Source organism: Chiloscyllium plagiosum, unplaced genomic scaffold, assembly GCF_037043375.1.
Source record: "Chiloscyllium plagiosum isolate Xiang-an unplaced genomic scaffold, Cpla_swu_hap1 HiC_scaffold_15, whole genome shotgun sequence".
Taxonomy (NCBI): domain Eukaryota; kingdom Metazoa; phylum Chordata; class Chondrichthyes; order Orectolobiformes; family Hemiscylliidae; genus Chiloscyllium; species Chiloscyllium plagiosum.
Genome location: NW_028270153.1, coordinates 39,923,414 through 40,067,592, shown reverse-complemented (window position 1 = coordinate 40,067,592; position 144,179 = coordinate 39,923,414). Strand labels below are relative to the sequence as shown.

Sequence of the window (144,179 nt, the reverse complement as noted above, 5' to 3'; positions counted from 1 at the left end):
CCCTCCTCCCTACCTTTTATCTTCTCCTGCTGAACCACCTATCACATTTCCAACTCCCCTCCTCCAAGTCCCTCCTCCCTACCTTTTATCTTCTCCTGCTGAACCGCAATTTCCCCCCCGATGTGGTCGACGGTGCCCTCCACCGCATCTCCTCCACTTCCCGCTCCTCCGCCCTTGAGCCCCGCCCCTCCAACCGCCACCAGGACAGAACCCCACTGGTCCTCACCTACCACCCCACCAATCTCCATGTACAGCGCATCATCCGCCGTCACTTCCGCCACCTCCAAACAGACCCCAGCACCAAGGATATATTTCCCTCCCCTCCCCTATCAGCTTTCCGTAGAGACCACTCCCTCCGCAACTCCCTTGTCAGATCCACACCCCCCACCGACCCAACCACCACTCCCGGCACCTTCCCTTGCAACCGCAGGAGGTGCAACACTTGCGCCCACACCTCCCCCCTCACTTCTCTCCAAGGCCCCAAGGGAAACTTCCATATCCGCCACAGATTCACCTGCACCTCCACCCACATCATCTACTGCATCCGCTGCAGCCGGTGTGGCCTCCTCTATATTGGGGAGACAGGCCGCCTACTTGCGGAGCGATTCAGAGAGCACCTCTGGGCCACCCGGACGAACCAACCCAACCAACCTGTGGCACAGCATTTCAACTCCCCCTCCCACTCCACCGAGGATATGCAGGTCATTGGACTCATCCACCGCCAAACCACAACAACCCGACGGTCGGAGGAGGAGCGTCTTATCTTCCGACTGGGAACCCTCCAACCGCAGGGGATGAACTTGGACTTCACCAGTTTCTTCATCCCCCCTCCCCCCACCTTGTCTCAGCCGGATCCCTCCAGCCCGGCACCGCCTTCCTGACCTGCAGTCTTCTTCTTGACCTCTCCGCCTCCATCCTACTCCGACCTATCACCCTCACCTTGACCTCTTTCCACCTATCACATTTCCAACTCCCCTCCTCCAAGTCCCTCCTCCCTACCTTTTATCTTCTCCTGCTGAACACTCTCTGCTCATTCCTGAAGAAGGGCCTGTGCCCGAAACGTCGAATCTCCTGTTCCCTGGATGCTGCCTGACCTGCTGTGCTGTTCCAGCAATAAAGTTTCAACTTTGATCTCCAGCATCTGCAGACCTCACTTTCTCCTCTTTTCTCAACTGTACCAATCTCAGATTGATCTCTTTCCTCACTATCTCCCCGGGTCCTCCCATCTTACTAGTTTAAATCCTTCTGACCAGCTTTAGCAAATCTACCTGCCAGTATATTAGTCCCCTTCCAATTCAGGTGCAACCTGTCCTTCTTGTACAGGTCACTTTTACCCCAAAAGAGATTCCAATGATCCAAAAATGTGAATCCTTCTCCCGTACACCAGCTCCTCAGCCATGCATTTATCTGTTCTATCCTTTCAGCCCTATGTTCACTAGCTCGTACCACCAGGAGTAGTCCAGATATTACTACTCTCAAGGACCTTCTTTTTAAATTCCTGCCTAATTTTCTGTATTCTCCCTCCAGAATCTCAACCTTTTCCCTTCCTATGTCATTGGTTCCAATGTGTACAATGACCTCCTGCTGGGCCCTCTCCCCCTTAAGAACATTCTGCACCCTCTCTGAGACATTGCTGATCCTGGCACCAGGGAAGCAACACACCATTCTGATTTTTCGCTGCTGGTCACAGAAATGTCTGTCTGTGCCTCAGACTAGAGAGTCCCCTAACATAATCAATCTCTTAAAACCCGACATAGCTCTCATTGCATTACAGCCTGTCTCAACATCAGAAACTTGGCTGTTTGTGGTACATTCCCCTGAGAGTCCATCACCCCCTCCATTTTCCAAAACAGCACACTTGTTTGAAATGAGGATAACCACAGAAGACTTCTGCACTACCTGCCTACCTCTCTTACCTTTCCGAGAGTTAACCCATCTATGTGACTGTATCTGTGACTTTTCTCCCTTCCTGTAACTGCCATCCATCACACCCCCTTGCTCTTGTAAATTCCTCATTGCCTCTAAGTGTCGTTCCAACCATTCCATTCGATCTGATAGGATTCGCAACCAACGGCATTTATTGCAGATATAATCCTCTGTCTCTAACACCTAAAATACCTCAAAAAAAGGAGCAGCCAGTTACAGTCAGAAATATTTTCTGTCCTCCATCTTGGTATGTAAGAACTGTGTTATAAAGTCTACTGTAAAAACTGTATTTCAGGGTGAGAAAGGAAAGATTTAAAAGGGACCTAAGGAGCAACTTTTTTCACACAAAGGGTAGTCGTGTATGGAACGAAGTGCCAGAGGTGGAGGCTGGTAAAATTACAACATTTAACAGGCATCTGGATAGGTACACAAATAGAAGGGTTTTCGAGGGATATGGGCCAAATGCTGGCAAATGGGACTAGATTAGGTTAGGATATCTGGTCGGCATGCATGAGTTGGACCGAAGGATCTGTTCCCATGCTGTACAGCTCTATGACTCAATGACTCTGAGGTTATATTTCTCTCCTATGAAGATGTAGTTAACCATTGTCTATTGCATAAGTAAGGAGCGAGTTATAAGGTTTTCCTGAGTGAAAGAAAGAGCAGTTCTATTATCAACTAATCCTGAGTAAATTAGTAAAGACATGATGCCAACTAACAAAGGTAAAAATTGAGAGTGTTCAGTACAATGTTAAGAAGACGTATGGTATGTTGGCTTTCTTTAGCGGGGGATTGAGTTTAAGAGCCGTGAAATTATGTTGCAGCATTAAAAGCTTTGGTTAGACCACATGTGGAATATTGCGTTCAGTTCTGGTCGCCTCATTATAGGAAGGATTTGGAAGCTTCAGAAAGGATGCAGAGGAGATTTACCAGGAAGCTGCCTGGACTGGAGGGCATGTCTTATGAAGAAAGGTTGTGGAGATAGGGTTTTTCTCATTGGAGCAAAGAAAGATGAGAGGTGACTTGATAGAGGTGTACAACATAATGAGAGGCATTAGAGAGATAGAGTGGATCGCCAGAGACTTTTTCCTAGGGAGGAAATGGTGACCATGAGGGGGCACAATTTTAAGGCAATTGGAGGAAGATTTAGGGGAGATATCAGAGGTAGGTTCTTTACACAGAGTGGTGAGTGTGTGGAATGCACTGCCAGCAGTGGTGATAGAGTCAGATACATTAGGGACATTTAAGTGACTGTTGGATAGACACATGGATGATAGTAAAATTTAGGGTATGTAGGTTAGTTTAATCTTAGACTAGCATAAAAAGTCAGCACAACATCAAGGGCAAAAGGGCCTGTACTCTGCTTTACCGTTCTATGTTCCATGTTCTGAAAAGAAGATAAGAAATGGTCTGGTTGAAGGTCTTTCAGGTGTTGCTGAGATATAAGGGTTAATCTGAGACCATGGTTGTTAAATTGATGTCTTGTATCCTCAAATATTTCAGATGTCTCTTGAATTCGCAGTGCTCAGATGTTCTTTCTTGATCTTTTTCTGACACTGGACACGTTTTATTCTTGAGACATCAAGACAGTGCTTCCCCCAAAAAAACAGAAATAGTTGGAAAAGCTCAGCAGGTCTGGCAGCATCTGTGGAGTGAAATCAGATTGAACGTTTCAGGTCGAGTGACCCATCCTCAGCACTTTCTACTTTTGGTTGCACTAAAACTGTTCCTTGACATCCGAACTTGTGTATTTTCTCTGCACAGTGTTATTTTTCGGTTTATTAATTGTAATCAAAGTTCCATCTCCAACACATGATAATTCTGGAGCAGACACAATGACCCAAATGACCTCTTTTTGCACCATGAGACTTCAGTGATTTTATGAGTACACATAAAGTTGTACATTCAAATAGACAACAAGGATTCATTTATTCCTATTGGCTTGACTGGCTTCAGTCTCATTGGATGAAATGCTAAGACAGCTTCAGACTGCCTTTGTTTATCTTATGTCGGTTTCAAGGCTGGAGCAACTTATGTCAGGTGATTGCTGTGGCCTTTTTAAGTCAGTGTTTTTCCTTCTTAAAACTATGTAGATGTTCCAGGTATTACAATTAGATGATGGAATTCAAAAATCAATAGTCCAGATTTTATATCTTTCATGACAATACCCCTGTATCTCCACTATATCCCCAACTTTGTACAAGTTGAATGAGTGGGCAAATGGAGGGTAGATGAAGTATAATGTGAAAAGATGAGGTAATGCACCTTGGGAGCAAAATAAAACAGGAAGGCAGATTATTATCTGAATAACGACTGATTGGGAAAGGTAGAGGCATAATGAGACCAGAGTGTCCTTGTGAACCAGTCACTGAAAGTAAACATGTAGGTGCAGCTGGCAGTGCAGAAAGCAAATGGTATGCAGACCTTCGCGGTGAGAGGATTTGAGTACAGGGGTAGGAATATCTTGCCGCAATTGTATAGGACCTTGAGTATTATGTCCAGTTTTAGACTCCTTATCTGAAGAAAGATTAAATTTTTAGATTTAGATTTAGACTTTATCATCATGTGTCCTTGAGTACAAAGGTACAGGAGTCCAGTGAAAAGTTTTCAATGTTGCAATACACGGCACCATCTTAGGTACAAGTAACTAGGTGCAAAAACTTAAGAACAAGATGAAGAGAAATAGAGAACAAAATTAAAAATTTAACATTCAGTCCTTCTTAGTATTAAGTTGAAAAATAAAACAAATGGTCCAATCACTGCAATCTTTCTTAGGTGCTTAGTCATGTTGGGATCACACTTCCTATAAGGCCTTGATCTTCTCCGCTTGGTCCACTTTCCCCATGCTGGCTTAATCTCCTTCGCTCTCGCCATCGCTGCAGATGTCAGGGAGATCCTCCACTACCACGTTGTTTTGGCTATGGAGTCAGTGCAACAAAGTGTTACCAGACGATACCTGGGATGGCAGGACGGATGTATAGTTTAGCACTATATTTACTGAAGTTTAGAAGAATAGGGGTGGGGGATGATCACATGTCCAGCTCTAACAGAGATAGACAAGGTAAACGTGGGAAGGATGTTCTTGATGACTGGAGAGTCCAGAACCAGGAGTCACAATCTGAGGGCATGGGTCGGCCATTTAGCACTGAAATGAGGAGAATTGTTTTCACCTAGAGAGTGGTGAACCTGTGGAATTCTTTGCCACAGAAAACGGTTGAGGTCAAAACATTGAATTTTTTTCAATACTGAGCTAGATATTTATCAGAGCAGGGTCTGATCAGGCAGAGAAAGCTCAAAGGCCCAAACAGATTATTCCAGCTCCTAATTTCTGTGTTTCTATGTTTCTAACCACTGAACCAAAACCTCCCATCTAAATTTCTCATTTATAATTTTGAACAAAGTTTTTAAGCCAATGTTTAACAGATCTTGTGATTAGTGTAGATTAAGTAAATATCTCCAGTTGTCTCCTTGTGTACTGTGGAAATAATTTAGTATGTTTCAAAATGTTAATATACGCCAGCTCTTTTCATGGCCATGTAGTGCTAATAAAATGCACAGAATGTTCCTTTGGCAAATGTACTGTTGTTCAAAGTGCAGTTTTCCACTTGACTGCCTGAAGCTCAATTGAGCAAGACTTGAAGAAAAACATAGCAAATAAAATTTTCCTTTGCTCCTTTAACAAAAACAGAGGAATAATTTTCTAAATGTGGTCAGCATCTATATGAGGAGACAAATACATCTGTGAGTCATGGTGAACCAATGACATTTAGGCATTTCATTTAAAAATATTGACTTGTTCAGAATAAACCAGTGGGAGAGAGCTTTTCAATTTGACGCAGTATGTAAAGAATGTGGAAAAATTGAAAAGAAAATAATAAAAGCTTTTGTTACATATTCTTTTCTGCACACATTTAACATTTACATTTGTACTGCCCTATTTTTCCTATTTCCTTGAGATACTAATTCCATTTGTTTCATTTTCTACATTTTTTGGAATATCCCTTTGGTTTGATTTGCTCTAAACATTGCTGGTTGCAGTAATGGAAAGCTATTTCTGTGAAAAAAGAAATGAAATGCTGACAAAAAGCTTAACATTTTGTATTTGCAATCTTCCTTGTTCCTTACTTAATAGTTAATACACATTTGCAAATTTTTATTTTGGAACTACCAATCCGAATGCTGCTCATTCCTGATATTGTGCATATTTTATATTTTCAAACAGACATTTTTGATCAAATCTTGTTCTCTCCTTTCATCTGGAAAATGCTAATAATGCTCATCAGTCAATGCCCTAAAAGAATCAGGACATAAAATCATGTGTTAAATGAGTAGGGACAACATTACAGCAGTAATCCCGGCAAACAGGGATCTTGAAAATTGAGATTTGGTTAGGATTATTAATGTCTGAATCCATATCCTGAAGCTATAATGAGCATTTTGGATTAGTCAAATATGCAAAAAGTGTCATTTTACCTATAGAAACACAACCTGGATTTTCCAATAATAATGAATGCAAATCTGTCAGTGCTCTTCACCATTACTCCTCTGAAACCTGCAGAAACTCCAGAAGTCTGAATGCAGGCGGTGAAACACAGAAATCCAGAAGTTGCTCTCAATTATTTGACACTTCTCAAGAGAATGCACTGTTAAAGAGGCCTATAGATTACAATCAATTGAAAACTTCCACTCTTCTACTCTTAGTCTTGCTGTAAAATCCTTGAAAATTTGCAATTTGCTGAATGCATTGTAACTCGAATCTTACTGATGTAGTATTCATAAGCTGGATTTTCTCAGGAATGGTGATCTCACGCAGATTGCCCCTCTGGCTCTTCTTCTTCACAAATGAAGACAGCTCCACATTTCTCAGGAGAGATTCCTCAGGGCTCTTGAGGCATACTTACTGTTAAAAAACTTTACAAACTGAAAGACTAAGTTTGAATGTCAAATTTCTCCATTATGATGAAATAATCTACACTTTTAAAACTATTTTTTAAAAGTTAAGACACTTCAGCTTCTACTGAAACCTACATATATGTCTCAAACATTTACTATTATTATTTGTAAGATTTCGAAATTGTCATGTGAGGTTTCAGTAACTTTTACACAATTGATCGTTATGTGTGAGTATACTGCAATGGGTTTACAATTCTTAGTAATATCACGGTCGCTGGATATGTGGGAATTCTGTTATCTTGATGCCAGATTCAATTTGATATTGGGAGAGGGGAAATCTGTGCCACAAGGTCTGTGCTGAGTATAATCACTTCACTGCTGCCTGCAAACTTCATTGCTAGAATGTCACTATCGCAAAATGCTTCACAAGCCAAATTCTCTCAGTAAAATTGTGAATTCTTCTCATTTCTAATCAGTTTTATTTATACAAAAGTCTAACTAGATCATGTTTGCCATACAACCTAGAACATAGATGGATCATGTAGGGATTATAAAGAGGTCAGCCAGGTGGACCTCATACAATATGCGCTCCCTGATTGGGGATGTTAACCTGGTCCGATCAGGGAGACCTGGCTGACAGATATAAATAGGAATGTCAGAAGTTTTGTTCACTCTGAGAGCTGGCTCTGAGGGACCTGTAACAGTATCCAGGACTTCCCATGTGTAAATAAAGGGTGACTTGGTGACAGGATACCAGCCTCTGTGGAGTTATTTCTGATGAGTTGAGGTAGATCTGTGACATTATTCTGTACCTGGGTGATGATTTTCCTGATAATTTTGTTGCATACTTTCTGTGGTAAAATGGCAGCTGCTGGTAATGGCAACTCATTTGAATGGAAGAAATTGAAGCCGTTTCAGTCAATCTTTGTGTCCTGTTTGTGCCCTTCAACATCTTTGGCACACTAGTTGCTAAACAGTTATGAGCAGAATGTTTCCACTTTGTTTAAGTGTGTGAGTGAGCATGTTAGGTAGTGACTATCATGCCACCTGACTGTATCATCAACAAACCGGCATATTAATAGTGAACATGCAGAGCATTGGTGAGGTTCTCATTGAATCATAGGCCCCAACTCTGGCATCCTGAGTTGCCAGGAGCCTATAGGATCTAAAATATAGCAGTTGAGGTCTCGGGATTCAGAGGAGATAAGGTAAATAATCTGTATGCTCTTCTGATGCAGTGTTGATCACATGGAAAAAGAGTTTGGGGGAGGTCAGATGAAAGGAGACTCTGATTGCCTCCAGATTGATGCAATTGGAGGATACTGCCCTAAAGGTTGCCATGGTTTCCCAGTCAGGAAACTAGCCACTTTTCTCAACCTCTGAAGCAGATGATCGGAGGTGATGAATTGAGGCCTTTGTGGCCACAAATTGACCACTTATTGTCCTTATTTGGTGATGAGTCAAGAAAGTCATTCATGAACCTTTATACACAGAACTTGATTTGTGGGTTGATGAGAAAGGGGTGAATTTCTCCCAAGGCCAACTTGCCTAATTAAATTACCTTCTCTCCAACTCTCTTGGTCTCTCTTGGAAGGTGAAGATCATGCCAGACGTCTTGAAAGTTGAAGTACATTAGTTCATGAGTAAACCACAGAATTTCCAAATAGATCTTTGTCTGAGTTGAAACATGGATCTGAATTGGGCTGGCAGTTGGACCTTTAAGTCCATACTGTACTATACCATAAGACCTATACCAAACTATCAGGATAAGGAGAGGAGAAAAAAGTAAACCATACATAATTGTCCCTTTTCATCAATCGCAACCCTGCTGGAACTGCACATGTAGGTGCTGAGTGAAGTTTCTTTTTTTATTCATTCATGGAATGTGGGTGTTGCTGGCTGGCCAACATTAATTGCCCCTTCTTACTTACCCTTAAGAATGTGGTGGTGAGCTGCCTTCTTGAATCGCTACAGTCCATTTGCTGTAGGTAGACCCACAATGCTGTTGGGGACAAGATTAGAGTGGTGCTGGAAAAGCACAGCCGGTCAGCATCCAAGAAGCAGGAAAATCGACGTTTCGGGCAGAAGCCCTTCATCAGGAATCACTTTAGCCACAATGCTGTTAGGTTGGGAGTTCTAGGATTTTGATTTAATGACACTGAGGAATGGTGATATATTTCTAAGTCTGATCAAGTGTGGTTTGGAAGGGAACATTGAGATGGTGGTGTACATTCATGTACTTAGTGCCATTGTCTTAGTTGGTGGTGTTCATGTGTTTGGAAGATTCTTTGGTCAATTTCTGCAGTGCATTTTGTAGATAGTACATACTGCTGCTATTGAGTGTTGTGGGTGAAAGAAGTGGATGTTTGTAGATGTCATACCAATTGAATGGGTTCTTTAGTTCTAGATGTTATTAAGCTTCTTGAATATTGCTGGAGCTGCACAGGCAAGTGTGGAGCATTCCAGCACATCCTTAACTTGTGCTTTGAGGATGATAGACAATTTCTGGAGAGTAAGAACTTAGATTCTTGTGGTAGTAAATTCTTGCTGGAAATTGTCTTTGCCTGGCAAATGTTACTTGCCATTTTCAATTCAAACCTAGATATGGTCCAGGTCTGGCTGTTTTTGGGGCATTGTGAATAGTGCTGAACATCTGTGAATGTTTCCACTTCTAACCTTATGTTGGAAAGAAGGTCATTGATGAAAAAAAGTTCCTTCAATTGATATTACTTATTCTGGATTTGTAATTGTCATTCTCCACCATCATCCTGAGCCTTATGATATTAAAAGTTTCTCTCATTGATACTTGATCAACTTGGCCCACCTCATTTCTAAGAACCAGGTCTAAAAGTACATCCATTCTTGTTGCACAGGACACATGCTGCAATTGGAAATTCTCCTAAATACAATCTAGGGAAACGTACCCCACACTAGTCTCTTATATTTTTAGTGGACAGTTATTAGTCTATATTTATGTAATTAAAGTCTCCCATTATGAATACTTTATAAAGTTGGCATATCTCTTCAACCTCTCTGTAGATTTTTTCCTCTATATCCTTTCCACTAGTTGGTGTTCTTTAAACCACACTTAACACTATAGTTGCATCTTTTTTGTTCCTTAGCTCAGTACAACAAACTAATTAAAATTGTCTTTAGACACTCATAATTTGATACACTTTTACTTATATGGTTTAGGCATTAGTTTTATTAATAACAGTCAATATCTTCTCAGAGAGAAGTCATTTGCAGATTAGATGTAATTAATCTTATTTTATAGCAGGTAGCCATGTTATTTTCATTAACTTGTGCAATCTATATGCAGTGATTTTTGAAACTACATACAATGTTTTACCACAACGCAGCTAGTCAAATGGCGTAAGTGAGAAATGATTTGTTGATCCAGCCATAAAGTTCAGAAATTCAAGTGAATACGTAGCATGCTTTAAACTGACAGGTCCTCATCGTCAACATTCTTATGGCATAAATTGCATTCTTTGGATCAGGGAGATAGTCTGGGAAGTTACTCCTGCAAATGAAAATTCATGGATCAGCTTAATTCAAGGTATTAATTTTAGGTTGGTCTGCATTGTGCAAAAGAAGCATTTGAACTTGTAAAAGAGAGATATTAGATAGAAAGAAACACTTTTTCACATTGCTTTTATCTAGCAATTGCTCATCCACTTGTCTCTATTTCTTTTAAACTTTGCCTTTAGAGGTAACTAATCATGACTTATTGCAGGAAAACTGGGACTGTATAGTTTCCAAGATAATAAGTTTCTACAAGTATAAATCTCATTGTATTTTTTAATATAGGATTAGGGAGAATAATGGTACTCACAAAAGAGAAAATGTGTTCAGCTCTTACATGTCAAAAAAATTGGCACCAAATATTTATTTTTCATTCCCTTTTGTTTGAAAGTACTGGCAGTTCAGGGAAAGAATCTGGACTATGGTGTTAGTTTTTTGTACCTTGAGTGAAATTCCTTGTGGTTATTAAACATCTGGGAAGCTTTCGCTTCCTGCCAGAATCTAATTTGTTCAAGGTTATTCCAGCACACAACAATGTTCATTCACACTTTTATCAACAATGTCAGAAGTGTCCTTGTATTTGAAGCTATTGCATTCCTTGTAATCTGTATCTGGATTAGTTACAGACCATTTAGGAATGCATTTTTATTCTTGCGTAACATTGAGTTTTTCTGGCTACCACCTTCTGAATAAATGTGTGGCCCCTAATCCATTTAGAGCCATTTGGATTATGTAGCTTCTAAAATCTTTGAACTGCAGTTCATTCCCAGTGAAGGGAGTCCATCTACTTTCACAAAATGATGAATTACCCTCTATGGAAAAGTACCTTAGAGAAGAATTATGTTCATAATTGGATCAACTTCTGCTGCAGAACATATCAAATTAAAATATCTTTAACTGAAAGTACTGTGAATAACAATTGAAAATTACAAGCATGTCAATCTACATACACCTGAAGTGGATAATTTGAATGCATTAAAATTTTAATTGCTTTTTTTCCCTCAATTTTCTTTTCTGACAGATTTTCTCTTTCTGCTGTTCAATGTGTTGATACCTTGTGAAAATAAAGTTCCATGGTTCCAGCTGACCTCCAGTATTTCTCTCAGTGAAACATTATTTATGTGTGATCCTTAACAATTAGTGCCATTGATTTTCACTGAGAAAAAAGAAACATGCTGTTGAAGCTTTTCATCCTGTACTCATCAGGACAGACACATGAATGCCAATTTTCAAAGGAAACAGCGTTTAGAGTCAAGGCATTGCCAAAGAGATTGCACGAGGGAACTGCTGTCCTCTATGTAATTCAAAAAAAGGCACAATATTTGGACATGATCATTTTCCCTACAGAGGCCAAATTCTAGCATAAGACTATATCTATTCTAGAGCCAATAGGCTCTTTCATAATGAATGCATTATCAATGAGTTTAATTCTGTGTTCAACTAGCAGCATAAATTTTCTTGCAACTTTCCCTTCCTTAACCTAATAAACTGAGAAATACACTTGTGCCATTGAGTACTCCAGCTAAGATTGGTGTTTGCTAACAAAGTGGTTGTCTCTTTAGAAAGCCTACATTCTACCAGCTTTACAGTCTAGATTAAGCCTTTCTTAACACTTCTCAGTTATATGTGATATTGCAAACTATCATAGATTTTACTATTGCTACTGGATTATTAAATAGAACTGCTCACATTTCAAAAATCCTACTATAACCCAGAGGTCTCTGCAAGCGGGTCCATCTCCCTATGGTAAACCAAAGAACTACAGATGCTGAACACTGAAACAAAAAAAACTGTTGTGGAAACTCAGCAGGTCTGGCAGCATCTGTGAAGACAAAGCAACATTAATGTTTTGAGTCCATTGACTGTTCTTCAGAACTGTTTCTGTTGTTGTTTCATCTCCTAATGACATGTCTTTAACATTAGTTGCCTAGTAATTACCAGGTATACCCAAAGTTACATCCTAATCAAGAAGGCAATAGGGCTCATATATGCTTGTCTTAATATAGTTGTGCTAAGGAGTGCAAAGAGAAACTATGATTCCCCTCATCCAACTTTTACTGTCAAGTGCTATTGTATGAATACTGGATACAGACAATTAGGTTTGTCCATAAGCCTTGCATGCACTAATACTTTGCAAACATTAGCAGTCTGGACATGCAAAAAAGGATACATCAAGCCAGAAGAGTTATATCCTGTCATGAGCCAGTATCTTCTCATAGAAGAGTTATGGAATCAATCAAGTGGATATCCAGATATGATTTTTGGAACTATAATGCAGAATATGATTTACATATTAAATAGCATATGTGCATTTAATAAGTACATGACCTAAGTAGATTGTGAAAGTTATCACTTTGGAGCAGTGATGTCCAAAAAGTACAACTTGACATCTCCCTAAAATGCTGATGTATATATCTAAATGGTCATTTTACTTTCTTGCTAGTGAAATTACATAGATCCATTCATAAAATAAACATTTTCCTGGATAGCAGAATAACATTCACAAAATTCTACTTTAATTTAAAACTATGTACATTCTGAAAATAATGGAAGTTATCTTAAATTCTACAAAGGTTCGGGGACCATTGTCCTTTTTTCTTCAATTGAATCAGAAAATACTACAGGTAAAACATTGAAGCCAATTCTTTCTCAAAATGCTTCATGCAATACAATTTTTATTTTTTGGTGAAACCTCACCATGTCTTCACTAAATTTTGATGTCTTGTGGAATCGGATTTGATGAATATCTACTGCCATCCCTAGCTATTGTGATAGAGATATTGGAGATTGTTCCATTAGTTCTGCTATTTTTATTTATCTCATCAATAGCTGTTCTTCACACATGAGCTGTCAGCTCATGTGATAAATGTGCACCTGCACTTGCACTATAGTTATAAACTCTTATACAAAAGTAAGCTATTTAGTCCTCATGTCTACACCAGTTAACAAAGATCTGACCACTAACCTCAGGATAAAGGTCTTTTGTACAAACCCCTGAAAACAACAAAGGCAGGATTATTGAACACTTCTGAGGCAGAGGTAGATAGATTTTTGATGAACAAGGGAGTGTGTGGTTATCAGTGATAGGCAGGAATTAGAGTTGAAGTCACAACTAGATCAGCCATGTCCCTGCCCAAATGGGTGGCATGGTGGCTCAGTGGTTAGTACTGCTGCCTCATAGCACCGGGGACCTAGACTCAATTCCAGCCTTGGGCAACTATCTGTGTGAAGTTTGCACATTCTCCCCGTGTCTGCAGGGGTTTCCTCTAGGTGCTCCAGTTTTCTCCCACAGTCTAAAGATGTGCAGGCTAGGTGAATTGGCCATGCTAAATTGCCCATAGTGTTCAGGGATGTGGAGGTTAGGTGCATCAGTCAAGGGTAAATGTGGAGTAATAGGGTAAGGTAATTGGTCTGGGTGGGTTACTCTTTGGAGAGTCAGTGTGGCCTTGTTGTGCCAAATGGCCTGTTTCCATTCTGTAGGGATTTTATCATTCAATGTTCCAAATGAATGGTGGAACAGGCTGCAGGTACTTAATATTGTATGTACCTAATTTTTCCTTCCAGAAACTGAAAGAAGTGAAGCCAATTCTGCTTCCACTATTCAAACTGAACTTGGCTACCTGAGATTGGACGCAGAGGGTCGTACGAGTATGGAATGAGCTGCCAGAGGAAGTGGTGGAGACTGGTACAATTGCAACATTTAAGAGGCATTTGGAGGCATAGGAAGGGTTTGGAGGGATATGAGCCATGTGCTGGCAGGTGGGACTAGATTGGGTTGGGATATCTGGTCGGCATGGACGGGTTGGACCGAAGGGTCTGTTTCCATGCTGTAGATCTCTATGACTCTATGACTAATAGAAAGTACAGAATAAGGAATAGCTAATCAATCTATCATGTCACTTATTTTATGAAGTACATAACATCTACCCTATTACTGACTTTATAATTGTAAGCTACAAAACTGGAAAAAAGTTAACAACTTAAAATGACGCTGATGCTACCTCTGTTTCTTTCAATTAAAAAAAATCCAACTTGTTCCAGCTAATCTTCCTACTAATAATAATGGAGTGTTATCTCAGCCACTGCTGAGCAAAAACTTGGACATTCATGACTTTTATCTTTTTCCATTTAGTGCTAACCTGACACCCTACTCCTAATGAGCTATTTCCTTGGAAACTTTTCATGGTGGCCTATTTGGGCAGATGACAGTATTGTTTCTTTTCTGCTTTTAGAAAAGTTTGAAAAGTTGCTTCAAGCCATTCCAAGTTCTTGATGCTTGGCATCATCTACACTTTTATTCAACTTGCTGATATATGGCAAGAGGACATTTGTGAGGAGAAAGTGAGGACTGCAGATGCTGGAGATCAGAGCTGCAAAATGTGTTGCTGGAAAAGCGCAGCAGGTCAGGCAGCATCCAAGGAGGAGAATTGACGTTTCAGGCATAAGCCCTTCTTCAGGACATTTGTGGCAATTATGTACGTCACAAAGACCTGTTGGACTGAAGAGCTCATTTCTAGGCTATAAAATTTTACTTCTATGTAATATGGTGCATGTTGAAAGCATTTTATTAAATTTTAATTTAGACTTACTCTCATAAGTCTTCCTCATTGAATTCAATGCCATTGAGCTACCACATTGCTTTACAATATATTGACCCTGGAAGGGATTTAATCCATGGGCACCTTTATAACAAAGCAGCATTTTGTAACTCATCCTGTAGCACCTAATATGTTTTTCACTTACTTTCTGCTATGCACATTAGGAAACTAAATATTTCTTGTAATAATAATGTTTTTCACAGTGAGTTCGAGAATGAAGTAGCAAGCCGATAACGTATTCAATAATTCTCTTTGCCACTCAGTTTGGAACTTTATATGGATTTAAAAGAGAACCAGACTTTGTATTCATTATACCACCATATATCACACATTTCTCCCATCACAAATTTTTCTACTTTTCTAATTTATCAATGATCAAGGCTACTATCCAGTCAGGCCCACACTGAAGCTTCAAATATGCCATCTTACACATTGAATTCCTTTCCACACTTCAACCGTATTAACAACAAAGTGCCTATTTCCTGTTTGAGTGTTTCTGGCAGGAAGTAATATTTGTCGGGAGAATGAAACTCTAAAATGCAGGCATGCCCAGTATTTGCCATTTACTTGAAGAGCACCTCAACTCCCTGTACACCATTCATTTTAAATCCTGTCTTTCTTTCAGTTTTAAACTTTTTAAACCAAAGTTTGTTGTAATCAGATTAAATTCTGATTTATCTAATTCTTTCACACTTTTCAGCTTTGGCAGTGTTCTGTAATTATATTCTTTGCTTTATCAATTTAAAATAAGTTCCAAATTTGAAATTAACATGTGCAGAGAATAAAAATAAAGATTTGGCAGTGCACAATTCTTTAAAAAAACAAGATTCACAAAACTGTAACTTGAATTGCTTCAGCAAAAGGCAGATCTTATAAGCCTTGTGTCAAGATTGACGGCTTGTTCAATTTTCATACTCTGTCTTACTGCCATTAATCAGAAAATAATAAAGAAGAGAAGACATAGCATTAATATAATGCCTTTAACATCGAGAAACACCCCAATTAAGGCATTTCACAGGATAGTTAGCAAACAAATTTTAGGGAAGCTGAGTTGCTTTTAGAGAACTATTTGAAAAAGCTCATTGACACCTTTTTTTAAAGTTTAAATAAAGGAGGTTGCCTCCACTGTGGTGACATGACAGCTGAATCTCGTTGTTAATATGACTTTATCAAAGTTGGAAAGAGGATAGTTCCTTTTTGAAAGCATCCTGTCTTTTATATTCCACCAAAAACCTCAGTTTATCCCATGCTGGAAGGCTCGTTAAGATCCCACGTGAATAACAATCAGCTCCTGATTCCTAGAGGTAAAATTCAGTTTCAAGTATAAGCACACAGCATGTAGATAATGAGTGATGGGGCATTTCAAGATGAAAGGTAAATAGCTCCATTGGAAACAATGGTCAGCACGTTGATGCAAGGAACAGAAGTACTTAGGAATCATGATTCTTTCTGAGCACTCTAGTGAGGTGTGGCCTTTTCCGTTTTGCCTTTTCTGATCTGAGTAGATAATGAAACTTTTTCTGATACTGACTGGCCACCCAAGTGGTCTTTACTGTCCTTGCCTAAAGGAGAAAGTGAGGACTGCAGATGGTGGAGATCAGAGTTGAGAGTGTGGTGCAGGAAAAGCACAGCCGGTCAGGCAGCATCTGAGGAGCAGGAGAATCGACCTTTCAGGCTGATGAAGGGCTGAAACATCAGTTCTCCTGCTTCTTGAATGCTGCCTGACCTGCCGTGCTTTTCCAGCACCACACTCTCAATTCTGTCCTTGCCTAAACGTTAACATATTGAAACTCAGCTAAATCCAGAAGGTCCATTGTAGTTGGTGCTGATCCAGTCAAAAGATCCAACCCAGCACAATTCTGCTGGTAACACACAGCAGAGAAAAATCTCAGCCTGATATCTACAACCATCAAACTGAAATGAAAAGTGGGATACAAAAATCTTAAGGCTATCTATGAATTATTGAATGAAAATGTTTGTTAACTGGAATAATGCTGCTCTGTCAATCAACATGGATTCGCTGTATTCACAGTATTTATCATGAAAAACAAAAGTTTTATGAGGATCAATTCAGGCAATCATTGTTACTGTGTGTCCGTGCACTTGCCCTGCAGTTACCTCAGCGTGTGGACATAGAATTGAGGACATCAGAGAATGCATTTCCTTGGACACTTTTCAAGTATTACATGAAGAGAGATTGATGTGGACAATGTTTTGCTCATCAGCAATTCAACCTACAAGTCCAAAATTTCAGTTCTGGAAAAATATATTTAAATACTAACCACAAAGTAGGAATTCTGGAGTCAAAAGCCAAAACGGAGCTGCAATGTATCTCCAATGTTTTCATAACATAGTTAAACTGCGTGCATCACCGCAGCCTGTGAAACCGCCTTGTGTACTTTACAAGAATATGATCCTTTGAAACACATACCTTGGAGCGCAGGTATCATTTCCTCCTTTTGCTTCAAACATTTAGTTGGTTATTGGTTTTCTGCCTTTTGGATAAAAGCCAATGCAAGTTCTGAGCATCTGGTGGCCAGCTGTTCAAACACATTCATTTGTTTTATAAAGAAGGAAGAACGAAACACAACAATCTAAGAAGAAAATTAAAAGATCTTCGCAACTGGAAATATTATATGTAACAAGAGCTTGGATACATCAAAGAATCCAATTTTTACAGTTTCCTCTTGGGAAGTTAACATTTTACAAATGCAGATATCATAAGAAAGCAACTGTCATATTACATTATTCATTTTCATAAATTTTAGTGCAGCAAATTTCATCTAATTAAATCTACTGCACTCAGAACTGTAATTCTGATCATATTTCATAACAGATTGCCCCAGAATTTGTTTTCAAATGAAACAATGTCAGAACAATCCAAAGTTAAACAAAAAACAGAACTCAAATTTTAATTTGATAGCAATCCATTTAAAATTGCAGCAATTTATTCAAGTTCTACTGCATTTATAGAATGGCATTCCTTTCATTTTATTCATTTTAAATTTCTGAACATGTTGCACCTCATAAATATGTCGACAAAAATGTTGTTATTTTTCTTTTATATACATTATGTACAAAAGATCACCAGTTCTTGAGATGCTGGTTGCTAAGCACAGTTTAGGAATTTTTTTAAGAAGATTTCCCCAGTGAATTTGTGAAATATGACATATTCCCTCATGTTGAACCTAGAATATTCATATGTCACATTTCACAAATTCACTGGGAAATCTTATAAAAAACTTCCTAAATTGTGCTTAGCGACCCCAGCATCTCAAGAACTTGTGATCGTTTGTGAAATAGCAGCATGCACGTACATAATTTTTATATAAAAAAAACCCAACATTTTTATCAACATATTTATAGGGTTCGACATGTTCAGGAATTTAAAATGAATAAAAATGAAAGGAATGCCATTGTATAAATGCAGTAGAACTTGAACAGATTGCTGAACTTGAATAGAATATAAAAATACTTGAGTTCTCTGTAACGCATATCAGTGGAAAACGACTTGAGCTGGAATCTAAATGAGCTTCAGCAATGAGGGCTATGGCAAGAAATGAGGTAAAATTGCACAAGAAGTGCAAGGAGGTCTATATCATCACCAGAAACAAGTCACTGCATCTTTTAACTATGTTCTGGACATCGAGGCAAAATTCTCACTAGGGAGCTGTGAGTTATCTATTTGGGGGATTATTGTTTGTTAATTACCTCATTAACTGTAAATTTTGCCTCATTAATCTTCAGCTTTCTGTCTTACCATCTGCTGAGAGTAAGCCAGATGCTCAGAATTCTCGACATGGAAGTCAAAACAGGTACCTCATAGAGTCATATCTCCTTGAAAGTGGAGTCGCAGGTAGATAGGGTAGTGAAGAAGGAGTTTGGTATGCTTTCTTTTATTGGTCAGAGTATTGAGTACAGGAGTTGGGAGGTCATGTTGCGGCTGTACAGGACATTGGTTAGGCCACTGTTGGAATATTGCGTGCAATTCTGGTCTCCTTCCTATCAGAACCATGTTGTGAAACTTGAAAGGGTTCAGAAAGGATTTACAAGGATGTTGGAGAATTTGAGCTATAGGGAGAGGCTGAACAGGCTGGGGCTGTTTTCCCTGGAGCGTCGGAGGCTGAGGGGTGACCTTATAGATGTTTACAAAATTATGAGGGGCATGGATAGGGTAAATAGACAAAGTCTTTTCCCTGGAATTGGGGAGTCCAGAACTAGAGGGCTTAGGTTTAGGTTGAGAGGGGAAAGATATAAAAGAGACCTAAGGGGCAACGTTTTCACACAGAGGGTGGTACGTGTATGGAATGAGCTGCCAGAGGGAGTGGTGGAGGTTGGTACAATTGCAACATTTAAAAGACATTTGGATGGGTATATGGATGGGAAAGGTTTGGAGGGATATGGGCCGGGTGCTGGCAGGTGGGACTAGATTTATTTGGGATATCTGGTCGGCATGGACAGGTTGGACCGAAGAGTCTGTTTCCAGGCTGCACATCTCTATGACTCTAAGTACCTGGTATGTTTAGCTTGGCATTTGCTCCAAAAGACCTTCATGTTAAAATCACTAGGTACCAACACCTCAGGACACACTCCATGGACACCCCACATCTACTGACACTGGCATCTAACATGTACCAACCTTTAGTAACTGTTATAGAACATCTCTGATCCAATTTAGTGCACTTCTGTATTTCAACATCTTAGTTCAGGGTGCAACAGCAACTGTCATTGTAATGTGCTTCTGTAAGGACACCTGGCAATCTGGGACCTACGTCCAACTCAATGACTGGACCAAGCAACATTGCTGTCATGGTGCTCACTCACCCTGACTCTATCTGGATGCTGACAGCATGTCTGTCTTTTTTTTTGCAGACTGCCCCATCAGCCAGAGATATCAGCCTCACAGTACTGCTGTATTGCTATACCATTCAGCACAGGCACAAAGCCAAAATACTTGTCCTGCTAGTCAGCGATCTTCAGTCAAGTAAAACAAAATAGCTTTTGTCAGGGATCCAGTTGCGTAGGACAGCCTCCAAAACCAGTCTGAGGGTTTGGACAAGTTCAATCAGTTGCTTGAAATGGTCAGAGTCAGGATCTTCTCTTCATTGGGGTTAAGGAGCCAAATATCAGGCAGCCCACCATCTGGCTTGACTCTTATTACCCATTTGGGCTTTTCTTTTCTCCTGGAATGAGAGAGATGCAGGTATTAAGGAAGGTAAACGTAGGTGGCACAACTTTTAATTGTAGTGTAGGTGGGAAGATGTCCCAAGCGAGTGAGTAGGTAATGGAGAGAACATGCCAGGACTTTATGATGTTGGAGGTTGGGCTGGGTGACAGCGAGTGAGGAAAGGTGGTGCAGGCAATAATGAGAGTGATAGAGCATGAGCCTTGGTGGGAGCTGGATGCAGTAGCAGAGTTAGACTGAGTATGGTCTGTCAGAGAAAAGGTGGTGACACTTATGTTGGGGGAGTGGAGAAGGTCAATGACCTTCTTCCTAAATGGCTGTACATTCCTCCAGATGACTGTGACTGCACTGACCTGGAAAAAACCTTGAATCAAGCCGGCATGGTCTCGTGTAGTGAACTCCTCAGATGTACCTTTTGGGGAGAAAGTGATCTCATCTGTGCACTACCCCATCAATGAAGACCTCCAGGTCGCTGTCCATAAACTGAGGTGTCAATTTTCCCTACTCCACCATGTCTGAGGTAAATATCAAGAAATATGAGAGTAGCTCCAAAATGACATTCCTTGTTCAGGTGCGCAAAAGAGACAGTGCCCAAAGACAGAGCCAGTGCCAGAAATGCCAGTTAATTCCTGGATATTTCCATAGTGGTGGGTTGTTACAGATACAGCAAATAGAATGATTAAAATTGAGTGAGTGGGCATTGTTAAGACAGGGTAGGTAGTGAAAGAGATGAGTTTAGTAAGGTAATGAACACAGTGAATGAACTTGCTAGGCCTCACAGAGAGAAACCCTCCATGGAACACTCCATGAAACACAATAAAACTCACACTTAGCTAGTGAAACATAAGATTCAGCCCTTGACATTTACTACATGTTCCTCCTGGATATCATTGTGAATAAATCGGATGCAGCTTTTCATGGGTTATTAATCTCTGGAACAGTTTTTAAAGTGTACACAATTCTCTGATGTTTCTTCAACTGGTCAGTGTAGCTTGGAAATTACAAGTGGTAATATTTATGGGCTAATATGAAAGACAATTATCGAGCATTCTTTACAGTTTCAACAGAACCATTAATCTGTTAAAACAAACAGATTAGTGCCTTCATTAAATTAGCAGTGAATACATAGCCACACAAATGCTTTCAACATTTGTCTCTTGAGTAACCCAATGGCTTATAAATCTGTTAGATTTACAGGCTTTAGCTGAGGCGATGGTTTACTGGCATTATCACTGGAATGTTAATCCAGAGACCCAGGTCATGCTCTGGGGACCCAGATTTGAATTCGACCACAGCAGATGGTGGATTTCAATTCAATAAAAATAATCTGAAATTAATGATGACTGTGAATCCATTGTCAATAGTCAGAAAATCCCCACTGGTTCACTAATGTGCTTTAAGGATGGAAACTACCAACCTTATCTAGTCTGGCCTACATGCAACTCCAGACCCAGCAATATGGTTGATTCTTAACTACCCTCTGGGCAATAAATGCTGGTCTTGCCAGTGATGCCCTCATCCTGTGAGTGAAGTTTTAAGAAGTCTACTTTCTAATAATTGCATATGTGAAAGTAAACTGTCAATTTATCAAAATCCAAGCCGGTGTCCAACGTTATTGCTCATTTTAAGCAGTTTTATACAGATCTCAAAAAAACCCCATCATGTTCACCTAAATATTATCGTAATGAGCTGCACACGATATGAATGGCTCAGACAAACCCTTTTTTGCCTCAGTTCCTTTATTTGTTGTTTTATTGGTAAAGGCTTCATTACTCTTGAAAAATGACTTCATTTTCTTCACTTGTGATTTTGAAAATGTACAGATCTCTTGTCAAAGGGCTGGCTGCTAAGTACATGTTAATTCTCAAATGGGGGTGGAGCTATACACATTAAATACAATAGGTCTTGCCCAATGAAAATGATTAAACTTAATCCAATTTACCGATGAGCATTATATTTCTGACATGAAATCTTTTTTATTGCATAGTTTGGCACCAAGCTACGTGTTTAGATTTGAGAAACAGGTTGATGAAAAGACAAATTCAACAACAGTTTTCAGGCTTGGACTTCAAAGTAACACTACAAATTATATTTTCACACTAATTGATGCTTTACACGGCAATCATAAAGTCCTCATTCTCTGGTCTTATAATTGCATTAGGTAAGAAGCAATCTATCATATTTGTATGTTCCTTTCCATCTGCTCTTTGTATTCTAGTGTTCTAGTTCCAGTCTATTGTAACTCCGCCCATGCTGCACTATTTATGCTCAGTGAGGTGTAGCTCCAGGACATTACCATAAGGTTGTTCTTGGTTCCTGAAGCTCTTAAACAACAAAGCCACCTTATGAGAAAACCTACATGAAGGAAGGCTGTGATATGCCAGTGCAGAATACACATGAGCTGCACTATATTACTCAGATTCTTACCAAATTAATGTCAGTTTAACCAGGAATAAAAGAAAAGACTTGCTTTTATATAGGTGTATCAGGACATCGCAAAGACAATTAAGTACTTTTAACTTATAATCACTAATATTGGAAATATGATAGGCAATTTGGTTTATTTATTTATTTAGCTGATGAAAATTCCCAGAGTCAAACATACCCTCCTACTTTACTAAGCTTAAGATAGTTAGTCTGCCACTTAACCTGCAGACGGATAATCTTTGGTAATATGCAGTTTTCTTTGTATCTTCCCACAAGTGCAAGAAGGGGTTTGTATTGAAGCCACAGAGGTTGAGCAGGGCTGTGCAGGAGAATCAGCCTGGCCTGAACCTGTTTAGCAAGGACCACTCTCAGTAACTTGATAATGATCCAATAATTTTTTTGTTGTAATAAATAGTAATCAAGGCACTGGGGATAACTCCCCTTCAAAGTAGCACTGCACAATTTTTTACATCAATATGAAAGAGCAGACGGATTTTTATATTTCATTGAAAAGGCATTTAGGTTGGTCCCTGGGTGGAATCCACAATACTAGATGCGAGAGGAAGTGTCAGAATGAGAAGCTTTTGTGGACACCTTTCCTGGAAAGACTGAGGATGGTCACAATGAATCTGTGGCATACACTGAAGTAGCACCTGAAGAATCACTATTTGGAGGTTGGTACTTGGAACAGCTGTAGCAGATGTACGGATATGTGGTCGAATTCCCACAGGCAATGAAAGCCCTTGATCTGCAATTGTTAGAGGCCATGATGTACGTGAGCACATTCGTGTCTTGGTTTGCGAACTCTTTCCAGGAGCAACGGTCAACCTCACGGAGTTCCCCCTTTGCCAGTACCTAGAGTGCATGTATGAGCAACATAACATTCTGTTCAGGGTATTAGGAGCACTGAGGAGCCTGGACCAGCTTATTTATAATCCAAGCACTTATCCCAAGCACAAGGAGCTGTGTACCCAAATCAGCAGGTTGGCAGTACAATGATGGCTGGAAAGGTTAGCAGTTGTGTTTCAGCAAGGTAAAAACAATGACTGCAGATGCTGGAAACCAGATTCTGGATTAGTGGTACTGGAAGAGCACAGCAGTTCAGGCAGCATCCCAGGAGCAGCTAAATCAACGTTTCGGGCAAAATCCCTTCGCAGCTGAGTCCCTCCAGGCCATCTGAAAGCATGAGTGGAGCTGATGAAGTTGGGGAGGAGATTGAGGATCCCAAACAGTTTTTATACCCAGGGCCCCTCTGTCAGTCAGCAACTGTGATATTGGTCCTTGCCATCACAGCTAGCACCCCCAGAGATGCAGGGAGCATGGTGCAAACAGGTTTCCTACAGGTCCCAGTATATTTCCTGTCTCTGCAGGCCTTGTGTCTGGGGATGCCTGTGTGGAATAAAGTTAACTATACCCTTACTCTAAAAACAACTACTGAACATGTGTTTAAGGATGCTTTTCTAATTGCACTGTGTCTCCTTCACATCGCTGGCAACCCTGCATAGCCAGTAATGCTGAACAGTAGGCACACTACAAGGTAGGCCATTTCTGCTGACTGCCAAAATAACAATAAGGATATGACTGGTTGCATTAAGCAAGCTTCAAAACAGCCTGCTATACTTTGTAATTATCCAAGAAATATGTGCTACCAAGAATGAAGTTACATTCTTCTTGACAAAAGTAATATTTGAATCATGGTAAACAGTAAATAATGATATATTCAGGGTAAAGGACATAATTATTACAAAGTGGGCAATATCAATATTCAACGCTTAAGAATTCTTAGTCTACAAAACAGCTAAGTTAAGTCTTCAATGGAGTCCAATCGACAATCTACGAAAATGCTTCATAGCTTCTAGATATAGATTACCCAACAAGACTTAAATTTCAGGAGCTCAAACAAATCAAAGTGAAACAACAATTGTAATAGTCTAGCTGCTTCAAAGACACTGCTGATCTAAAAGACCAGTTGTTAAGAGCCACACTATGAAGTAGAGCATTGGGAGACTGAAAAATAACAGATTAAAGAAGATTTCTAAAAATTCTATGCAGAGGTGGCTAATGTTCTCATGTAATTGACACAAGAGACAGACAGATAAAGAAAAAGTAACTCTTTCATGGAACTATTCAAAGTGCCAATGTATTGTCAAAGGGAATGTGTAAGTGATGATCTTGTATTTTAAAAATGAGCTATGGAGAGAAAGAGAGAACAAAATTCTTCATTTAACTTCTCAGAGGACTATCATAGAGGGACAAGTGTTTGTTAACAATTGAGATGATTTGCAGAATGAGGATGGTTCTTGGAAAAAGACGAAGAAATGCAAAATGACGTATGCTAATTTAGTACATAGCCTGTGGTCAACAGTGTTATACAAAAATTTTGTATAGTTCCAGGTTTAAAAAGACAAGTCTCATCATCAATGCTGATACTCTTCTACATTTTGATGAAATTCAGGAATATTCCAGTCTGCAGAGAACTTGCTATCGACTGCAACCCTATGCTCACCTTCCTAGACAGTGATAGGTTAGCACACCTATACTATTTGTTCCTCAGTAGTGATGAGATCATGTTGGAGATTAATGACACAAGTAGAAGAGACTTTTTTGAAAAAAGTAATTCATGGGATCCGGTCATCATTGGCTGAACCAAAATCTATTGCCCATAGAGCAGTTAAGAGTCAACAAATTAGTGTGGGTCTGGAATCACTGTTAGACACTTAACTCCAGATGTTTTCATTGAATTCAAATTCAACCATCTACTACAGCAGGATCCAAATACAGGCATCCATAACATCACTGATCATACCACTAGGCCAACCTCCACACATGGGGGTGAGGGGAAATGAAGTAAAAAGGTAAATATTCATGGTTAAAGGTGGATGGTTAATAGGGGCAATATAAAAAAAATTTGGGTGGAGAGAATGTGGAGTAAAGGATTAACTATAATTTTAGTCTGAAAATAGCTACTGAGCTTGTGTGCAAGGGGTGGTGTCCAAGTGATATCAGATCACCTGGAATTGGAGTCTGGATATGTAGGATTCTGGAAGATGTTCTCTCTTAACATCTCTTGAATGTAGCTCTGCTTAATGTTCACTTACAAGAATGTGGAGCTGAGCTTACTACAGCCTCTACAGGTTGATGGAATGAATCTAGGGGCTAGTGACCAGTGAGTGTTTGTATCTTGCAGTTTGTGTTAATTGTATGAAACTCAGGAGGGTCACACAGCCTTGGCTGTAGTCTCATTCATGATTCAATGACTGATTCTCCCCACTCACCTCAACTCTCTCCCAAGATCTGCCAAACCACCTCTCATCTACTCTGGCTCCTCAGGTCTCCTTGGTGATCCCATGATGAAGTGTTCTGGTTTTTGACCAGATTTGGTCACCCTGAATGGCAGACACTGAAGGAAACATCTCATATCTGAATAATGTTATATTCCACTGAGATGAAAGGATGCTACACGAAGGATGCACCACCTGTGGCTAAGGAAGTAAGTTAAGGATGCTATCAAATTGAAAGAATAGATATACAAGGCTGCAAAAATAACTGACAGCACAGAAGATTGGAAAGACTTCAGAAACTGACAAACGATGAGTTTACAATGTCAGTAGAGACGAGATTTATTTTTCAGAAAAAGAAATCTTAAATTCCAGTTGAAAGAATGAAACCACCAACTTGCATGCTTAAAACTGGAGTATTTTCTATGCAAGTCAAAGTTAACTTACATAATGCCCTACATTTTAACAGCCAGAATCAATATAAATTAAATATGAATTAAGAAGCAAATTGCCATCAATTATAAACCATAAATTTGATGCTGATGCATCTGTCCATGACAGTATTGGTAAGAGTGACCAATGTACAGACCTTATTGGGACAAATTCCTGACCATATTGAAAATATCCTCCTTCCTGTTGTGTTGCACTATCACTTTGCAAAATGGGATAGATTTCGAACAGATTCAGCAACTCAAGACTGGGCATCCATGATGCGCTGAGAACGACCAACAGCAGCAGGAGTATACTCCAGCATGATCTGCATAAGCCCCACTCAACCATTACCATGAAGCCAAGGAATCAACGCTGGTTAAATGAAGGGCGCGGCAGAAGCAGCACCAGGAGTACCTAAAAATGAGGTATCAAACAGGACTGCTTGCTTGCCAAACAGCATAAACAGTGTTGGACAGAGCTAAACAATTCCACAACCAATGATCAGATCTAAGCACTGCAATCCTGCCACATCCAGTCATGAAAGGTGGTGGACAATTAAACAACTCACTGGAGGAGGAGGCTCCATAAGTGCCCGACCCTCAATGATGGAAAAGCCTAACACTTAAGTGAAAAAGAAAATACTGAAGCTTTCTCAGCAATCTCCAGCCAGAAGTGCTGATTGGATGATCTATCTCAGCCTCCCGCAATGGTCCCCAGCATTACAGATACCTTTACTAATGTGAAATGGCCCAAAGCACTTCACAGCCAAAAAATGATATTGAACTAAAGAAGGTGACATTTGAACAGGTAACAAAAAGCTTTGCCACTGTGTTAAGTTTTCGGCAGCATTTTGCAGGAGGAGAGGTGGAAATGTGGAGTTGTTTTGGGAAGCAAGTCCAGATCCAGAGCCTGGACAGTGAAGGCAATGGTGAAACAAAGGAAGGGAAATATGAGGCTAGACTTGGAGGAAAGAGAATTCTGGAAGATTATAAGGCTGGAGGAGTTTAAATAGATAGAAGGGAGTAAGAACATGGAGAGATTTGAATACATGGAAGAGAATTTTCAGTTTAAACCTGGTGAATCAGGACACTTACCAAATCAACATTCATGAAATAATGACTGAATGGAATTTGGTGCAAGTTAAGATAACAACTACAAAGTTTTGGATGAGCTTAATTTTACAATGTATTATGATCACCACAGAGATGGATAACTTTGAAAATTCAAGCTTCCAGTTAATTGCTGCAAAATTACCATTATATTTCACATTTTAAAAATCTTAATGCCTACAAAACATTGACTGTGAACTCTACGTTTTCAGGCAACTTATAATGTAAATACAATTTTACAAACTACACCCAATTTATATTAAAGAAAGGAACTTGTTTGCACTCTCCACAGAATTACTGTCTGTAAAGCAAACAGTCCACATTTGTTTCCCAACTTCTAATAGTTTCACATTACCCCCTTCTACTAAGTAGTAAAGTCAAGTGGCCACCTCAGGCACTTCTGTTTTTTTTTGTAGAGTTACCTAAATCTACTACCAGTTGTAAGGGCTGCACTGATGATTAGTTCCCTCTGTTCATTGCCAGGATGAACCTTTTGAAATCAATAGATGGTTGAGGGATGCATTTCTTCTACTGGAGATCATTTCCCCCCTGCATCCAACTGTAATAGCTGTTCTTTCTATGGACCCCAGTAAACTTCTGCTGGATATTCATCGACTTGTAGGGTTAAATGGATCTCAACAATGCTTTCCCCTGTACTCTTTCCTGTGGCAAAGTGGAACACATTAGGCTAACATTCAGGTAGAAATGCTGATTAACCATTTTTGACCCCAACTCGCTTTCATCTTAAAAGTAGATAGACAATTTACACCACAGCTGCTTACAACCCAACACTTCCAACAACTTTCTAGGATTTTGGGAGGCATAAAGTTACCAGTTATGAATTCAGAGATTGCTGCCATTATCACCAACCTTGAATACCATAATTTCAGTAGCACAATCACAGTCTCCCTTTGACCTTTAATTGCTTTAGGTTTGCTGGCCTGCTGCTTCTTCTTTGAGCTTTTGTCCGATCTGTACCAAGACTGATGGCATCTCCTCTGGACGCTGATCTATGCACGCTGGCTGGCTCTTTCAAGTCACACGTCAAGGTTGAATACGCCCCATGGGAGGGTCACTGTGGTTGATGCCACTCTTCGCTGTCTAGTCCTTGTCCAGATGGCAGTGGGGTGTGATATAGGGTGTCTACCAGCATACTGCGAGTGTGAATACTGCAGGGTGTAGATCTGGGACACCTGAATCTTAGATATCTCATTTAGTTTTGGTGAAATTGGATTTGTGACTGAACTATTGTATTTAGATGACAACAACCAATGCTGCTCTGATGAAGGGTCATCAAAACTCGAAGCATTAGCTTGCACTCTCTCCACGGATGCTGTTGTGATCTTCAGCATTGGTTGTTTCCAATACAGATTCCAGCATTTGCTGTAATTTTCTCCTACATGTTGTATTAAGATGCATATCCTGTATAGACGGGGATGCTTGCAGAATTGTTCTTCTGTTAATGGTCAAACAAACGTAGGCAATCATCGTTGCTGTGGTCCTATTCAGCAAATGTAATTCATTCTGGGGAAGGTTTATCAATCGGTTTGCAGTCAAGTACAATTTGTAAGTGATAGCCAGTCAAAACGCTGTGTTTTTCAACAGCCAGGAGACCTGGCGGTGTAGGATAACAACGCCACTTTCTGTTTGGCTCTTTAACTGTTATTCAATAACTAACTGGACCTTATGTTGGCGGATGTCAAAATGTCAGAAGGCATCCGGAATTAGGACAAAGTTGGTGGTGTTCCCGAGTTGTCTCTGTTTGCCGTCCAGTCTGCGAAGAACGTCACTGCTGCCTATAAATACCGCGGCGCCCCAACTCGCCAGAGTCTGTAAAGTTTAAAACCAGCAGCTTTGCAGCAATCTCCACATTTCTGCGCCGAACAGACAGAAACACCATGAGGAATCTTTGGGTCGATAGCACAGTCATATTTTATGTCCTGTGCATTGCATCTAAGGTGAGAGAAATTTTGTGCTCCTATTTTGCATGTTTGTACACACATAAGCAGGTACATTATTAGACGATGTGAGTTAGACTATTGTCCCATTTCAACAGTGAAGGAAATGCAAAAGGTTAACCTCGAGTAGATGGCAAAAGTTTGAATTTTTTCTGTGCTGGGGGCAATTCCACTGTAATGCATTTTTACAATAATATTGTAAGTGACTTCTCATGCAGCAGATATTTCTCTCTGGTTTACTGAATTGGTTTTAATTTAAAATGTTTATTTTCTTTTTGCTTGTGATTTACATCATCATTCATAATTATTCACGAGCAACACAATTTCCGGGATTGTGGAGGGAATAAGTTGTCTCCCCCCTCCCCCCCCCACCCCCCGTTCTCCCAACTCTCACTTTGAGATTAAGCACCATAATGGTAGTTTACTCACCTCACAAAGTGCAACATTGGCTCCAGTTGTTTTCCCCCACAGCTCTGTTCCTTTCAGTGGCCAAGCCACCTGCCTCCTCACCGATAACATTTTGATGGTTGCCTACTTCTCTTGCAGGTTGCTGCCCAGCTGTGCCCCTACCCCTGCCATTGTCCCCCGACTCTACCCCTCTGTGCCCCAGGAGTCCCTCTTGTTGTGGATGTTTGTGGTTGCTGCCGGGTTTGTGCCAAGCAGTTGGGAGAATATTGCACAGGGGTGGACGTGTGTGATCCTCATCAGCATCTGTTCTGTGATCAGACCATCAGCCTCTCTGGGACCAGAGGGATATGTACCTGTAAGTTTATTTATCAATGAATGGCCATCCTTAATTGTGCATACATTGGAAAGAACCACAAGATTTTATAAGAAGGCTTTCAGCCATCCAGAATTCTGTGGTCATTGCATTACCTTGTCCACTGTTTCTTATAACAGCTAGGTGTTAAAGCAAGAATACCATGTTAAGTTTTTCATGCTAAAACATTTCAAAAGCCTGTGACATTTTTATTTGGGTCAGATGTTTTCATGGTGGTATTAGCTGTTTAAGATCCACTATCAAACACAGTTTAGCCTTTTTAAATCATCCATTAAATTGATTTGGGCTACAAGTGATTATCTTCGTGGAGGAGGTCAGTCTCTTTGAATCAAAACAGCTCCAAGAGGACATTCCTGGCAATGGAAGATCAGAAACTGGCCAACTCTCTCTGACTGATTCGGTAATCTAATATTATGGGTGGAGGGGCAGGCAGCTGATGGATGGGTTGGAATGGGAAAGGCAGTCAGTGAAGAGGTTCAGTTCACTTTATGTTTTACTGGTGAGGTATAGAGTGCCTATTTAGGTAGAATAGGCATTGAAATAATGGGTCAGGGCTGTGTGGAGGTGGGGTTGGAGTTGATGGCTCTGGAAAACAGCAGAGAACTATGGCAGGGCAGCTCCCAGAAACATTGACAGAGTGCTTTACAGTGGGGAACATCCCATACCAAAGAGGTATGAGCCAATTCTGTAGGTTAAGAGCCCAAACTGGGGCATTTCTCAAAGGAAAGGGATTTCCCTGTTGGAAATGGAGTGGAGCTATGACTCTAGTTACATTTAGTGAGGAGTGGGATCTGGGTAGGTGTGCAGGGGACTTGGCAGGCAAAGCTACCATGTTGCCCTAAATACATCAATGCATATATAGGCCGGTCAGCCCACATTTGTACACTGACAGGTGATGGTCATATATCTTCTAAGCTACAACTTCCTAAATTGAGCAGAACTTGGCTCCCTAGAGGTTAGGACTCTGTTACAGCCAGTGAACATCTCAGCATTCACTGCTATTGAGCCTATCAGATCCAGGCCTTGTCGATAAGCCTCTAGGCAACACACTTGGGTTTTGTGACCTTTCGTGCAACACTGTGACTCTGAATGGCTTCTGCCTGTGCAGCAATGGATACAATGGTCTCCAGATGCTGTATCACAGCTGGCTCCACAAGTGGTCAGAGGATTGGCCATCACATTCATACTGGAAAGGATGGGCTTCAAGCTGCATGTGATGCGTTGTCCTATAGTGAAATTGGGCACTTCTTGAGCATCTTACTTTGTGTGTACAAAGTTAAAAATCACACAACGCCAGGTTATAGTCCAACAGGTTTTTTTTGGAAGCACTAGCTTTTGGAGCGCCGCTCCTTCATCAGGTGGTTGTGGAGGACACAATTGTAAGGCACAGAATTTATAGCAAACATTTACAGTGTGATGTAACTGAAATTATACATGGAAAAATACCTTGATTGTCTGTTGAGTCTGTCATCTGTTTGAATACCACAATAGTTTCACTTCTTTCATGTATAAATCACAAAAGCTTTTTTTAAAAGTTGCATTCTCAGGTTGGCTGTAACAATTGGTGTTAGCTAGACAAGATGTTGAAGGTGTTAGCCCCCTGTGTTCTCTGTCTATGCCATGATGTTTAGATTGATTCTAATCTAAAAAGTGAGATAACAGAGTTTTACATGAATTCATGCAGTTTTTGAGCAAAGTACAATGTAACTCTGCAAGTACAAATTCACCCCACAAAATATATGTGTGCATGTGAGTCTTTGTGTCCGTTTGTGTGTATGTCTGTCTGGGTGCATAGACAGAGAACACAGGGGGCTAAGACCTTCAACATATTGTCTAGCTAACTCCAATTGTTACAGCTAACCTGACAATGCAACTTATAAAAAAGGTTTTGTGATTTACACATGAAAGAAGTGAAACTATCATGGTATTCGAACAGATGACAGACTCAACAGACAATCAAGGTACTTTTCAATGTATAATTTCAGTTCTGTCACATTGTAAATTTTTACTATAAATTCTGTGTCTTACAATTGTGTCCTCCACAATCACCTGGTGAAGGAGTGGCGCTCCAAAAGCTAGTATGCTTCCAATTAAACCTGTTGGACTATAACCTGGTGTTTGTGATTTTTAATTTTGTACACCCCAGTCCAACATCGGCATCTCCAAATCAGGATTACTTTGTGTGCTCATCCATTTTCCTCTGTATGCCACTCCATCATGGGCTTTATCTGAGTACTATGCAACAGAGTTCATCTGCTCCCTTGCCCTCCAAGGAGATGGCAGTGGAGTCTCCATTAGCCACCTGGCTTCAGCCAACTTGTAACTTCTGACACAAGCTCTTTACTAGCCTCTCATGTAATTCTTCTATCTGAGCTGGTGGATGTAATATAAGCAAAGATCAACTCATATGTTTAGTGCAGTTGTTAGTCCTCCTCCTGGGGCTGCTGTGATTAGCCAGGCAGCAACTCCTGTACATCCAAAAGCATAAAATCATAACAGAGGGTTGGAATGAGGGGAGTGAGAGGTCCTTGGTCATACCAGCTGCTGCTGAAAAGTCATGCCATTATAGAAGAATGTGAGTGAGATAGGAGTGGAGGTGACGCATAAAACAACAACATAGCACCATTCTGAATGCTTTTGGGCTTTTCACACTGGTTAGAAAAAGGGCAGCAAATTGTTGGATGACCTTAAGTTTATAGAAGATAAAGAAAGAAAGCCTTGCATAAAATATATATATATAGAGAGAGAGAGGTTCAAGACTAGTGGGTGTCTCAAAGTCCATGAAACACTTTTGAGTGTAGTCACTGTTGTTATGTAGGAACTCTGGCAGCCAATGAGTAATTAGATTCCCTACAGAATGGAAACAGGCCATTTGGCACTCCACACTGACCCTTCAAAGAGTAATCCACCCAGACCCATTCCCCTACCCTATATTTGCCCAACTAAAGCACCTAACACTATAGGCAATTTAGCATGGCCAATTCACCTGACCTGCACATCTTTGGATTGTGGGAGGAAACCCACACAGACAAGGGGAAAATGTGTAAACTCCACACAGACAGTCGCCCAGGGCAGGAATTGAACCCAGGTCCCAGGCACTGTGAGGCAGCAGTGCTAACCACTGAGCCACGGTACCATCCTAATGTGTTAAGGACCAGATAATCTGATTTTGGGATATTTGATTTCAGGATAAATATGGACAAGACTCTTGAGATATCTTTTCAAAATAATGCTGTGGATATTTCATGTCCAACTAAGAGGCCAGAATGGGTCTTAGTTTTGCTGTCTTATCAGGAAATGGCACAGCACTTCTACCCTTACAGCACTCCCTTGTTCCTGTAACAGCCTTGATGTTTCTGCTCAAGTCCTCCAGTGGTTCTTGGACCCACAACCTTCAAAGTCAGTGTATACTCAGATACCACTGACAGAGGGTAATATATAGATCTGCCCGCACTAGTGCATTAGAATAGTCTATTGTGGAGGTTTCATGAATAGGTGAGGTGGGACAGAGAGTAGTTGGGCAATGTTAGATACAAAATTATAGCTTTTGTGATGATATGGATATGTGATTACAATCTCATCTCTGAGGTTAAATGTGACACAATGTTGCAAAAAGCCTGACTTAGGTCCAATCAGTTGTTATGATTGGATCAGCACAACTACTGCTCCACATGTGTGAAACTCAAGGGATGAAGACATGCTTGGCCACCATTTGTTCCTTGTCTGCTCCCTTGCATTTGATGCCATCTTGTCCTGAAAGAGTGAGGGAAGAATATCAGTGATTGAGGTAATTGTTAGAAAGCTGTAGGTATTTGGAAGCAGTGAGATTTAGATGAGGCTGATACCATTAAAAGGTTTATAAGTTATAGTAACTATTGTCAAGTTTCGATCCTGAGTTGGAGAGACTGTTGATGGGCGACTGGATGCTATGATACATTGAGCAGAATGAGAGATTGATACAATGGCACGTAGGAGACGCTATGAGAAAACATATTAATTTATCTTGACAATTCACATTAGCTCATTGAGCTTGCTCTGGCACTGCTGCCACATTCTCAATGCCAGATATTTTGCATTGACCTCTCTAATCACTTACTCATATTTCTTCATAGGGCAGCATTGAGGGTCTTTTGGCTCCCTGTGAAAATGTAACATAACTCCTCCAGGACTAAGGCCTTTGGTGATGCTTATATGAACTCTGTCTCTTCACCAGTGTTTGATTTCCTTTCCCTCCAGTTGCAATTGTGCCAACCAGCAGCAGCATCTTTTATTTAATGCAGCTTTCCTTTAAAAGAGACAAATTGCTTTTAGGCGCTGGAGGCTAGTTGGCATTGTGTGCATGTTTGGAATTCTGCAAGGCTATTCTGTTGTGCTTGCGGCAGCCACCAGCAAAAACAAATACGGTGAAAGTGAGGTGGCAGCTGCTGCAACAGAAACAAATATGGGCCGATTTCAAACTGTGACCAGTCCCCTTTCACAGCATGAAAATGAACCTGAATGAACTTTTTTTTTAGATTAGATCATATTCCTTACGGTGTGGAAACAGGCCCTTCAGCCCGACTAGTCCACACCGACCCTCCGAAGAGTAACCCACCTAGTCCCATTTCCCTCTGACTAATGCACCTAACACTATGGGCAATTTAGCATGGCAATTCCCCTAACCTGCACATCTTTGCATTGTGGGAGGAAACCAGAGCACCCGGAGGAAAGCCACGCAGACCCGGGGAGAACATGCAAACTCCACACGGAGAGTTGTCCGAGAATGGAATTGAACCTGGGACCCTGGTGCTGTGAGGCAGCAGTGTTAACCACTGAGCCACCGTGCCACCCATAAACTAGATTTCAACTCTTTATGTATTTGTTTAATTTTGGATTATCGTCATATGTTCTGTTTTGTGACTTAATCCACCACAATCTTCACTGTATCTCCTGTCTGACTCAGCTGAACATAAACATTTATGAGTTCACATGCAATTTAATCCAATGCTAGATTTTGCAATGTCCAACATCAGCCTCCAGACTCTCTCTAGTGATTAATTTTTATCAGTCTTTTATTTCATTTAGAAGCATACTTAATTAAATTATTGTGATCTGTATTCTCAAAGAATCTTGGTGTTTATTTTTGAAGCAGCAGACCACATGTCAAGGTTTATTTTTTTTTGTTCGTATTGGTATTTCATCTGGAATTTCCATTATCACCATGAATATTGGAATACTACAACTTTTATTCATAAATTTAAGAGGAATTGTTTGTTGTTTCATTGTCAGTAAACTTCTTTTAGCTGGCTTCTTCACAGTAATCCAACACAATGCTTTTGTGTTCTCTAATACACAGCAACATAGTTCAAAATATCAACAGAACACTATTAATTTATTTGCTACAATTTTTAATCAAATACATCAACACATGACAACACTTTATAAAAGTAACTTAGAGTCATAGAGTCATAGAAACATACAACATGGAAACAGACCCGTTGTTCCAACTCGCCCACGCCGACAGCTACCCCAATCCAATCTAGTTCCACCTGCCAGCACCCTGTCCATATCCCTCCAAACCCTTCCTATTCATATACCCACCCAGATGCTTTTTAAATGTTGCAATTTTACCAGCCTCCACCACATCCTCTGGCAGCTCATTCCATGCACACACTACCTTCTGTGTGAAAAAGTTGCCCCTTAGGTCCCTTTTATATCTTTCCCCTCTCACCCTAAACCTATGCCCTCTAGTTTGGACTCCCCAACCCCAGGAAAAAGACGTTGTCTATTTATCCTGTCTATGCCCCTCATGATTTTATAAATCTCTATAAGGTCACCCCTCAGCCTCCGACGGTCCAGGGAAAACAGCCACAACCAATTCAGCCTCTCCCTATACCTCAAATCCTCCAACCCTGGAAACATCCTTGTAAATTTTTCTGAACCCTTTCAAGTTTCACATCTTTCTGATAGGAAGGAGGCCAGAATTGCACGCAATATTCAAAAAGTCACCTAACCAATGTCCTGTACAGCCGCAACATGACCTCCCAACTCCTGTACTCAATATGACCAATAAAGGAAAGCATACCAAACGCCTTCTTCACTATCTTATCTACCTGCGAATCTACTTTCAAGGAGCTCTGAACCTGCACTTCAAGGTCTCTTTGTTCAGCAACACTCCCTAAGACCTTACCATTATGTGTACAAGTCCTGCTAGGATTTATTTTCCCAAAATGCAGCACCTTGCATTTATTTAAATTAAACTCCACCTGCCACTTCTTAGCCCATTGGCCCATCTGACCAAGATCCCATTGCAATCAGAGGTAATCTTCTTTGCTGTCCACTACACCTCCAATTTTGGTGTCATCTGCAAATTTACTAACTGTACCTTTTATCCAAATAATTTATATAAATGACAAAAAGTAGTGGACCCAGCACCAATCCTTGTGGTATTTCACTGGTCACAAGTCTCTAGTCTGAAAATCAACCCTCCATCACCACCCTCTGTCTTCAACCTTTGAGCCAGTTCTGTATCCAAATGGCTGGTTCTCCATGAGATCTAACCTTGCTAACCATTCTCCCATGGGGAACCTAGTTGAATGCCTTACTGAAGTCCATTAAGATTATGTCCACCGCTCTGCTGTCGTGAATTCTCTTTGTTACTTCTTCAAAAAACTCAATAAGTTTATGAGACATCATTTCCCACACAAAGCCATGTTGACTATCCCTAATCAATCCTTGCCTTTCCAAATACATGTACATCCTGTCTCTCAGGATTCCCTCCAACAATCTGTCTCTAAGGATTCCCTCCAACACCACAGACATCAGACTCACTGGTTTAAAGTTCCCTGGCTGGTCCTTACTGCCCTTCTTAAAACAGTGGCACCACGTTGGCCAACCTCCAGTCTTCTGGCACCTCACCTGTGACTATCAATGATACTAATATCTCAGCAAGGGGCCCAGCAATCACTTCCCTAGCTTCCAATAGAGTTCCAGGGTACACCTGATCTAGTCCTGGGAATTTATCCACTTTTTTGTGTTTCAAGACATCCAGCACTTCTTCCTCTGTAATATGGACATTTTTCAAGATGTCACCATCTATTTCCCTACATTCTGTATCTTCCATGTCCTTTTCTACAGTAAACTTTGCTGCAAAATACCCAATTAATATCTCTCCATCTCCTGCGGCTCCACCCAAAGGCCGCCTTGCTGATCTTTGAGGGGCCCTTTGCTCTCCCTAGTTACCCTTTTGTCCTTAACGTATCTGTAAACATCCTTTGGATTCTCCTTAACCCTATTTGCCAAAACTATCTCATGAACCCTTTTTGCCCTCCTGATTTCCCTCTTAAGTATACTCCTACTGCCTTTATACTCTTGTAAGGATTCACTCGATCTATCCTGTGTATACCTGACATTTGCTTCCTTCTTTTTCTTAACCAAACCCTCAATTTCTTGGATTTACCTTGTGTCTTTAAGTTAGTGAAACATCCCATGGCACTTGTTTGTTTATCAATCAAATTTTACACCAAACTATGTATTTTAAGGTAGATATCCAAAGTATTTGTCAAAAGGTAAGTTTAAAGGAGCATCTTTGAGGAAGAAGGGAGGATGAGAGAATGACAATGGTAATCTAAGAAAGAAAGGGGGATGAGAGAATGACAATGGTAATCTAAGGGACCATCACCCATGCTTGTTAAGTAGGTTGAAATTCCCAGGAATACTGAAAAGTGCTATCAAAATGCAAACTATATCTGTGTGGTACAAAAGCATTATGATTATGCACAATGTTGAATTATCTGTGTGTACTTCTCCACCCAAATCTACAGGCATTCAAGTGATAAATAAGGATTTTGGTGTTGGAATTGCTTGTGGTCAATGGAAGACAAATGATTTGCTTCTTTTAGAAAGCTTACAGCTGTCCAGAGAATCTTTGTGTACTTTTGAGCAGCAATTTACAGTCATAACGACAAAGCACATAGTGCCCTCTACAGGAGATGTGGGCCTGTAAACAAGGCATCCATAGCATCTTCTCAGCCAAACAAATTAAAAGATCCTCACTCTGATATACAGTGCTGAAAATGTGTTGCTGGAAAAGCGCAGCAGGTCAGGCAGCATCCAGGGAACAGGAGAATCGACGTTTCGGGCATAAGCCCTTCTTCAGGAAGAAGGGCTTATGCCCGAAACGTCGATTCTCCTGTCATTCCTGAAGAAGGGCTTATGCCCGAAACGTCAATTCTCCTGTTCCCTGGATGCTGCCTGACCTGCTGCGCTTTTCCAGCAACACATTTTCAGCTCTGATCTTCAGCATCTGCAGACCTCACTTTCTCCTCCTGACATACAGTGACCAATTTTAATTTATTCAAAATCACCTACTTGTAAATTGATGATGTTGGACTTTGAGTTTAAACCAGGACATATAGGTTAGAATATTTAATTAATGTAAAATAATCCAAAGAAAGCATACTTAAGAGTGAGAAAGGTAGGATTGCGAGAGAGATAAAAAGACAGATAAAAGAAGTAAACTGAACTGTTAAGCTTGTCTATTCCTCTAAAATCTCCAAAATTAATTAGGATTTAAAGGAATAAGATTCCACACTTCTCAAAATAAAATTTCAACACTATAAAGGTTTTGTTCATAATTACTTAGCAGATTGCTAAAAAATGTGCACTTTGATAAAGAAGCCATGCCTTCTTCTGTACCCATACTTAACTAATGACTGCTTAGTAAATACTGCAGATGTCCCTTGTATTATTTTAATGCTATTTGTTGGAAAGGTAACATTATATGAATCTTCTGGAGGAGCAGGGAAAACCAGACACCAATTTCCAGATTTTTGCATTTCATTGCACATGTGCAGGTGTTTATTTACTCTGAAATACCTTGGGAATACTAACAGCCTCTTGTGTTGCAAATTTCAATCCAAATTTTGTAAACAAATGGCAAGACATAGGAGAGCCCTGATTTCTGCAGTAAAAAAAACTTTTGACTGTATCAATGCCCAGCATTTTCAAAGATTAAATTTCCAGCAAACACATTAAAAGAAGTTACTGTCTGAGTTGGTCTGTTCCTCCAGAGGATGCATGTTAATTGTACTTCACCGGGAGGTCTGCTGGAATGCTCTGCATTAGGTACCCATGAGATCCTCACCAGATTCTGAATACAAGACATGTTTTTGCTCATTGAGTGTAAATTAAAAGTTAATGACATGACAAACAACCTCCAAGGCATTCAAATCCAAATTCCATAAAATGTTTTCTTTCAACTTTTTCCAGAATCGTTTTCTTTCACTTGCAATCCAATTATTTCACTTTCAGTGTATGGTTTGACAATTGATCAAAAATTCTGGCATTCACTTACTGTTTTAGCCTCTTGCATTGAACTATGGTCTATTGAGTATTTGGCAATCTGGATGATAAGCTACTCAGTGTTTGTTTTCGTCACACAACTTGGTGGTTTTCAGTTGGGAGCACTGTTTTGACTTCCCAATCTAAAAATCTCTTCAAGTTTTGTTGACAAGTTTAAGTGTTGTGAACATCATTAGTAACCACAAATTCCTTGCAGTTATTATAATTTAAATTAATGAAATGACATAGACTATATGGTATTGTATTTTTTAATATATTAAACTATATTATGGTTATGTATAAATGTGATTTGAATTACGAGCATTTTTAAATTGTGTCTAGCACTTGAAGCTGGAACATGTGAATTCAATGGGGTGATCTATAAGGATGGTGATGTATTCCAGCCCAGCTGTAAATATCACTGTTGGTGCTCGGATGGAGGAATTGGTTGCATCCCACGCTGTAGTGAAGACGTTCGTCTGCAGGGTCCAGACTGCCTTTACCCAAAACGTGTTGAAATCCCAGGGGAATGCTGTCCTCGTTGGATATGTGAGAAACAAGACAATGGTATCTTTGGCGATGCTTTGGCAGGTAATTATTTGGGATTCTTTGGCAACAAATATCTTTGGATTTTGCACCAATTATTAGGAACTGTGGAAGCTAGTTATACAGATTGATTTGGTTGGCAGATCAAATGATCAGTATAGGTATTCTTGATGTACTTGATGCTGCTTAGTACTCATCAGTGCAGCAAGCTAAATTTAGCTAGTTCGGTATGTCACATAAACATCTCTATAACATTAAATAATTAGATTGTTATGACACAGGGACGGTTCATCAAATTAAATTGACCTCACTATCATTGGATTCACAACGTAATGAAATTAAGGTATTCATTGGCCCTCAAAATTGCACCATTATTCCTACACCGACTTTAAGAAGAACAGATTGCAGATACATATAACTTATACAGAAATTACCAATTTATTATTCGTAATGTGACTTTAGCATGGCAAAGCTAAACAACAAAGTAATCTACTTAATGTCTATGATTTAATCTACTTTATCTATGTGTGTGAGTGGGGGTTACAATCAAACAGACACAGTTAAGGGATAAATTTAAAAGAAAACAATTAAGAGCTGTAACTGGCCAGTTTGACAACCATTTCAACGATGGGTATGAAGCCTTTAATTCAGGCACATCAGATTGTATTTTGCTTGAATTCCAATGTCACTATTTAATGTAAACAGCCACCCGAATGCTTCAAGGAAAATTGACTTATTTCTTATAAAGTGAGATTCTTTTTACAGAAAATTGAATAATTCTTTAACTGAATATAAAACTAGAGAGATAGTAAAACTCAAACACAGCTTCCCAATCCAGCAGCTTCCACTCAGCCTTTTCCCCAAAACACCCAGTCAAAACCAATTCAATGATTGGTTTATCTTTCCTTTTGTAACTTTTGCATTGATTTATCAGCCCTCTCTGATTAATCAATGCAACATCCAACATGCTGCCAGTCTTTGAATATAACACATCCTGGTATTGCAATGATTGCCTTGCTCTTAGAACAATAATTAACCTGAAATTATCTTTCCAGGCCAGTTCCCATATACACACATCAGTTTGCTTGTTCTTTCTTTTTTTTTTCACAAAAAGCTGCTGTTCAAAATTCAAAGTTCTAATTCTTAACTTCAGCTGACAGTTCCAAATCAAAAATAAGAGAAAAAAAAGGTGATGGTCTCAGCAAAATGTATACTCTTGGATGACAGGCATTTATCCTTACTGTGTTGGTTGACTGAATTATCTGTAATAATCTATGTAATTTAACAATGTGGCTGGAAAGGCAAATGCCCATGTATACTTACAATGAAAATGTTAGCTGTTTCTTTGGTTATTCAATATTTAATTGATGACCCCTCCATATAGTACAAACACTATAAAAACAACCTTCACTTCTTAGGCCAAAAAGAAATAAACAATGTGGGCAGTTTCACATTTAGATAAAAATCAGGATTAAAGTCAAGGAGGAAGTATTCGGAAGTGTGCACTAACACTTAGTTAATGTTTTTAAAGGAGAAATTGGAAGAGCAGATGCTGAGGTATAGTGATTTAAAGAAACAAATTGGAGTATTCAGTCTCCAAACAAGCAAAGAGGGAACTAATGCATTGAGAAACACAATGTTTTAGAGGAAGAATTGGGGTTGGGGAATGGGAATGTAAGGCAGGAACAAGTTACAGAAATAAATAAGTAGGCAGATGATTTCACCTTGAAGCAGCATGTTAATATGGAAGATGAGAGCATAGAGGACAAATTCCTTGAGGATTTGAGGCAATGATTCAAGGGCAGGAAAAGAAGCCATTGCTAGGGATGGACAGGCTATGATCAGATAAGTGGAACTGAGAAATTAGCAGTACTTTGGGAAATCAAAACCATGTGTTGAAACCAATGGATACCAAATAGCTTGTAAAACAGAAGTCTTGATAATTAATCAAAGCTTTTGAAGTTGGTGACACAGACTTCTGTTTACAAACCCTATCAGTAGCATCCCCAGAGGTAACCATATATGCTAGGTCCGACAGCAGATTGCTCTCCATGCTGGAATGGAACTGTTGAACTGTCTTGGAAATGCTCCCGTGACTGTTGGCAGGCCCTCCTATAATGTTGACAACTCCTAATTCAGGTCAAGGAGTACTCTTCAGTAGGATGATCCTCTGGATTTGGCAACTTGATCGTCTTCACCGGGGACCTGCCTTGGCCTCTGCAAAATGAGGCCCTGAGCTGCTCTTTCAAGTGTCTCCTGAAAAAGCATTTGATAAAATGCACATTACAGACTTGTGAGCAAATTTAGAGGTCTTGAATAAAAGGAACAGCAGCAACATAGATATGAAATTTGCTGTATGATAGATAACCAGAAGTGGCTGATTAATGGTTGTTTATGGAGCTAGATGAAGGATTATAGTGGAGTTAGGTTTTAGGGCCGTTGCTCTTTTTGCTATATGTATTAATGCTCTGGAATTTGGTGAATAGGACACAGCTTCAAAGTTTGCAGAAAGCATGCAATTTGGAAGTATTGTGAACTGCGAAGTGGATAATATTTAATTTCAAAGGATGTAGCCTAGTGGAAAGGACAGAGAAGTGGCAAATGAAATTTAATGTAGAGAAGTATGAAATGGTTCATTTTAAGAAAACAGAGGCAATATAAAATAAAAGTATAATTCTAAAAGCGTTGCAAGAGCAGAGGTACCTGGTGTATCTTGAACATAAATCATTAAAGGTGGAGAGAGTGATTAGTAAAGCACACAACATCTGGACTTTATCAATTGAACTTTGAACACAAAAGCAGGAATTTTTGTTAAACCTGTAAAAAAAATATTGGTTTGGCTGCAGTTGGAGTATTATGTCCAGGACAAAAGTGAAGGCATTCGGGAAGTTGCAGAAAGATTCATGAAAATGAGGATGAGGAACTTTGGTTACATAGATTGACTGGAGAGGCTGTTCAGTATGGAGAAGAAGACTGTGAGGGAATTTTAAAAATATATTTGTAAATGGGTGTCAACAGCATTTATTGAGATAAACATTGGTGGAAGGATTGAGAACAGAGGGTACAGATAATTGGTAATTGGCAAAGAAGGAATGGCACCATCAGGAAAAGATTTTTCACACAGCAAGTAGTTAGGATTAGGAATGCACTGGCTGAGAATATGGTTCAAACAGGTTCATTGAAGGTATTCAAAAAGGAATTTTATTATAACCTGAAAAGAAAGAATGTGTAGTGCTATGTAGAGAAGGTAGGGCAGTGGCTCAAGTGAATTATTCTTTCAGGAAGATAGGACAGGCATGACGACCTTCTTTTGTGCTGTAGCCATTCTAACATTTAATTACCATTATATGTAAATCATCCTGTGCATCCACTGGGTACTCCTCAATCCCAATTGAAATGTCAATCTCTGAGTAGATGTATGAGAGATTTGAGACAGTGCTTCTTTAAGAGGCACTTCCTCTGCCAATCTGCAGCTTCTTGTTGATAGAATGAAGGGCTAATTGAGACAGGGAGAACAACAAGGGTTTCTGTGGGTTTAATAGTTCCCAAAGTTGTTGAGAATGTTCGGTATTGAAGTGCCACACAGTTTACATTCAGGATTGTGTGAGAAAAGCAAGTGATAGTATTAGGAAAGGCAGATTTTTTTGTTGACTTGCCTCCATCAATATTTTCAGCAACTCACTTGCCCAATTCCAGGGGGTGTATCTTTGCATCTTACTTAGTATGTGCCCAGATGCAGATGATCCTTTCTCAAATTTTATTCATCACACATGTGCTTTTGCAAAGAGTTGAAGAACATTTTTTTTAACTTGCTATTCAGCTATTTAGGGCTTTTTATCTTTTATTCTGAGAGTGAATAGGAAGGCAGAAAAACTGATTTGTAAACTTTAAGCAAATAGCTACAGTAAGAAATTATAACATGAATTGATAGCCTTCAAGTTATGAATTCAGGAATGCTCGTCATAACTGCTGTAAGGACATATGCAGAAGGTAAATGGCACTTATAAGGATGCAGCTGGAGTCTTGAGCTGCTGTGATTGGAGGAACATTAGTCAGAGTGAAGGGAGGGAAAAGCAGTCAATGTATGTGAAGAGGGATGAATAAATGGGTAGGTTAGGATGGCCAAACATAAAGCATGACACTCCATCAGCTGAGACTGGTGTTAGAGGGAAACAATTGAATTATAGATTATTTAATATAACATTTGTTGTCGGGAAATTGCTAGAATCTATAATTAACCACAGGGTAACCTGAACATCTTAAAATGTTTCAGCTAATTGGACACAATGGATTTTTGAAGGATAGTCCATCCCTGAAAATTCCTGGCTAAAGTAGTGGACAGACAAGAAAGATTTTATCCCTTCTTGAGGTTTGGCCATCAATGGCAAGGCAAGCATTTGCTACCTATTCCTAATTTTCCTTGTGAACATGATGGCAGTGGTTTAGCAGCACGATTTGCAGGCTGCTCAGCTCAGGTGCCTGGTGCTCATCTACCCCAATCATTTTTTACTTTCTTTTTCTTTCTCTGCATTTTCTTAATGTTTACATTTAATATCTTACCTTTTTTAACTTCTTCGGATGAAGGCATCTTCTCCCGGTATGAGCCCAGTGAAGAGGAGCCTTCCAGTCCCAGAGGGACTGTCTCGGCCTGGTTTGGCAAGTCTAGTCCTGGCATGGTCATCTCTTTGGCAGCAGCTTCTGGGTATTCCTACATTCATCATCTTAATCGACTTTTCCTGAAGTGAAATTGACCTGAGATGAACTGTCTTAACATTTTGCTTATTTTCTATGACTTCTGTCATTAATACAGGTGATGTGGTTTGGTGACTTACAAAACTTTTTACGGGAGTGAGTAAGTTGCTTGATCAACACCCCATCCATCTCACAGTGAATGTTTAACCATTAAACATTCACTGTGTCCCATCTTGATAACAGCAACTCATCAAATGCACCTTCGACAGCACCTTTCAATCTTTCATGCTCTGTAAGTGCTCGAGAACTCTACCGCCTAAGAATTTTACCCCACCTCCACACACCTCCCCACACCCGCGGAGTTATACAGCAGGCTGACTTGGAAATATCAGGGTCACTGGAATCAAAACGTCAACTCTGCTTTCTCTCTAAGTGCTGCTAGACCTACCAAATTTTTCCAGCAAAATCTGTTTTTGTTTCTAGTTTCCAGCATCCACAGTTCTTTGTTTTATTTTACTGTTTCTTTTTCGTTGTTGTGCTAAAGTCCCAGAACTGTCTCCCTAACATTCATTACAATGCAGTAGTTCAAAAAAAGCAGTGTGCTGTTGCCTTCCCAAGTGCAATTAGGGATGCATACAAAGAAGAACAAAGAACAATACAGTGCAGGAACAGGTCCTTTGGCCTCCAAGCTTGTACTGTCACATTTTGCCCTTCCATTCTAAAGCAGGATCCATATCCCTCTATTCCCATCCTATTTGTGTATTTGTCAAGGTGTATTTTGAATGCTGCTATTGTATCTGCCCCCACCACCTCCTCTGGCAGCACGTTCCACGCACTCACCACCCTTTGTGTGAAAAACTTGCCTCTTAATCGCTTTTAAACTCCTCCCACACCTTGAATCTGTGTTACCTAGTAATTGATCCCTCCACCTTTGAAAAAAGCCTCATACTTCCCATTCTACTCATTGTCAATCACAATCATTTAAACTTGTATCAGATTCCCCCTCAACCTCGTGTTCCAGTGAAAACAAACCCAGTCTATCTAACCTTTCTTCTTAGCTAAAATCCCCCATACTAGGAACATCCTGGTAAACCTTTTCTGTATCCTCACCAATGCATCCACATCTTTCTGGTAGTGTGGTGAACAGAACTGTAAGCAATATTCCAAATGTGTCCTAACTAAAGTTCTGTAAAGCAGGAGCATAACATGGCTATCATTATACTTAACATTCCAATGAAGGTAAGCATGCCACAGACCTTTGTTACTACCTTATCTACCTGTGCTGCCACCTTCAGTGATCTGTGGACCTGCATACCCAGATCCCTCTGCATATCAATACTCCTAAGAATTCTGCCATTCACTGTATAATTTCCACCTATACTTGACCTTCCAAAATGCATCATGTTACATTTGTCCGATTAAACACCATCTGCTGTTTTTCTGCCCATGCCCCCAACTGATCTATATTCTGCTATATTCTCTGGCAATCCTCCTCACTATCCGCAACTCCACCAAGCTTTGTATTATCCACAACGTTACTAATTAGACCATGCACGTTTTTCTCCATATCATTTAACCAGATCACAAACAGCACTGATCCCTGTGGAACACTACTAGTCACAATCCTCCATTCCGAAAAGCATCCTTCTACCACTACCCTCTGTCTCCTATGACTAAGCTAGTTCTGTATCCATCTTGCCAACTCACCCCGATGCCATGTGACATTACCTGATAATAAATGATGACCACCAACCATGAATGAATTATTTTAAGAATTCCTAATGTTAAGATTTCCCAACTGCATTTGTTGATTTATTTCCTACAATGGTAACATAATTGCTTTATAAAGAATTAGACCTAAATATGCAATATTCTTATTTTTGACAGCCTATGTAAACATATGAGTTGTCAGTTCATTTTTATGACTAACTTTGAAATAAATAAGACTATTGCTTATTTTATCTTCAGCATACAGATCGGAGGTATTGTATGGAAGATATGTTTCCAATGTACCTTACAACTGCCCAGAGCAAAGCAGTGAGTGGAGTGCTTGTTCCAGGAGCTGTGGGATAGGAGTGTCTACCCGAATTTCCAACAAGAATGACCGTTGTATTTTGGAGACACAAAGCCAGCTTTGTATTGTGAGACCATGCCAACATGACTATGCAAATGAAGCTCACATGGTGAATAATAGTTTTTTTTAAAACCAGTTAGTAACAATGTTATTCATAAAGCTCATTGTTATAATATTATGGACAGGGATGAGAACCAGATGGGACTTATTTATTGTCCTCTTCTCTCTGCAAGAAGAACATTAATTTTAAATAGGTTACAATTTTAAAAATTGTAGCAAATTGTCTTAAGTATAAATCAGGAGGATTATTATACACAAACACTTGCATACAACACACACATGCACTCACACTTGAAAGAAAATAGCAAAGATAAAGAGCTTTGTAACTAGAAATAAACTAAAAGCAAAAGCTATTAATTATTGTGAATCTGAGTCTATTGAGGGTTCCTTCGTTCAGGTGTAAAGTTGAGGCATGCCCAGATGGCGGAAGGCAGAATGTTGCAAAATTCCTTTAAAAGTTAGAGATGATGCAACAGATTGAAGTAACAGGGTTTGTCTATGGTTTGTAGACCATCCTCTTTTAAGTGAATACAAAGATTTTCCAGGAGAACCTAGCCCAGAGGCTGGCTTAGCTACCAGTCCAGAGAGCTGTTTGCTGTTTCAGATCCGATATTAAAAGCAGACTAAGCCAAGTGTCCAGAAAAAAACAGCTATAAAGCTTTTCAAAGAAAAGTTTTGGTCACATGATATGGTCCATGAATGAGTCAGTTTGTCGAACAAATCAAATTCTTTATCTTTGGTCAAATCCATTGTTCACTTTCAAAGTGAGATGAAGCTGTTGGCATTTTTGCAGATATGAGTGTTGTGAGTCTAAGCTTGCTTTGTCTCACTATGTCTACAGGATCCATGCAATTAATAGGTGAGAAATTACACCAAGGATGTGTAATGATGGTTTCAAGTTTCTAAGGCTGTAACCAACTTGAAAGTAATATGATCTGTGGTGACCATTTAAGTCTAACTAAGTCCACTTTTAAAAATAATGAGAAATATACTTTATAGTCATTTGGTAATTTAAAACTTGAGTGCTTCTGCAAAGTGATACATTTTTCACTTCGCAAGAATACCAATTCAAAAGAATAATCAAAGTTGATACTATGTGAGAGAAGAGTGCTAATTGGTTCCAAGTGGTTTGCTATGAAAAGTATACCAATTAATGACGATTAACTGTTAACTGTTAGGCTCTGTTTAAATTTTAAACCAGGTGGCTTCACTCTGGTAAGGACATTGTTCTGCAAAATGAATGATCAAATGGCTTCCTTTACTGAGAGAGAACAGTTACAATATGTTTACACGTTCTTTCCAAAGCCCTGTGATTAATATATGTAGCTTCCAGTACGCAGAAGAGCACGACAATACAAGTCCAACTGATGATCCTAAATTAGTTTTCATAAGAAGTTCTGGCACACTCAGGATCATCCAACAAATATTGTCAAATTGAAAAATCATATATATTTTGGATACTGTGTTACAAATTTCACAAGTGCAGATTGGTACGGTCAGTATCTTACTTTTTGAATACAGTTGAAGAGATATTCATTGATACATTCTCCCAGTCTTTGGAATATATGGTCTACATATCTGGCAACACACTGGTATTGCAGATATGCAGCATATCACTTCAGTTGTGTGAGCATGAAAAGCATTGAGTCATCTCTGATAGCCCTGTTTCCAATTGCAGACCTTAAAGCCAATGGCCTGAATTTTACATCAAAAATAATGGTGAGGTTATCAGAGCTTGGAAACTGGACACTTAAATTTAGGAATCAGGAACTTGTTGTCTGAGTTGCTTTACTCTACCAGAAGCAATGCTGTTACAGCATCTGGCTGTGAAACTTGACATGGAAATACCTGGGAGGCCACAGAATTGGGATATTTATATCATGGATATGCTTAAAATGCCAAAGAAATCAATTGAAGTTCAAGAGAATTTTTAGGGATACGATAGATTTTAATTGATGACAAATAATCTCTCATGAATTGAGGATAAATTTTTACAAGTGCAAAGTTTAGTTTTTAATTTTTTAATCATTAACTTCAAAAAAGTTTTCTTTTGTCTCTTTTATGTCTATCTCAATTTGATGTTCTACTCCTTTTTATTATTTCCCATTCTACACCTGATTTGATATTGAATTGATTATTCTGATGTGCACTCCCCAGTTATGACTCAGTAAAGATTCTTCAGTCTGATTAATTAAGGACCTATTTTGTTGCTTGGTCTCATTGCAGGAGTAGCAGATCCTCTGTAGAGGCTATGTGTTGTTTTGGATCTCTAATACTTGCAGGTTCCTGCAGTGACAGACATTTTTTTTAATATGACATCTATGAAGTAATGGAACAGCCCAACACATTTCAAAAAGCAATAAAAAGCAAAATTAGACACTGATCCCTGTATGGTGACAAGATACCCAAAAGCTTGGTCAAAGAAGCAAGATTTAAGGAGCATCCTAAAGGAAGAAAGATAAAGAATGAATCAGGCAGGGTAAGGAAGGGCATTCCAGAGCCCAGGATCTAAGTGGCTAAAGACACAACCACCAAAATCTGGGATAGTGAAGAGGTTGGCATTAGCTGAGTGTGGATTTCTCAGACAGTTATGGGACTAGAAAAAGAATTAGTGAGGTGCAGGACCATGGATGGATTTAAAAACATGAATGAAAATTTAAAAATTGAACCATTATTAATTTGGGAACCAATGGAGCTCAGCGAGTTTAGGGGTGATGGGAACAAGGTTTTAGAAGGTATAAAGTTTCCAGAGGGTAGAATGTAGGAGATCCTACAGACATTTATTTGATTTGTTACTATTGGTAACAAAGGGATGAATGAGAATTTCAGCAGCAGATAAGCTGATGCTGACACTAAGTCAGGCAGTGTTACCATGATAGAAATAGATGGCCTTAGAAATAGTGTGTGAACCTGAAGGTTAAGTAGGAAAATAAGGTTAGAAACAGATGCCAGAGGACTGGGAAGCCTACAAAGCCCAACAGAGGACAACGAAGAAAGAAATAAGGAGGGAGAATATTAAAAATGAGGGTAAGCCAGCCAGTAATATGAGGAAAGAATGCAAGAGTTTCAATAGATATATAAAGGGCAGAAAAGAGGCAAAAGTAGACATTGGGCCACTGGAAAATGATGCTGGAGAAGGAGTAATGGGGAACAAAGAAATGGCTGAGGAGCTGAATAAGTACTTCGCGTCTGTCTTCATGGTGGAAGGCATGAGTAATATCCTAAAAGTTCAAGCGAGTGAGGGGGCAGAGATGAGTATGGTGGCCATCACCAAGCAGAAGGTGCTAGAAAAACTAAAAAGGTCTGAAAGTGGATAAATCACCTAGAATAGATAGGCTACACCCCAGAGTTCTGAAGGAGATAGCTGAAGAGATAGTGAAGGATTTAGTAGTGATCTTTCAGGTATCACTAGATTCAGGGAGGATCCTGGAGGACTGGAAAATTGCTAATGTAACCCCCGTTTAAGAAGGGAGCAAGGCAAAAGACAGGAAATTATAGGCCGATTAGCCTGATCTCAGTCATTGGTAAGATCCTGGAATCCATTGTGAAGGATGGAATCTCTGACTACTTAGAAATACATCGTAAATTAGAGCAAAGTCAGCATTGTTTCATCAAGGCGAGGTCATGCCTGACAAATCTGTAAGAATTCTTTGAGGAGGTAATGAGCAGGTTAGACCAATGATAGCCAATGGATGTTATCTATCTGGACTTCCAGAAGGCCTTTGATAAGGTGCCACACAGGAGACTGCTGAGACTGCTCATGGTGTTAGAGGCAAGGTACTAGCGTGGATTGAAGATTGGCTGTCTGGCAGAAGGCAGAGAATGGGGACAAAAGGGTCCTTCTCAGGATGGAAGCCAGTGACTAGTTATGTTCCACAAGGGTCAGTGTTGGGACCACAACTTTTCATTTTATACATTGGAGGTATAATAGACAAAATTGGAGGTGTAGTGGACAGTGAAGTAGGTTACCTCAGAGTGCAACGGGATCTTGATCAAATGGGACAATAGGCTGAGGAGTCACAGATGGAGTTTAATTTCGATAAATGTGAGGTGCTGCATTTTGGAAAGGCAAATCAGGTTAGGACTTATACACTTAATGGTGAGGACTTGTGGAGTGTTGCTAAACAAAGAGACCTTGGAGTGCAGGTTCATACTTCCATGAAAATGGAGTCGCAGGTAGATCGGATAGTGAAGAAGGCATTGGTATGCTTTCCTTTATTGGGAGGATATTGGTTAGGCCACTTTTGGATTATTGTATGTAATTCTGGTCTCCCTCCTATAGGAAGGATATTGTGAAACTTGAAAGGGTTCAGAAAAGATTTATAAAGATGTTGCCAGGGTTGAAGAGTTTGAACAATAAGGAGAGGCTGAATAAGCTGGGGCTGCTTTCCCCTGGAGCATCAGAGGCTGAGGGGAGAACTTATAGAAGTTTGTAAAACCATGAGGGACATGGATAGGATAAACAGACAAGGTCTATTCCTTGGGTGAGGGTGCCCAGAACCAGAGGCACTGGTTTAGGATGAGAGGGGAAAGATTTAAAAGGGACCTAAGGGGCAACCTTTTCATGCAAAGGGTGAAATGAGCTGCCAGAGTAAGTGGTAGAGACTGGGACAATGACAACATTTAAAAAGACATCTGGATGGGTGTAAGAATAGGAAAGTTTTAGAAGGATATGGGCCAAGTACTGGCAAATGGGATGAGATTATTTTAGGATATCTAGTTGGCATGGATGAGTTGGACTTAAGGGTCTGTTTCTATGCTGCACACCTCTATGACTCCACGACTCTATTGAGGAGGCAGAGAGGCTGCAGAAAGATTTAGACAGGTTAGGACAACGGGCAAAGAAGTGGCAGATGAAATACAATGTGGGAAAATATGAGCTTATGCACTTTGGCAGGAAGAATAGAGGCATGGACTATTTTCTAAATGGGGAGAAAATTCAGAAATCTGAAGTGCAAAGGGACTTGGGAGTCTTAGTCAAGGTTTCTCATAAGGTAAACTTGCAGGTTGAGTCAGTAGTTAGGAAGACTATTGTTGTCATTCATCTTAAGACGACCAGAACACAAAAGCAGGGATATACTTCTGAGGCTTTTTAAGGCTCTGGTCAGACCACATTTAGAGTATTGTGAGCAATTTTGGGTCCCATATCTCAGGAGGGATGTATTGGTCCTGGAGCGGGTCCAGAAAGGTTCACGAGAATGATCCCAGGAATGAAAGGCTTAACATATGAGGAACGTTTAAGGACTCTGGGACTATACTCGATGGAGTTTAGAAGGATGGGGGGGGGGGATCTGATTGAAACTTACAGAATACAGACCGGCCTGGACAGAGTGGAAGTTGGGAAGATGTTTCCATTGACAGGAGAGATGCGAACTTGAGGGCACAGCCGAAGAGTAAAGGGAAAAACCTTTAGAACAAAGATAAGGAGATACTGGTTTAGCCAGAGAGTGGTGAATCTGTGGAATTCATTGCCACAGAAGGCTGTGGAAGCCAGGTCATTGAGTGTATTTAAAAAAAGATAGGTAAGTTCTTGATTGCCAGGGGGAAATCAAAGGTTACGGGTAGTAAATGGGAAAATGGGGTTGAGAAAAGCTATCATCCATGATTGAATGGCAGAGGAGACTCGATGGGCCAAATAGCCTAATTTCTACTCCTATGCCTTATGGTCTTATAAATCCTCCGACTATTGTCATGGAGTGGAATGCAGATGTTAGGTAGGGAACAGAGCTTGATTATATTTAATTGGAGGCAATTACTGCTCAGCCAGCACTGAATGTGTGGTAAGCAGTGTGATAATTTAACAATAATGCAGATGTTGAGAGAGGTAGTGGTGAAGTAGGATTGGGTATGGTTATTGTATATGTGAAAACTAATGCTCTGCCTTTAGTTACTGTTGCCGAGAGGTAAGATACAAAAGTACAGCCCAGTATAGATCCTTGGGGACAATTGAGACTGTACCATAAGAAAGGGAAACAAAGCCATTACAAGAGATACTCTGCAGTTAGATTGATAACATTGAAAGTGGAAGTTCCATTGCAAACCTCCAGAAAATCAGTAAATGTAATGAATCACTCTGTAATGCTTTTCATTTGTTGCTGACCATAAAATCAAGATCTGTAAAGCAGTCGGACTGTTTTTGTAAAGCTTTGGATTGTCTTTTCCGATGCTTCGCCTTGTAGAATGTGCTGTCATGTATGAACATGAAGGAGTAAGGTCAATTATAGTGATAATTTTATTCTATTGCCATTGCAAAAATTACTTATTTTGCACAGTATAATTTAGCAACAAATCACAATTCAGATATATTTTCTAGCTGCATCATTGCTTATTGTTGTATTCAGTTTATATAATACAACATATCTTTATTTCAGAGAAGGAAGATTTGCAGGCCAACAACAAGGGCACCTCATCCAATTCAATTTGAATACAACAATTGTATAAGTGTTAAGGCTTACAGACCCAGATACTGTGGCTTATGCTCTGACAGACGTTGCTGCACTCCACATAAAACTAGAACAGAGCTGCTGGAGTTCAGATGCAATCATGGGAGGATTGTAAAACAGCAAATGATGTTCATTATTTCCTGTGTTTGTCATTATAACTGCTCCCATGCTTACAACTAAAGTGTAACTCACTAGAATACTGCAACAATGAGAGCAGATTATTTCCATACAAGATTTTCCTGTGTAAAATAAAGTGTTGCTATATTGAAGAGTTAAAACATTTAGAAGAGACCTTTGGCTAGTGAATTACTTCTGTTTAAGAATATTCTGTGCATTCCTTTAATATTGAGTTTCCAGCACTAGTTAACATAATCTCACAGTAAAATAAAAATGGATAAAGTGAACATTTTCACTTACCACACATCAGCCACTAATTGCTTTGCAGAAATATTTAATTTTTTTGCCACTATATTTTGAGGCTGAACTGCTTAACATTGCAGTAATGCATGGAGAACCTTCATGAAAATGTTGGATGTTCAACTGACAACCTTAATAAGACCTGTTGAGGATGGTTAAGTCCTCACCCTAATATTCACTTGTTGGGCTATAAGCGTCCTCGACAGGATGACACTGGGCTGCACTGATTGCACAATGTAGGAGATTGCAGGAACACTGCTCATACCTTTCATTTAGCAGAATGCAGGTGTAAGCACTACGAAGCATGATAATAAGAGTAAGACACATCTGCTGCAGCATAATTGAAGATTAGACTATTTATCTCAACTTAATCAACAGCAATACAATAGTTTGTTACAGTTTTAATTAAAAATGAATACCACTTGCATGACTGTATACCAGAGGTGTAAGAGGATATATACTCTAAGCATTTGTGCTCGGGAGATGTATATTTTTATTGTAAATTTCTGTATATAACAGGACATGTTATCATCAAATATTTTTCTATAGTAATTAATGAAGTAACTAGCCATTGTAACAATGTACCTAACAAATGGTATGGAATGATTATGTCTGTGAATAAAGTGATGTGTAATCATTTATCTACTTAATTTCATCATTTTGCATAGAATCATTCTGAGTAACCAGTTCTAAATTTTCTTAACTTCCATCACTTCCAAATGAGTATTTATTTCTTTAATTTTTCTCAATGATTGGTAAATGTCTAATGATCTTCTCCAATTCCTGGACTTTACAAGACTGCATACTGACTTTTGACATCCACATATTAATTGTTAAACAGAGATATCAAGAAGTTGCTGTCAAAATTGGCTTGCCGTCATAGTGGCTGGTCAAAAGACATGGCATTGAAATACATGGAAGAGCAAAACTGTGAGATAGTTATGTGACAAATACGCACTAAACTAGAGAAAGTTATGGTTTTCCATTCAAATGCAATTTTTTTATTTTAACAACGGGATAATTCTTAATTACTGGGGCTGAACAGTTTCTTCTAAGCAAGTCTCAGTAAATATCCTTCAATATGATTGTCTGAGGACACACACAGCAGCTCGGTCTGTTTCCACTCATTCTCCATCTCCTGTAAAGGTTCTCAAAATGTTTTGATTCTAATTGAATGATAGAATCATAGAAACCTTACAGCACAGAGGAAAGCCATTCAGCCTATCAAGACTGGACTGGTTCTGTTACTGAGTGCCAATCTTTTGCATTTTTATTCATATCCCTGCACTTAATTTCTACCCAAATAATTATCCATTACCCTCTTGAGCGTCTCAATTGAACCTGCCTCCATATTTCCAGGCAGTGCATTCCATACCCTAACTCCTCTCTGAGTAAAAACGTTTTTTCTCAAATTAACCTTACTCGTTTGCAGATCACTTTAAATCTATACAGTATTATTCTTTTTCCTTTACGGGCAGGCACAGCTTCTCCCTATCCACTCTATCCAACTACACATTACTTTGAAAAGCCCTATCAAATCTCCTCTCCACCTTCTTTCCAAGGAGAACAGTCGCAACCTTTTCAATCTATCCTCATAACTGAAGTTTCTCATTCATCAAACCATTCTTGTAAATCACTTCCGTAGTGTCTCCAATGCTATTCACATCTTTCCTATAATGTGGTACCCACAACTATACATGGTTCTCCAGTTGGGTTATTGCAAAAGTTCAACATCACACTCTTCCTTTTACACTCTATGCCCCTATTAATAACGCATAGATAACTGCCTCCTCCACCTATCTTGCCAACGTCAATTACCTTTAGAATTATAACCTTATTTTGTATTGTCTTTCAGTGTTCTGCTAAGAAAGTGCATCACCTCACACTTCTTTGCATTCAATCTCATCAAAATTTTCTGCCTTCACCCTGTCTTCCACAATGGTCAGTTCAATAGAGTTTAGGTCCATGCACATACCCTGCAGACACTTAATATTCTAGACTTGGGTTTCCATGATGATTACTGTTGATTGGAATGAAGGCCAGATGGATCGCATGTATTATGAGATCCTTGATTGGGGTTATTAACCTGTTAATCAGGGAACCTTGGGGGACAGATATAAACAAGAGATTACATATGAGACATTTTTCCTGCCTAGACTTTAGTTTCCCATGTAGGAAAAAACTCAAATCAATTTTTTTGCAGTTGTATTCTACTTTGCAAATGTGTTATATTGGAAGGAAAAATATAAACAGGAGATTCTGAGAGTCTCCTTATTCTGGGGACTGGCTCTGAGCAAGCTAGTCAGAGTCCATGTCCTGTACACGTGTAAATAAAAGTGACTTGGTGATGAAATACCTGCCTCCTTGGAATTATTTAAATTGCCAGCTGGAGGCAGCCAGTCTTTGTGTGCTGGAGCAACTATGGTGCTGATAATGTTGGTGGACTCCTCCATCCTTTGATCCAGTTTCCAGAATGCCTCTGACAAAGCTGCCTGTTGTTCCTGTTCCTATCTTCATTTTAATGAAGTTATGAATGACCATGACCATGAGACCACCTTCTGAGAAGGTGACTGGTCTCTGGCAGTTTTCTGAGTGCCAATGACCTGGGACATTTCTTCCTTGACAGCTAAGGCAATAAGTTGATAGTACTTATCAGATTGTTCCTGAGTCTAATCTAGTTAGAGAATCCCTGTCATAAACACACTTTTTCTTTCTAATGTCAATTTAAATCTCCTCTGTCATAGTGCACTCTGAATTTGTTCGTCCTACCTCTTTCAATTAGAGGGAATACTATATATCTTGACTCTAATCCAAACTATCTACTTGTTGGTGGTGGCACATTTTTCAGTTATTGTTTTTCCTGCCAATCTCTTTTTGAATCAATTCCCTAATTAGAGTAATAAAGTTTGCCAATTAACTTTCTTACTCTGCATTGTTGCATGTCATTCTCGAACAATATCCTCAACCTTATGATACATTGATCGCTGTTTCCTACATGTTTCCCCAATGACAACTGATCCAGATGGCCCACCTCATTTCAAAGGACACAGTCCAAAATCCATCCTTCCTTTTTGGACTGGACAGATACTGCTATAGGAAACTATCCCTAACACATCCAGGAATACTTGCCTCTTGCTGCCCCTTACACTTAACTACCACAGGATTCAGCGTAAAAGCCTACAAAAACTTTGTGGAACCGCAATGAAGGCTGAACAGAGTTTATTTCCCCATGACTGCAACAACTAGGACATATTGATGCTGGTGTCAGTTGTCCCAGTAATTGTCCTGAGTTCTTTTTCCTATCAATCATATTAGAGAGGTCATCTTAACCTTGCATCCCACAATTTTACCTTCTATTTATTTGAATGGTGAGGAGAGAGAGCGTAATAACTCAGGATGCCTGACTGGAGAAGAACATTGTTTATTATTGAACACCAAAACCTCTCATGGCATACATAGATTGGTCACAGCTCAGGACAGACAGTTGTGCAGACCCATCCCATGGGTCTGCTTTATATTATCCACAGCACTTGGCTTCCATTTCACTTTCCCACAATCATTTGGCTGAGATTGGTATTTTTAATCCAGCTGTTCAGAGGGTTACAGCACACACCTGGAGCAGGTGGGACTTGAAGCTGGGCTTCCTACTCAGAGGTATGGACAAGAGCCCATGGCTAAGACTGATTTTTATTTTCTAATCAACCTGTTCAGAGATGTTATAACATATCTCTGGAGCAGGTGGGATTTAAAACTCAGGCCTCTTGGTCTCAAAGGTAGGGACATTACCACTATGCCACAAGAGCCCTCTGGGGTCTGCTGTTTTTTTAAACTTAGAATCCCTACAGTGTGGAAAGAGGCCATTCAGCCAGCACCAATCCTTCAAAGAGCATTCCACACAGACCCTTCACCATATTCCCATAACACTGCATTTACCATAGCTAACCCACCTAACCTGTACAATTTTTCCTTGCCCAATCCACAAATCCTTGGACTCTGGGAGGAAACTAGAGCACCCAGAGGGAACCTACTCAGATATTGGGAAAATTTGCAAACTCCACAAGACAGCCACCCAGGGCTGGAATTGAACCCAGGTCCCTGGTACTGTGAGGCAGCAGTGCTAACCATTAAGCCACCATATATCTGCTTTATTTTTTTTCCTATCCAGAAGTATTATCACACAAATGAGCAACCTTCCCACCACAAAATCACCAAGACATTTTTTTAACTATTATTCACCACCATTAAAAGCACCTGTGTAGCCTATTTAATATTTACACGCAAAGCCCATTTGGGTCTGCTTTATACCTATTTTTCGAATCAACCTATGTAGAGATGCTATTACACATCTCTGGAGCAGGTGGGACTTGAACCAGTGCCTCTTGGTTCAGGGATAAGGCCATCGGCTCAGTGATGTGTTCCAGCTGGGGAGGCCATTGCCTGTAACCAAGGACAATTAAATATGATACGGAGATTAATTAATGATTCCTCATGGGTCTTGTACGAGTTTTCACAGAGAGGCTGTGCACAATGGATGGTTGGTTTAATGTTGCTAAAATTATTCTCCAGGAGTTCTTGATCTGAAATGTATAGAAGTTTTGAAAATGATGTGTGAAGAGAGAAAAAATACTTCAGTCAGAGTGTGACAGATATTGGGACATATTCTTTAAAGCACGGGCTGTTGGAGCATTGTGAATGAAATCATTGCTGCAGAAATCAAAACATATTTTAAAGGAAGTGTAGGTACTTGTGTAAAACAAAAGTGCCAGACTGTGGTGAGCAGGGCAGGTAGATTTGTTTTACTATAAAATTATTCCTTTTTAATCAATCTTCGCTTATAAAGAATCCTCAATATAATTTCAGAAAAAAAATCACTTTGCTGTAAGTTTTTATAACAAATAACAAAATACTGTCTGGCTATTAATAACTAATGATAATGTTATCAGCACAATCTGAACTCATTGAATAGTTCGACCTATGAGAATTATGAGGCTGGTCAGAAGAGGCAATGGTTTGTATATTTATTTGACTTTTCTGAACTTCCTTGTGTGTTTGTGTGGAGAAACAGGAAATAGGATCCCTTGAGTGGAATGTTGGCCTTTATTTCAAAGAGGGTATGAAAACAATAGCATAGATGTGAGCTTCAAATGCATAGGACTTTGCTCAGATCTTAGCCAGAGTACTACATTTGGAAAGTTACCTCAGGAAAGTTAAATTGGTCTTTATTGATGAGGGGACTAATCAAAAGGATGCATTTATATAGCACCTTTTAAAAACGCAAATACAAATGCAACTACTTTGCACTTAACAAAGTAGTTTTGAAGTGTATTCATTAATATGATATAGGAAACAAAGCTGATAGTGTGTACAGTAAGCTTTCACAATAGTGAAAGTAATAGGGCCATCGGTGGCTCAGTGATGTGTTCCAGCTGGGGAGGCCATTGCCTGTTACCAAGGGCAATTAAATATGATACGGATATAGTGATAGTGTCCAGATAATCCGTTTTAGTGATTATAATGAGGAATTAATTTTGATCGGTTCACCCCAACATTTCGTCAAAATAGTGACATAGAATCTTCTACATCCATTCAAGAGGGAAAAGATCTCAACTAAAAGATCTCAACTGGCACTTCCACAGTGGAGCACTTCCTCGGTGTTGCACAGGATCACAGAATCATAGCATCATAGAATTCCTACAGTGCAGAAGCAGGCCATTTGGCCCATCAAGTCCACACTGCCCATCCAAAGAGACCCTGCCCTCTACCCAATCCCTGTAATCCTGCATTTCTATGGCTAATTCACCTAGCCTGCACATTCTTGCACACGTGGGCAATTTAGCAAGGCTAACCCACCTAATCAGCACATCTTTGGACTATGGGAGGAAACTCACACAGACGTGTAGACAATGTACAAATTCCACACAGAGGCTGTAATCGAACCCAGGTCCCGAGTAAATAACCTTTAATTCTGTGGATGACCAGCAGTAGCCAAAGATAATTTTTTTGTAATGTGGTGTTTGCTGAAATGAATAACAACATAAAATGTAACAGAAATCAGAAGTCAAGGTACAGCAATCTTTAAATAGAGATAATGTTATCACAAGGATCCTTACTACAAGAGTCAAATGCATTTTTAAAACCCAGCCCTAATCTACAATGGAAAATACCGCACCCTACAGGCATGAGTGCTATACTTTAGCATTAAATATTAAAAGTGGAGATAATTTTTATCTAAAAATCAAAGTCAAATTGGTATGATATTGACATTAGATAGAACCAGTACTAAAGATCTTGAATAGCCAATATCACATAGTTAGTAACAACATTAGTTCTCACGCAGTGTTACGTCACCTTTAAGCTAGATCAACACATAAACTTTCAGTTTCATTTTTTTGTATGATCACCATAAAGATTAATTACTTTAAAGAGAAATTATAATGGTGGAATTCCTTCCTTCCTTCCACTGCTTGGTAATGGCAAGAGAATGTATAATGAAAATGAAAAATCAGAACCTCAATGACAAAGGAATTCTAATTTTCTCCTTAATATTTAAACAGCAAGTTCAGAGTTTCACTAACCTCCTTTTCAATGCATTCCAACTTGCCTCATTTCTATGCAGTTCCCAATTTCCTTTCCCTGAGAAACTAGATGGTGTAAATCCCTGGCATGCAAGTCAGAGCAGGGATCTGGTGGCAAATTCTCTGGGTTATCAGACAACTCTGTTTTTATCAAAATGTCCTTCATGCCCACCATACTCTGCCAAACTTTGTCCACACAAGTGGGTATCAGAAAACTGCCAGCCTCCTCATATTGTTGTGCCTGCTCTTGGACCAACTCATACAGCACCTTAGCCTTTCAGGACTATACTTTGGCACTCGGAGACATTTATAATTTGCATGCTTCTGCTAGGTTGCCTTATAGCCAGGTACACACAAGTATCTCATGCATCTACACAGGATGCATCTTATTTCTCTTAGCTGACTTTCTTAGCAACACAAATTTTGTGGTAACCTGGAGGCTGCTACCCTCTGTGGGTTTGCATTGTTTATAAGCATAAAAACTTGTAGCATTAACTCATACATTGTCAACCTAACTGGCTTATAATATATTTTTGCAAACAAGCTGTTCAATGTTACGCTGTCAGCTTCTGTGGTTTGAGTTTCATGTTAGTTTGGAAAGAAAGACAGGCAGCATGTCATGGTTCAATGTGCTAAACAGTCAAGGTGTTGGACATACTGTCAACATATCAAGTTAATATCACAACTGGAGTAACTGCAGGCAGATTACATGGCAAACTCTGCACTTCTTCAAGCACATGGCCATGCCTGAAAATCAAATGGATCCAGGCCATTGTGGGAAAGATGGAGACTGATAGTCACACAGGGGTTCCTACCACTATCAGTCAAGGGACTCAACTGAGTTGAGTCCAGGGGATTGGTAATCGCCAATCAGGCACTTAGGCCAACCAGAGTCCAGGGAACTGTAAATAAGCAAAGAACATCAGCTGTGATGTATAGCTTTACAGGGAGGTGGGAGGGCCATCACAATGGGTTTGTGCCAGAATTTCACCCCCCCAATGTAAACACATTTTGATTCTGTAACATTCACCTGGATAAGGTTATGTGCAGCCGAGCTCCTACTGAGGCATAATATTTGCCTCCTTCTTAACTGCCTTGGCGCACTCTATTATGATATAACATGACACATCATTATGATTAATATAAGGCTCAGGACTACCATTCCTGGAAAGCAGTTGTTTTTCCATAATTCCCCACTATCTTCTCGTGCACATGGTACAGACATGGCATTTGCTGGATTTCTTGTGGGTTTGCTTCAACGACAATGACAACATTGAAGGAGAGCATGATTATTATAACGCTGTCAGCAAATTCAACAAGAACAGTAACCTCCAGCAGCTGCCACACAGCCTGCAGAGGAAGAATCTGTAATTGAAGATGAAACAAGGAGCCAGAGTGACTGGATCATGGCTGTAGACCCTGCTGTCATTTCCTACAGCTCTCAGAAACTCAGCATAGACACAGACTAAGGATGTCCCAAGCCACCATCATCAAAATGTATCAATACTGGAGGTGAAGTTGTACTTGGAAGAAAGAGTGGTCTTCCCAACAGTGACCATCATGGTCACAGCTGCCTTGAATTTTTATGCTAGCAGCTCACTTCAAAGAGCAATTGGAGACCTGTGTGGCACCTCTTAATCCTCGAAGCACAACTCAGTCCTAATTTGGTTGTCACTGATGCCACTTCCTCCAAATTACATGCGTTTGAAGATACGTCCCTTGATAATGAGAGTCAAACAGCTGGGGCAGTTGGCTTTTCCACCATTACTGGCCTCTCCCGGGTGCAGGGTACTATAAACTGAACCTGAGTTGCTTTGTGAAGGATGTAGCACTAACTGACAGAAAAGATTCTATCAATTTGCAAATATGATGTGATGATGCTGGTGTTGGACTGGATGGACAAAGTCAAAAATCACATGACACTGGGTTAGTTGAAAACCCAAGCTTTTGGAGCCTCGTTCCTCTTCAGATGCTAGTGAGAGAGGATATATCAGACACACGGTTGTGCAGCGATGCACAGATCGAATCACATCATCAGGTTCACTGATTATACAATTGTAGTGGGACTCATCAGCAAAATGACAAGTGAGCATACAGAGAGGAGGCGCAGCAGCTAACAGACTAGTGCAAAGCCAACAACCTGTCTCTGAATGTGGACAAGACGAAGGAGTTAGTTGTTGACTTCAGGAGGAAATGGAGCAACCACTCTCTGCTGAATATCAATGGCTCCCCCATGGAGATTGTGAAGAGCACCAAATTTCTTGGCGTACACCTGGCAGAGAATTTCACCTGGAACCTCAACACCAGCTCCATTGCCAAGAAAGCCCAGCAACATCTGTACTTTCTGCATAGGCTGAGGAAAGCCCACCTCCTACCCACCCTCCCCACCACATCCTGACCACATTCCACAGAGGGTTCATTCAGAATACCCTGAGCTGCTGCATCACTGCCTCATTCAGGAATTGCACTGTCTTGGATCGTAAGACTCTACAATGGATTGTGAGGACAGCTGAGATCATCGGGGTCTTTCCCTTCCCTCCATTACAGACATTTACACCACACGCTGCATCTGAAAGGCTAAGAGCTTTGTGGAAGACCCCACACACCCCTCACTCAACCACTTCTCCCTCCTGTCATCTGGTGGAAGATACCGTAGCATTCAGTCTCTCATTACCAGACTGTGCAACAGTTTCTTCCCCCAAGCCATCAAGCTCCTTAATACAGTATAATCAGGCTCTTTCCCATCTGAAATTCTTTGCATGACTTCGAATTGCTGCTCAAAAAATGTCTATTATTTATCATTCTTCTATTACACTGTAACTTGCATGTTTTGTATTTCTTATGCACTTTATGCCGTGTACGATTGTGTAGTTTGTTCTGTCCGCCTTGCATTCTTGGTCCTGGAGGAATACTTCTCATTTTTACTGTATCAGTTAAATATGGTAGAAATGACAAATAAAAAGCTACTCCATCCTCTACTCTCATAAGTAAACAATCAAAGGGTCATGTAACTGATCCAAATGTATTGAATAAACCTAGATGATTGTTGTCTTTAATCAGTTAGAATCGAGATGCAGGTTTCAATTGATTAAATGTAAATCCTAGAATTTCTTTCAAGTCACTGCCCCAAGATTACTTGAGGTTTTATCAGTATAAAAGAGATGACATTTCAGGTCAGACAATGCATTTTAGGTGTGAGGCCTCGTTTAAGAGTCGGCCTGTGTCTTAATCTGGAGTCAGACTGGTTTTGTTTCCAAAGTGGGTATTTATAAAATTCCACATTGACTGACTGTCTACAGATTGTGTGCTTTTTGAACAAAAGGTAGCTGCAAATACAAACCTGCAAATGCAAATTCAACTCGTAGATTTGTGTGTGTGTGTGTGTGTGTGTGTGTGTGTGTGAGAGAGAGAGAGCGAGAAAAAGAGAATTTTTGTGGATGTGTCTGTGTAAGAGAGAGAGATAGAGTGTGTGCTTGTGTGTGTGCGCATGTGTATGTGTGAGGGAGTATATATGTGTGAGAGGGTGTGCGTGAGTGTGTGTGCATGTGCTTAAGAGTGAGCATGAGTGTGAGGGAGTACATGCCTGTCAGAAAGTGTGCATGTGTGTATGCGCACACACTGCATGTGAGTATGAAAGAGAGAGAGAGAGAGTGTGTGTGCAAATAAACTGTGATCATCAATGCCACAATCTGGAGGGATGCACCAAATAATCTGGGAATTACCTTGACGTGTTCATACCAGAAAACTCTCAGATTCCTCCATCCTTTCAAGATGCTTAGGTTATAAAGGAATAGCTGCTGGGAGACAAGGGCTACCTCCTACATACATGGCTGATGCTATCTTTACAAAACTCTCAGACTGAATCAGAAGGAAGATACAGCATTGCTCACAACTTAATGAGGGCAATAGTGGAACAGACCATAGAAAGATCTTGAACCTTATGTAGAATAAAGGTGAATCAGCCTCCTGGCTATTTAAGTTGGTAACCTGTTCTCCTATAAATTAATTGTGATTTGTTGTCTAAATGCTTTACCATCCAATTGTGTCTAATCTTTTGTGAAGATTCTTTTATAAGAAGTTACTGCAGCTTACTACTATGCTACCGAGCATGACAAGAGGTATCGAGATATTTTGATGATCTTCCACTACACACTGAAACTTATACAAGTTCTTATAACATAAGGTGAGACATAGATCATATATTATTGAAGATTTCAATGAACTTTTATTATAGCTTCTGGTATCTATATATCAATTCCACAGAGTACAATCATAAGCACTGATAAGCATTGGACTCAAGTTAAACATACAGTAATATGCTTCCTACAGAGTGTCATGCTGTAGGAAAATAGAGCTATATAGCATTAGGTCTCATGCTGTGATATGATGATGACATCATGCACATGTCCTTTAAAGATGTATCGCATATCTGCTGGAAGGCACCACACAACAAAAGTTTTCTTTAATATAAGGTTTTAACCCTGGATCACTCTGGTGGGGCCTTGCTGTATAGCACAGCTAGAGTGTGCTGTATAATTGTGCCATGCCATGCCTCTCACAACTGGAGTCAACAAAGGAGGAATATCTTGGACGCAAGGAAATAATGGATTGACTGCAATTTTCTGAGGATGTAGGTGAGAATGAGGATCAGGTCATTGACTGAGAGGTTCAAACAAGAAAATATGACTGAACAATGCATCATTGACTGAAAGAATCATGGAATCTCTACAGTGTGAGGGCAGGCAATTCAGCTCATCGAGTCCACACTGACACTTCAAGAGCACCCAAACTCACCCCCTTGACCTATCCCAGGAACCCAGCATTTCCTACGGCTAACGCACCTAGCCTGCATATCCCTGGACATTATGGACAATTTAGCATTGCCAATCCACCTAACCTGCACATCTTTGGACTGCGGGAGGCAACCAGAGGAAATTCAACCAGACACACTCTGATTGCATCAGGAAGAGCCAATGTGTGAACTTCCCATTGCATACCTTCTAACTTTGAATACTAATGCCTTCCCTTGAAAAGCTAACAAATAGAATGAACCTTTACCTCCAGAGATGTGTGGAATTATCACTGAATCTGTGTTCTATCAAACAAAGTTTTTGTAAACATGGAAAATAGGGCAGGCCAGCACTGCACATTACTTTTAGCTCAGTGTTGGCCACATTAAAGTGCAATATTTGGCTGTAGCCATTGATACCACAGCTGGAGGAGCCCTGATGTCTGAGGCTACCTGCACTCAACAAGTTGGTTGCTTGTGACAGACGAGCAATGAGGCCTTTACAACTTCTTTAATCCTTGGGATTTCTGAAGAAACTGCTCATCTCACAGGTCTGTCAAAGACACAAAAGCAGGCATTTTAAGAATGCAAGTACAATTATACTTACAAAGTGCAAGTCACTTTACAATGATGTATCACCTGTGCCATCTATGGGCCCTCAAAATTATTTTTCTTCCTCTCCCTCCCGCTATGTCAAAGTGCAATCCTGACTTACACAGCTGAGGTGGAGGGAGCCTGCTCGGCTGTTGGCCCAGTTGGTCTGGAAGACCTGTCTGGTTGTCCCTGCGTTTAGAGAGCCCAGGCTCGGAGTGTCCTGCGCAGGTGCAGGTTCACCCTACATGGCTTGGATTTCTGCAGGTTTTGCATCACAGGCACCTCTGGAGTATCCTGTAAGCAAACGTCTGGGTTATTGTTTGTGGATCCTCCTCCTGGTAGATGTTTCCCACCATGCTTTCTCCCTGAGATTTAAGGGCACCTGAATAAGTCAAGGTCCCTTGTCTCCCTCTCACCCTGCCATTAATGCTGAGCACCAGTAGCTGGTTCAATACAGTGCAAGTCAATGCACATACCCAGCAGAACTGAGTGTGCTGGACCTGGGTTTCCATGGTGATTGCCAACCTGTCTGGTAGGGAGACATTGTTTGCTGAAGCAACAATAGTGCTAATAATGTTTGTGAACTCTCCATCATTTGATCCAGTTGCCCCTCTGCCTCTGACAAACCTGCCTATTTTTCCTGTTCCTGTTTGCATTTTGATGAAAGTTATTACTGGCCAATACCATGGCAACATCTTCTGTCAGGTGATTGACAGTCTTAAGTGCCAGCGACCTGTGTCATTTCTTCCTTGACCTGCTGAGGAAATAAGATGATTGAGTGCTCATCAGATTGTTCCTGAGGCAAAACCATTTAGAGAATCCTCCAGGGTCTGAAGTGTGGATTAGAGCCTTGCTGAGGTTTCACAGGCTTCCTTATCAAAGATGAGGGTGGAGCAGAGAATCTCAATACTGGCCTCTCCCTGGGCAAAGGTTCATTGAGTGTCAGTAGTACCTGCATAACAGATGAGAGGGGATGAGTTGTGTAAGAGAGATAAAAGCTTACACAGGTTAAGAATGAGTTTGCACTGGTGGTCATGGAATAGCAGTGCAGCAAGCGCAAGGAAGTTCATTGGGTTAGTTGCCACTGGAGGCCTGTACATTCTCATGTGTCATCACATTCTTCTCTGGTCACATCTAATTTTTACTTCTCACAGGGTGTGAGGAGCTTTAAGTTCACCATTCCACCACTGGTCTTCATCTCTTAGCTTGGTTATGAGTCATTTTTCCTGCACTGAAACAATATGAAGGTTCAATACGATGGAAATGGAAGGGAGAGTGTTTTTTCATCATGTAGGTGCAGGAGAGGTGGTGAGATGTTCCCAAGGAACAGCTTAAGGAAGGGCAGAGGGCAGCCAAGGTTAGTAATCTGAGTCGAAGAGGAGAGTGAGAGATGTTGAGTGGACCTGCTGCATGGGACTTGATGAGGAGAGTGTGCAGTGGCAGAGTTCAATTGAGTGGTGGTCCTGTAAGTGTGTAATAGAGAGAGAAGATACATAGAATGCAAATCAATAAACTTATTTCTGTACTGCTGTGTGTATTTTTTAAGTCAGGATATAACATTGACTGAGGTTGCTGTCTTGTTCCAGGCTGGCTGAATTTGGTAGCATGGCCTCCTCTGCAGGTTGGCATGGAAAATCACTGCCCTCCTTTCCAGCTCCCACTCCAGCAACTCTTCCAGATTCCAGTCAGTGAAATAGAGTGCTGGCTTCCTTTCTGAGTAATGATAATTGTACACCACAGTGTAATGGTACCTGGCTTACAGTACTTGAGGTGCTGCAGGTGGGGTTTAGATGTGGTGTATATCTCAAAGTCCTATCAGTGGCAAGCATTTCTGATGAAGAGTAGAAAATTATGTGAGGAAAATTGACATGAGCCATGGTGTATGAAATAACTCCACAGAGGCCAGTATCCTGTCACCAAGTCACCCTTTATATACACGTGGAGAATCCTCGACACTGGTCCAGCTTCCTCAAAGCCAGCTCTCAGAGTGAACACACCTCTGCTGTTTGTATCTGCCAGTCAGGACTCCCTGATTGGGACTATTAATCTGGTGCAATCAGGGAACTCATATTCTCTGAGGTTCACCTGGCTGATCTCATTACAATCACTACAGTGAACCTAACCTCTGAACATCGTTTGAAAAGTCTTTTTTGATAAATGTGGCTGCTAATTTCATCCACCTGCCCACACCAACCATAATATAGATTGTATGGGGTAATATTTGGGTCAGGTGAGCTGTAAAAAACTTACTTGATCCTCATTTATTTGATTATCGTGGATATCTACCGAGCCTCCATTTTTGTGGATGCATTCAGGGGTGAGTTGGAGGTGGTGGGCTGAGAACCCACATTATTTTCTGTACCCTCTCTGTGCCCCCCAACCCCACTGAAAACACATCCATTGAGAGCATATAATAACCAGTCTTTCCCATTATGGATTTCAAAATAGCTGTCAAAATTCCTTGCTATTAATACTTAGCAATCTCTTTTAATGAAACAATCGGCTCATCCAGTTGATCTTTAACACTCAGATAAGTGATTGCATATCACATGACCCCTTTCATTTAATCTACATTTAAAAATACAGTCCAAATCCACACTATACTAATATTATAAAGCAAAACATATAGTTCACAAATGATAATCTTACAATCTTCGCACTTGTCATAGATGATGATTAAAAGGTGTTCCAGCCGAGAGACTTCACTAACATGATATTCTGGACTTTGGAACTGACTTTATTAGAACATTTATCTGAAAGCACATTTTGTTGATAGTCATGTCTGACTCATTGGGTATAATGTTAACACAAGCATTTTTTTTGTTTTTTCTATCACTGTCAACACCTCAGATCAATTTAATTATGTACATTGCAGATCTCTCTCCCACAATGGAGCATTGTGTTGGTTACACAGTCAGGGGTAAGAGCTGGTGGTTATCGTTGTTCTTGTTTTCTGAAGGAAAGCAAGTGCCAGCTGCTGAAACACCATTCTTATGGAATACAGAGGTCTCCTGGGTCATTGGTATATTGAAACATTCCAGTCTAATGAACTCTGAATCACAATGGTATAATATCTAAGACTTTCATGAAGCAAAATGTTTTAATAAGGAATCAAAACATTGACACAGGGATCACCTAATCCACATATGTTGGCTAAATTTCATGTAGCTGATATGGACTAAATTAAGGACAGTTTCAGGAGAAATGAACATTTCTATAAGGTCATTGAAACCATCAACCAGTCCATGGGCGACCTGGAAAAGCTTTCATTTTCAATTAGATTTACACTATTATTAGAACTTCATATGCCGAAGATGAGCCAACACCTGCAATTATCAAGCGTAAAAAACACATTCAGCAGATGTGGAACGTACAAATGAGTAATTATAACAAGGAGAGATGGAGATAAGGATGAAGAACTGGTCATTGTCTGAGAAGGTCTCTCTTTTTCCCTCAGGGAGAAATGGACAGCTGATTTGATAGCAATAACTGTAAAGGACCATTAGAAAATTAAGAACTTAACTGCAATATTCATCATTACTCTAGGTGTTGTGTATGGACTCTATTATTTAACTCCAAAATAATAGAGTCCAAAAAAAACACACTTGGTTCCTTATTGGTTGATTCCAATTGATTTTAGGCTTTTAATAAAATGCTGATGCATGCAGCCAAGCTTAACGATATCTGATGGCAAGAAGATCAACTCTCATCTTTAGGGTGGAGAAATTAAATGTTACAGTTCAACTTGACAGCAAGATTTTTATTTAACTTATTTTCCTAATCAACCTTTACAGAGTGTTCTTATACACCCCGGAGCAGGTGGGACTTGAACTCACGCCTCCTTATCCCGGAGTAAGAACTCTACCTGTGTCACTACCTGTGCTACAAGAGCCACTGATAATAAATCCTCCAAGAATTTAACTTATTGTCCCTGACCTGATTTAGTTCACCTGCCTGCCTTCTTGCCTCCTCTAGGGCTGGAAAGCCCTTTTCTTAATTCCTGTCATCAGAATCTTCCAAAAAAAAGCAACAGGTTTTTTTGAGAAAAGCTCAATCCATGGTAAAACTGCTAGCTATTTGTTCTGACCAGGCATGGAAGAGTGAATTGGCTCCTCTCTTTCCAACCTGTCTGGTTGGCCATGACAAATGGTCAAGTTATTTTCAGCATATGTCTATACCTTTCTCGAATTAAAATGTTTTAAAATTGACAGTTTTCACCAGAAACAATAAGGACCCAATGACAAGGCTTTCATGAGTGAAAGGAAAAGCAATATTATGATCTGCTGATATCAAGGGACAGAGTGCAGAGGGTTGAGCTGCTTGCTGGTTTCCTTGTCTCCAGATAAAATGCAAGTAAATATTAATTTTCAGATGGTCAGGTGATGACTGTGGCCATTTTAAATCAGTGTTTTAGGTCTCTTTTCAAAACCTGTTCAGCTTAACTTATTAAGTCAAACAATGGAATTCAAATATCAACTGATCATACTTTATATCAACACAGCACTTTACCCAATAGTATAATGAAATAAGCTGCCAATGTTAGTCCTTCTCAGCTGCTGGCCTAGGCTGCCATTGTGATGTAGACAAGTGCATCATAGGATTTAAATGGCAGAATTTTGAGTCATGAAAACATCATAGCTTAAACCAATCATTTACCTGATTGAACCTTATCCAGGATTGATATATCATTCCCCTTCTCACTTCTAATAGAATTTTGATTGAGATTTAAAGGTGGAGTGTCCAAAGTCCCCTATTCTGACTCACCAGGTTTACGCCTTACTTAACCCATTTGAAATTTTGTGTTATATATTCATTATGTCAACCAAGAACTGAATTCATTACAGATAGTCAGTGCAAATTAGAATATATCAAGATATCAAGTCTACACAATTTAATATCAGGGCAGCATTTGTTTGAGTTAATGAATCCCAGCAAAATTAACACCAATGGGAATCAGGGAGAAAACTCTCCACAAGCTAGAACCAGACTTAACAAAGATGCTTCGGTTATTGGAGACCAGTCATCTCAGCCCAAGGGTTTTACTGTAGGAGTTCCTCAGACACAAATATCTTCAGCTGCTTCATCTGTGACCTTCCTCATCATAAAGTCAAAGTCAGAAGTCAAATGACATCCGGTTATGGTCCAACAGGTTTATTTGAAATCACACGTGCTCTGAAAGCTTGTGATTTCAATAAACCTGCTGGACTATAACCTGGGGTCATGTGACATTTGACTTTGTCCACCTCAGTCCAACACCAGCTCCTCCACATTATCATAAAGTCAGACATGGAGTTGCTTGCTGTTTAGTGTCATTCAATTCCTCAGATATTGAAGCACTCCATGTTTATATTCAGCAAGACCAAGCTGGGACTGATTGTTGGAAAATAACATTAATGCCACATTTAGGCAAATACTCATCTCCAATAAGAGATCGTCCAAACATCTCCCCTTGACATTTAATCATATTAATATGTCAAATTCTTCACCATCAATACCCTGGGGTTTAACCATGAACAGAAATTAACTGTCCCAAGTAAATTAATTGCTGTACCTACAAGAGTAGGTGAAATGCTATGAATTCAACAGTAAGGAAATCATCTCTAAAACTTGTTCACATTTACAATGCTCAAGTCTGGAGTATGATAGAATACTCTGTACTTGTTTGGGTGAATGCAACTCCAGCAACACTCAGAAGCTCAACACCATTCAGAGCAATACAACCTGCTTGATTGGCACTGTCTCCACCATTCTTAACATTTACTACCTCCACCACTGACAGATATCAGTGGCAATGTGTACCACCTAAAGGATGCAGTGAAGGAACTCACCATTTGAACAGCACTCTCCAAATATGTGATCTTTAATGCCTACAACAAAGGGCACACATTTCAAATTTGCTCTTTCTCGGGTGGGGGAGGCAGGTACAGTCAACAAACCTTGTGCTGAAATTCAGGTAGTTGAACTTTTGTGGACAGACTTAAATATAATTTTGTAAAAGGCAATTTTAAAAAAAAAAGAAATATAAAGCAAACTAACAGGAATAATCCAGATGCCTGACTATCAAGCACCCCCATCACAGTCGCAACCCAGAATGCAGTTCCTCCCTGCCATCCAACTCTTGTTGTCTTCTCCCCGTGGTGCAACTCTTATCTCTTTCCCCTTCTCCCCAAGCCACGGACTACTTGAAAGGCTCCTATTCCCAGACCCAACCACAAGGTTTAGACATTGGGCTGCTCGCGTAACCCCCAACCACAGACTGATTCTCTTGTGTTTGTGTTTGCTGCTGCTAGGCCCACCTGTAAACCTTTATCTATTTATCCTCCATAGTCACTGACCCAAAGATGCACTTCAATAGTGTTCAGGAGTCATGCAATAGCAATGGAATTATTTCTTAAAATCATTGGAGAAATATTAAGTTTCCCACCATCTAATAAAACCCTAAATTCAAACTTATTATCACTGTTACTGGTTCAAAAACCCAAGGGAACAAACTTGTAATATTTTACATGCACTTACGTTTGTAAACAAATGAGAAGCCATAATGATATATTCTTTATTATATGTTGTAAAGTTCAATAGCTCTTTGATTAATAAGATGACCTGCTGAGTTGTAGTTTTTGAAACCCCGCCAAGCATTTATGATGGATTAACTTGCATAACAAAAACTTTCAATTCCATTGACAGAACAAACATCTATTTCAATTTCAAAGTGAAATAAATGTCAATCCATGGTAAAGGAGGTGCAGATCATTCTTTTCTATCACCATGAGCACATTCTTTCAAACAATTGCCAGACTTCCTAATCCAATTAAATGACAGTAGAAGACATTCCTTTCCACACTAAAAAATATTTTTGATACTTTCTTTAAAAGAAAAGTACTGCGTTACATGAGAACAATCGTACAATGCTATTCAATGCAAGGATCAACTTAACTTTACAGGACATATCCCTATGATAAATAACTATTAAATTACAGAAATCTGACCTTTAATTTGAAGATGTCAAACATTTTACATCTATCATTCAGAGTGTTCCTGATTTCTCAGCTGGATTTCTATTTTCTTCACAAGCTCCCGAGTCTGGCATGCTTCCATGGCCCACATGATCAAATTAAAATGGTGTGTGGGAAAAAATCTGAGATTGATCTCCTATTTAAAATAGGGAGCTGAACCTCAACAGGAGCAGTTATGCATTTTACACACTAACAATGCTAGATCTACAAAAAGGTCAGAGGAAAATGGTACACACCTGGACACAGTAACACACCAGAATGGACATCAGACCTAGATCAGAATTTGGCCCTGGGGGGGTCACAGGATATGATCGAACGGTGAGCCTATTCTAGATTTCTCACATTCTGAAAATGATCTATTAATCATCATGGCATAGAAATACAAGAAAATATGATGGGAAGAAAGCAATCTCCCCTGTCAAAAACAATATACAATCAAATCTATCATGACTTTAACTTCATTTATTTAATCTTCCAGAGAAAAGCAAAAAATTGGATTTTATTTAAATCCCCAACAAAGGAAAGACATAAACTATTATTCAATATTTTACCAAGAACTCAAGAAATGCATATACCCTGACTCATGAATGTTGAACTTACCCTGCATTCAAAATAATTGAAAGAGACGATCTATGATTGTTAGGCTAAACTCCAGATCATCCATGCACTGCTCAAACTTGTCTTGAATGCCTTTTACATGCAACATCTGCCCTTTCTTCTTTACAGCCCAGCAGCACAATAACATTTTGATAATTTCAGCTTAACCTTATTCCTTTCATTCAGGCCTGAAACAAAATATTTATCCAGCAACATTGACTGCAAGTTCCAATAGTCTGTTCTTCATATGGTTTTATCTCTGTGGGAGTTTGAGGAAAAATCTTCTCATCTCCAGATTAATTTCAGTTTTGTTTATTTTAACTCATGTCTTCCAGTGCTTTGCACACAGCATAACTCTGCTTATAGTTGCAGCATTTGTTTGTTTCATGACCTGTTAACCTTACTACATGCCATGCCAAATTCAGTAATTTGATACTAATATTTAATGTAGGAAAGGTCTTAAGGAAGAAATGGGATATTGAAAGTTATTCAAGAATGGAGTGTCAACTATGGTGCTATCCAAGGTTGGTGAGACACAGACAATTAACATGAACTGGCAGAGGTTGATTTTAGAGGAATATATCCATTGTAGGAGCATGCCAGCTCATTACACTGTACAACTGCTGTTCATTATTGCCACCATCTGCTTTAAGTCAAGGAAACTACTCGGCCTGTTTGGTCTAATGTGGTCGAGGAAAATCACTAACTGGTTCAAGTGGAAGAGTTTCTTGTAGTTAACAAGATATAGTTCATTGAAGATTAGCAACTAGTTACAGATTGCATTCATATTTTAGATTTTCTACCTTTTTGAAGATGGTCATTTGTCAAAAGTGAGAACTGCAGATGCTGGAGATCAGAGTCGAAAAGTGTGATGCTGGAAAAGTACAGCAGGTCAGGCAGCATCCGAGGAGCAGGAGAATCAAAGTTTCAGGCATACACCCTTCATCACAAATGTGGTGCGGGAGTGAGTGGGCGGAGAGATAAATAGGATGGGGTTGGGGCTGGGGGAAAGTAGCTGGGAAGGCGATAGGTAGATACAGGTAGGTGGAGAGGAAGATGGACAGGTGGGACATTTCAAGAGGGCAGTGCCAAGTTGATGGTTGGATCTGGGATGAGGTGGGGAGAGGGGAGATGAGGAAACTGGTAAAATCGACGTTGATGCCGTGTGGTTGAAGGGTCCCAAGGCACCCTCCGATTTATCTCTCAGACCCCTTCCCTCATGCTCCCTTCCCCACACCATCCCCCACATTCCTGATAAAGGGCTTATGCCCAAAACATTGATTCTCCTGCTCCTTGGATGCTGCCTGACATGCTGTGCTTTTCCAGTGCCATACCTTTTGATATTATAATTTGCCACTGATCAACTAAAGCGGGAATGTTATTCAGGTCTTTGTGCATGCAAAGAAAAACTTATTCAGCAGTATTGAGGTGTTGTGAACAACACTAAGCATTATGTAGTCATCAGTGGATATCCTCACTCTCACCATGGAGGAAGGCCGTTGCTGATGCAGGTGAAGATGACTGTGCACAGGACACTGCCCTGTGAAACTTCTGTAGTAATATCCTTGGGCTGAAATGATTTGCTTCCAAAGACCACAACCATGCTCCTTTATATTAGGTCTGCTCCAAACATTGAAAAGTTTCTGTCTGACTCATATCAAATTCAATTTTAATAGGACTTCTTAATGCCACACTTAGTCAAATGCTGTCTCAATGACAAGGACTGTTACACCCACTTCACTTCTGGAATGCAACTATTTTGTCTGTGTGGATGAACATTGTCATGTAGTCTGGAGGCAAAACCCCTAAAAAGAAAACCTAAACTGATGGTGGACAGGTTATTGCTGTGTAAATGCTAATCGTTAGGACTATCATCGATACCTTTCATTCCTTTATTGATGATTAAGAGTAGACTGATCAGACCAACTGAATATGACCGACTTGTTGCCAATAGAACATACTTTTGCATATTTCAGCATTATCAGGCACATGTCAATGTTGAGGTTCTGCTGGAGCAGATTTGCTCTCACCAGCAGCTTGAGCTATTTCTCAATATTGCATGGCATAACTCGAGTTGTTGAGTTCTAGAATTTGTGATTCCAGTGACTTCAGAAAGAGATTAAGATCGATGATCCATTTGGAACTTCTGACTGAAGACTATACGGCCTTGTGCTGATTTTCACTATCATTGAGGGCAGCACTGTTTGTGGAGTATTCTGTTAACTGCTTAAACATCCTGTATAACTGCAGAATATTAATTTTGACCATTGCTTAGATCTCCCTTACAGCTCCTGCTGTCAGGCAATGCATGAAGACCTGTGTTTTGGCTTCATGAGCCTGGCACTTTTCTTTTTGTAGATATGCTGAGGGTTACTGATGATGAACCACAGTACATTATGGACGTATGCCAGTTTTGAGCTACTGGAACTGTTTTGCATCCATCTCATTCAGCATTGTGATATTGTGAAGTGCCTCCAGTTAAAGTCATAGTTCCAGCAAAGGCAGTAGAGTTCAAACTGCACACTTCAGAACCCCGTTACTTTCCAGCAGGTAGCCTGCTAAAGTGTGGAATAAATGGCCACCAGCAGGAAGGCAGCTATAGGCACAGACCCCCTCCTTTGCTGGGTGAGCAGTTAAAGTCGCCCTTTCTCTTTCCCTAGTTGCCAGATTAACAGGGCCAGACTGGGACATGAAAGTGGCTGGGGAGACACAGGATGGTCAGCAGATGAAAAAAAATTGAATGATGAGACATCAGATGCTTTCTGGCAACATCTGGCTGTCGATCCACAAGGATCCAGTGGCAGCTCCTAGCTCTGGATAGAGACAGAGAGATGTACAGCACTAAGATAGACCGTTGGATCCAACTTGTCCATGCTGACCAGATATCCTAACCTAATCTAGTCTCATTTGCCAGCACTTGGCCTATGTCCGTCTAAACCCTTCCTATTCATATACCCATCAAGATGTCTTTTAAATATTGCAATTGTACCAGCCTGCACCATGTCCTCTGACAGCTCATTCCATACATTCACCAACCTCTGTGTGAAAACATTGTCCCTCCCATCCCTTTTAAATTTTTCCTCTCTCACCCTAAACCTCTGCCCTCTAGTTCTGGATGCACCCATTCCAGGGAAAAGACCTTGTCTATTTACCCTATCCATTCCCCTCATGATATTATAAGCCTCTATAAGGTCACCCCTTGATAAGCCCCTGTGAAGTACCCTGTGATATTTTACTATGTTAAAGCCACTACTCAAATGGCTTTTCCAATGTTATATGCATCACCATTTTATTCTCGAAGGACTCATCTCAAATTTTCACAGTAGTTGTACCTCCCATAGGGGAGGTAAATACAAGATGAAGTAGAAGCCTGGAACTCTATGATTCAGCAAACAGTATTCACAGCAATCTAGCAAGCTGGCCTCCAAACTGCAAAACTGTGTTTATCTAGCTTCCCTTAAAATATATCTACACCATTCAGCCCTACTTGCCCAATCTTTCCTGATCGAGGTTAAATCCCAAAGCTCTGATATCATTCTATCAATGCAATAGTGGTGAGGAACATTTGAATCTTTCTCACAGCCAGCAAACCACCTCAGAGTTCAGCTAGTTAAGATCCATCCCAGAGTTCAGGATAGCAATGGGAATGCTGAGGAACATTTCTGGGAGCAATTCCAATTCAAAAGCAGTAGTACAGGTACACAATCCTTTATCCGAAATCACTGGGGTCAGCTGTTTTTCAGAATTCGTAATTTTTTGGATTTCAGAACAAATGTAGCACCCCCTGTAGGGTCCTGGCAGCATGCCATAATCAAACATCAATACTGCAGCAAAAACATATGAATATTCACACTAAGCAGGATAAGTAAAGACAAGAAACCTACTACAGTTTATTTATAAGTAATATATTGATAAATCAGATGCAAAAACCATAAATACTCGAGGACATTTTATTTCCAGAAAAAACATTCCAAGAAAAACATACACAGTTTCAGCACTATGGCAGACGGTGTTTTTAAAGACTTCTTCAAGTTTAATCTGTCTCATTAACATCAGTTTCTGTCTAAGCAATCTCTCTTTAATTGAGTAAATTACCATAATCGCCTGCTGACTGATAAATAAATGTTGTTCAAGGCCAACCACTTACTGATCACACATTTTCACCGTATCATCTTCGGGATTTTTTTTAACTGGGTCACAAAGTCATCATCATTACTACTATCCTCACGCTTATCTGTATTTAACACCATTTCAGCAATTTTCCCATCACTCAAGGAATTATCAATGTTCAGCACTTTTCGATGTCAGCTTCCTGTAATTTATTTATACTTTCCGACGCTCCAGGGAAAACAGCTTCAGCCTGTTCAGCCTCTCCCTAAAGCTCAAACACTCCAATCCTGGCAACATCCTTGTAAATCTTTTCTGAACCCTTTCAAGTTTCACAACATCCTTCCGATTAGAAGGAGACAAGAATTGCATGTAATATTCCAAAAGTGGCCTAACCAATATCCTGTACAGCAACAACATGACCTCCCAATTCCTATATTCAATACTCTGACCAGTAAAAGAAAGCATACCAAATGCCTTCTTCACTATCACTTCTACCTGCAACTCCTTTCAAGGAGCTATGAACCTGCACTCCAAGGTCTCTTCATTCAGCAACACTCCCTAGGACCTTACCGTTAAGTATATAAGTCCTGCTCTGATTTGCTTTTCCAAAATGCTGCACCTCACATTTATCTAAATCTGCCTTCAGCCATTCATCAGCCCATTGGCCCATCTAATCAAGATGTAATCTGAGGTAACCTTCTTTGCTGTCCACTACATCTCTGATTTTGGTGTCATCTGCAAACTTACTAATTATACCTCCTATGCTATACATCCTAATCATTTACATAAAACAGTGTATAAAATCATTTACAGAGTAACCTCAATTATCCAAATATCAATTGGATTATCTGAAGGGGATCTCATGGTCCTGATAGAAACATTACGTCCAAGAACTGTCTCAACCCTAATCGCATCTTTTGTTTACAGGTACAATAATCAAAAACAAACTTGGCTCACTGAAATGCTGCTGAGAGCAGTCCTGGACAGTCCAGACACTGTCGCTCACTGACTGACCTCCTGGCCTGTCCCTCCCCACACTTTCCCTGAGTTCTACACAGGGGTTAACCCTAAACCCCCCTTCCCCAGATAATCTCTCCAACATTGTCCTGTATAGGGCAGAGGTGATACCTGTCAAAAAGTGTGTGTCTGCACGCATGCTATTTGGAGACTTACCCCACAAAGGCAGCAGCAGTCTTACTATTGGTGTTACAGTCTGGCTGCCCTGAAGGGGGTGGGGTGCGGACGGCGAGCAGATTGGCTGGGGAGGGGTGGGAACGGGGATCGGATGGTGGGGGAGCGGGGTTGGGGCTGTGGGGTTGGGGATGGACTGGGGGCATTGTTGTATGGGGTTGGGGCGGGCAGGGTGGTGTGGGGGAGTGAACGGGGTTGGGGGTGAGTGGGTGGGGTGGGAGTGGACAGGGTTGAGGGTGGGTGGGCGGTGGGCTGATGCCTGGTCTCCTGAACTAGATGCAGATTTCATAGAAAACTCCGAGCTCCAGAGGAAATCAATTAACCGAATAATCAATTATCCGAACAAAATAGTGCCCATCCATCTCTTTCAGATAATCGAGGTTCCTCTGTATGTATATAAGGAGCGGACCCGGCACCAATCCTTGTGGCACACCACTGGTCACAGGTCTCCAGTATGAAAAGCAATTCTCCACCACCTCCCTCTGTCTTCGACCTTTGAGCCAGTTCTGTATCCAAATGACTAGTTCTCCTTGTATTCCATGAGATCTAGTCTTGCTAACCAGTTTCCCATGAGGAACCTTGTCAAATGCCTTACTGAAGTCCATATAGATCACATCTACTGCTCTGCCCTCATCAATCCTCTTTGTTATGTCTTCAAAAAACTCAATCAAGTTCATGAGGTGAGTGGTGTGGGTGGCGCGGTGGCACTGCTGCCTCACAGCGCCAGGTACCTGATTCGATTCCTGCCTTGGGTGGCTGTCGGTGTGGAGCTTGAATGTCCTCTCCGTGTCTGCTCCGGGTGCTCCGGTTTCCTCCCGCAATCTAAAGATGTGCAGGTCAGGTGAGTTGGCCATGATAAGTTGTCCATAGCGTTAGATGCATTTGTCAGGGGTAAATATAGGGTAGGGGAATGGGTCTGGGTGGATTACTCTTCAGAGGGTCGGTGTGGACTTGTTGGGCTGAAGGGCCTGTTTCCACACTGTAGGGAATCTAATCTAATCATATGAGACACTACTTCCCATGCACAAAGCCATGTTGACTATGCAAACCCTGTCCCTCAGGATTCCCTCCAACAACCTGCCCACCACCATATCAGGCTCACTGGTTTATAGTTCCCTGGCATGTTCCTTCCCGCCTTAAGTTGTCGCATCACATTAGCCACCCTCCAGCCTTCCCTCACCTCAACTGTGACTACGATGATACGAACATCTCAGCAAGGGGCCCAGCAGTCACTTCCCTAGATTTAAAACTCTTGTCAATTAGTCTCCACTTAGCTTTCTCTGCTCCAATTAAAAAAAAAGAACACTCTTGGAAGAATATCCCTTGGATATATAGAAGAGGGGACAGCGTATAATAGGTAGCTGATACAACCCAGCCGCTTCACTCTGATATGCTGACGCAACAATGGCAGCCAGGGATACATTTGACAGAAAACTTTCAATTCCAAAAGGGAACTCGCTTTGTGTCTGTTTCCCAACTGGGACCAACTGATACAATGTTCAGGAACTAAACTGTCCTCCTGCCGTAAGGACATCGCGTCTGTGTGAAGGGAGGGGACAGATGCTCGCGTTGGATTTGTGGGCGGAACTAAGGCTGGACGAAAGTCTTTAAAATGGGCATAGGCAGCAGGAAGTCGAGCTGTTGTTTGCCCAAAAGGGAAAGGGGAAAAGTCATCTGGATTTTGCGTCCCTGAAACTATCACACTCACTGGGGGAAGATAAAAAAAAATTAGTCCGGACATGGCACACAACTCAACAAACAATGTACAGATATTCAACAAACCCAGGGTAAGAAACGCGAACAGACAATTGAAACTTTACCGGGGCAGACAAACTGCTTACGAGCCAAACTGCCATCCTCTTTTATGCGTTTTGGTTACATGAAGTTAAATAATAGTTATTGAGCCAAAGACGGGTTGTGGCTTGTTTGTAAATTAACATTTGATTTTGGTCCTGGATTACCTTGATGTCCATTTTTGTTAGTTACTGCCGGAACGATTCAAAGGATATACCTTTCCTTACACAGTCACCTTTTAGACTCGATCGGAGCTGTTAACTTTAGTTTGGACATATCCTGTTTGTCCAATGATCAATGAAAGTCATAGAAAACGAAGATCTCGACTAATCGATTGCAATCGGAGTGAGGTGAATTTGTCCTGTGCGATTCCCTGTACTTATTGAATGTATATGCAGCACATTCCAAACAAAAAGGTTAGGTCTGTGTGGTGTTGAACATTAAGACAATCTGGGATGAAGAATTGAGAAGGAATGTGTTGCTTGCAGCAGATTAAGGGAACGCTTTGGCATCGGTGCACTGGCGGGGACCCTCCACTTCTCGCAGTGAAAAGTGAAATGCATTACTAATGGGACGGAATTAATTCTTGGCTCACTGAGGTAGGATTGATGAGTGACAACCGTTGAACAATGTGAGCCAAGATGTTTCTATGGCATGTCTTTTTCCAGAGCTGACCTGAACGGGATTTTTGGGTTGTGCAATGCAGGGTGTATCCTGAAACAAGCATTGTTGCAAAATCACAGAATGCTATGGCAATGTTTTGTTTTGTCTTGTTTCACATGTATTTATTTTAGCACAATTTTAACTGATTTCAGAATAATAATGTCAAGGGTGAAATTTGTTTAAGCCGGATTTAGGTCGGATTTTGCGCGCAGCTGCTGCTTTAAGCGCCATGAGCCAGTGAGAGGGACAGCGTTAAGCTGCAAGCACTATTGGAAATTGGAAGCTTGTCTTTTATGGACCAGGGAACTCCGTCTTCTCTGACTCAGTTTAAATGCATCCCGCATTTCAAGTGTTAAAAGTGCCCCAATTTGGTTAGGCAAGACGTCACCGTCTCCAAACTCCCAAGTCTAGTCGAGCTATCTTTTGCCTTGTCTCCAATATTTTAGAAGGAAACAATAGTTATCAATATACTATTTTTTAAAAAGTGTTACGAGTAGTTCCCGGTTGAAGCTTCCCAATTTATTCCAGTTCTGGATCTCCCAAATTCTTAACCTCCAGGGTGAGGGGTAATTAACTGATACAATTATTCATCTGCCCTGTCGTTGGATGGAACAGGGTAAATATAACAATGATCCCTTGCCTTGCACCAGACCAAACGAAAGTTTTAAAGGGAGCTAATTTAACCAAGCTTTCTTGAGTTAATTAAAGGGTGAGTTTAATAGTGAAGAAATAATAGTGCAACACATCAGTGATCAGTGATGAGTGCAAAAAAAATTGATATGACCAATCACTAAGTTCTGTGACAAGAGATGAGAACTATGATGTGGAGGAGGTGGTGTTGGAACTGGGGTGGACAAAGTTAAAAATCATACAACGCCAGGTTATAGTCCAACAGGTTTATTTGGAAGTACAAGTTGTGGAGCGCTGCTCCTTCGTCAGGTAGCTAGTGGGGCAGGATCATAGGACACGGAAATTTAAGTAAAACATCAAAGTATCATACGACTGACGTGATGTATTGAACAAACCTAGATTGTTGTTAAGTCTTTAGTTACTCAGAATAGGGATGCAGGTTTTGATTGATTAATACGTAAATCCCAGAACTTCTTTCAAGTCACAATCCCGAGGAACTCAAGTTTTATCAGTATAAAACAAAGTGACATCTCAGCTCAGTCAGTGCATTAAATGTGTGAGGTTAGATTCTGTCAGACTGATTCTATTTCCAAAGTAGGAATTTATAAAATGTCACAACAGACTCACTGCCTACAGATTGTGTGCTTTTTGAATAAAATATCGGCATATGCAAATTCACCCTGGACTTATATGTGTGTGTGTGTGTGTGATGGAGAGAGGGAGAGTGTCACTTTTTTTCTGGAATATTCCTTAAGAGTTAATGATGCTACCTCATTGGAAAGGTGTAATTTATTTACTCCCTAATTTACTTTACAGCAATGAAAATAACAGGAAGCTTTCTGATTCAAAGTCAGGGTTTAGGATTTGAGGGGAGGAGCTGCTGGCTGACTGCCTGTATTTGTGATTTTGAGGCACTGACCATATTTTTACTGGTCTGGTGAACTAGGCAGAGCTAAATGGGAATCATGATGCACATCTCCTGATCCGGCCTTCTAAATTGGAGGTATCCCTAATACTTACAAGATTAGAGTGTGTCATTGGTGGGGAGAGAGGTGGGGGGGTAGGGGTTCCAAGGGTGACAGTTTTTTGTGAGGCTCAGAGGAGCAATTGTTCCACAACCTGACCAAGCATCCTTACCTTGACTGAGTTTAGACTCCACCATCTTTTGGACTGGTCAGAATGTATATGGTGCACACTCCAATGAAATCATGCATAAAAAATGGATGTGGAATCCTAGGGTTTGTTTATTAGAAGATAGCTAGCATCTGCCATTTTAGAAAACCAGCAATGTATCTATTTTAAGATGTCACCATCTGAGCTGTTTCTTGGCGTTGAAGGGATGGCATGGCCTCCATCCCTATTCTGAGGCTGTTTGTAAAATTATAATGCTGAATGATAGTGAAAATTCACATCCTATTTCTGTAAGGGCTCTTTGATTCTCTGTTACGTAGAAGGTCAGTGGATTAAGGTGTAAGTAGCATGTGACAAATACTCTTCCCACTGAGGATCCCTTGGGTCTCCTGATGAAAGTCATTGCACCAATGCTGAGGGTCCAGAGGATGTCAATTCCAGCAATATGTCTGTCAGAATGTATGTGGTATAGAAAGAATGCTAATGACCTGACAACCATGGTTGTTCATTTAGACTACCTATTCCTTTATCTGTTATAAAATGTTGTTGCCAAGTTCTACACACATTTGGTCCTAATACTCTCAAGTCTTCCTTATTCTCAGTTCCCTCCATTCTCTTGACCTGCTGGAACCTTTTTATAGTCCAAAACATGATCAGTTTAGGATTGTGTAAACAAGATATTGTGGAATTAATAGTATAATACAAGGGTTAAAATAAATGTCCCTGTATTACTGGCTGCAGCTGGTATATACAAAATGCAAACCATTATTAGCCAGTTCACTGATCCAGTTAATTGTAGAAAAATAGGAACAATTAACTTTATTGTTTTATGATTAAAGTTCATGATCTTTGCACTTATTGTTATGCATTTTGTGATTTGTTGCAAATTATTTATCACCTAAAGATATTGTGTACATCAACAAACAAGATTAAAGGTCACTTGAAAGATTTGAGTATGAGAATGGCAGAGAAGCGCACTTTATTTTATGCAGTTCATTGTTTGAGTTGCATAGTACTACCTATAGTTAGGCAGTACCATATTTAGAATAACAAAGTAGGAATCGCACATCTAAAGAAAAATCTTTTTTTTGTTACAGGTGGAGCTTCATCTTCATCTTGATGGGGCTATAAAACCTGAGACAATTTTATACTTTGGCAAGTAAGTTGCTTACCTGATTGTAAAATCAAACCAGTCTTATTCATATTTGTCATGTGGGTTGAAATATATCTCAATATGTTGGATTCTAATTTAAAGAGCAGGAGTTCTCAACTTAGGCCTCCTTTCCCTCTTCTACAAAACCTATGCACTAGCAATAATACTTTGTCTATATGGATGCTTAAATTCATTTGCTTCTCCACAGCTTCTAGGCTTGCGCTAAAATATATTCCATTTTGCTATTCTTGGATCCAAAGTGGAAGTCCTCACCCTTTCCCACACTGAACTCCATTTCCTTTGGATTTCTGACCGTAATAATGTAGGAGTGTGAAGTTCCCTGAAATAAATCCATGGGAAGCACTGTTTGTTACAACATGCTAATCAGAATTCATTTTCTTTATCCATGTTCTCTGTGTTGTACTTACCAAGTGCTTACTGACCCATAGTAACAAAGTTAGCTCTAGATCTTGGCATGTTTGTTTTTTTTCCAATAATCTCTTCGGCACAGAGATCAAATGATTTCTGGGAGATTGTATAGACATAATCCATAGACGCTGCCCTATTCAGCATGCCTCAAAAAATGTGACTACATTATTCAAACATGACTGACCTTTCACAAATTCATGCTGACTTGCTTTGATCGGCTAATGCTTGACCGGGTGTTCAGTCAGTCTGTCTTCGATGAATTCCAGTGACTTAGAGTTACAGAGTCATAGAGATGTACCGCATGGAAACAGACCCTGGGTCCAACTCATCCATGCCAACCAGATATCCTAACCTAACCCAGTCCCATTTGCCACTACTTGGCTCATATCCCTCTAAACCCCTCCTATTCAGATACCCATCCAGATGTCTTTTGAATATTGTAATTGTGCCAGCCTCCACCACTTCCTCTGGCAGCTCATTCCATACATGCACCACCATCTGCATGAAAAACTTGCCCATTAGGTCTCTTTTATATTTTTGTCCTCTCATCCTAAATCTATGCCCTTACGTTCTGGACTCCCTCATCCCAGGGAAAAGGTTTATTTACCCTATCCATGCCCCTCATTTGCCTATAATTGATACATCTGTAGCCCAATAGGTTCTCCTACCTCCCTTCTTTGCATAATAAAGTGACATAGTCATTTTTTTAAAAATCTAAGAATCCAATTCCTGAATTCAGAGAGATTTGGAAAATCATAACTAATGTGCCTGAAATGTCCTCATTGTTTTTCAATATCCTTAGATGAAGATAATCAGGTCATAGAGATTTTCTTTTCATAAATTCCACTATTTTCTTCATTGCTATCATTTTAATCCAATTAAATGCACTAAGTTCTTCCTTTAGTTAATACTGTTACTTGCACTTCTGTACAATTTCACCAGATTTTGTACTACTTGACTTTTAATAAAGAAAACAGTGAATAATTATCAAAATGAGTGCTGTTTTAATTTTCATTGTCACTTAGACTGTTGAAAAACTACTTTAATGGATTTTCTGATTTTAACTAATATGAAATGATTCACTCAAATATATATAGCCAAGTTTATTGACATTCTGCTTTGTTCAAACTGTGTGCATTTGTATCACAAACAGTATGTTATAGGTGAAGGACCTTGAGGAATTTGAAGATGACATGATTCCTGATGACAAGTGAAGCGTACAATATGCCATTATTCATTCTTCTCTCCTTGTGTGAGAGAAAGTGTTATATTCTTCCTGCTATTCCCAACAATAATGTTACGATATGAGGTAAACCTTTCAGCTAATTTAAACCAGACACACAGGAAACCTCACCTTTCACTGTGATCTGTTAAATTTTAAGTGGCAAAGAACTATCACAAATATCATAATTTAAAGAAAAAATTTAACAATTTAATTTCTTAACAACTATTTACAACTCCTTTCTCTTAAACCTATTTTTATCTTCCCACTGTACAATACTGGTATGTTAAAAACCCTGATTAAGATTTACGAAAAAAATTCAAATTTCAAAACCAGCCAGCTGTTGGATCTTCTCTTCCTCCGTAGATTTTCCTCTGTCGTCTTTCCTTCAGTATTCTGCTTCACAGGTCTTTCATATGTCCAGGTAGATTTTGAAGAGCTACTTGGCTAGCAGTCTATACGGATTTGTTTTCTTGGCAGTTCTTCCCCTAATTGTTCAAAATATCTGGTTTTATACCCCCAAAAATCAGATTATTTCATTGGTTTAATGCCATCAAAACATTCTGGTTTGATTTTGGTATCTTGGGGTACACTTTAAACTGATTGGCCAAATTTGAATTTGTTGTGTACCATGGCAACTCATCTGCACTATTGGTTTCCACAGTCAAATGTTACATTTTAAATTGTATCAGCACATTCTGTGCCTCTCTAAGCGTGTGCCAGCTTCCAAAGTCACATTGCTTTGAATGCAATCAGAAGTATACACATTTTTTGGTGGTAGATATGTGGACTGGAAGACAATGACCAATATATTTCACAGACATCCCGATTCCTATATATCCAGATTCCTAACAACAGATTTGCTGATTGAGAAAAGATTTTGGGGGGATTATTTCAATTTGAGGTTAGTGTTGTGTAAAATGTTGGATGGCATAATATTTACCATGGTCAAGGATGTTTTAAATTTACTCACATAAATAGCCATTCTTCAATTGCCCTTGAGAAGGTGGTGGTGAACTGTCATCTTGAACTGCTGCAACCCCTACATTGTAGGTAGATCCGCAATGCCTTTAGGGAAGGGAAAACCAGGTTTTGATCCAGTGACGGTAAAGGAATAGCAATATATTTCCAAGTCAGAATGGTGAGTGGTTTGAAGGACAATGTGCAGGTGGTAGTGTTCCCTTGTATCTGCTGCTCTTGTCCTTCTAGATTGTAGTTATAATGGGTTTAGAAGGCACTGCTGAAGGACTTTTGGTGAATTTCTGCAGTGCATCTTCTAGAAGGTACACACTGCTGCTACTGAGAGTCAATGGTGGAGGAAATGAATGCTTGTGCATTTGGTGTGTTTTATCCTAGATGGTGTGAAGCTTCTTGAGTTGTTATTTGAGCTGCACTCATCCAGGCAAGGGGAGAATATTCCATTGTACTTCTGACCTGTGCCTTGTAAATGGTGAACAGGATTTGGGGAATCAGGAAGTGAGTTACTCACTGCAGTATTCCAAGTCTCTGACCTGCCCCTGTAGCCACTTTGTCTTATTGTATTATGTGGTGAGTGCAGTGGAGTTTCTGGTCAATGGTAAACCCCAGGATGTTGTTAGTAGGAGATTCAATGATGTAACATCATTGAATGTCAAGGGGTGGTGATAAGATTGTCTCTTACTGGAGATTGTCATTGCCTGGCATTTGTGTGACGCACATGTTACTTGTGAAGGAATGAATATTGCTGCTTTTAAATATGGACTACTTCAGTATCTGATGAATCGTGAATATTGTGGGATCATTGGTGAACATCCCCATTTCTGACTATATGATGGAAGGAATTTCGATGATGAAGCAGCTGAAGATAGTTGGGGCTAGGACACTGCCCTGAGGAACCCCTGCAAAGATGTCCTGGAACTGAGATGACTGACCTCAAAAAACCACAATCATCATCTTATGTGCTGGGTATGCCTCCAACCAGTGGAGAGTTTGCCCCTTATTCACATTATTCCAGTTTTTGTAGGGCTCATTGATGCCACACTCAGTCAAATGTGGTCTTGATGTCAAAGGCAGTCATTCTCATCTCACTTCTTTAATTCAGCTCTTTTGTCCATGTTTCAACCAACGCTGTAATAAGGTCAGGAGCTAAGTGGCCCTAACAGAATGCAAACTAGGAGTTAGTGAGCTGATCATTGCTGAGTAGGTGTTGCCTGATAGCTCTAATGAAGACACCTTCCATCACTTTACTGATGATCGAGAGTAGACTGTTTGGGCAGTAATTGGCCAGGTTGGAGTTGTACTGCTTTTTATGTACAGGACGTACCTGGGCAAACAGGGTGAATAGGTTGGCTCTGGTAAACATAGGCATCAGTGATCTTTTTAGACGCTGTTGCAAGTAGAGACTGTGAAATCACACAGAGATTCCCAGCTCACTGAAATGACCTGCTAACAAAAATATTTAAGGCTAGCCGTGTCCTTGTGGTCTACCAAGATGGAATTGCCACCCTGTCCTTGCGAACACAAGTTCTTAACCAGCAGCTGGCATTGATGCAAGATGATGCCTTGGGTCATCCTTTATCACCTTCTGGGGTTGGGTTGGGGGAGAGGAGTGGGTCATTAGGATATTAAATGACAGAGCAGGCTTGAGGGGTGCATGCTCCCATCTTCTGTATGTCTATGTTTCTACACTGAGCCTTGGTCATTTGCAGATAGCTGCGTCAAAATCTGGATTTTCAATTCTCCACCTACCTTCCTCTTTTGTGCGGGATTTTCTGCTGCTGTTCACCTCTCAGGAGGTTATGCAGTAACCAGGGGCAGCTGCTTATCAGATTGGGCGGGCAGAAATGATTTTCTCTGCTGTTTTCTGTGCCTGTTTACTTACTGCAATAGCACTATACAAAACCAGCAGTTTTACCTCAGCCATTCGTTCCTTAGCTGAAGCTACCTATGACAAAAGTAAAGGAAATAGCACACGTTATTAAATGCCATTTATGGCTACACAGAAGGCAGTATGCAGTCAGCCTATGAAGTCAAATGTAATGCGCCAAGAGTAATGTAATTAATCTTGGGTAATGTCCATAAAATGTCCATGATCCCTTGGAATTAGGCGGCTGTCACGAGATCCCTGCCCACCCCCTCCCATCCAGCAAACCTCATGTCTTTGCATACCTTTAGCCCATTGGGAAGCTGAAGTTTTATTGAGAGTTCCTTGTCCTCTTGAGTCTTGTTGATCTCAGACCACAAAGTGGCGATCAGCAGGCACAATGTATTCCTGATGACGACTTCTCATACACATACCAAAATGTGTATGTTCTGTGGTAACTTCCACAATAACTGTCAAATGGAGGCAAATGAATAGCATTATTTAATTACTACAGTCATAATGACTGCAGAAGGCCTGTAGTGCCTCACATTTCAACATTACATTCTGCCCCCTTGGAAAAGTATATTAACTTATTTCTCCCACTTTGGATGTACTATTTCTCACATTGAGCCCTTCTGATGCAGTTGATTTTTAGATCAGTACGTTGAGGTTCCAACTTTGGAGTTTATCATTAGTGATCTGCAAACTGTGTCTGTGACCCACAAATTACTCACTTTCTTCAAATGTTTATTCTGTTGTAATCCATGTGCCCCTTATGATCCTTCACTGTTCCCTCATTTTGGTTAAGCTCCTTTACATACCTATTACTATGGAGAAAGTGAGGACTGCAGATGCTGGAGATCAGAGCTGAAAAATGTGTTGCTGGAAAAGCACAGCAGGTCAGGCAGCATCCAAGGAGCAGGAGAATCAACTTTTCTGAAGAAGGGCTTATGCCTGAAACGTAGATTCTCCTGCTCCTTGGATGCTGCCTGACCTGCTGCGCTTTTCTAGCAACACATTTTTCATACCTATTACAATGCTTGCTTTATCCTGGTGCCCACTGTTCTCAAATGGCCTATGCATCCTTCCCATATTAGGCCAGAGTGACCATGATTTGCCTTAATAAAAATTGAAAGAACTGTGGATGCTGTAAATCAGAAACAAAAACCGCAATTGCTGGAAAAGTTTAACAGCATTTATGAAGAGAAATCAGGACCTGAAATGTTAACTCTGATTTCTCTTCAGAAATGCTGTCTGACCTGCTCAGCTTTTCCAGTGATTTATGATTTGTCTTAACTCTTGCTGACAAGGATGTAGTATTTTGATGCGGGCCTGTCGCCCCCATTCTTCTGACGCTTGCATGTATGCTGCACTGTTTCCTACTGACCCAAGCTGCCTGGTTTTCCCTCTGTTTTAAAGTTACCTTTCAACCAAAGGCTGCTGGCTGTCCCTCTGGGGTGAATGCTAGCACCCTGATATGCTCTGGCTAATGTTTCTGTTGCCTAATTGTGTGGATGTAGATCCAGGGAAACATTACCGGCAATGACTGTGAGGTCACCTGTTGCTATTGTAATGATTCTTTCTAAAATAAAGAGGATGATAGTTGGCGCAGGCATGAACTCACCTAAACCCAGGGCAGAGGGTCCAACTTGACAGGTGCCTGCTTGGTTTTTACTATCCAGGTTTTGAATCATTAAGTTTCTTAGTTGGTGAGAATTTGGGGAGGGAAGGCTATGTGATGGGTTGTGTAATTAATCAGATGCAAATAAGTTACTCACCATCTTAGGAAAGAAGATTTAATTAGGAAGATCACCAAACCCGACACATTACCTTTGATTTCCCTTCACAGGTGTTGCCAGACCTGCTGAGCTTTTCCAGCAACTCCTGTTTTTGTTTCTGATTTATAGCATCCACAGTTCTTTCAGTTTTTATTGAGGATTGAATTATGAAAATTTAACTCAATAGTGAGTTTCTGATTTTTAGACTGTCCCCCAGTTTAAGTTACACTCACCATTATTCTTGCCACCTTGGGGGTTTCGTTGCATTTGCTTACATCAAAGTAATATGCAATGTTATTGAAGGGCAATGGTTGAATGAAATTATCTCAAAATTCCTTGATGGCAAAATTCAAAATTAGTTAAATAAATTCCAATTATGGTTTTACAAATTTTAGAAACTTTTTTCTTTTGATCTGTGTCGCTGGAGGTGCTAGTAACTAGGTTTGAACACGGAGGGAAACAGATCAGGCAGAGCTGAACTTGTTCCAACAGAACAAAAGATTTTGTTGCTTTGAAGCTATGTGCAGAGTATGCTTTTGTAAAGGACAAGGAACATTTGTTATCAGACAATCGATGTAGAAATTGAATGGAAGATTTCAAAAAACTGTATGTAGAATATCTGGAACTGTTTACATTGGACACTAGGTTATTTGACCAGTTAAGTGGACAGCAGAATATAAAAAAAGCTTCTGAATTAGCTTTCTAATCTGGCGAAATTCAAACAGGTCTTTAGAAAAGCATTTTTGGCAACAGCTCAGATATTTCGCTGTGAATTCCAAATTTTGTATGGGTGGCTAGGTGAACCAAGACTATCCAGCTATAAATCAAAGTTTTGTGAAGGTTAACTTTCAGGAAATGTGTTCTCCAATTAGAAACTCAACATGCTGAAGGCTTGAATTAATGAATGGAATCACATGGCCTTTTAATATGTTACTGTCCATCGACTTAACATCTATCAAATTATTGGGAGAAGGAAGAAATAAAACTGCAAAATTGCATATGACACTCAATGGGTGATACTTTTTGATTAATTAACATAAAGTGATTAGGCTTTATATTGAAGGTGGCTAATGCTGATGCTAGTTTAAGTAAAGCAAGGTCCTAATATTCGAATATCACTTTGGAAGTGATTATAAAAAGAGGTTTACTTTTCTCCTGTTATTTCGGTCTCATTTTCTTATTTTAGGCAAGGAGGTACCATTTCCAGAAAAATTGTTGAAGGTTGTGAAAAATGATTGTATTTATTATTTTCAAGTCAATTTGTTATTTTAAATGAAGGTAGAGATCAGTAGAGGCGGAAGGGTGCTTTAGCGTTAAACATGGTATGCTCCAGTTGGATAGAGGGGGTCTGGGGAAGACTATGTATCCCAATTGGCCAGCCTATTGATTTCTGGTTTTAACCGAGGACAGAAGGTGCCTGGATTGGAATTTTAAACAAAAATAATTAGACTATATAGCTGCATAAAGCTTTTTAACTTTGACGGCTGAGGGCCAGGTTTCCTGTACAACTGAATACACAGCAACTTTACAGTGGTGAGATTGACTCAAGGAGGTGCCTGTTAAGTGCTTGATGAGCCTCCATAATCCTCCTCATGGCCTCCACATGGTTTAGATGGCATAATGTGTGAGAAAATTTAGAATTGTGCACTCTTGAAAATGTTCTGACAGATCTGCTGTTTGTGCGCAACATGAGTAAAATTTTGTGTCCCAAGGCTTTAGGAAATAATATTGTATTACTAAGGGTAAATGTTTTTACAGTTTTCCGTAACTAGTCATCTTTGTAATCCCTCATGCCCTTCTTGAAATGTTAGCCCACATCCAGGCAATGTGCTCACTGTTCAAACAGATACTAATTTGAAAATTGTGTAGGAAATTGCAATCTGGGCCAATGTTACTGCCATCACGGAGTTATGTTAACTTAACTTACTCTGCCAAGTTTATGTATATAGTTAATTGGAAAGCATGCATTGTGTAATAGCTATTATCATTGATACAATAAATAAACAATGTTATAAATATAAATAAATATTTTATACAATATCAGTGAAAACTCTTAAAATGAAAGTTTTCCCATCAACATTATGTTATTTCATTGGAGGCAGTTCAAAGACATTTCACTGACCTAATTCCAGGGATGAAGGAATTGTCTGATAAAGAAAGGTTGAGAAATTTAAGCCTGTTTCCAGATGAATTCAGATGATTCAAGCCAATATTTTTGAAACAGATAAGATATCCCAAATATGAGGTCTCCATTTAAGATGGAGATAGAGCAGTATTTCCATTTCTGAGGAGTTTGTTGATCTTTGAAATTCAGAATAATGAGAGAAGTTGGGCATTGCTTTAATGTTGTTTCTGAAACGGTACATTGAACATTGCAGCTTCTGTTAGTTCTGTGCTAAAATGTGAGCCTAGATTAGACAAAGTTTCTTCGATGTGACAAACCTTTTACATTGATTTCAAAATCATGTTTTGGATATTTTTAACCAATTGGTGCCACTTTTATTAGATTAGTTGGACTGATCTTATGGATCAATCACTTTATTATGTTGGGATTATTTCTCATATGTAGTGCACATCAGATGGATAGAGTAATTAACAGGAACACACTATGATATCCATAAAAGGAACTGGTTTCATGCTTGGGCATTTGATTTTGACAGGCAATCTGCAAATGTATCAACACTCCATATGTCCACCTCTCAGTTTCTCCTTTGACCAAGGATTTGTGCATCCCTTCTAATAGGCCATCCTTTGGCTTGGAGTCGATTTTAATTTGATGAAATTCTTAAGTCACTTTTTGAAGTCAGTCATGTAAATTAAATATTGTTTACCTTTGTACATTTTTGCAGAATTTTATTTAAGGGAGAATGTTATGAAACTTGAAAGGGTTCAGAAAGGATTTACAAGGATGTTGCCAGGGTTGGAGGGTTTGAGCTAAAGGGAGAGGTTGAATAGACTGTGGCTGTTTTCCCTGAAGCATCAGAGACTGAGGGATGATCTTATATAGGACATGAATAGGGTGAATAGTCAGGTCTTTTTCCCAGGGTAGGGGAGTCCAAAACGAGAGGGCATAGGTTTAAGGTAAGAGGGGAAAGGTTTAAAAGGGACCTAAGGGGCAAATTTTTCACGCAGAGGGTGGTGTGTGCATAGAATGTGCTGCCAGACGAAATGGTGGAGGCTGGTACAATTACAACTTTAAAAAGCATCTGGTTGGGTTTATTATAATAGGAAGCATTTACAGGGATATGGGCCAAATGCTGGCAAATGGGACGAGATTGATTTTAGGATCAGTCAGCATGGATGAGTTGGACTGAAGGGTCTGTTTACATGCTGTACAGTTCAATGACTGTATGTCTATATAACCATAACAATTCTTCCAACTGTATTGATCACATCTGTAAAATAGTATTGTACAGTGTGATTGTGCCATGTTGCATATATTATGATGTCAAAAAGGATGTTTCTATTTCACCCCCTCGCACCCATCTGTGAAAGAAAGCAAACCTCTGACGTGGCATTTTCTCCCTTAGAGTGAGGTTACAACAGGAAAAAAATGTCCCTGTGAAAATTGTCAAGCTTAGTTAAAATATATGGCTACTATGTTACTTTTTTTCTTGATACTCTGCATCAAGTAGTATACTTCACATAAATCTATATTATTGATTATGATTATTAAAATTGTGGAACTATCTGAGATGGTCTGGGCATTTGTCTGAAGTGATGCTTTTTCATTATTTGTAGAAAACGAGGTATCAAATTGCCAGCAGACTCGGTAGAAGGTCTTATGAGCTACGTTGGATATGATGAACCCCGTAACCTCACTGAATTTCTTGAAATATTTAGCTATTACATGCCAGCTATTGCGTAAGTGAAGATACCATCTTAATATTTCCGTTTGCTTTTAGTTTTGACTGGGTAAAAACAATGACTGCAGATGCTGGAAACCAGATTCTGGATTAGTGGTGCTGGAAGAGCACAGCAGTTCAGGCAGCATCCGAGGAGCAGTAAAATCGACGTTTCGGGCAAAAGCCCTTCATCAGGAATAAAGGCAGAGAGCCTGAAGGGTAGAGAGATAAGCTAGAGGAGGGTGGGAGTGGGGAGAAAGTAGCATAGACTACAATAGGTGAGTGGGGGAGGGGATGAAGGTGATAGGTCAAGGAGGAGGGTGGAGTGGATAGGTGGAAAAGAGGATAGGCAGGTAGGACAAGTCATGGGGACAGTGCTGAGCTGGAAGTTTGGAACTAGGGTGAGGTGGGGGAAGGGGAAATGAGGAAACTGTTGAAGTCCACATTGATGCCCTGGGGTTGATCCCGCACCTCCGCCCTCAGACCCCACCCCTCCAACCGTAACAAGGACAGAATGCCCCTGGTGCTCACCTTCCACCCTACCAACCCTCGCATAAACCAAATCATCCGCTGACATTTCCGCCACCTCCACAAAGACCCCACCACCAGGGATATATTTCCCTCCCCACCCCTTTCTGCCTTCCACAAAGACCGTTCCCTCCGTGACTACCTGGTCAGGTCTACGCCCCCCTACAACCCACCCTCTCATCCTGGCAACTTCCCCTGCCACCGCAGGAATTGCAAAACCTGCGCCCACACCTCCTCCCTCACCTCCAACCAAGGCCCTAAAGGAGCCTTCCACATCCATCAAAGATTTACCTGCACATCCACCAATATCATTTATTGTATCCGTTGCTCCCGATGCAGTCTCCTCTACATTGGGGAGACTGGATGCCTCCTAGCAGAGCGCTTTAGGGAACATCTCCGGGACACCCGCACCAATCAACCACACTGCCCTGTGGCCCAGCATTTCAACTACCCCTCCCACTCTGCCGAGGACATGGAGGTCCTGGACCTCCTTCACCGCCGCTCCCTCACCACCAGACGCCTGGAGGAAGAACGCCTCATCTTCCGCCTCGGAACACTTCAACCCCAGGACATCAATGTGGACTTCACCTGTTTCCTCATTTCCCCTTTTCCCACCTCACCCTAGTTCCAAACTTCCAGCTCAGCACTGTCCCCATGACTTGTCCTACCTACCTGCCTATCTTCTTCTCCATCTATCCACTCCACCCTCCTCCCTGACCTATCACCTTCATCCCCTCCCCCACTCACCTATTGTACTCTATGCTACTTTCTCCCCACCCCCACCCTCCTCTAGCTTATCTCTCCACCCTTCAGGCTCTTTGCCTGTATTCCTGATGAAGGGCTTTTGCCCGAAATGTCGATTTTACTGCTCCTCGGATGCTGCCTGAACTGCTGTGCTCTTCCAGCACCACTAAACCAGAATTTAGTTTTGACTGTCCAAGTCCATAAAGCAAATAGTGGATTTGATCTGAATAATGTGCCACGGTATGTAACAAAGAATACTGTTTCAGTTGCGTGTTACCAATTACACAATAGAAAATCACTATGTTTTCAATTAAGGAAATTGAAGTCCAAAGTCCCATTTTTAGCTTCAGGCCAACAAACTGTCCAATTCTCCATAATAAGCCTGGGACACTTTAATTCAATCATAATTGCCTCATTCCTGATGAAGGGCTTTTGCCTGAAACGTCGATTTTCCTGCTCCTCAGATGCTGCCTGACATGCTGTGCTTTTCAGCACCACTTTCATCAGTTTTTATCATGGCTAACCCACCTAACCTGCACATCTTTGGTGCACCTGGAGGAAACCATGCTATCTTGGGGAGAATGTGCAAACTCCAGACAATCACCCAAGGCTAGAATTGAGCCCAGATCCCTGGCACCAAGAGCAACCACCTGTGTCTTCGGTGACTTTCAGAGTTCTTTGAAACTATGGACAGGGTAAAAATAAAATCTGTGACCATTAAAACAATGACTTAAGAGAAGATGTCTGCAATGTTGGACAGCAATGATCTGTTTGTGGACTTTGGACCTTGGAAGGGAATTAAAATTTTGCTAAGTGTTGAGGTCCTGGTTGGGACTTTTAAAGACTAAACTGATGACACAGAGCAAAACCTGATTGTGGCAGCAAATGGAGAGGGGAAAATTTAGTTGTATTGAAAACTGTAACCTGAAAGTATCAACTAAATATTTGGACAAGTATTTGAAAGATTTTAAACACTGCATTCAGATTCAAGAAGCTATCAAATCTACAGATTATCTTTTACAGTTTTGCTTGCATTTATTGTTGCTTTATATTTTCAGATAGTCATTAGATGAAATGTATGAAGAGACTTGATACTTTCCCCTTCAACAATTACCATGTATTTTCTATTTCTCAGTAATTTGCTAGTTTGCTCTTGAATTAGAAGCAGTGTCATATGCCTTTAAATGTACTTTCTCTTTGTTTTATCCTTTCACTAACATCAACCTATCTTTGTGTCTTTATGCTATGTTTGCAAAATAAATTGTACATAATATAACAAATAATATTTGAAGCAACACAATTAAATTGTGCTGAAAATCTATCATTTTAAAATGTCAAGATTTGGTGTTGAGTTTTGAGTTCTTTCATTTGAATTACTGTCCTGTAATTTTCAATTCACCAACAGTTATGTAGTTTGCAATTGAAATTTGCATCCATGTAGATGCCTGTGTACTTCTTTGTATGTGAACTCTATTAATGTGACTGTACTTTATTAATTAAAAGCACTATGTACTTTTTCCATTTCATTACCAACATCAGAGTGCTCAAAGTTTAATCATCAAAGTTTGTAAAATAGAAAACCAATTGTTGACTCTTAGAGTATGTTTAGTTTTTTAACCAATTTCATGCTGTATTGATATAAAAATGGTAATTGAAAAGTAAAGGTCAATAGGAAGACAAAACCAATGGTAGATTCTACACAAATGCATATTGTTTATTACGTTTCTTCAACATATCCAGATGTGGACAATTTGCAAACAGCCATGTCCTGCAAACCTCAAGCGTTGAATCTGAGAGAGAACCAACTCAGAAAATGCTAGAGGAACTCAGGGGGTCTGGCAGCCTCTGTAGAGCGAGAAACATAGTTAACATGTTGAGTCCACTATGACTTTTCTTCAGAACAGATTTGCTTTGAATCTTATTGGGGCCTTAATAATGCAAACTATGTTGAGAAATCTGGTAAAATCACGAGAAGTCCCATGATGCCTTTCTCCATATCAGAGCAACCTGTTGCATTTTTTTGACTGCGTTCTGGATTTTGAGAAGCGATTCTTGCCAGGGAGTAGAAACTTTCCTATTAAGGGGTGTATTGCTAGTTAACAACCTTGTTAACAGCAAGTCTCACTTCATCAATACAGCTTTCTATATTAGCATCCTTTGCGAACAAACGAGAGTTGACAATTCTAGATATGGAAGTCAGAGTGGGTATCCGGCAACTTCAGCTCATTGCTTAGACCAGAAATGATGTTGCACCAGTATCTCAAGGTTTGCTCCATGGGCACCCTGTATAATAAGCATATTGCCAGCCTCTAACAGTTCGCATGGCACATTTCTGATCCATTGACAGTACATTTCTGCACCTCAGGGTGCATTGGCAACTATCACTGTAATGCTGCTGCAAGGAATGTGATCAGGGAGATGCGTCCATCTCATGGACTGGACTAGGCTGCAACTCTAGCCTGTTTATGTGCTGTTTTTGCACTCCCTCACTTTGAGTCGACATGGATGTTCATGGAACTACAGCTTTGCCTTTTTTCAGTTAGAGACGTGAGGCTCACAGCACTGCTGTACTGCCATGCCATGTACCACAGGCCCAAATTCGGACAGCTTGCTGTGGTTGTCAGTAGCCAATAGTTAAGTAAGTCAAGGGTAGCATTTGATACCAGTCCAGGGGATTGGACATGGTCAGTCTGCTGCTTGGGGTAGTCATTTTTAGAATGCTGCCCTTGTGAAGGGTCACATCCGAATGTCAGGCATTCAACTGACTGCCATGTCTGGGACAAATGTCAGGAGTTGTGCAGGGCAACCACAGACTGATGCTGCTTGTCTGGGTTCATAATGGCTTTATAAAGACTGCGCCGGTGCCAGTGCTGGGATATATGGCAGTGGCGAGTTGCTCTGGGAAGACCAGGTAATAGAATGGAGCTAGAATTGGACAAGATTCTTGGGGTGGAGTAGATGGTTAAGGTGGCTTGTTCAGAGAGATTCAGTGAGAAAACTCACCAGTCTCGATGAAGCTGACAGCCAAAAAAGGGAAATTTAGCCCCAAGTGAAATAATTGATCTGCTCTTAGTGTGTAAAAATAACGAAGTGTTGGAAACAATTGAAACTCCAAAAGGAAAAGGAGACATTTATTTGGATAGTGCATAACCATACGACAGTTACCTTAACTCGTCTCATATAGAATTATTTTGAATCGAAAATATTGATTAGTTTGTACTAAACAACACGTTGCAAGTACTGATTCAATAATCATAGGATTTGTTTATGGTTATTGTGTTTGGAGGAGAAATGAGCAACTAACTGTCTCTCAGAAGCAACATGGAATCTTGAATGGCAATTGATAAGTAGATATGAAGCAATTAATCGAACACAGCCTTCCTTCATTGTTAAAGAGTGACATTCTGGTTTAAATCCTCTGCTCCTGTAATGGATCACTGCATCTGCGAGGGAGCCAAGATTCTACCAGTTGTCCAGCAATCAGCAACAGAGTGCAGCTTTTAAAGGAAGGTCAAATCATTTTGTTGTGATTGGAAGCTGTTTAACTGGCAGTGAGATATTATTTACTGGAAAGAATACAACATACGGTAGTATTTATAGTAAGTGTAAACTTAAAGAATGTTTTTTATCACTGAAGTTATCATTTACGTTTGGTTGTTGAAGCAATGTTCTCCTCCTCATTGCATAAGTTAAATGCATTCAGATCCAACTGCCAAGTCCATCTGGGTCATTCCTTCATTGTTCAGGAATTGAGCTAATAAAATAACAGGCATTGATGGGCATAAATGTCTTCTTAACCAACATTGATGTGAGTGAGCCACTCTGAGTAGGAACTAAGAAACAAAAGAGGGAAAAAAAAACTGAGCGTGTGAATTTGAGTGTGCGCTTTACTGATTTTATTGAGATACACGGTCAGCTGTTTTTGTGTTGACAGTGAAGACAATCTTGCACTAATATTGTTGTACTGAAATAAAGTATGTTCATGGTTGGTAATTGAATGAAAGGTTCTAGTGCACCCTATGTTTATGCTTAAAAGTGAATTCATACTGTAACTCTTTTTGCTCTTAATTTAGTATTTTCCTCTGTGCAGAATAGACTCCATAAATTCAGCTCTGAATGTAGTAAAGTATAAAGCTGCATTAAGTGTTCAATAGCTGAGAGGTTCATTTGAAGCTTTCCCCATCCCCTGTGACAGGGAACTTTGCTTTAGCGCACAGCCTCACAGGTGCAATGTCACTGATAGTGTTGCATAAAATCACTTAATTATTACAGTGAAGAAGAAGGTCATTTAGCCACTCATGTCTCTACTTGACTGGCATGTCTGCATTCCATCACTAATACTTCAGTTATTTGCTGTATTGGTACATTATACACAAGCCAACCCTTGCAGGCTATTTTTGATAAACAGAACTTTGCTTTTCCTTTCACTTGAAGTTGTCAGGATTTGTTTGAATGGATGTACACTCATATGTAGCTCAACTTAATTTTTCTTTTGGAGTTGGCGTTAAAAGGATTTTAAGTCATCGGAGGATCTTGCACAATTCTGTCTTCACATGACTGCAAAGAATGATTACCCAGGCTGATTTTATTGGTTGTTTTTTTTTTGCTTTGGTGGCATTGTGGGGGGTGGGGGTGTGGGGGGGGGGGGGGGTGTGTGTGTGTGTGTGAAAACAATGAAAGAATGCTAAAGTCAATTGTACAATCTATTACAGTTCCTGCTGAGCTCAGCGGACTCACTAGAGTTTAAATCTGGGATCCCCCGATCTGGTTTGTTCCATTCACATTGCCTGTTGCTTCATGATAATGAGCCTTGACAAAAAGGTCAGAACTGAAGATGTTTGCATTAGGATCACTCACTTAAAACGTCGGGTGAAGATTACATTCTTGAAGTTCAATTGTACTTTGATGTTTTTTGTGTTCTGCATTTAGTTTAAAGATTTTGAAATCCAGTGCCATTTTATTTTTCAGCTGTAGTTAACTTTGGAACTAGAGTCCAATCATAATTGTTGCTGCCAAGAAATTCATATTCCTACTCATGTTGCACAATATGACCTTTCAGTGCTAAATATACTCTTTGATGCTAATAACTGTCTAATAGCTCAGAGGTAAAGTCTCCAGCTGAAGTGTCCTAAGACCTTGTGCTCTGCTGGTATTTAATCAAATATTTATGAATTTTGCTGCTGATTGATTTGATTTAATTGGTCTATAGAGCTGCAGTTTTCTGATAAGATATCAATTGTATGCAAGGTCCTGCTGGTGGCACATTTGTACAATGGATTATGTCCTCCAACTTTGTGCTTTGGCTTTCAACCCTTGGATTTGCTATGCTGACCCTTGGCAAGATGGTAGAAAATGCAATAGGATAAGAAAATAAGCCAATGCATCTTTTCCTAAATGCTATTTTCCAATGCTGCCAGAGAATATTGTGTGCAGACATAAAATAAAGATAAAATTGGGCATATTTGGATTACCATTATGATTAAATAGCATGAGGGCCTGCTAAATAATGACCAGGTGAGGAGCTGTTGCATGTCAAAACTGTGCCAGTAAAGTCTTGAGAGATGTGAATTGGTAAGGAAAATGTACTCCAATTTATGGCATTTCTGGAATTTGTGCTCCCAGTGAAACTCTAAATTGATGCAAGAATCACAGCATTTTCACCAGATTCATAAATCCATTCTTTTTGTAAAATAGTTCACCAATGGGAGCGCATGATTGCAAAATTGCTCCATTAACTCTACATGATCAAAGGCAAAATGACAGGAAGATTAAGCCATTTTGCACATAACATTTTTAAAATACTAATTGTTTTTTGTAAGACTAATAATCTGAGATGCCCAAAATGTATTTGCAAGGTGGTCGAATGCCTATTCTCTGTCCAGTCCACATGTTGGTGGAATCTGAAGTACTGTCTGGTTCTTTTAGGCTATCATCAGCATGGCACTCAACATTGACTTGGCCACTTTCTGTGCTCAAGCATAATCAGATTGGAGAGTGACTTCCTGACAGTATGTGGTAAAGTCAGATTTAAACTTGGGTGAATGAACAATAACAAGCTTTATGGAATGTAAAATATATACAAGAAATAGGAGGAGTAGATATCTATGGAACTCAACAAATGCAGGTCCCAATTCCTTCTAATCTGACTATTGCTATGATGTTGCTCCTTACACAAATGCTGAAGAGCTATTCTTCACTCTTTTTTTGTTCCGTTACCATTCTGTGATTCTATGAGCTGTGAATGGTACGTGTCAGTATGTGTGATTTTCTGAAACAGGACAATCTTTAAACTGACTGTTTTTGAACTTCTCATTCATAGAGAAGTCATGAAAGGCAATCAATTAAGATAAGTGTAAACTTGCAAACAGTTTTTCAATATTAATAAAGATGACAATTGGAAACAGATGAATAGATTTATGATTAATGCAAGTTTGTGACACTAAATCTTGGGTGTTGTTTATTGTAAACTTGGAACTTCATTACAGAATGCAGTTAATAGTTGCCAGATATTATTGATTCTAAATGTTTCTCTATGTCGTTAATTAACTCAAGTTTTATCAAAGTATTGTCTGTCACCATTTTAATTGTGGCAAATAACAAGCATAATATTGTTGTTCATGTCTGGGTACTTTTTTAGCACTTACTCTCTCCCACTTCTGCAAGAGAATAATTAACATTTTTAAAAACGGAAAAGGTAAAGAAAGTGTAGGTCCTGTTTTTGATCCATTGTTAGCCCTAACTCTTCTTTAATCACTTGTACGCATATAAGTGCTAAACAGCTGCCCAAGACAATACTATATACATGTGAAAATTTTTTGGATTCATGTGCTAAGCCCTTACAAGATCACAGTTGGTTCTGCTGCAATGCAAGACGAACATTATTTCCTCATTCATTCCAAGTTGTCAGATAGTTTTGAAAAAAAAACTCCAATAAAACCTAGCCTATACGTACTATTCATTTATGGGTTAATACTCAATGTTCAAGATTTTAGAGAATTTTCCTGAAAATAATCCTTGATCTTTATTTCATTTTCTTGTTGCAAGCAGTGGAGACAGAGATGCTGTGAGAAGAATAGCCTATGAGCTTGTGGAAATGAAAGCAAAAGAGGGTGTTATATATTTTGAAGCAAGATACAGTCCTCACCTATTTGCCAACTCCAATGTTATTCCCATTCCTTGGAACCAAAAGCCGTAAGTATCACCTGAAATATAATATATTGCCAAAATACTAAAATAGAATTCTTAATGTATTTTATATATTCTTCTGCTATTTACTGTTTATATATTTTAAAACCTCTTTACCCCAGTTACTTTTATTGATTAAACTTCACTTTGTGTTTCCACTAACAAATCACCAGAAACTTTAGATTTTTAAAAATTTGTTTCATAATTCCTCTGACCTTCTCAAGCAAGATGTGACCAGAAAGAAGGTGAGCAAATTTAATGTTGTTCACAGTTCAGTGTCCAAAACTTAGCATTGAGGACAGATGAAAGGACATGCCTAACCTGAATAGCAGAAAGAATCTTTCGAGTACTGGATTGTACATTAAATTGTTGCATCTTTATAGTTTTCCAATTACTTCATTACATTTGAGATGTAAAAATCCTTTTAATAAAAGAGTTAATGCAATGTTGTAGAGCTGGCCTTAGCTCTGCAGTACGGGATACCATTCTTGTGGGGGAGTTAATACTAATGTAGTGTAGCATGGGACATAAAAGTCAGTGACAGATACAGGTGTTTACAGTTGAGTGCAAGCATTTGCTCAGCAATAACCTACTCACTGTGATATAGTTTGGGTTCTGCCAGGACCACTCAACTGCTGACCCAATTATAGCCTTGTATCAATTGTGAATAAAAGAGCTGAACTCCAAAGGTGATGTGAGAGACACTGCCCTTGATATCAAGGCAACATTTGTCCACATGTGGTTCAAGGAGACTTAGCAAAACTGAAATCAGTGAGAATTGGGGATTGATCCTTTTGCTGGTTGGAGTCTTAAATCGCATAAAGGAAGATAGATGTCGTTGTTGGAGGTCAATTGTCTTCAGACCTGGAGATCTCTGCAGGTGTTTCTCAGGGTACTTTTCTAGGTCCAGTATCTTCAGCTGCTTTGTCAATGACCTTCCTCCATAATAAGCTCAGAGCTGGTGATGTTAACTGATGATCGCATAATGTACAGCTATATTTGCCATTCCTTAGATACTCAAGCAGTCCATGTGCTAATGCAGCAAACATGAGATGACAAATGGCAAATAACATTCATACCATACAAGAGCCAGGCAATGACCACCTCCAAGAAGAGACAATTTAATAATACTCAATAGCATTTCCACAGCTGAATTCCCACTTCCAACTTGACACCTCGCTCAAAGCTTCTTAGTTTATGGTCACTGTTTACTTTCCCTGTTATATTTGTTAAATTATACTGTTCATCTGCATACTTACACCCAGCTCACATATATTTGGTTTTTCTGCTCTCCTTCATTTTGCAAAGTCCCAAGTTAAATAAATTGCACCCACAGAGCTTCTATTGTCCTTTATTTTCTCAAACAACATCCTGCTAATTTGTTGAACAACATCTGAGGAGTCTCTCATAGAATTCCAATCTAGGAGTTTATGTTGTTTATCTGTCTTATTCTAGTTTAGTCATTACTGACAATAAGCTCAGAAACAAACACATTCATTGGTAACTCTTATAATAAATTTAAACAGTTTTCCTTTTTGTATTGGTTATTTGATTTATTTAGTAGTTTCAGCTCATGAAGATTTTTTTAAAAAGAAAGCTCATAATGGTCAGTTATTGTGATACATGAGTGCTCTTGAAAGTGGAGAAACTGCACCTTAACGTTGCTGCTTTATGCACGTGTTATTTGAAATTCTTTGATCGATGGCATAATCCCTTTTGTTGTGCTAAATGTTGTTGATAACAAGTGACAATCTGACTATTACAGCTGGAGTATGCTTTTGAAAAATAGATTAAGATTTATGTCACATAGTTACAAATGTTATCATGTACTATTGCACTACTTAATAATTGCTTAGAGGTTCCTGAAGGTCATACATTATTCAATATAAATTATATCAAACCATCTTGAATAGTGGTATTAACTGAAAGCTGTATGTGCAATGGAGATATGAGTTCGATCTTTGAGAAAGAATATGGTCAATGATTACTCTCTGCTACTTTGGACAACTAACTCACCAGAATTAATTTGTGCTGATTTATTGGGTATTGCAGGTATTCAGCCCATTAATTAGTCTGAATTTGATGTGAAATGTGGACTTTCTTTTTCTGTGGTAATGTCTGATCACACAAGAAGTTAACATCTACTTCCAAAGATCAATTTCATGTTTGATAAAGCTTAGGAGAAGACTCTTTGTTTTTGATACGCTAAATGTGATAACATTTGTTAACTACCATAAATATATTGCTTTTGAAGGAGCCATGGAGAAGGTGGAAAGGACGTTTGTTAGAATGGTACCAGTGATAAGACACTTAGTTATGAGGAAAGACGAGAAAAGTTGGAGTTATTCTCCTTGGCACAGAGATGGTTAAGGGAGATGTGCTATGTGTTCAAATGGTGAGGGTTTTTAAGAGAGTAGATGGGGAGAAACTCTTTCCATTGGCAGAAAGGCTAATAATCATAGACTTTGTATTGATATAATTGACAAGGTGAGAAATGGGCAAAAGTGTTTTTTTTTTTAATGTAGTGAATGACACCTGAACTGGAATCTTGCTAAAAAGGGAAGCATATTACTGGAGCTATTCAGCTTGCACTCATCAGGGTATACACAAGAATGCCAAATTTCAAATTGTCACAACAATTCATATTACAGGAGAAAAGTTTGCAAGTTGAACCTGATCTGCTGAAGAATTATCATGGAGAAAGGAATTGTAGGTTCCTGAGTTCTCATGTGATTAAAAATAAGTGTGAGGATTGTATATATTTCTTCTGGTTTCAGAGAACTGGTTCTGAGTGTATATTGCTTCTAGCAAGCATAAATTTACCATGTTTTGAGCTCAGTTAATTATCCTAATAGTGTTGTGCAAATGTGAGAACTTTGGACTTTTCTTGGCACATTTTACCATGTACAGATACCACATAAATTAACCCAAAAATCCTTGCATTTGGTCAACATACAGCACTGATTTTTGTTAGATTTGGTATTGCCTGCTTCATCTCTGTGATATCTTATGCTGCAAGCTATTGAAAGTTTGAAATGGAAATGATTGTGGAAGCCTCCATAGAGCTTGTGATATTTGAATGAAAAGAGCAAACAATTGAGTAATTTCTTAATTCATCAGATCAAAGGATTGTTAAAATGGTGAAGTCAACTTTGAAAGAAGTAGAGAACAGGAAAGAGGGAGAGATCAGATTGAAATAATAAAGGAAGATTTTGCAGAAAAACTAACTTCAGATTTTAAAACAAAAATTCCCAACAACATAAAAAACTGAGGGATTGATACAACATATAGTAAGGATTAATTTATGGGTCAGAGGTTTATGGTTATTAACATGTCTATAGTCAATGACTTGATGAAATTTTCTCTGGTGAGTTTACATAGTATTTACTGATGCATGTACAGGAACTATCCACTGTTCAGTGAGGTAACCAAACAGTCAGATTCTGTTTTTGTAAAGCTAAAAGTAGGTTGATGAATCTGGGAAAAACATTCTAAACCTGCATGTTTTGACATGCTGTCTGCTGTCACCTGAAGTTAGTGTGACATTTGTACCAAAATAACCATGAGCACTGTTAACCTGATTATTATTTTGAAAGTAATTTTTGAAGCTGTCCTTGTACTTGAAACTGTAACCTCTGAGGAACAATCGTCTCCCTGCCACTGTCATGGCACACATATAGAGTGAGAAATGTTCTTCTTCAGCTCCTGAGGCTTGTTATTATTTGCCTAAGTTTGCTCAGATAAAGAAGTGGTCCAAATACAGATGTTACAAATCCATTTTACATATATTGACAGTGATGGTGAATTCAATGAGAAAATAGTAGTGTGACACTAAAAGTGTAAAGTTTCCAATTTCTCTGTGTTTTGTTGTGTTTGTGTTATGATATTTTATTTGATGAGATATTGGTATTTTAAATTTTTCACCTATTCTTTTAGATGGACTTTGTTCAAAATTAAGGACACTTAATTTGCCAGTGTTTCACCTCTGATGGTCTGTGATATAAGCAGTGGTCAAACTACAATAAATCTTATTATTTGGAGTTTATTGAACAGTTATCTTCAATATCTTACAGAAACACATACAGTGTAATGCTTCTGAGCTCAACTAATATCATGTAGAATTAATTGGCAAACATAATTACTTCCCTTTATAAAATTAACATTCTTTTTAATCCAGTCTTTTTAATCCAGTCTTTTTAATCCAGTTTTTTTAAAAAAAGTTCTTTCATGGCATATGTGCAGCACTGGCTAGGCCACTATTTTTTTTACCTTTTCTAACTGTATTCACATGTACAAAATGACACGATCGAGCTCTATCCTCTTTCCTGTGACAGTTAGTTATCAAAAGTCTGACCTGCTTCTTGTGTTTATGTTCATAATCAGAGGGGACCTGACTCCAGATGAAGTAGTTCATCTTGTCAACCAGGGTTTCCAGGAAGGAGAAAAACATTTTAAAATCAAAGCAAGGTCCATTCTTTGCTGCATGCGTCATATGCCAGGTAATATTATTCATGCAGCATATATTTTTCGACCTGTTCATTTATCATTTTAATTCTATTTTTTAAGACTGTCTCTCTGAAACTACTTGTAATTTTCTATCATATTTCTCTGTCACTGTCCAATTTTCTGCTTAAATTAAGCTGTGATTCAGTTCTCCTACCTGAGCCTAGAGTTTGAATAACAATGCTGTGAGGATGTTTCCCCTAATTGGGGGGGGGGGGGGGTGGGAGTCTAGAACTGTGGGCATGTGGTGTCTACCTCTGTCTTAAAAATATTTATGCACTCTACTTTCACTATGTTTTCAGAAATACAGCCCCGAAGGTTCAAGACCCTCCAAGAGAAAATGAGTTACCTAATCTCAGTTTTAAATGAGAAATCCCTCATTTATAAACAATGTCCCAAGTTCAACATTCTCCCTTAAGAGTTCACATACTGCCCTGTGAAGACACCTTGGATTTTTACATGTTTCAGTCAAGTTATTTCTTAGTCTTTTTGATTTAATGTGTGATCATATGTGGATTTCCAAATGATTTGTGCCACTCTTGCTATTATCTGTGGAAAAGTGGTCTTTCTTTTATCTGGCTCACACTAAAATAGGGCATAAACTTGCTGTTTTTTAAGAAGGAGATGTAAACTAAAGTAATCCCAGTTAATTCTTAATTTGAAACAACCATTTCCAACTCTCTTATTTTACCTGATTCTGTCCTGTCTTAACTCATCTACTGCTGCATTCTTTGTTACATCCAGAATTGAATACTCCAAAGCACTCCGAGCCTTCTGTATCTCCCTCGACTTGAAGTCAACCAAAGTTCACTCATGCCACCCTATTCAGGCATAAGCCCTGTGCTTCTTAAACAGCATTGTCTCCTAGTTAAGCAATTTTCATCTTTAATTTTTTTTATTCCTCCATAGCCCTTCCTTCCTCCATAGCCCTTCCCCCTCTACCTCTTATCTTCACCAATCCCACAATTCTCTGAGATAGACATTTTTTCTACTTCTGATCTCTTATGCATTCTATAAGTGAACATAGCTTCAGCTGCCTGCCAATTCTTCCTAACTCTACCACTTTTCTCCTTTGAGATACTGATTCTTTTTCCTTGAAAACATTTTTGATCATCTGCCACCAATATTGCTGTATGGCTCAGCGTCAAATTTTGTTTTATCATGCTCCTGTGAAGTGTCTTGGGTGTTTTATTCAACCAAAGGTACTATAGAAATATTGGCAGTTGTTGTTTGATAAAAGCAAAGCCAGAGAGTTGTGATTAATAAATCAATGCAATAACTTATTATTGAATTGTTAATAATGAGTTGTAGCAGCATCTCCTTAAAGAATGCAATGATCATAAGATGGTATTGATATGTTTTCAGGATGGTCTACTGAAATTGTGAGCCTGTGTAAGAAGTATCGCAATGAAGGTGTTGTGGGTATGGACTTGGCAGGTGATGAGTCTTTAAACTGTAAACTCAACTCAGGCCATTGCACTGCCTATGAGGTAGGTGGTTATCCATAACATGATGAGTTTAACTTGATGGGGATATTAAATTACCAAAAAAAATGGGTTCCAGTTTAGCTTCTAGAAACATGAAATTACAAAAAGTAGTACTAATTTTAGAGCCCACTCTGTGAATCTCTTACTGCACTTCATCAGAATATACTTTCATAGGATATGTACAGATCTCTCCAATATATCATCATCCGGTTTTCCTATCTGGTGGATCATAAGTGGAAAGCACAATAAAAGTAATATTTCTACGGAAATTTTGGTTAGCTAATTTGCAGAACTCCAAAAAGGTTTTGTGTATCTTTAAACCAGTAGGTTGGGTATATGTTTGTGTTACATACTCATAAAGAATGTTTACAGATAGAATATCCTCCCACATGTGGGAGACTTGATTAATTCATTGGCTGTTGTCCATGATTACACGCAAGATCGACTGCTCAAATGGTATCCTCATGAAGAGTGTGTTTTATGGTTACTTTAAGATCCCTTTTGTATATTATGTATGGCAAAAATTTTATCACTATTGAGGTAATTTTCATTCAGTAGTTACAAGAAATATTGTAATCTCTCAGAAATGTTATTTTGTATATCACCAATCACAATAATAACACTTTCTGGTTAAGTAACATGCCAATAATATTAAATCATAACAAGTAAAATGTTTTATCTAAATCTCTATTATTTGCTCTGCATTTGACTATGAGTATGAGTATGCATATAATAAGAGAAAATAGTGTACATCCGATAGGATACCCATTATTTACACATCAAAGTGGTATATGTTGCTGAATAATAATTTCCCACCTTATATAAATTGATTTCTATGAATTTTTTAATATATGTTGTGATTAAGTCCTTTTTGTTGTGTATGTTCTCATGGTATAGGAGAAAGCACTGAGAACATTGTAACATTCAGGAATAGATCATTTCAACAGGTTGCTAAATTTAACAGTCCCAAAATATTAATTACATCCAATGCTGCCGAGGACTGTTGCTCAAATGGTCACTCAAAACAATTTAGAGGTCACTGAAGAGCAAATTCAGATTCACCGTTGTGAGGCCTCAGAAGAGGCTGTGTGCCACTAATCATTCAGTAGTGAGTGTCATCAGTCAACTCTCTATCATTAGCAAATATTCAAGGTGTTATCAACAGTGCTACCAAGTGACATGCACACAAGCAATAACATGCTCACTGATACTCTGGGTCCTATCAGAGCCATTCAGCTCCTGACCTCATTACAGCTTGGTGCAGACATGAACAAAAGACCTGAACTTGAGCGGTAAAGTGAGAACAACTGATCTTGACATCAAGGCAACATTTAACTGAGTATGGCATCAAGGAGGCCTAGCAAAACTGATGTCAATGGAAATCGGGCAAAACTTTCCTTGAATTGGATCATGCCTAGTACAAAGGAAGATGGTTTTCATTTTTCAAAATCTAAATTTGCACTACACAAAGGTCAGGCAATGATCATCTCCAAAAACAAGAGAGAATTTAACCATTTCATCCTGACATTCGACCACAAAACTGTCACTGAACCAAGATCCTGGAAATTAGCCTTTAGTCGAAACTAATTACAATGGTTATAATTCTGTGACAGGTAACTCACCACCTGTCTCCTCAATGTCACTTACAAGGCACAAATCAGGAGTGTGATGAAAATCCTAAAAGACTGCACCCAGAACACTCAAGGTGCTTGACACTGCCCAAGACAAAACAGTTCAATTGGTGCCACATGCACCCTCATCAACATTAATTTCCTTCACTATAGTTAACAATGTGCACCATCTACAAGATGCATTGTAATAACTCACAAGAGTTCCTTTGACATCACCTTCTAAGCCCACAACCTCAACCATCTCGAAGATCAAGGACAGCAGATGCGTGGGAATACCGCCATCTGCAATTTCCCCTCCAAGGCAAACACCATCCTGATTTGGAACTATATTACCAATTCTTCATTGTGTCTGGATCCAAATCTGGCGCACTCTTTCTAACTGCACCATGGGTATACTATAAGAACTGCTGCTGTTCAACAGGGCAGTTCACCAGCTTTTCCTGACTTGTGCTTTGTAGATGGTGGACAGACATTGGAGTGGCAGAAAGTGAGCTACTCACTGCATAATTCCTAGCTTCTGAACTACTTTTGTAGTCACAGTATTTAGATGGTCAGTCCAGTTACGTCCAGTCCTCCTCCCCATGATATTGATTTTTGAGGATTCCAAGATAATAATGTCATTGAACATCAACGGGCATGGTTATGTTCTACTTGGCTCTTACTAGACATGAATATTACTTGGAACTCATCAGCCCAAGCCTGGATAATGTACTAGGGTCGACATGGCTGAGCCTGGCATTTGTTGTTTCTAGGTAGATGCCAGATGGTCAGTCCAGTTTCAGTCCTTTTTTAGACCATGGTGGTTAGATACAACTGATTGGCTTGCTTGGCCATTTCAGAGGGCTGTTAAGTGTTAGCTACATTAATTTTCTTTCCCTAAGTTATATTAATGAATCAGGCATGGTTACCCTGAGGTAGCTTTTAATTCCAGGTTTATTAATTTCAAATATCATCATCTACCATGGTGGGATTTAAACGTATATCCGCAAAGCATTAGCCTGGGTCTCTGGATATTCAATAACATTACCATTCTATCCTCCAATTGCTACAATAAAGGGTTTATCAGATGGAAGCACAGATGGTGAGTATTAGCTTCTGAAAGATACATCCCCTGTCCTTGTCTCCAAAGCCCCCTCTCCTCATGTGCCCTAACCTGTGAGAGTAGAAAATAGGCCTTATCTGTTCTCCGCAGGATTCCCTCTAGAGTAGGCCTCAATCAGTAGCCCTCAGAAATTAGAAGCAGCCGGACTCTGATTGGCCAGCAGCTCCTGGCAATCTGACACACTAATGTCAAGGTGCCTGATAGGCTGCCTGTCGGAACATCGTTGCCTTATCAGCTCTTAATGGGTTGTCTCACTTGTTTTTTGGGGAGGTGAGGGGTGTAAGGGTTGTTATTTGTTACCGAACACACTTGCTGCACACGTTAAAAAAAAGTGTAAATTTTTTACAATATTTGCAGTGAAAAGTGTCAAGTGGATGATTTTCCTCAGTCTCTGCCACCAGTTGGCATAATTAAAAATGCCAGCATCCAGTCATTTCATGCCACCCTGAATATCGACGGGCTAAATCCATTGGACACAACTTTCAGAATAATTGAATAACATAACACGAAAAGAGGTAATTCAACCTCGGGAATTTGTATTGGATCTAACTGGATTAGTTTGTGAAAGATCCAGTTTATTGCTTGTACCCTGCAATTTCTTTGTCCCAAACATCATAAAGCTAAGTAAACTACCAGTAGTGTAAGACCAGACCACCATTACTAGCTATCCCTTTAGCCAACCTCTAACAGCTGAGACAAGCTGACCCAACAGAAAAAGATGCATTGAAGTGTTGCTTTAACAGCACATCTAAAATGAAGATCACACAATTATTAGTGTCTTAATAATACCATGCCTTAATTTTCATATTAACTAGTATAGAGTGCAAGTTTAGACAGCACTATATACTGTAGCTGGATTAGTACTAATATTGGAGGTTTGAACAGTGCACAGTGTAAACATGAATTAAACATGTTAGTTATGAGGTGAATTTTGTGGAAGCACTTTTCGTGTTGAAAAAAAAAGATGCAGCACAAAGTGCAGTAATAAACTGTCCTGATGTCCTATTTCACAGTTGGTAATATGAAGCTTGTATAAGATTAATTGAAGGGCTTACCATACATATTGAGTAAGGGTGCAGCAAAATTACAAGAAACTTAGCAGATGCATCCATTACCCATGTCCTTAATATAGTGTAAAGTTGGCTCGCAATCCCTTGGAAGCCTGCCTGAGGCTATTAACTTATTTTTCCTTTGACCTTCAGGTCCTTTGCATATTGCAGATTGGGTATGGTATATTTCAACATTGTATTGCATCCAGGAAGGTATATTTCATCATTATTTTGCAACCAGGAAGCACGCAAAAGACAGTAAATGGGGATTATGGTATCTGCCTCCATCAGACTGCTCCAAGATTACTTCATAGTTTTAATAGACATGCCATTATATTAAATTCAGGACTAGTGCAACAATGCAGCTGAGGTGAGAGAGGATATTCCCAGATACAACAGGACTGTTAACTGAAGCGAGGAACGTATGAAATAGGAGGAGGGAGTAGGCCTGATGATCCCTTGGAGGAGAAAGTGAGGACTGCAAATGCTGGAGATCAGAGCTGCAAATGTGTTGCTGGAAAAGCGCAGCAGGTCAGGCAGCATCCAAGGAACAGGAGAATCGACGTTTCGGGCATAAGCCCTTCTTCAGGATTGAGGAAAGTGTGTCCAGCAGGCTAAAATAAAAGGTAGGGAGGAGGGACTTGGGGGAGGGGCGTTGGAAATGCGATAGGTGGAAGGAGGTCAAGGTGAGGGTGATAGGCCGGAGTGGGGTGGAGGCAGAGAGGTCAGGAAGAAGATTGCAGGTTAGGAAGGCGGTGCTGAGTTCGAGGGATTTGACTGAGACAAGGTGGGGGGAGGGGAAATGAGGAAACTGGAGAAATCTGAGTTCATCCCGTGTGGTTGAAGGGTTCCTAGGCGGAAGATGAGGTGCTCTTCCTCCAACCGTCATGTTGCTATGGTCTGGCGATGGAGGAGTCCAAGGACCTGCATGTCCTTGGTGGAATGGGAGGGGGAGTTGAAGTGTTGAGCCATGGGGTGGTTGGGTTGTTTGGTCTGGGTGTCCCAGAGGTGTTCCCAGAGGTAGGCGGCCTGTCTCCCCAATATAGAGGAGGCTACATCGAGTGCAGCGGATGCAATAGATGATGTGTGTGGAGGTTCAGGTGAATTTGTGGCGGATATGGAAGTATCCCTTGGGGCCTTGGCAGGAAGTAAGGGGGGAGGTGTGGGCGCAAGTTTTGCATTTCTCTCTCGGGATCCTCCCTCCCCTTCCTAGACCTTTCCATTTCTATCTCGGGCGACCGAATCAACACGGACATTTACTATAAACCGACCGACTCCCACAGCTACCGAGACTACACCTCCTCCCACCCTGCCTCCCTATAAAAACGCCATCCCATATTCCCAATTCCATCGTCTCCTCCGCATCTGCTCCTAGGAGGACCAGTTCCAAAACCGTACAACTCAGATGGCCTCCTTCTTCAAGGACCGCAATTTCCCCCCAGACGTGGTCGACGATGCCCTCCACCGCATCTCTTCCACTTCCCGCTCCTCCGCCCTTGAGCCCCGCCCCACCAACCGCCACCAGGACAGAACCCCACTGGTCCTCACCTACCACCCCACCAACCTCCATGTACAACGTATCATCCGCCGTCATTTCCACCACCTCCAAACGGACCCCATCACCAGGGATATATTTCCCTCCCCTCCCCTATCAGCGTTCCGAAAAGACCACTCCCTCCGTGACTCCCTCGTCAGGTCCACACCCCCCACCAACCCAACCTCCACTCCCGGCACCTTCCCCTGCAACCGCAAGAAATGCAAAACTTGCGCCCACATCTGCCCCTTACTTCCCTCCAAGGCCCCAAGGGATACTTCCATATCCGCCACAAATTCACCTGCACCTCCACACACATCATCCATTGCATCCGCTGCACCCGATGTGGCCTCCTCTATATTGGGGAGACAGGCCGCCTACTTGCGGAACGTTTCAGAGAACACCTCTGGGACATCCGGGCCAACCAACCCAACCACCCCGTGGCTCAACACTTCAACTCCCCCTCCCACTCCACCAAGGACATGCAGGTCCTTGGACTCCTCCATCGCCAGACCATAGCAACACGACGGTTGGAGGAAGGCACCTCATCTTCTGCCTAGGAACCCTCCAACCACAAGGGATGAACTCAGATTTCTCCAGTTTCCTCATTTCCCCTCCCCCCACCTTGTCTCAGTCAAATCCCTCAAACTCAGCACCGCCTTCCTAACCTGCAATCTTCTTCCTGACCTCTCCGCCCCCACCCCACTCCGGCCTATCACCCTCACCTTGACCTTCTTCCACCTATCGCATTTCCAACGCCCCTCCCCCAAGTCCCTCCTCCCTACCTTTTATCTTAGCCTGCTGGACACACTTTCCTCATTCCTGAAGAAGGGCTTATGCCCAAAACGTCGATTCTCCTGTTCCTTGGATGCTGCCTGACCTGCTTCGCTTTTCCAGCAACACATTTTCAGCTGATGATCCCTTGACCCTGTTGTGCTATTTAATAAACTCATGGCCTCAACTCACTTTTCTGTCTGTCCCCTGTAACCCCTGATTCTCCTCTAATTCAAGAATTTGTCTCCATTGTGAATATATTCACCAACTGTATGACCACAACTGCCTGAGCAGGACAACGAGAGGAGATTGTGGCATTTGGTAACACTGCTGGGCTAATAATCCAGAAGCCCATGCTAACGATGTGGGGACACTTGTTCAAATCCCATTATGGGTGAGTGTCTTAAGTGGGCAACCTGATAATCAACTGTGCCCCTTAATTCTGGATTCCCAACAAGAGGAAACATCATCTTAGCATTGACTCCATCAAACTCCCTTAGAAATGTACTTGATTTAATTAGATCACATCTCATTCTTCTGAAGTCTAACGTACTCAACCATTAATCAACCTAATATACCTTCTCAATTTACTTCCAAATCAAAGTTAACTCCTTAAGTTGGGAGACCATAAGAGAATGCAGCATCTTGAGTGATTTCACTCGGACCCTATACAGTCCTAACAAGGCCACCTTACGTTTATACTCCATAAGAGTCAATATTTCATTGTCATTCTGAATTACATGCTGTACCTATTGGTTTATTTTTGTGCTTCATTATAATGGCAGCAAGATCCTTCCGTACTGCAGCATTCTACAGACATTCCTAACTGTTTAAATAATAATCTGCTTTTCTATTCTTGCTGCTAAGTGGGTAACCTCACATTTTCCTACATTAAACTCTATTTGTCTTTTTTTGCCCAATCTCTTACCTTTCTACAACCCTTATTCCCTTTGTTTGTCCTCAAACTGCTTTCCTAGCTTTCCTTGTACAACCAATAAATTTGCTTACAAGACATTTGGTCTCTTTATCCAAGTTTTCAAATAATTGGGGCCCCAACACGGATTCTTTTAACATTCCTCTAAATACACTTTTCCAACTGGGAAATAATCCATTCATCTTGGCTCTGTTTTCTGTTAGTTAACCCATCATCTAACCATGCTAATACACCAACTCAAACACTGAAGTTTTATCTTGTACTGTAACCCTTTTGGTGTCACTTTATTGAACTCCTTTAAGAAATCCAAATTATATCTACTTCCCTTTATCTGCCGTTTGTTACATTTCTCAAAATAGTCTTGTAAACTGGTCAAAAATGACAAATTTCCCTTTCTTATAACCATTTGACTATTTGTATTATGATTTCTTTCAGATAATTTGCTGATGCTTACTTAGTAATGGAATCCAACATCCTCCCAATTTGGCTAAATGGTCTATAGTTTCATGCTTTCTGTCTCCTTCCTTTCTTAAATAGAGATGTCAAATTTGCAATTTTCCGTTTAGCCGTGAACTTCCAGAATCTGTGGAATTTTACATGATCACAAGAAATGCATCCATTATCTATGAGCCACTTATTGTAGGATCTGGATACAGGGCATCAGGCATAGGAATGTATTAATCTTTAATTCTACTAGCTTTTCTAGTACTTGTTCTCTATTGATAACTGTTTAAAGTTCCTTTCACCCTTTAGTCCACAACGTTTTCCACTTTTATTGTGATACTTTTAGAGCCTGCAATTGTGAAGATAGATTCAAAATAAGTGTGCAAAATCTTTACCACTTCTTTATTCCACATATTGTTCAATCCTGCCCTTATGCACTGAAGCGTTTGAGACTCCAGAATTTTCTGTTCTGCTCTCTTAGTCCTGCATGTGATCAGGTTGCTACCGTAATCTCAATATGAGGCTATGTTGGGGAACCTAATCCCTCAGAGACTTCTCTTACAAGGTGGAGTTGAGCTGTAGTATTCTTTAGTTCCTTTTGGCACTATGCAGTGATGCAACAAAAAAACCCTTTACAAACATACACAATTGCACATACGTTGGCTGCAGCACTTCTATGTTATAGGTGCACCTAGTTTCTCTCTCTCTCTCTCTCTCTCTCTTTCTCTCTCTCTCTCTCTCTCTCTCTCTCTCTCTCTCTCTCTCTCTCTGTGAGTGTCTCTCTCTCTCTCTGCGGCTTCCTCTTCTTCTGGCTTCCCTTCACTTTCGCTCTCGCTCTCTCACTTCCCTCCCACCCCCATCTATTTTTCTCTGGCGTCTTCACTGACTAAGTCTCTGTATTCCCCCTCTCTCTGTCTCTACTATCTATGATATAGAAACATAAAATATCATAAATACCCAATTTGATTGTCAGTATCTGTGAAGAAAGAACCAAAAGTTAGTGCTTTTTCATCAGAAATAGAAAAAGTACAGGTTTCAAGCAAGGATAAACAGGTAGCAACAGCAAAAATTAAGAATGAAAGTAAAATACTCTGGATGCTGCAGATCTGAAATGAACACAGAACAAAGAACAAAAAAAGTGTTTGCGATCGGGTTGAAGGCAGGAAGGATTAAATGTCAAAGGAGATGATGATGCAAACAAAGGTGGCTGAAAATGGATCAGATAAGGATAAAGAAAACCATCTCGGTTTAGAGAGGTGGAAATGGCACCGATAACTGTTGTCTGAGAAATGACAGCAGAGCTTGTGTTCTGAAACTGGTGAACCCAAAGTTAAATCCAAAAGGCTAAAAAATACCTAAATTGAAGTTTGGGTGCTGTTCCTTGACCTTCTACTGAGCTTCATTACACTACAGGAGTCCGAGGATAAAAAGGTCAGATTGAAATGAAGAGTTAAAGTCACCAATAGTTCAGTGACAGGCTTGCAGACGGAATGGAAGTGTCTGCCAAATGGTCACTTAACCTGTGTTTGTTCTCTGCAGTGTAGAGAAGACTGCATGAGCAGCGAGTAGAGTACCTTAAATGGAGAGAAGTTCAAGTAAATCGCTGAGTCACCTGGAAGGTGTCTATGGAAGCCTGAACGGTGAGAAAGGTTGATAAAGATGCATGTGTTGTATCGCCTGATTGCACAAGAGGGTATTGTGGAATGGTGTGTTGGGGTATTTGATGAATTGCACTGGCGAATTGAGAATGGTGTCTCTTCAGAATTCTGATGGGAGGGAATGGCATTGAGCTGGATGTGGCTGTGTCTAAAATGCTATCAGATGATCCATTGAATGGTGGAATAGAAGGTGGGAATAAAGAGATCATTGTCATGGCTGTGGGAGGTTGGGCAGAGTGAGTACAGATGTGAGACCAGTTGGGACTAAAATAGCCTTGTCAACCATTGAGGGAAACCCTTGCATGTGGTCTTAAAAAAAAAAGAGGTTGCATTGTTAGCAATGATATAAAATGTGGTGTCATTAGACAGATGCAGCTAAGTAATTGGGAACATGAAATAGAGTACTGTCTCAGATGCAGAGTGAGAGGACATGAGCTTTATGCATATTGGTCAACAGTCATCTCCAGGTACAGACGGAGAATTCAAGGAAAGGAAGACTTAGAGGTGGACCATGGAAAGAATGGAAATTGAAAGCAAAGCTGATTGAAATTTCCAGCTGAGGATGAGGCCAGGAAATGACACTGATTCAGACAACAGTGTACTGGAAGAGTGGTGAGGGATGTACCCTGAATAGGACCGGGACAAAGAATTTTTCACTTACCATGCAAAAATAATTTGGAACACTAAGACAGATGCAAAATATTGCAAACGCTGGAAATGTGAGATAAAAAACAGAAAATTCTAGAAATATTTGGTAGGTCAGGCAGCATTTGTGAAGAAAGGGATAGAGTACAGATTAGATTGAGCATAGTTTGGGTGATTGGTTTACAGAAAGCTTTCCATCCATTTTGCGAGCATTCTTTTCAATTTTAATTCTCCACATGCTCGCGCCTAGAGGTCCCCACCACTCATTCCACTGCAATTTTCCAATGAAGCACAGTGTAAGCTTGTGGAACAGCATTTCTTGTTTCCATTAGGGTCTTGAATGCCTTCTGGACTCCATGTCTTGTTTAACAATTTCAATCTCTACCTCATTCTGATTCTTTTCATGTTCTGGTTTTGCTCTTCTTTTCATCTTACCTTTGCTATCAGGTGAAACAGTTCATCATCCCACTGTTCCCACTGTTCTTTTAGACACGACAGCCCAGATCTCCAGGTTTCCTGATTTGTTGCAAACTAAAAGTGCAATCCACTGTGCATGACTGGACCTTGCAGATATGCCAAAGTGTTGCCCTCCATGGGAATTGTTCAGGGGCATTTTGAATTTCCTGCTGGCAATTCCCTGCTTCTAATGACCCTCCACAAAAGTCCATGACTGTGAGCTATAGTCAGAATCTTTGGACAATTCCTCCAAGCTTGGGTTGGTAGTTACCCAGGAAACATTAAAAACACTTAAAACCTAATCTCTTGCCTGAGCAATAACAGAGACTTCATGGTAATGTCAGCCAGTGCAGGAATCAAACCCACACTGTTGGTATTACTTTACATTGCAAATGAGCCGGCTAACCAACCCCTGCCTCAGATGAATCGTGATTACCTATTTGGCATTAGGTAATAAGCCTTTACTGTTAATAAAGGTTGAACCTGTCCCTCTGCCAAAGACAGAGGATCCTTTCAGAGGGGCAGCATGGTAGTTCAGTGGTTAGCATTGTTGCCTCACAGCGCCAAGGACCCGGGTTTGATTGCAGCCTCCGGCGACTGTGTGGAGTTTGTGCATTCTCCCAGTGGATAGTAAAAACCATGACTGCAGATGCTGGAAACCAGATTCTGGATTAGTGGTGCTGGAAGAGCACAGCAGTTCAGGCAGCATCCGAGGAGCAGTAAAATCGACATTTTGGGCAAAAGCCTTTCATCAGGAATACAGGCAGAGTGCCTTAAGGGTGGAGAGATAAATGAAAGGAGGGTGGGGGTGGGGAGAAAGTAGCATAGAGTACAATAGCTGAGTGGGGGTGGGGATGAAGGTGATAGGTCAGGGAGGAGGGTGGAGTGGATAGGTGGAAAAGAAGATAGGCAGGTAGGATAAGTATTGGGGACAGTGTTGAGCTGGAAGTTTGGAACTGGGGTGAGGTGGGGAAGGGGAAATGAGGAAACTGGTGAAGTTCACATTGATGCCCTGGGGTTGAAGTGTTCCAAGGCGGAAGATGAGGCGTTCTTCCTCCAGGCGTCGGGTGGTGAGGGAGTGGCGGTGAAGGAGGCCCAGGACCTCCATGTCCTCGGCAGAGTGAGAGGAGGAGTTGTAATGTTGGGCCACAGGACGGTGTGGTTGATTGGTGCGGTGTCTCAGAGATGTTCCCTAAAGCGCTCTGCGAGGAGGCATCCAGTCTCCCCAATGTAGAGGAGACCACATCGGGAGCAACGGATACAATAAATGATATTGATGGATGTGCAGGTAAAACTTTGATGGATGTGGAAGGCTCCTTTAGGGTCTTGGATGCAGTTGAGGGAGGAGGTATGGGCACAGGTTTTGCAATTCCTGCGTTCACAGGGGAAGGTGCCAGGATGGGAGGGTGGGTTGTTGGGGGGCGTAGACCTGACCAGGTAGTCACGGAGGGAACGGTCTTTGCGAAAGGTGGAAAGGGGTGGGAAGGGAAATATATCCCTGGTGGTGGGGTCCGTTTGGAGGTGGCAGAAATGTCGGCAGATGATTTGGTTTATGCGAAGGTTGGTCGGGTGGAAGGTGAGCACCAGGGGCATTCTGTCCTTGTTACGGTTGGAGGGGTGGAGTCTGAGAGCGGAGGTGCGGGATGTGGACGAGATGCATTGGAGGGCATCTTTAACCACGTGGGAAGGGAAATTGCGGTCTCTAAAGAAGGAGGCCATCTGGTGTGTTCTGTGGTGGAACTGGTCCTCCTGGAGCAGATACAGCGGAGGAATTGGGAATACGGGATGGCATTTTTGCAGGAGGTAGGGTGGGAAGAGGTGTAATCCAGGTAACTGTGGGAGTCGGTGGGTTTGTAAAAAATGTCAGTGTCAAGTCGGTCATCATTAATGGAGATGGAGAGGTCCAGGAAGGGAGAGAGGTGTCAGAGATGGTCCAGGTAAATTTAAGGTCAGGGTGGAATGTGTTGGTGAAGTTGATGAATTGCTCAACCTCCTCGCGGGAGCACGAGGTGGCGCCAATGCAGTCATCAATGTAATGGAGGAAGAGGTGGGGAATGGTGCCGGTGTAATTACGGAAGATGGACTTTTCTACGTAGCCAACAAAGACAGGCATAGCTGGGGCCCATACGGGTGCCCATGGCTACCCCTTTGGTCTGGAGGAAGTGGGAGGATTCGAAGGAGAAATTGTTAAGGTTGAGGACCAGTTCGTCCAAATGAATGAGAGTATCAGTGGAAGGGTACTATTGGGGATGTTGGGAGAGGAAGAAACGGAGGGCTTGGAGGCACGGGTCATGGCGGATGGAGGTGTAGAAGGACTGGATATCCATGGTAAAGATGAGGCGTTGGGGGCCGGGGAAACGGATGTCTTGGAGGAGGTGGAGGGTGTGGGTGGTGTCTCGAACATACGTGGGGAGTTCCTGTACTAGGGGGGATAGGACAGTGTTGCGGTAGGTAGAAATGAGTTCAGTGGGGCAGGAGCATGCTGAGACAATGGGTCAGCCAGGGTGGTCAGGCTTGTGGATCTTGGGAAGGAGGTAGAACCGGGCAGTGCGGGGTTCCCGGACTATGAGATTGGAAGCTGTGGGTGGGAGACCTCCTGAGGTGATGAGGTTGTGTATGGTCTGGGAGATAATGGTTTGGTGATGGGGGTGGGGTCATGAACAAGGGTGCGGTAGGAAGAGGTGTCCTCGAGTTGCCGTCTGGCTTCAGCGGTGTAGAGGTCAGTGCACCAGACATCCACTGCGCCCCCTTTATCCGCTGGCTTGATGGTGAGGTTGGAATTGGAGCAGAGGGATTGGAGGGCTGCGCGTTGTGAGGGTAAGGGGTTGGTGTGGGGGAGGGGCGTAAAAGGTTGAGGCAGTTAATGTCCCAGCGGCAGTTGGAAATGAAGAGGTCGAGAGCGGGTAATAGGCCAGCCCGGGGAGTCCAGGTGGATGCAGTGTGTTGGAGGTGGGCGAAGGGGTCCTCAGAAGATGGGCGGGAGTCCTGATTGTGAAAGTAAGCTCAAAGGCGGAGGTGGCAAAAGCAGTGTTCGACGTCACGGCATGTATTAAATTCATTGATGCGTGGGCGGAGGGGGATGAAGGTGAGTCCTTTGCTGAGGACTGATCATCCTCAGTGAGGGGTAGGTCTGGAGGGATGGTGAAAACCCGGCAGAGCTGGGAGCTGGGATCTGGTGTGGGTGTGGAGCTGGGAGTGGAGGCAGAGCCAGTAACTGGAGTGGGTGTGGTGGTGGGGGGAATGGAGGTGGAGTCATGAGCAGGGGTGATGTTTCCCTCAGGGTTCTGGGGGGTGGGGATGGTGACAGTGAGATCTGTGGGGTGGGGGGGCGTGTCAGTAGAATGCAGGTGAGTGGCGTTGGTGAGGGCAGAAGTGGTGGCAATCTCCCAGTGTCTGTGTGGGTTTCCTCCGGGTGCTCCGGTTTCCTCCCACAATCCAAAGATTTGTAGGTCAGGTGAATTGGCCATTTTAATTTCCCATAGTGTAGGTTGGGTGCATTATTCTGGGGTAAATGTAGAGTAGTAGGGGATTCGGTCTGGGTGGGTTTAATCTTTGGAGGGTCGGTGTGGACTTGTTGGGCCAAAGGGTCTGTTTCCACACTGTAGGGATTCTACGATTCTTCCTCACATGGTATCAGATACTTAGACACTTACCAGTAAGAAGGATTAAAAGCAGTGGATATACCAAAGGTATCTCAGATTGTTCCAATAAACATGACCGCAATCTATTTTACGCTGACTGAGGTGAGTTTTGTCATAAATACCAGATATTTTTAAAAATCCTCTAAAGTGCAATTTCAGAAAAGAAGCTGGGACAATTGACTGTTTGTTGCATGTTAACTCCAGGAAAAATGGCAAGAGCAGAACCGGAACTAAGATTTTTAGATTAAATTAGATTACTTACAGTATGGAAACAGGCCCTTCGGCCCAACAAGTCACATCGACCCTCCGAAGAGCAACCCACCCAGACCCGTTTCCCTACATTTACCCCTTCACCTAACACTACGGGCAATTTAGCATGGCCAGTTCACCTAACCGGCACATCTTTGGACTGTGGGAGGAAACCGGAGCACCCAGAGGAAACCCACGCAGACATGGGGAGAATGTGTAAACTCCATACAGTTGCCCGAGATGGGAATTGGATCCAGGTCTCTGGCGCTGTGAGGCAGCAGTGCTAACCACTGTGCCACCGTGCCGCCCAGTTTGTTTATCTGATTAAAGTTTTTGACATAGTTAATCATGAGAATCTCTGAAAAATCTTGGCAACATGGCAGTACTGAAAATTTGTCATTCTGTACAATGGTTCCAAAGTGGCAAGTTCTCCAATTTGTTGAATAGTAGATCATTTTGTGATCTTTTTTGACTCGCAAAGCATGAAGAGTGGCGGTGGCTACTGTCTTGTTAAGCCTAATGTTCTCTGTCATGCCTTCTGAAGCATCCTATTGTTAGGGAAATAGAATCCACATTAGGTATCATAGAGATGGCAAAATCTCCAATTTGAGGAGAAGAGTATGAGGCTTTCTTCCAAGTTGGAGAGGTCAATTACTAGGGGACACAGGTTTAAGGTGCAAGGGGGTAAGTTTCAAAGAAATGTGTGAGGCACGGTTTTCACACAAAGGGTGGTGAGCACCTGGAATGTGCTGCTAGAGGAGGTGGTGGAATCAGACGCAACAGCAGCTTTCAAGAAGCACCTGAACGAATACGTGAATAGGGAGGGAATAGTGAGATACGGATCCTGTAAGTGAAGGCTGTTTTGGTATGGAAGGGCAAAATTTGGCAGCACAGGCTTGGAGCACCAAAGGGCCTGTTCCTGGGATCTGTTTGAGAGTACAGGCAAAAATCAAAATGCTGAAGCTGTGGTCATGACTGCAGTGTCACGATGAGTGAAAATCTTTATCAGATCAAGAAATGCGACGTACCATCTACTGCTTCTTATTGGCATATGACAACTTTGTACTCAGCATCGAAAAAACTGAAGTCATTTATCAAACTGCCCCAGAAAGCACTATGAAGTCAATTATTATTGTGAATGGTTAAACATTTGAAGCAGTGAACAAATGTATTGACTTCACAGTGCTCTCCTAGAAGTAGTTCTCATTGTTGACAAATTGAATAAATTAAAACTAAGATCAGCTTTATCTATTACAAAATATCAGACTGTATGATAGGGAAGAGGAATTATTCTGTCAGCAAATGGCAAAGATGTACAGAGTGATCATCCTTCCTTTTATACTTGTAAGACATGGACTGAATATTCCAGGCACTACTTTTTCATAACCTGCTTGCAGAGACTACTCAAGATTAATTGGTAAACCCACTGTTCCAAATATGGTGATTCTCTCCTTTACTCATCTGGCTCGGATAAAAACTCAGCTCAAAGGATTCTGATATGGTGATCAGTTCATGTTACCAGAATGCCTGATGAGCACTTACCAAAATCATCTCCGATGATGAGCAAAGGCTGGTCGAGTGTTTCAAAAATCTTGCTAAAAGTGTTAGCATCCAAGAATGAGTAGGATGGCAGCAGAGCGGGATGGTAGTGGAGTAGGTTGCTTCAGCCAGAGCTTGTTTGCTCCATCCATTTCTTTCTTTTTATTTCTTTTTTTCTCTTTGTGATATTTTTCTCTTTCTTCTTGGTAACATCCTGAACTCCTGACCTCAGTGTGGATTTGAACTCTCAGCCTCTGTGTGGACCTGGCGAGGTGTCCTTTCAGCCTAGTATAGTGGCAGTCGGCCCACTAGGCGATATCTCGGCCCAGCTTGGCCGACTCTTGGCCTGGCATAGTAGTCTCTTGGCCTGGTGCGGTTGTCCCTCAGCTCAACATTTCAATCACCCAACCTGGCATGGTGGTCTTTCAGTAGCCCTTGGCAGACATTTGGCCCCACATGGCATCAGCAAGGACTACCAGTCTCAAAATGATTCCAGAAGTGGTCTCCCAACCTTGAGACCCTCAAGGGGAACCCCGTTGCAATCTGGAGTCAAGGCCTGGTGATGACTCTAGGCTAGGTCCAGTGTGGACTGGGTTGGAAGGACAGTTGTTCTGAACTTCTTTATTTCTCTCTCTTTTCTAAATTACTCCTAAGATCTGTAAGGTTGAGCCTCTTTAATTTCTTAATTTTTTAAACATTTTTTTCTTCTAAAAGCTTGTACTGAAGACTCTATGCTTAGGTACCTTATAATAATAAAGCTAATTCAATTTAGTTCAACATCCCCATCTCCCACTTCTGAGATATGAGAGAACCTCACACAGTTGAAACCACAACTCCTACCATTGAGAGGAAGAAGAGCAGCATATGCAAGGGGATATCACCACCAGCAATTCCCCCCTCCAAGTCACACATTATCCTGATGTGGAATCATGCTGCTGTTCCTGACTATATAGGAATCCAAATCCTGGAACTTCTTTCCTAACAACACTGAGTTTACCATCTCCACATGAACTGTAGCAGATCAAGCAGCTAGCTCCCATTACATTATCTTACATAATTATGTGTATCTATTGTGTTGTGCACCATGTGCAATACTTTCTTGCTATCTTTTGTTCTTTTTTTTAATCCAATTTTTTTTAAGTTACAAATGTGATATCGAAACTATTTGGTGTGTATTTGGGGACATTTGGTGACTAACTGCAAATTTGAGGCAGATGTTCATAAGGCTGCACAGATCGAAGTATTGCACTGTATATCACTTCCTGTTTTGAGCACAAGCCTGCATCGATCAGTTCAAAGTCAGGTGTAGATAGGACTGGTAAACTGCATAATAAAAGTTTCTAGTCTAATCTTTTGCCCGAAACGTCGATTTCAATGTTGCCTGAATTGCTGTGCTCTTCCAGCACCACTAATCCATAATCTATATCAAATCCAATCGCTTAGCAACACTTAATTACTTTTGCCATCCTGCCATTACATCTGGTCTCAGTGAAACTACCAAATTAATGTTGATTTCCAAGTAGTTTTTCTGAACGAACAGGAATATTATAATCTGAACTGAGTCAGCCCAAATTCATATTTCTGGAGCATTATCAAAAGAAGAAATGCAAAAATTTTAAACGCAGCACCCCCCCCCCAACCCCACCCCTATGATAAACATAAATACCACCTTTCTCAGCTACTTGCTGACAAAGGGTCACTGGATTTAAGAAGTTAACATCACCTCTCTCTCCACAGATTGTGCCAGACCAGCTGTGTTTCTCCAGCATTTTGTTTGTCTTTCAGATTTCCAGCATCCTTAGTTATTTGCTTTTATTTAGGTGAGTTCTCTGGATTCCTATAGTATTGTTTTCCCTCAGCCAGCACTGCAAAAAACAGATTACCCAAGTATTTAAGAACTGGCTACTTCTGTGATCTTGTGACATATGAATTTCTTTGTGTGTTTCCCTATGACTCCATGGCGACCACACTTCAAAACAAATGATAATTGACTGTCGAGCGATTTGGGGTATTTGACATCACAAAAGGCATTATATGAATGCAAGTTCTTAATACTTCAGAAATGGCATCATTATCAAATGAGCAGTGCAGATATCTATCAAAAGAAGGATCCATTCTGTTCTGGTTCTTTGCAGACATTTCTGTATCTTTTCTTGTTTGTTACTTTACCAGGAGGCTTTTAAGAGTGGCATCCATCGAACTGTACATGCAGGTGAAGTTGGACCTTCTACAGTGGTCAAAGAGGTGAGGCAGTTTACGTAGTTATTTCATTCCTTTTTTTTTGATATCTTAAATCAATTTGAACTTTGAATCCTAATGCAAAATGGTACTGACAGCAAATTGTAGTCTTTATTAGCCACCAAATCAGCTTTTCTTTGAGAAATGATGGAGTATTTGTTTCACAGAAGAGGTCTACTGTGTCTGGTTCTCTGTAACAACAATTCTCTTGGTGTCATTAGTGTGTGTTTTTTTTCATAGCACATTTATCAGATATCAGCCATAATCCAGTTCTCTTTTTGAATGCCATGGTTGAGTTTGTCACTCTCATACTGTTGGTGCATTCCAGATCCTAACCGCTCCATGCATATGAAAAGGTTTCCTTTGCATTGCTTTTCGTTCTTTTGCCAGTTACCTTAAATCTCTGCTTTCTGGTTCTTGAATGGTTTCTTCCTATCTATATTTTGTTTAGATTAGGTTCTGCTCAGACTCCTCATGATTTTTGAATACTTATATTTTCATCACAATTGTCTCCTCTCCTGGGGAAAAAGTTCTAGCATCCCCAGTATATCTTCGCAACTGTTTCCAGGGATGAAAAATCTATCTCATTCTTGTGTACTTTTTTTTGCACTCTCTCTAATGCCTCTAGCTCTTCCCAGAAGTATGTCAACCAGAACTGGATGCAGTGATCAGATTGATTGCAAACCATTATTTTCTGAATTTTTATAATAACACATTTTATTCTTTATGCCCTGTCTATAAAGTCAAATATGCTACATTCCTTTTTATTGCACTCTTAACCTCTCTTGTCACCTTCAAGGATTTGTGCACATATACCTCTAGGCCCCTCTACTCCTGTACCCCTCTTAGAATTGGATCTTTTACCCTTTGTTTGATTTGAACATATGAAATAGGAATAGATGTCAACCAATCAAGCCTACTCCACCATTCAAGCAGATCGTAGTTATCTGTTTGTCTTTCAAATTTGGACATTCCCATCTATCCCTGATAACCTTTGATTCCTTTTCCTGACAAGAATCTAGTTGCCTCTGCCTTAAAAAAATATTTAATGAGCCCGCTTCCACTGCCATCTGAGGCAGAGAATTCCAAATTCACACATCATGATAGGGATAAATGATTTTCAATATCTGTCCTAAAAGGGCAGCAAACCATTCAGACTTTATACACTTCAGTCAAGTCCTTCCTTTTCTAAACTCCAATGGAAACAATTCTAGCCTGCCTAACCTCTCTTCATCAGTCAATCCACTTATTCTTGGTATTGATCCAATAAGCCACCTTTGGGCCACCTCCAATGCATTTGAGATGTCATTCTCACCAGTGCTCTGTATAACTGAAGTAATAGCATCCTTATTTCTATGACTGTCTATACTCTTTGTAACAAAATGAGTCACCTGACACATCTTTATTAAATTGCATCTGCCACTTGTCCACCCATTCTATCAATCTGTTGATGTCCTTTGAAGTTTCACACTTTGAAGTTCATAATACTTTCAAATTTCAAAACTGCCAGATGACATGAAATTTTGCCCCCTACACCAAGGTCTAGGTCATAAATATATAGAATCCCTACAGTGTGGAAACAGGCCATTCAGCCCATCAAGTTCACACTGCCACTCTGAAGAGCAGCTCTCCAGACCCTATCCCTGTAACCCTGCATTTCCCATGGCTAATCCACCTAACCTGCAAATCTTTGGACTGTGGGAGGAAACCAGAACACCTGAAGGAAACCCACACAGACATGAGGAGAATGTGCAAACTCCACACAGACAGTCAACTGAGGGTGGAATTGAATGTGGTACCGTGGCACTGTGAGGGAGCAATGTTAACCACCGAGCCACTGTGCTGCCCTGCTAAATATACATCAAGAAGAGAAAGGATCCTCACACACATTCTTGTGAAACCCCTTTTGTAAACATTCCTTTAGTCCAGAAAACTCAGTTCACTGTTTCCTGATGCTCAACCAATTTCTTATTCATGTTACTACTTTCACTTTTATTCTCTGAACTCTAACTTTGATCTCAAGTCTGTTGTTTCGCACTTAATGAAATGCTTTTTGGAGTCTATGTACACCAAATCAACATGATGATTCTCATCAACCATCTCTGTTACCTCATCCAAAAGCTTAAGCAAGTTAAACAGGATTTCCCAGTCACAAATTTGTGATGGCTTTCCTTAAGTAACTGTTACTTGCATTTCTGATTATTCATTTTGTTGCGCATTATCATTTTTAAAAAGGTTCACCACCTCCAAGCTTATGATTATTGATATCACTTGTTCTCAGTATCCTTTTATAGTGGTCAAAAATATTGGTCTAAACATTCATTACGGCTCTTTCTTGAATTGCCCAATGTCATTGAAGTGGGCAGCAATAGGCTATCTACTTGATATAAATGATTGTAGCATTGTGCTAGGCAAGGCTGAGGTGGCTAGCCTGAGTTGAGCAGAATGTGCTAATCTTGTGGTGGGGCCAGACTGCTTTTCTTAAAGGAAGTCTATCCCTTAAAAGGCTGGCTGGCACTCGCTGAAAGTGGAAACTGCATAATCAGTGAATCAGGACATGTAAGAGCTCTAATGTTCACAGATGTGGAGCTAAAGGTCTTGCTCCTGCCAGCTGGTTGGCTGGAAATACATGAGCTTAAATTTGAGAACTAGAAGGTCCTGGAAAGCGGTCAGGGAAGCCAAAGCAACTGTTCCTGAGGATACACCTGTAGTGCCACAAGAAATGTATTGATCTGATGTGGGTTTTCAAGGTCAGTGAGTGCATCTTCAAAGGGCCTCATACACATGATAACACCAAATCCTCAAGCTCAATGTATAGCTATCAATCAGTTATCAGAACTCCCTGACAATCTGGACTTCAGATATTGTACTTTTTACTTCCTTATTCCAGTGATGACAGACTCATATCAGCTCATGCTTTTTCCAATATCTCCAGCTATTGCAGGCACATCATCCAAATACAATGTTAGAGAATTGCTGACATTCTGTCTTCCTCCTTACAGAGCAATGTTATCATAGCTGCCAGAAATCGGGGAAGCCTGGTAGAGAGGATCAGGATGCATGCATCTCTTTCGCCCTGTGGAGGAGGTGGTTGTCCACACTGTTTGCTGCAACATGGCCTGTCATACCCAGTGTCACTGAGAAACTTGAGAATGATAGTATATTTCTGTCAAATGACAACATTTGGCTGATCCATATCCTGTTTTCTGGCATAAAGTGCAAGCTGTTCATGGTGCGACCATGGATCTCTTGTTTTTCCAGGAAAAAGAGCACATGAGAGAAAGAGAGAGAGAATACAATACCGGTGGAGAAGCGTCTCCATCATTTCATGTCATTTGTAACTACCAGTTTAGATGCTGGCACTGCAGACTTATCTAGATTTGGAGATCTGCACTTGTGAATTGCTAGGGGTGGGTGGGCTGCAGCCAAGCAAGAGGGAAAGGTTATACCACAGGGTGCTCAGTTGATGATTTTACCAGTAACATGCTGGAGAATGCTGAAAAGCGTACTGACCAAGATGCTGAATGCTTTGGTTGACCTGCCAGACACACTCCTGTCAGTGTCAAGAAGCATAGAGACTTCTGGCTCGAAATTGGAAGAGGGCAGAAGGGAGAATTTCTTCTCTTATAGTTTCTGTGCCATCTCCTTGTCATGTGCCTCAGATACTGTGACTGCAGCACCCTTATGAAGATACTTTGTAAAAGGCAGTGCTGGAAGGAGAGCATGTATTTTCACGTTCATATTACTTACTGAAAGCTTGAAATTATAGCTTTTGCTGCTGGCTTCCACCAACTTAATTATTATCTTATATGTAATTATTGTGATTTATTTGTCAATAGGCTGTCGATGTTTTGAAAGCTGAACGAATTGGACATGGGTATCACACAATTGACGATTTTTGTCTCTACAAGCGTTTGTTAAAACTGAATATACATTTTGAGGTAGGCAGCTCCTGGAGATATTTTGAACATTTAACTTTTTTTCTGTAAATATTTTGATGACAGAATTATTGAATCTTTTTCCACTCAAAAAGTCAGGATCTTCTGCGCGACTGTTAACAGGCCGTATGTTTCTGTCTGCTGAAGATGTGACAGGTTTTAGTTAATGATTTGTTTCTTTTTTAGATATGCCCCTGGTCTAGCTATCTCACTGGAGCTTGTGACCCAGATTTAATGAAGCATCCAGCTATTAGGTAAATAGAAGTCTCTCTATCTGTTGAGCCTGAGATGTGGTTAAAGTATTCCTGCGTAATGGATTTTTAAAAAACAATCATATTAGTATGTATTAGTATTTGAAGAGTAGTTGCTTTTTCAGTAAACTCAGCTATTGTCACAATATTTCACTTGTTAAAATTTCCTACTATTTGATCATTTTTGTATAACAGACCAAAAGTTAGTAGCATTGAGTGTTAACATTTTAAATTCCAGTACTGTGCATCAAGGATGATGTAAATTTGTATCATGTTTGAGATTGATCTACCTGCAACCAAGGTGGAAAACTGTAAAAGAATTCAAACGGATGGTCTCAGGATCTACTGGTGACAGCCTGACAGGAGACAATGTGCCCACATTGTTAGATGTTAAGAATGTGGGAATTTGGAGATAAACTGTATAGAACATGAGGAGGTTCTTCCAAAAAATTACCTGCCTTTAAATTTCTTGAAATCCCTAATCAGAATAGATAGGTGTGTGCCTATGGCTGGGGTTTGTGTAGACTTCCAGGAAATGTTTCATAATAATCTGCTCAGGTCATCAGCAAAACAAAAATGCATCAAATTGAAAATAGCTGAAAATTGATATGGGCATGGTGACCAAGAGGAGCATTAAAGAGAATGTTCTCTGATTGACAGACAATAACAATTACCATTGCCTTGTATTCCCTTAAACTTAGAAGTTTCAAATTGGTAGGTTTCCTCCGGGGGCTCCGGTTTCCTCCCACAGTCCAAAGATGTGCAAGTCAGGTGAATTGGCCATGCTAAATTGCCCGTAGTGTTAGGTAAAGGGGTAAATGTAGGGGTATGGATGGGTTACGCTTCGGCGGGTCGGTGTGGACTTGTTGGGCCGAAGGGCCTGTTTCCACACTGTAAGTAATCTAATCTAATCTAATCTAATATATTATATATCATAATTTCCTCTTGTGGGCAGTGCCAGAATAAAAGAACATATATTAAAATTACAACAATACCATTCAAGAGTGATGTCAGGAAGAAAACTTTCATGCAAAAGTTTAAAAGAAATGTGGACAGTCACACTGAAAAGGCATCAATTGCTGGATCACCTGAAACGTTCAAGATTGAGTTTTATAGATTTAAGTGGCTGACCTACCAAGGAATGTGGCTGAAAGGTGGGTAAATGGAGTTGAGCTGGAGGTCAGCCATGCTGTAGTTAAATGGGACGTGGATTTGAGTAGTCGAAGGTTTACTGCCGTTAAAATATTCTTATAACTTTTTAAAGCACATTTGTGCTCTGGAAGCCAGAGGAGAAAGTTGTATGTGCACTGATGAAATTGGAAAATATAAGTACGGTACTGAGGTACATGTCCAAGTTTAGTCAATGATGTAGAAATACAACAAAACTCTGCACAATAATTTATTGAGACAGAATTAATCAGTGGCTTCATAGTAAAGCACATTCTGGGTAAGAATGGACAAAACATGACAGTATTTTATATTGAATTTGAGGGGGAAGAATGTGGATCCAAAGCAAATGTTGTTAACTTAAGTGAAGGCAATTACAAAGGCAAGAAAATAGAGTTGGCTAAAGTGGGCTGGGAAAATAGATCACAATATAAAACATTAGGGAAGGAGGCACAAACATATAAGAGGTATTTCATAATTCACAACAAAGCTAAATATCATTAAGAAAGATGAACCATCCATAGCTAACTAAGGAGGTTGAGGGTGGTATCTGACAGAAAAAGAAGATATACAGTTCTGCAATAACTGTAGTGATCCAGAAGATTGGAACATATTTTGAGACCAGCAAAAGATTGCAGGACCTGATCAGGTGTACCCTAGAACTGTGTGGGAAGCTAGGGAAGTGATTGCTGGGCCTCTTACTGAGATATTTGTATCATCGATAGTCACAGGTGAGGTGCTGTAAGACTGGAGGTTGGATAACGTAGTGCCACTGTTTAAGAAATATGGTAAGGACAAGCCAGGGAACTATAGACCGGTGAGCCTGACATCGGTGGTGGGCAAGTTGTTGGAGGGAATCCTGAGGGACATGATGAGCATGTATTTGGAAAGGCAAGGACTGATTAGGAACAGTCAACATGGCTTTATGTGTGCGAAATCATGTCTCACAAACTTGATTGAATTTTTTGAAGAAGTAACAAAGAGGATTGATGAGGACAGAATGGTAGATGTGATCTATACGGACTTCAGTAAGGCATTCGACAAGGTTCCCCATAGGAGACTGGTGAGCAAGGTTAGATCTCATGGGATACAGGGAGAACTAGCCATTTGGATACAGAACTGGCTCAAAGGTAGAAGACAGAGAGTGGTAGGGGAGGATTGTTTTTCAGAATAGAGGCCTGTGACCAGTGGAGTGCCACAAGGATCAGTGCTGGGTCCACTACTTTTCACAATTTATGTAAATTATTTGGATATGATCTTAAGAGGTATAGTTAGTAAGTTTGCAGATGACACCAAAATTAGAGATGTAGTGGACAGCAAAGAAGGTTACCTCAGATTACAACGGGATCTTGATCAGGTGGGCCAATGGGCTTAGAAGTGACAGATGGAGTTTAATTTAGATAAATGCGAGGTGCTGCATTTTGGGAAAGCAAATCTTAGCAGGACTTATACACTTAACGGTAAGGTCCTGGAGAGTGTTGCTGAACAAAGAGACCTTGGAGTGCAGGTTCATAGCTCCTTGAAAGTAGAGGCACAAGTAGATAGGATAGTAAAGAAGGCGTATGGTATGTTTTCCTTTATTGGTCCGCGTAATGAGTACAGGAGTTGGGAGGTCATGTTGTGGCTATACAGGACATTGATTAGGCCACTGTTGGAATATTGCGTGCAGTTCCGGTCTCCTTCCTATCAGAAAGATGTTGTGAAACTTGAAAGGGTTCAGAAAATATTTACAAGGATGTTGCCAGGGTTGGAGGATTTGAGCTATAGGGAGAGGCTGAACAGGCTGGGGCTGTTTTCCCTGGAGCGTCGGAGGCTGAGGGGTGACCTTATAGAAGTTTACAAAAACATGAGGGGCATGGATAGGATAAGTAGACAAAGTCTTTTTCCTGCAGTTGGGGAGTCCAGAACTAGAGGTCATAGGTTTAGGATGAGAGGGGAAAGATATAAAAGGGACCTAAGGGGCAACTCTTTCATGCAGAAAGTGGTACGTGTACGTAATGAGCTGCCAGAGGAAGTGGTGGAGGCTGGTATAATTGCAATATTTAAGAGGCATTTGAATAGGTATATGAACAGGAAAGGTTTGGAGGGATATGGGTCAGGTGATGGCAGGTGGGACTAGATTGGGTTGGGATATTTGATCGGCATGGACGGGTTGGACCAAAAGGTCTGTTTCCATGCTGTACATCTCTATGACTAATTACAAAAAAGGGAGAAAATAGAATATGAGAAAAAACTAGCAAGAAATATAAAATGGACAACAAAATCTTCAACAAGTATATGAAAAGGAGAAGAATAGCTAATTGTCATTCTCTTAGATCATGAAACTGGGAAATTGATAATGGAAATCAAGAAAATAAATAATTGAATAAATAATTTGTATTTGACTTCCCAATTGAAGATATAGAAAACATCTAATGAATGGTAGAAAATAAAGGTTTTGGGGGGTGGGGAAAGAAATCAAAACAATCACCATCACGAGGGAAAAAACACTGTGTGAAAACTAATGGGAGTAAAAGTCCCCTGCAGTTGGACGCCTACTTTCTGGAGCCTGAAAAGAAGTTGGTGCATTATTTGTACCCTTCCAGAACTCCCCAGATTCTAGAAATTCCCAGGAAATTGGAAAACTGCAAATGTATTCAAGAGAAAATGAAGGAAACCTGGAAACTTTGGTGCATTCTAGGCTGTGTTTGTTGCCATTGCAACCTACAGGTTTACTCTCACCACCTATGCAGTGATGGTGTCTGTGTCACTGCCAATGATGTCAAAGGCTTATGTAATGACTTGCACAAAATAATTTTTTAATGCTTGTACCAGTAACTTTTTGTATTTAGATGTAAAGGACATTCTAAAATGAGTGATTTCATGCAATACCAATCCATGCTTTAGATTTATTTAGTGAAGCAGCCTGGTGACCTTGAAACAAATTACAAAACATTGAGGACCTGTCAGAAAAATCTTCCACTGTGTAATCCATCACCTCACTTCTTGTCCATTCACTGATTGAAGCAGTGAGCCAGGCAGTCAGTGGGAACAATAAATGAGGCAGAGAATGGGGAGGAGTGCAGTGATGGAAATAGCAGACATTTAAGTGAGAATGAGTGGGGCAGTGAAGAAAAGAAAGAGTTGTGTGATGAGGAGAGTAGACAATGGAGCAGGCAGTGGATCAATGAGCAACGAATGGCATGTCAAAGAAGGGGCAGCAACAATGGGTTCACCACAATGACATCAATTATATCAACTTGCTTTTCCAATGTGTTAGCACATGGTACAATGGTCAGTTTAACATCTGTCATTGGGAAATCCATAAATACATTATGAGGAGATAGTAACAAGACATTTAGGATGTCATACCACAACAAGGCAGCTTCAACATGGATTTGTGAAAGGGAAATAATGTTTGGTAAAGTTTTTTCGAGTATTTGTGTATGTCTTATTATGGACCAGACCAAATCCCCTTAGAATATAAAAAGAAGATAGTCTCGAGCCTGACATTTAAAAAAATTTTTAAATCAAGTGCCAGGCATTGCATTCCATATGTAACTCGATTGCTCAAACTACTCGCCTTTAAGCAAAACACACTTTATTTTGCTTTTAAAGTTAAAATACAGACAAAATAAAAATAAAACAATTAGCTTAACTGTAATGCTATCAAAATGCTTAACAAAATAATAGATATATTAATTACTACTAATTAACTTCCAATATAGTAACATCCCATAAATACCCCCTTGGCAAAGGCAAATTCAGTAAAATAGATTATCTCAATTATAGCAGCAAGAAGAGAACCCCAGCTTTTCGCTGTAACAGAAAGAGGAATAAGAGCTTCTACATTCAGCTTCAAGCTCCCAGCAATTGCAGAAAGCTAAAATTAAAAATCCTGGTTCTGTGTGAGCTTGACCCCACCCATTCAGGATGCTTCTATTGCTCCAACTTTTGAAAAAAAAAACCAAGGCCTCTCAAGCTGATTTACCTTATTGGCTTTGAATATTTAGACAAATCAGGTATCTATGCAGGTAAAAGAAGTAATTCAATTCATAATTGGAATATTGGATTTTATTATAAAGGCGATTGAGTAAATAAGTAGTGAAGTCTTGCTACAGCTGTACAGGCTACAGTGAAATGCTGCTGTGTATAGTTTTTCTGTACATACTACTGAACACTTGAGCTGAAAGCAGTTCAATGAGAGTTCACCAGACTGTTTCTCGGAATGAAGGTTGTCTCATGAGGTAGGTTGGGCTGTTCCCGTTGGAGCTTAGAATGAGAGGTGAGCATATTGAAACATAAGGTTCTGTGGGTATGGTCTCTCTCATGGGGGCTTCTAGAGCTAGAGGCACTGAAAATTAGATATCTCCCATTTAAGATGGAGATGAGAAGAATGGGAAGATTTTTGGTCTTGAAATTCTCTTACACAGAGAGAATGGAGAATGAGTCTTTGAAGATATTCAAGGCTGAGTTAGACAGATGTTTGACTGATAAGAGAGTTAAGAGTATGAGTGCAGACAGAGCAATGAATTTAAGACCACAATCTGATCATCATGATCTTTTCAGATAGTTGTGCATGACTATGGGCTGAAATGTATAGCTGTGTTCCTATTGTTTACATTCTTATTATTTCAAAATATGACAGTAAATTATGAAACATTCACAGCTGGCTGTGGTTATAGAAAAGGCTGGAAGGAGGGATAGAACTGATGACCTATGGGGCAAAGTTGTAGTGATGCACTTTGGGAAGAATAACAGGAAGGCAGAGTACTGGGTCGATGGAAAGATTCTTGGTAGTGTGGATGTGCAGAGGGATCTTGGAGTCCATGTACATAGATGCCTGACAGTTGCCACCCAGGTGGATAGTGCTGTTAAGAAGGCATACGGTGTGTTAGGTTTCATTCGTAGAGGGATTGAGTTCCAGAACTGCAATATCATGCTCCAACTATACAAAACGCTGGTGTAGCCACACCTGGAATATTGTGTATAGTTCTGGTCCCCATATTTCGGGAAGGACGTGGAAGCATTCATAAAGGTGCAGAGGAGATTTACCAGGATGTTGCCTGGTCTGGAGGGAAGGTCTTATTAGGAAACGCTGAGAGACTTGAACCTGTTCTCATTGGCAGGAAGAAGGCTAAGAGGGGATGATCAGAGGATTAGATAGGGTAGACAGTGAAAGTCTTTTTCCTAGGAAGATGACGTCAGCTTGTACAAGGGGGGCATAACTACAAATTGAGGGGTGATAGATTTAAGACAGATGTCAGAGGCAGGTTCTTCATGCAGAGAGTGGTAAGGGCATGGAATGCCCTACCTGCTAATGTAGTCAACTCAGCCACATTAGGGAAATTTAAACAATCCTTCGATAAGCACATGGAAGATTTTGAGATAGTGTAGGGGACAAGCAGAGAATAGTTCGCAGGTCAGTGCAACATCGAGGGCCAAAGGGCCTGTTCTGCACTGTATTGTTCTATGTTCTATAACATGATTCCATTGTATTCACAGTGCAGATGTGTCATATGTGACATTCTATGAATGTTAAAGTTTTTGATCCTTCTAACATTTAATATTCACAGGTTTAGAGAAGACAAAGCAAATTATTCTCTGAATACTGATGATCCATTGATATTCAAATCTACGCTAGATAAGGATTATTGTATTGCCTCAAAATACATGGGTTTCACAGAAGATGATTTCATGGAAGCGGTAAGTCAATGCTGCACTTCTAGCCCATAAATTAAATATAATCTGTTTTCTACTTAGTTTCTTAGCAAATGCATTTTCCTAGTTTAAAAATGCATATTACTTCATAGTGAAGTTTATTGTGTTTATAAAGGACTAGGTTACGAGTTTCTAAAATTAAATTTATAAGTCAACTTAATATTGCGGTAGATTTATTTTCTTGAATTTTATAAGATCATGAGGAATTTTGACAGGTTAGAAGTGGGAGATTTGGAGGAGAATCTAGAAGCAGCAGCTCCATTTAATAATAGTTGGTCACTTATTTAAGACAGAGAAAAGGAGAATTTTTTTTGCAGAGGTGCATGAATCTTTAGAACTCTCATTCTCAAAAGGCAGTAGAAGCAGAGTCCCTGAACATTTTTTAAGGAAGAAGTTGATAGATTCTTTAGTATGGAAGTGAAAGGTTATTAGGGATAGGTGGTAAAATGGAGGAATCAGATCAATCATGAACTTATGGATTGGAGAGTAATCTTGAGTGGCTGAGTGTCCTGATTTTCCTCCTACTTCTTATGCTCGTGTAACAGGTTGTTTAATGTGGACTTAAATTCACTGTGGGTTAAAAGAAAACTATAACAGTGTAGGATTTAGGTCAATGGTGCTGAACCCAATTTCTGTGGTGATTCTCATCCAACATCCAAATCGTCTTAGTTAATAAGATGGGTTATTGCACGATAACAATAAGTACAGTTTGCATAATTCGTTTGCATATTTGTAAGGACTTAGATGGTCCTTTTATTGTCGATATGCAGCAAAATGCTTGCAAGTACTAAAATTGTTTCTGCTATTTAACCTCCATGTCCTATAAATACAAAGAGCCATAACATTTGCCATGCCAAAGTATTTTAACTTGCTTGCAGATAAGCTATCATATTGAAATGCCTTACTATACATTAAAAAATTGAAAAAGATATATTACCATTTGGGATTTTTGGTTCCAAAATCCAATTAAGTTTTTAACTTGTTCCTCCTGTTACTTGAGTTCTTGAGCAGATCGGCAAATGGGCTGAGGAGTGGGGGATGGAGTTCAATTTAGATAAATGTGAGGTGTTGTATTTTGGAAAAGCAAATCAAAGCAGGACTTATACACCTTAATGGTAAGGTCTTGGGGAGTGTTGCTGAATGAAGAGACCTTGGAGTTCAGGTTCGTAGTTCCTTGAAAGTGGAGTTTCAGGTAGATAGGGTAGTGATGAAGATGTTTGATATGCTTGCCCTTATTGGTCAGAGCATTGAGTATAGGAGTTGGGAGGTCTTGTTGCGGCTGTACAGGACATTGGTTAAGTCTCTTTTGGAATAAATTGTGAAATTCTGGTCTTTTTCCTATCAGAAGGATGTTGTGAAACCTGAAAGGGTTCAGAAAAGATTTACAAGGATGTTGCAGTGTTGGAGGATTTCAGTGATAGGGTGAGGCTGAATAGGCTGTGACTGTTTTCCTTGGAGCTTTGGAGTCTGAGGGGTGACTTTTATAGAAATTTATAAAATCACGAAGAACATGGATAGGGTAAATAAACAAAGTCTTTTCCCTGGGTTGGGGTGTCCAGAACTAGAGGGCATAGGTTTAGGGTGACCAGGGAAAGATATAAAAGAGACCTAAGGGGCAACTTTTTCACACAGATGGTGGTGCCTGTGTGGAATGGGCTGCCAGAGGAAGTGGTGGAGTCTAGTATAATTACAGTGTTTAAAAGGCATTTGGATGGGAATATGAATAGGAAGGGTTTAGAGAGAAAGAGGCCAAGTGCTGGCAAATGGGACAAGATTAGGTTAGGATATCTGGTCGGCACGGACGAGTTGGACCGTCCGTGTTGTACATTTCTGACTATAAGACAATTACTTCATTTATACTAATAGGGACTATTACAAGAAAGATAAATATTCAATGCTCTATCAGCTTAATATTGAGCATTGGATATAATGTCAATCAAAGATTGTTTTAATTTGTTCCCATATTTAAAGCAGAATAGTCAATTTTTAAATCCACCTTTAAACCCTTTTGGATATGCAAACAAAGTAGACTTAAAGAATATTATGTAAAATCCCTACAGTGTGGAAGTAGGCCATCTGGCCTATCAAGGAAGTAGTGGAGGCTGGCACAATTACAACATTTAAAAGGCAGCTGGATGGGTATATAAATGGAAATGGTTTAGAGGGATATTGGCCAAGTGCTGACAAATGGGTTAGGATATCTGGTTGATATAGATGAGTTGGACCAAAGGGTCTGTTTCCATGTTGTACATCTCTATGACTCTATGAATCTAAGTGGAAGAATCAAAGAAAAGTTAAAAATGGGGAAAAGGTACTTTGGCCAATTAAAGATATTTAGTTGTTGATTTAGCTAATTTCTTTGTCAAATCTGAAGCATCTGAAAATTCTTTAGTAGCAAGAAGGTACTCTTGGATAGATTAATTGAAGTTAGGATCATCCTTGTATTTTCTTACATGGTAATTTCCTGATCATTCCAAGATACTGAGAAAGTGCCAACAGTGAGTCAACTGGTGGATTCCTACAGACTTCCTAGTAATTTTTATTACAAAATTTATCCTGAAGTGTAGAAGAAATTCAATTTAAGTTTTCCAATTTCTTTATTTTCTGAAACAATTTAAAATATTTCACAGAAAACACAACTAACTGTTTGATAACTGACATGTCTTGTGCTAACCTACAGAATATTAATGGAGCTAGATCCTGCTTTCTCCCTGATAAAGAAAAAGAAGAACTTTTGTTGACGCTGTATGAGGCTTATGGAATGGTGCAGAGCACTGTATGTTAAACAGCTCCTGGTAAATCACCCATACAAATGGGAAATCGGTCTTCAAAGTGACTGTGTAATGTATATAATTACAGACAGAAATTGAAACTATTTGTGAATATCACCAATAACTGTTCAATTTGTGACTATTGTGTAATGCAACTCTCTTTGTTTCCTTATGAGGAGAATGCAATGTTGCCTAAATTGACTTCATGATTTCAACAATTTTCAAGCTCTTTCCAATCAAAAACGTGACTTCATTTTGTTTACAATGTCCAAATTTATTTAGATAATATTTTAAGAGAATTATTTAAGATGCACAGAGCATTGTTCTACGTGAAAGCAGAATTTATGAAACATTTAATTTAGCCTGGTACCTCATTTACAAATATTCCAAAGAATGACTAAATCATAGGCAATAAAAGATTTTTGATACACCTTATTCATTTGGTTATCTCTGGTGGCACAACCAGGATTGTGGGGCATTTATTCCTACATATCAGATACCAATTTAGACACTGTGGATTTCATATCAATAAGCACAATATAACAACATTGTTACCCAGTTGCAATGTACGCAAAGAGAAATTGTTTCTTCAATTTAATGACCGTGGAACGTGATTGGAAAGAGAGAATCTGGGAGGCTTAACCTTTTCTATCGGAGGACACAGTTATTCTGTCAGACTGAATTCACATTACTGTTGGATATTTGGAATTGCATTGATACTCTATGTTCAGTAATTGTTCAATGTGATTTCATTTACAATCTTAGACTGCAAAATGATTAGATTGTTGTTATTGGAAAGTGAAGTCAATGAATGTTCATAAAGGAAGACCAAAAGCAGACCTTTCAATTTGGTGGTTTTATTACATTCTTGATCTGGATCTTCCAGCAATTAAATATTTGGGTACTTAAAGTTTATTGTGTAAGTGTGTTCAGTATATTCACATTTTGTTATAAAAATTACATTTAAACTATCTCTTTCCTGTTAATGTGCTTAGTACATGTAACTGTGCAGATAATCTATTGGAGTATTTACAATATATTTGTCTCATATTCATCAATTAATGCCTTTTATACTACACTGGCAGCTATGTTAAATGTGAGCTTGAACCTCTACAATTAGTTACTTCCTCAACATTTTTGGAGCCTAAGTCTAAGGGTTCAAAACCCACCTAGTTCACTGTTATCCTTTAAGGGAATGAAACTGCCATCTTTACCTGATCTGCCTATATGTGACTCCAGATCCATGGCAATGTCGTTGACTCTTAACAGTTTTCCGAAATGGCCCAGCAAGCCACTAAGTTCGAGGGCAATTAAGGATTGGCAACAAAAGCTGACCTTGACAATAATACCCACATCGCATGAAAGGATACAGAAAAAAAAAACCTGTGAACATTTCAGTTGTATCATCCTTGCTTTGGTCTTGGCCTGGCAAAACCCGTACATAACACTTAATGTAGAAATGATGAAGTTACAATTGCCTTTGTATTTCACTTTCTTAGAAGGCTTGTTAATGAAGCATTTTGCACAGTCATTTGTTTGAGCAAAACACTGCCAATGCTCACTACTCACAGCTTATCAAATCACACCAGCAATGCATACTACTGAAAATTCCATATTGGAACTATCATTAAGCCAAATACATAAATGTGTTTTCACAACTTTATGGGATCAGTTCAAGCTTGATGCTCTTTATTAAATGTGAGGAAGGAAGCATTGCACATGCCTTTTATAATTCATTCCTATAAGAAGTGCAGCTAATGTACAGTTGCAGAATTCACATGTACCAAGATATTCTTTTTCTATACACATTTGCAAAAGTTACAAAACCATATTGAAATAGAGGCTTTTCCAAACTCTATTTCAAATTATTCATGAGTTCCAATGGTATTTATTGAATGTCTATTTCTACACTGTTAGTTAAACTTATCTACATCAACAGAGCATAGTTACCAACTCAATAAATGATATTTCTTTACAGAAAACCCATCCAAAAGAACTTGATTAAAATTTTGACTAGATGCTCTGATTTTAGAAATCAATTTGATGTATAAAGATGTCTTATAAAGTGGAAAAGAATAAATATATTAACTTATAATATTAAAATAAATATTTTTAAAAAGTTAATGCTGTGTTTTCATATGCTTACTGCTATGGTGTTGGCAAATGCTAAGAGAAAACTTTCAGCAAGGCTGAATTATTAACATTTGGCTCATAAAATAATTTTATAAATGTCTGGAAAGAAGCTAGAAACAGATTTAAGTATCATTTAGATGCACAATTTGCATAATTCATAATTGTTAAAATGGCTGTATTATTTTAAATCATGATTGAAATTTGTGATTGAAGAGTGAAGAATGAAAACTTATATCGTTCAAGTACTTTTTTTTAATTCATGGGAAATGGACATTGATAGCTAGACCAGCATTCATTGCCCATGTTTATTTGTCCTTGAGATATTGATGATGAGCTTGCTTGTTCAACTGTTGCAGTCCTTTTGATGCAACTACGCTTAATGAACTAACATTCGTACAGAAGGTGTCCCAGGATTTTGACCTAATGACACTGAAGGAACAATGATACAATTCCACTTGAATGGTGTGTGGCTTGGGGGCAAACTTGTAGTTGGTGGAGTTCCCATGTGTCTTTTATTTTTTCATGTTGAGCTTATAGGTTTAGAATGTGCTGTCAAAGGAACCTTGTGAGTTCCTGCAGCACAGCTTGCATATGTTAAACAAGGCTGCTTTGTTCTGAATGCTGCTGAGCTTCTTGAATGTTGTTGGAGCCGCCCTCATCCAGGCAAAAGTATTCCATCAGACTCCTAACTGGTGCCTTGTGGAGAAGCTTTGGAGAGCTAGGAGATGAGTTTCTCAACAGAATTCCCAGTGTCTTTTCTTAGTCTTGAAGTCATAATATTTATGTGGCTTGACCAATTAAACTTTATCAATGATTGTATGCATTGCTAACCATCCTGAAAAGACTCACAATTTATGATAATTTCTAGGAATATGTAATCTAGTGAATAATGTGATGCTCTGCTGTGTATTTCAGTCAATCTATTGTGCAGCTGAGCTAACTGCTATAGTATTAGCAGTTGGAATTAGTATTAATGTAGCATGGAAACTTCAAGCTCAGTGAGAAAGAACAAACATAGTTTTAATCATATTTGCTGGCAATCAAGTGACCAAAATTCTGTTTGTATGAATATAATAGCATAATTAATTTGATCTTTACCACAACAAATGCAGAGGTGTGCTAAATAATTTGAAACTCTGTCCTATATAAAAATTCAATTCCTAGCAGAAATTTATATAACTATTTTGCCAACAAGGGATCCCAACCTAAATGTCGGTATTGTTTATAAAGTAGCAGGACTCTGCTTTTAACTTCAAGAACCTACAATTCTCTCAAACTTTAACTGGAAAGAAATACAAACAAACAAAATGGTAAGTGCTAATTAATTACTCCAAAATCTAATGTTGCTTTTGTTTAAAAAAAGTGAAAGGAAATACTGAAATAAAAAGACAAATGTTTGACAAAATATGTTTTTATTAATAAAGCCTTTCACGATCATGAGATTTTCCACTTTCCTGTCAATGAAGTATTGACACTTTTGCAATAGGAAATGCAGGAAAGAATTTATGCATAGCAAAACAAAAAAAAAGCAACCAGCTAATGAATCTGTGTATTGTGATTTTGGTTGAGCGAAATATCAGCCAGGACTCCAGGGGAACTTTCTTACTTTTCTTTGTCCTGTACCATAGGATATTTAACAAAAAGACACCATCGTGGTTTGACAGCTTATTGAAATAATGACAAATCAGACAATGCAGCACTCCCTGAATACAGCTCTGGAAGCCTGGAAACAAAACATTCCGCACATAGCTTTACTGTGGAAACCATGCTTGTAGTCTACTGTACAACCAATATACTTTGCAATTTGTTCTAAAACAGCATTTTCAATTTGTGTAATTCAGCTGGTCAGAATTG

At 40.1% G+C, this 144,179-nt stretch overlaps 2 protein-coding genes across 6 annotated transcripts; both read left to right on the top strand.

Moving 5' to 3' along the window:
* The first annotated feature begins 28,982 nt into the window (after positions 1 to 28,982).
* On the top strand, positions 28,983 to 54,307 carry LOC122560089 (CCN family member 3-like). The gene is made up of 5 exons (XM_043710315.2): positions 28,983 to 29,334; positions 29,881 to 30,097; positions 39,779 to 40,027; positions 46,643 to 46,857; positions 53,180 to 54,307. The coding sequence occupies exons 1-5, from the start codon at positions 29,275 to 29,277 to the stop codon at positions 53,429 to 53,431; spliced, it is 993 nt and encodes a 330-aa protein (XP_043566250.2). The 5' UTR covers positions 28,983 to 29,274; the 3' UTR covers positions 53,432 to 54,307.
* A 25,862-nt stretch (positions 54,308 to 80,169) lies between these two features.
* On the top strand, positions 80,170 to 142,316 carry ada (adenosine deaminase). 5 transcript variants are annotated; one of them, XM_043710312.2, is made up of 11 exons: positions 80,170 to 80,324; positions 83,853 to 83,914; positions 93,921 to 94,043; positions 102,344 to 102,487; positions 106,865 to 106,980; positions 108,350 to 108,474; positions 126,300 to 126,371; positions 130,205 to 130,306; positions 130,490 to 130,557; positions 137,277 to 137,406; positions 140,102 to 142,316. In XM_043710312.2, the coding sequence occupies exons 1-11, from the start codon at positions 80,277 to 80,279 to the stop codon at positions 140,204 to 140,206; spliced, it is 1,095 nt and encodes a 364-aa protein (XP_043566247.2). In that variant the 5' UTR covers positions 80,170 to 80,276; the 3' UTR covers positions 140,207 to 142,316. The 5 variants fall into 5 exon arrangements, with proteins under 5 accessions (XP_043566247.2, XP_043566246.2, XP_043566249.2 ...); XM_043710311.2 differs by having other exon boundaries at positions 102,341 to 102,487; XM_087994909.1 differs by lacking the exon at positions 80,170 to 80,324 and adding an exon at positions 80,762 to 80,930 and having other exon boundaries at positions 102,341 to 102,487.
* Positions 142,317 to 144,179: the final 1,863 nt, after the last annotated feature.

What these genes read in the sequence shown, in the direction of transcription:
- ada (XM_043710311.2), top strand. Translation starts at nt 80,277, where the DNA reads ATGGCACACAACTCAACAAACAATGTACAGATATTCAACAAACCCAGG. An exon ending in ACAATTTTATACTTTGGCAA is followed by an intron (nt 83,915 to 93,920) that starts GTAAGTTGCTTA and finishes CATTATTTGTAG; the next exon opens with AAAACGAGGTATCAAATTGC. An exon ending in AACTGAATATACATTTTGAG is followed by an intron (nt 130,307 to 130,489) that starts GTAGGCAGCTCC and finishes TTTCTTTTTTAG; the next exon opens with ATATGCCCCTGGTCTAGCTA.
- LOC122560089 (XM_043710315.2), top strand. Translation starts at nt 29,275, where the DNA reads ATGAGGAATCTTTGGGTCGATAGCACAGTCATATTTTATGTCCTGTGC. An exon ending in CTTTGGCGATGCTTTGGCAG is followed by an intron (nt 40,028 to 46,642) that starts GTAATTATTTGG and finishes TTTTATCTTCAG; the next exon opens with CATACAGATCGGAGGTATTG. An exon ending in ATGCAAATGAAGCTCACATG is followed by an intron (nt 46,858 to 53,179) that starts GTGAATAATAGT and finishes TCTTTATTTCAG; the next exon opens with AGAAGGAAGATTTGCAGGCC.